The sequence below is a fragment of the Amyelois transitella genome, chromosome 7 (genome assembly GCF_032362555.1).
Source record: "Amyelois transitella isolate CPQ chromosome 7, ilAmyTran1.1, whole genome shotgun sequence".
NCBI lineage: Eukaryota > Metazoa > Arthropoda > Insecta > Lepidoptera > Pyralidae > Amyelois > Amyelois transitella.
The window spans coordinates 6,969,652-7,095,264 of NC_083510.1; the positions used below are offsets into that span (position 1 = coordinate 6,969,652).

A 125,613-nucleotide genomic window follows, 5' to 3' on the forward strand; every position below is an offset into this window, starting at 1 on the left:
ATGTGAAACAATGTTGACACATTATTTCATAGGCATATAAGTAAATAGTGTAATAAGGCCTTTATTGTTTACCCAGCTATCCAATCAGTAAGATTATACATCTGTAAAAACAAAAAAAGAAACTCAATACTTGAGCAATCTTTGATAATATTTTTTAGGATGAATAAATAATAGCTTTGCTATGTATTGTATAGTATATTTGATCCGAGCAAATACTGTGGGAACCTATGTGTCTCAAAACACGTTTCTTCATAAATCAATAAAGCGATAATTATACTAGGGTTAGAAGGCTTAGATTTTTTGGCAAGCAGCATTCGTGGGATACTTCGGCGTAACTACACTCGCGAATAGATATAAGAATAGGATCATACCTATGTGTGTCGTCTCTTACCTTTCTCCTTTTTGCCTTTCTCTACCTACATGCTTATTAAGATATATCTCACATAGAGAAATAAAAGGTACATGTTAAAATTTAAATTTTTGTTAGTTTAAAATAAAAATAAAAACTAAAATGAATAATAATTAAAACGCTACTTTAATGCTTTACGTTCTTCACACACATAATCCATTGTATATGCAGATGAAAACGCGCGAAATGTTTGTATTTTATAATTATAGTGCATATTGACTTATTCATGGCAACAAAGATTGTGGGAAGGCAAAAAAACTGTTCCGGAAGTTTTTCGCCTTTGTTGGATGCAGACAGACACACAACAGATGCAGACGGAGCTGCATCATTGCGCAACAACTTTCACCACTAACCGCCCGGCAAACAGCCTCTGATATGACGTCTACACACTAGATAACTTAAAGAGGGTACAGAACTGAAACTACCGAAACTGTGATAAATTATTATGTTATGAATAAATTATTATATGAGGATTAGAGGGAGATAGTTTGTTCTCGATAGTGTTTCCTTGTCCCTAGACATAAACTCCAATGTGTGTTCAAATCGGAATAATTATATCGATTGTCGCGAACAGAATACAATAAGATAGGTGCAGTTTAATCCCTGATAAAACAGAATATCTTTTGACTGAGCTAGCTGGAAAGATATTGGAGAGGCCTATGTCCAGCAGTGAAGAAGAAGAAGAAACCAAATGCATGGAAATTCTACACTGTCTTTGTCTGATTTTATGGTGATACGGTCATGTTACTAAAAGAGCTTTATATATGGAAGTGAAAGGTTCAAGAAATAGGGGAAGACCGAAAAAGAGATGGATGGACGGCGTAAAGGATAGTATGAGGAGAAAGGGAGTGACCAGTGAGATGGATGGCAATTGACAGAAGTAATTGGAAAAAACTAACATACTGTGCCGACCCCACGTAGAAAGTGGGAAAAGGTAACGACGAAGAAGAAGAAGACTGTGTGATCCAGTATTCAGTATTTCGACGAATTGGTATCTACATAACGTTTAGGTTACGTCCAATCTAGGTGTTACGCCAGATACAGGAAGTTGAGAATCATTACTGATGAGTAACTGTGTAAGTGTTACGCCAGGATTCGGTATAAGAAAACCATCCACGTAAATCTACGTAAACACAGAAAACCCGTTGCTGTGTAAACAAACGTTACATATTTTAGCGAGTTATTACTGGCTTTTACGCAGAAATTCTTTTACATGGAGAATTTGGGGCTAAAATAAAATTTTATATGGCTTAGTTTTATACCTACGGACGAAACGTGGACATAGGGGTAAAGATGTCATCAATTTTAATAGATTTAACAAACAATGCATCTTGCTTAAAAAACATGGAATCTTGGAAAACTCTTCTGTTATGTTATTGCGTAGAAAATTAAACGTATCAACTGTAAATAAAAGTGTTACTTTGTTGGCAAAGTAAGAGGATCTTCATGTACAAGATGACGTCACCCGGATTTCGGATCGCCAACGTAACAAGGAGCCTAATTTAACAATCTCCGACTTCCACATTCAAGTGTGGGTTACGTTACGGAGGCTGAATGGTCATTTGTTTATTTATACATCCGACTTCTTGGCGTCGGCATTTAGACCATACACAGGGTACAAAACATCAATATACCTACGAGATACTTATTCAGATCCCAGTTCTACTAACTAGGTTTTGACGAGATTTACTGTTTTATTTTTACACAGAGACACTGTTATTTTGTTATCTGGCTAGAAACTAGAACTGTACTTATGTATTTCTCTTTTTTTTCTGCATTGCTCAGTTGTCGTCAGTTATCCCTTTTACCTATTATTGCACCTCGAAAGAGCACAAAGATACCTTTGCAAGGTTATTTATTTTAGACCCTATAGATCCTACTTTTCAGCTATACTCATACTGCAATTTACCTTCGATTAGCATACTTTATATACTAAACATTTTCTTAAAAACAATCAAAATGGGATACTGTAAAAAAGTTTATTATTATTCTGAGTGCTTGACCAATGCATACGGGTACTTATTTCTTGGACATTTCTTGGTTCAATTGTCTGTTGAAGTTAAAACGCCATCTATGTCTGTCTTTATAAACTATTTCCTATTTAATAGCTAATGTGCCATCTACCGATGTTGCCACACATAACGAATAAAAACACAGATGTCACTACTAGCTGCATCAAGAAAGTTTTCAAAACTTTCTAAAAATAACACCAGAGTTCGTTCGAAGCACTATATTTAGTTTTTAGACATTTGACAAAAAAGATGGCAGCGATCGCCGACTGCTGTCCTTCGGTTCGGATTTATTGCGAAAATGGCGCATTATGTGATATTTTCACATAAAATAGTAATTATAAGTGAAAATTTGTGTAGTGCTGCTTTGTGATGGTGTACAGTTTTATATAAATGACAGTGTAACAGTGTGTAAATAGGACTGCGACTTTCTTCTGCATATTGGATTACACAAAATAAAGGTATTTTAGCTTTATTCTTTACAAAACTTTGCGTTTATTAATTTTTTGTGGATCCTTTTTTGTAATTGCTTTAAATACACAAAGGGAGACCGCGTAAATTGATAATAATTACATAAGAATGCCAATTTTTATACGCATTTCGTATGCGTTCGTCGGGCTACTTATTTTCCAATATGTTTTGAATTTTATATTTACTACTTCTACGCGAATAATTTGAGGAGAAATCGCGATTGCGAGCTGAGCGTGGCATGACATCAGCAGGCTATACGAGCCATGCCTACCGCTGTAAACTTGAGTCGTATGATTCATCATCCAATACTCCAGTCCAATAGGTACCTACTAATACACTACCATACTACATCAAAAATTGCCACTACCACTCTTACAAAATGCCTTGGAGTTGCACTCAAATTGCAGAAAATTTATTTGTAATGTAACTTCATAGTTTCTGTGAACCAAAAATATATGTAGAAAAAAATCTAATATTGGTTTATATCTTCTGGTTTTCTTTTTTCCTAAAATTTTTTATGAAGATTTATCTTCAACCCTTCTTTTATGTGTCATGAATAGTAAAAATACTGATTTGGTAATAGGCTGATGCTTAGATGTTGAAGCGATAAAGAAATATTTGTGTTGTGAACTTCCCTATTGTCTCCTGTTGGTTTCATGTAAAATATTAAGACACTACTGAAATGGTAATGATAAAATATTTTGAAAGGCCTAATAAAATAAATGTCATTTGATAAGGTATTTTTTCCTATAATCATGCAAATAAGAATAAGAAAATAAACAAGAAATATTGAACAATAGAAAGAGGCTGAATAGCCTGTGACTTGTACCAATTCAAAAAGATGTATTTGCACTGTAATGATTTTTTACAATAGAAAAAAGTCTTATCATTCTACCTAACTTGTATATAAAATTAGGTCTGTCAAAAAATCTATATCGGAAATGTATCTACAATACAATTTACAAACTGAGAGAACTTCACAAAATTTGTAAAGCTCCTCTCAAAGTGGCAGACCTTACAAAGAGGTCTTTGAGTACTTGTAAGTTGTATAATTAGCACATTTTTATAACTTCACCTAAAAACAAATACAGGCAATATATAGATTGAGTGAAAACAACATAAACCATTTTAACTACAGAGGATTCCACTATGTATATTTTAGATGTTCAAATACATACATATATGTTTGCAGACACTCTCAGCAGTAACATTAAAAAGTCCTTTGAGTGTAAGTTTTTGTCCAAAATAATAGGTACCTTAATAAGTTTTTTATCACAAGGAGAAAGTGGTACAGATAAATGTAAGGCCAGCAGGGTCGGTAAGAAATGATAGATAATAATATTCATACATTTTATAGATAGGTATTAAGGGAATATTGAGGGAACAAAGATCATTAAGATAAAAAAGTGAAAGGCCTATTACGCTACCTTGAGATCATTGAACACCAAAAGAACAAGCAAAGTTGAATATTTGCTTGGAAAAATAACTTAGAGACAGCTTCAAATCTTACATGAATAGGACCACTCCATATTTCCCATAGATGTCGTAAAAGGCCACTAAGGAAAAACCAAATAAACTTGAAATTCATCTTGTAGTGAATGGGCTAGTAACCTGCCACTGTTTAAATGTCTATTCCATCATTAAGCCATGCAGCAGAATGTGGCCTTTCAGTCTTTTCAAGACTGTTGGCTCTGTCCCCACAAGGGACATAGATATGATTATGATAGATTACATAGATCCCTATGAATATGTTTAATTGGTTGCCCAATGTAACTAAAAGAATCTACATGAGATTTCTGTCTTGACATTTATACTTAATTGACTTTCCATTCCTATGAAATAATAAACAAAACTAATAAATAAAAAAGTACAAAACTAATAAATAATAAACATAGCTAAAAAATATTTTTTTAAAACTAATCAGAATACAGAGACACAAGACGAGACGTTTTTAGTCATAGACTTCTCTCAGAGTCGCTAGGATTAAGGCCAGCCAGGAGGAGGAGGGATGCAAAATTGACTAAATCATTGTTAAAAAAAAGCGGCCAAGTGCGAGCCGGACTTGCCTCTGAAGGGTTCTGTACCATCATCATTTTGTTACTTAAATATTTAGTATTAGGATTCCATACCCGAAGGGTAAAAACGAGACCCTATTACTAAGCCTCTGCTGTCTGTTTGTCCGTCCGTCCGTCACCGTCACCAGGCTGTATCTCATAAACCGTGATAGCTAAAAAGCTGATATTTTCACAAATTCTGTTTTCACTGCTGTCATAACAACAATTATTAAAAATTTAAAGACATATAATATTGAGGAATACCATAGACGTGTTTTAACGTGTTTGCCTAATATTTAAAATGATTATAATTAATAAACAATAAATTAATTATTAAAAGAGTGCTCCTATCCAATACAACAAAAGTAACTTAAAAGCAATTTTTCGGTCGATTTTAATAAACAGGTAGAAACGTGATGATGGTACTGAAATCTTAGCGCACGAGTCCGACTCGTACTTGGCCGGTTTTTTGCGTGTGGCTGATATATGTGCCGTTATATTAGTTTACATAAAATAATTATGTCGTGGGTGGAGCTCAATTCCAGGACAATCTCGATTCGCCTGTCTTAATCGAAATCGTTCCACTCAATTATTTGCTCATCCATGATTGGACCGACTTTAAATGTGAAGGTGTGACGTTGTGTCGCTGCGGTCTTCCCTGCCTCCCCTTTTCCCGCCCGACGAGGTCAAGACCTCTTTTGACTTCCTTTGCATTCACAAAGTTAAGTAGCTCTCTATGTTCGGCGACTACATACTGGATCTTGTGCCGCTAAATTCACGACTAGAGACATGATCTACTTGTTTCTGTGCTCATGACCGTATTCTCCTAGTTCTAGTTTGTTGTTTGTTTTTTTTTTCCCCCAAAATTGTAAATAGAAATAAATAGTGTCGTTAACTTTAGAATCTTGTATCTTTTTTCCCATACATTACACACCACCATACATACTCGTACATCTGCAAAGTTTTCACACAAGTTGCAGTTACACACGTTAAAATGGCGCCCAACGTGGAGGAAAAAATATTCTGACTTTTCGCGATTTCGGTTCGGAATTTCAATTCCTAAACTGCGGGCAATTTTTATATCTCAAATTTATGCCCAAAAAACAGCGCGCCCTTTCTTCACTTCCAGCAAAAACAAAAACTACAAAATATCCTCAGTAGGTAAATAGACAAATTTAGTGAAGATCCCACACCAATCATTAAATTCTAATATCTACGCCTACAACAAAATTGCTGATCGGATGTCGAAGCGATGTTGATTTGGGCATGTACCTATATGTTAGGTTCGAGGTATTTTGTCTTCAAATATAAATCCTCTTGATAAATATAAAATCTGTACTTATAATGCAATGTCCGTGCCATTGACATCGTATACAAGTTAAAACGAAGCTACAGGAGTAGTCAAAACTATGCTACTTTTAATCTCACAGGTTACTTACTCTACTTAATTTGGGTACCTAGTAGGTAGGTAGTAAACGCTACGTACCTGTTACGAGTATATACCTAATTGCGCAGACTTATTACGCGTTTGAGACGGTCGGTATTATTGACCGATATTGGACAAAATGCAGTCTTAGTCAGCAGAAAGGAATTATTCTATTTTAATATTTTTCATAGCTAGACTCTGCCAAATTATAAAGTTTACGACAAAAATATGCATACAACTGAGTCATTTCGTTCCGTAGTGAATATGTTTATACAAACCCGTGCATATAACTGTCGATCATTCACAATGATGTTGACGACGAATGCTATAGTTTTTATGCTATGTAACTTACATATTAAAAACCGCAAAGAAAACTTGTCTTTATGTGCAGTTCACTAAACATTTCGTTTTACTCCGGGCTAGAGGTGCTTGTCTCGAGTTCGTGCACAAGTGCAGTTTTCCCCGGATTTGCTGACATCGACATTGCAAATCATAGAACGAATTTCAGTATGCAGGGTCGATATTCCATAGTTTAATCGTGTGGACTAGCATTTGCGTTATGATCTATGTTTTAGTTGGTATTATGGGCAAGTGCGAATAGTTGATTGGAGGTTATTCAACTGGTGAGTGGACAAAAATAGAGCGATCAGTGCGTCGGTTCGGACGCGACGGAGAGCCGGGCTCTTGCCTAGCCTACGGTACGACAAGACCGACTCCTAAATATGCTTCCGGGGCAATTCGGAACGGAACGTTCTTTATAACGTACAGTACAGTACGTAAGGTACAAGTACAATCTAAACCGTACGTGTCCCTTAATTATTTTTGTATTTACCGCTTTATAATTATTATTGTTTCTTTACAAATAAAACCTTTTTAATAAGTAGGTAAGAGTGTGAACGGAGTTGTTAAAAGGGGTAGGCTTAGAAATCGTACGTAGGCCTGGATCAAATCGGTAATGTTCTAGCGAAAGATCACGTCAAGAGTATAATAAACTGACGACATGCATGAAGGAAGTTATGTATATGGATAAAGCGAAAAATGTATGCAGGGATCGTTGCAATTGGAAGATTTGCCTACCTCTCCGGGAATAAGGCTTAATTTCATGTTGGTTTATGTGTCTAAGTGGGTATTTTACATGTCCGTTTATTATTCGTCTTAACTAGATTTTCTTGGCCGTTTACAAACAATTGTTTGCGAACTTAAACCTCGCAGTCGAGCATAGTTACGATTATAAATTGTTCGTGGCTTGTAGATCAGCGTAGTTGTGACGTCAAGAGATTTATGTGTTGTCTTATGCTGCGTTTGCAAGCCGGAGCGTGCCGGGCGGAACGGCGGCGGCGTCGCGGCTGCGGTCGCCAGCGTCCGCCGTCCGCACTCGATATTTATAGAGACGTCGAGACACGGCCCCATACTATCCCACATGTTAATTGGCTACTTGTGCCGCATTTTTCTGAACGTGACCGTTCACACGACGTCAATGCCATCAGAACCAGAACGCCACCGCTGAATCCGACCGATAAACATTGACACCTATGTAACTGGCCTACATACGTTAACACAAGGACATCGCGTGGTAAAGAATACCAAATGTTTTCACACTCCTATTATTTTAACGATGACAGTTCAAAATATTTCCAGTGTAAACTCCGCTCTCTCTCTCTCTTCATAGCGCATACCTACCTATTTGTGAAATAATAAAAAAAATCAAAAAAAAATTTTATCGTATCTACCTGTTTACTAAAATCGAACAAAAAAATGCTTAAGAACCATTTCACATTTTTCAATGGCACATTGCTGCCCTCATTTCAAATAAATTATTTAATCTAAAACAAAGAAGAAAATTATGAATTTTCTACATTGACTAACAATATAATAATACAAGCAGGCGGAGGCTTAGTACTTAATAGGATCCTGTTTTTACCTTATTGGTATGGAACTCTGAAAACCTAAAAACGGGATTCTATAGCTATGCATGTTAGTATTGAACATGTACCGTTTTTGATCTACTTTATTAACAATTTAATTTTAGTGCATGAATAAATATTCGCTTTAATTTTCCTCGCCATAATTTAATACTCGTATTACTGTGCAGTGCGGTGATAGGTACGAGTGTAATGCAGGAGGTTTTCTTGTAGATTTGCAATACAAATAAATTGTGATACTTTAAAGTGTGTGCCAGCTGCTTCTCTTCGCCTGCCTAATTGTAAAACTCAGTCATGGAAAATGCTACCTAATTAACTTGAGATTCTGTCTGTATGAATCCCAATTCCATCATTAAGTCCAACTGAACGTGGCTCTTCAGTCTTTTTAAGACTGTTAGCTTCATCTGCCTCGTGTGTAACGAATGAAAATGTCTTAAAACCTTGGATGCGAAATGACTGTAATTAAATAATTGAACAACTTAATAGGTATTTATTATAATAGGGTTTCGTTTTACCCTTTCAGTACGGAAACCTAAAAACGATGAGACGATTACCATCAATACATCTAGGTAAATAATTCTTTACGATTCGAAAGGCTGTAGGTCCTTTTTCTAGATGTATCAAATCTACGTTATTGTTGTTATATTGTTTTTTAACAAATTTTCCAGCCCTTATAAAATGCAAGTATTGCATTATGAAAATTAGGATTTATCCCCATTTTATAAGTTTGATATTGACCCCAATCTTCTTGGCAGCAGCTGACACAAACAAAACAAACACTGTTCTACTAAACATTCCAGTAACTATTTATTTTATATTCAGTGTGTTCTTTGTGAAACTAACTAATGAAGAGAAAAATAAACAAATACATTTTACTAGTAATGAAATTACTTTATGTTATTTTATTATGTTATGCTACTGAATAGTAATTAAGTTTATCCTTTTCTTACGGAATGATATCACGCACTCTGACCCTTTTCTGATGGGTGTGAATTTCACACTAAAATACCTACCTTTTAGAAACTAAGAGAAATTGACACTAAAAAAAAATCCTGCCACCCATAACATAGAGTATAAATAGTCATAGTTACTCATCTACAAAATCCCAAATCATATCTTTCAACCAAACTTTCGATAATAACATGCCGAGTACCTAACGGTAGGGTTGCGCGCTCTCGCTATCATCAACCCTTATAGCTGGAACCTTTAAACACATTGACAGCATTCATATCGGTGATCGAATTAGATTTCTCCTCAGATGATCGCTACACTATAATACTCAGATGTTTATCGTGCGATACACGTAGTTTCCGAGAACGCAGCCGAGATATTTCCTCAGAAAGAGATGTCGAATCAGCGGGTGGCTAGCTGTACGTGCGCCGCGTACGTGTCCGGATATTTTCGTAAACGGACCGAATATGTAGGTGGCTTTACGACACACTTTGTCATGTTATTCAGGTTTAGATTGTAGCTGCCATAATAAACTTTATTATATCGACTTGAGTGTAAAACACATGATCATTTCACTGTTTTTTCTCGCCTCGGAGGTTCATACGAATACGAAGTATTTTTATTTTTGGCATTTTGTATAGCAATGAATGTTTGTAAGTAACAAGAACAACAGTCTTACTTATAACTAATGACGAAACTTCATGCTTAAGACCTTTCATGGTTGGCAAGAAGTGACCAATGTTCCAACAAAAGTTTTCAAAAAGCTGGCCCTAAAAAAATCTCCAAATAAATAATTGTCTCAATATACACATTATTGGTTAGGATTCGACTTACCATGAGCTTCTGACGACCGGAATACGCTAAACTATGTAAAGGCAAGGATTTAATTTACATACATACATACATATGGTCACGTCTATATCCCTTGCGGGGTAGACAGAGCCAACAGACTTGAAAAGTCTGAATGGCCACGTTCAGCTATTTGGCTTAATGATAGAATTGAGATTCAAATAGTGACAGGTTGCTAACCCAACGCCTAAAAAAGAATCCCAAGTTTGTAAGCTTATCCCTTAGTCGCCTTTTACGACATCCTCTTTGTACAGACGGCCTCTTTGGCTCAGCGGCTACTGCCGCTGTCTGTGACACCGGAGGTCCCGGGTTCGAATCCCGGTCAGGGCATGATGAAAAAAGAACTTTTTCTGATTGGCCTGGGTCTTGGATGTTTATCTATATAAGTATTTATTATAAAATATAGTAGATATCGTTGAGTTAGTATCTCGTAACACAAGTTTTGAACTTACTTCGAGGCTAACTCAATCAGTGTAAATTGTCCCGTATATATCTATATTTATATTTATTTATATCCCTGGGAAAGAGACGGAGTGGTCCTATTCTTTTTTGTATTGGTGCCGGGAACCACACGGCACGGACGGATTTAATTTACTTATACCTAATTAACACCAGCAAATAAAACCTAAGTAGCTCGAACGTCTACATTCTCATTTAAGCTCAAAGCAAGAAGAATATCTGCTCGAGCCGATTTTTCTGGGTCACCAGGTGTCGGGGCAGCAGCGTGGGAGAATTCGTCGAAAAAATCTATAAGCGCATGTGTGTTGTAGTTTTACCTAAAGTTACAGTAAATGATCAATCTTCAAATTACCTAATTCGTTTCTTTATCCAAGCGGTAGGTACTAAAGATGACTTACATAAAATGAAAACTAATTTCTTGTGTGTTCATCTTTTGGGCCGAGGGGTTTCACGCACTAAAGAAAAGATCTCTCTTTCCCGTGGATCTCTTAAAAGACGACTAAGGGATATGCTAATAAACTTTGGTATAAATAATCTTCTTGTAGGCCAAGGGGCTAGCAACTATACAGCTGAACGTGGACTTTTGGTCTTCTCAAGACAGTTGACTTCCTTTCCTAATTGTCCTATTGTTGTCACTATTTGAATCTCAATTCTTTCATTAAGCCAAATAGCTGAACGTGGCCATTAAGTCTTTTCAAGACTATTGGCTCTGTCTACCCCGCAAGGGATATAGACGTGACCATATGTATGTATGTATGCCATAGCAACGGTTGCCATGACTTGTTTTAGTTGGAAGAAAAATCAGATTTTTATTTTTATTTGATTACCAAAGTTTTTTCTCTCCTCTGTTCTCCTTGTGTCTTCTTTTGTGTATATAGTATATTCCCAATTTTCCACTATACTTCCTACATCACTATACCATACTGAACGTTAACAATCGCTAACCACGTAAATATAAGAAACGCTTATGACGATACACACTTGAACTAGTCGTAGAATCTTATGTCAGTGAAATTGAAACAAATGCCAACCGGTATCCTGCTATGATCCTGTCTTTAGCTATAGACAGTAACCATAATTTTACTTAAAGAAACTGTAAAACATATTGCCCTTATTAATTTGGGTGGCTATTAGATGTTGCATTCTAATACTTTCTCGTTTGTGAGAAGGCAAGGGAAAGCCGGCGTCCACACTGCCGTGTCCGCTGTTCGTGCACAGCGCTTCGTCAGGAGTCTGATGTGCTTGGAATCGGAAATCAAGTACCCACCTATATTTATTTACAATAGTATTAAATTGAAATTACTTGGAATTATAATGAAAAATACATTGAAACATCATGTCAGATGAAATCATACCTTTGCAGCTATTATTAAACAAAGTTTAAAATAACAAAAAACAAATTCCATTGTACAAGGAAAATAATTATGCTAACTACATTATCCCTACGTTAGTATTCCTAGGTTAAAAATTCCGTGCTATACTACAAACGTGCTACAAACCATACCGTTAAAACCAGGAAACTAGTATAGGATGCGTGCCTTCACTCAACCATACTGAAACGGAACTCTCTTCTGGTGAGGCAATGGCGCCGAAGCGTGGAGGCGCCGCTCTGGTCCCTAGCCCTGATTAGCATTCCACAGCCAGACTGAATTAATCATGCGGTCCCAGTTGGCGGGAAAACGGCATTCTCTGCCAGCTTATAAACGACACTTGTATCTACCACACCATAATGCTCGCGTGCTAACGAGTGGCGAGACTAATTGATTAGCGGCATTTCTGTCACATGACGCTCGTGAGGTGTTTCCCCAATTTGTCCCAAGGGATATGTGTAGGTGCGGTTTCGAGAGGTAAATGTAGCTAGTTATTTGAATGTTTTATGAAATTATCAAGCATAATTTAAGAATTCAGAAATAAATTCTTAAAATTGGACCTTTATGACGTTTCTTTCCATTTTACCTATGACGTACTTTACAAGTCTAGACTAGAATCAGAAAATCAATAACTGAAGTTCATCTAAAGGTCAGCTCGAAAATTCAGTCTACCTTATTTTAGATCTTTTTACTGAAACATTTTTTGTTTGCTCTTATGCTTTGTAGTTATGGTAATCCTTTGATGATACAGATATGAGGGAAGTTGTGTAGTTATCAAAAATTAATTATTGGGCAAATTCAAATAATTTTGATTTTTTATTTGTTTCAGACACAATGGTGGTGGGCGAGAACAAACGTACCAACATCATGGATGGCATCGAAAACACAGGGGACGTGCGGTTGCACGACCACCGCCTGCGACTCAAGCAGAGGTGAATAATTTTATGTATCACATTACCTGCAGCTGCCCCCGCGCGAGTTTAGCACTACCTACAAAAGGTTTTACGCAAATCCCACGGGAACTATAGTTTTTACCAGGACGAATGGTACCTATGTACTCCGTACTTCACGCTATATGCAGTATGCAGATTCGCAATTAAATTTAATGCAGGTCAGTTCAGTGGTTTAACTGGGAAGAGGTAACAAACAAACAACTAATGTACTCGACAGATTTAAATGAAATTTTGTACACGGGAAGACTATAGCCTGGAATAATATTTTGTAGGGTACATTTTGCCCCTTATCCCCACGAGAGCAAAGTCCCGGGGCGCAGCTAGTTTCATCATAAGTATTAAGTACCTTGCAAAAACATGTCCTTTATTTATGTTTTCTTAACCGACAGATACTCTATATTCTCCCCGTTCGACGCATCAAGTACTAGTAACATGTCGTCAGCTTTAGTGACGTCAGATACGGTCGGTCTGTGACGAAAAACAAGGACTCTAGGTGCTATACAACATGTTACAATCTTCGGAAGTTAGTAGGCGTAAAGGTTACCAGTTACGTCACCACTGCCTATCAACTTTACAGAGATTTTATTTATCTTTTGCATCTTGTAACGGTGAATATAAGTTTTGACAAATCGTTTTTATTCCCGTCGGGTGTTATAAATTGGATAACTATAGTGTATGTATGTCTGTCATCCGTCGTAGTCACCAAATGTATCTAGCTACTGACGTGATAACAGGATATTTCCATTTGACTTTAAATTATTCTTTGTCATGATTGCATTATGCAAAGAAAGATCGTCTTCAGTGCAAATGATTTGCCTGGGCAAATTTATTGCATAGGTATTATGAAATGTCCGAACACAGTCGAGTGATTTCAATGTTTACTTAAGTAATGTATTTCTTGTTTATATCCGTTTGAAAAAAATATGTATATCTTTAAAATAAATAGTGTTAAAAATACATTAAAGCCTTTTAAATTGCTAGGTGAATTTAATTAGGCAATTTTAGTAAAATAGGTATCAAGGAAAATATTTAAATGTGTTATTGTTGTCTCATCACGACACAGGTATTATTTATATATCTTTAGATGAATGAAATGCTTTACAAATATGCAATAGATTGAAAAGCTGAGGCGCTGCGTGGTGAATGCCTTCAAACGGCACGAGGTCATTTCATTCACAGGTTTTCTACGTGTATTTCTATAACCACAATTTGTATCGGTATGAAGCGGTCGTGCAAACTTGCTTGCACCACAACGCGTGGGCAGAGTAGGCAGAGAACAACGTTCAAAACTTGAGCTACGGTCTAAGTTGAAATAGGAGAAATATTATAGTTATTCAATGGTTTTACGTCACTTTAAAAAAGCAACTGATGTAAATAATTGTGGTCGTATGAAGCAAAACTAAAGCTTTTTCTCGGCGACAAAAACATTACTTAGGTCTAATGAAAGTCAATAAACTTTTGAAATCATTATGTTTACCTGCAAAGGTTGCGAAGATCAAACGGTAGTCGCTTCTATAAAAACCTGACTCACCCAATCCAGGATCCATCGTGAAAGGCATAGCCGGGGCTCCTCTCCAGAGTGGTGAGGATGCAACCGGGTCTAAAGCTAGGAAGATGATGCACATCTACATACAAGTTACTTCGAGTTTTTTTTTTCATTTATTTTAGTACAGTGATGTTGTAAGAGCATTGTAATCCCATAAATATAAAAGAATGCGCCTAAATCTAAAACTTTTTCAATTTATTTCAAAAGTAATTTTTAACTCGATTACTAAGACCAATATTGGCATTAAACGCAAACGCTTTTAACTTAAAGCGTTCATGGCGATAGAATGTAAACCATGACACATTGATTTGCATTTTCAATTAGAATATCTGCTGTAATAGGACACATCAACTGGGAAGATTGTTTCCGACCACAAAATGACCACGGCCATTAGACTAATCAATCTTTCGTCACGGTATTCATTCGTTTCGTCTCGTCATCGCGTTTCAGCTCAATGAATTGGCGTTTACATAAATCAGCATGTTTACAAATGCCATGTAATCAGGAACAATCAGTCTTAATATAAACACAATCTAAGCAAAGCTTTTAAATAAAACTTCGTCTTAGAAATTGTAGAGTCAAGGTAAAATTGTATTACGCAAAACTGTTCATCGATTTAGACGATAAGAGGCGTGAGTTTATGCATGTATGTTCATCCATTAAATTCTACGTCAATGAAAACTTCCTACAGAAGAAATAATAGATTTTAAAAACAGAGAGAAATTTGTTTCTTAGCAAATAAAATTATCTATCTTGAACTCTCGCTTCTATAAGACTCTCGCACTATAAGAACTCTTTAATATACAAAGAAAATTATAGATAAATATACCATAGTATTATTCAAAACCCAGTTTTATTTAAAGATATTTTGTATTAAAAATCTATTACTTGTTTACAGGTTTGACATCGTCAGAAAACTAGGACAAGGCACATATGGCAAAGTGCAGCTCGGCATCAACAAGAAGACTGGACAGGAAGTGGCCATAAAGACTATAAAGAAATGTAAAATCGAGTCCGAAGCAGACCTGATCCGCATCAGGCGGGAGGTGCAGATCATGTCCTCAGTCAGACATCCTAACATTGTACATATATATGAAGGTAATATTTTATACTCTGTGAAATTTCTTTTATTTAATTGAAATTTCTTCTATTTCATATGCACATGTAGTCAGGTCTATATCCCTTGCAGGGAAAACAAAGCAAAAAGTCTTTGAAAAAGACTTAAATGGAATTAAGATTCGATTATTGACAAAATTAGAAAATTCTAGAGCCTAATACCCCATAAAAAGCTCAGTATTATGCTTTGGAATGAAGTATTTAGGTATGTTCTCTAGGAAAACACAAATGTTCTATGCTGGCCATTACTGGTAGCGAACAAAAAACATACTACATCGTATGTATGTACAGTTAAAGGATAGGCTTCTAAACTTCGGATTCTTCTAAGCGACGCGCGTGCAACCTTGTATGGAAAAATATGAGGGAAAAGTTTTAGATAGTTAAATTTTTAATTTTTTTTTTTACAACCAATCCCATAATTTGGAATAACTAAAATTACGAAAAAGATTCTCGTCTCTGCTTAAAATATGTAACGAATGTGTGTTTGTTTGTTGTTTCAGTATTTGAAAATAGCGAGAAGATGATTCTTGTTATGGAGTATTGTTCAGGAGGTGAATTGTATGATTATCTTAGTCAGAAAAAAGTACTACAAGAAGAGGAAGCAAGAAGGTATATTAATTTTAAATCAAAATCATTACATCAATCAATCAGTTTCCGTTAACGGATAATTGTTAACTATAAGCCCTTTCGTTAGTTGGAGTCGACTTATGAACGAAGGGCTACCTAACGTAGTGGATAGAAAAGTGCGGGAAAGCGGACTCCAGGCCCCGAAGCATTGTGGTGGAGGGTGCAACTGGGCACAAGGTCAAAGTTTCGGAAGTCAGAGGTCGTAACTTCATGTAAAAACCTGACTTAGCCATTCCATGATCATGGTTACAAGCGAAACCCTTTCCAGATGGGTGGGCACGCAACCGAAACTAATTTAAGGAGGATGATGATACTAATAGAACACTATTACATATTTTTCTATCTCCTTTCTCTTTTTAACTACAGGCTTCAAAATATTTTTTTTTATTTTCAGATTATTTCGACAAATTGCAACAGCTGTGTATTATTGCCATATACATAAAATATGCCATAGAGACTTAAAATTGGAGAATGTTTTACTTGATGACACTGGTAGCGCCAAGGTTTGTTGTTTTGTTTATTTATAAAAAACGTAGGGCTTCGCTCAAAGATTATTACACTTCAAAAATGAACTAAAGGCGGCAAGGCTTTCTCTACCAAAAAACCTTTACAAACTTTACTAAAACTAAGATGTATGTATTTTTTCAGATAGCAGATTTCGGACTGTCGAATGTGTTCAAAGAAACCTCACTTCTATCAACGTTCTGCGGGTCACCTTTATACGCGTCTCCGGAAATTGTAAAAGGCACTCCCTATATAGGACCCGAGGTAATTCCACTTTTGAAAAATTTGCTAAAATTACTTTTATTCACATGTCTCCATTTAAATTTGTCTCAATGAATTTTTCAAGTGATTTAAATGGGTAACTTCATTTGTTTACCGGCCAATCGAAACAAATCTACATCAGATCATCGCAGAATTTGTTCACAGTTCCCTGGGGTCTTACTAATTAGTAGAAAAAAACAGCTAATAATTAATTTAATCACTCTTTTTTTTGGTTTAAATTTAATTCATAATTTCAACCGTTCATTCGACATAGTTTCTATAGTTATTATATTAATATTAGAAAATTTCGTTATTTTTCAGGTAGACTGTTGGTCCTTGGGCGTGCTTCTATATACTCTAGTCTATGGAGCCATGCCTTTCGATGGCTCTAATTTCAAACGCCTAGTGCGGCAGATCAGCAACGGCGATTACTACGAGCCCAAGACTCCTTCTAGTGAGTAAAAACTAATAATAATATGATGTATAAAGACGACGACACATTATTTCTTTAATTTCATGTACAACATAGCATTTCTTTTGTTTTATATAATTCCGATTTGTTCATATCCATAGTAAGTATTTTGTTGTTTCTTGCAGCCGCGTCGCCCTTGATTCGCGACATGCTGACCGTGGATCCCCTGAAGCGAGCAGACATTGCCTACATCTGTGACCATCCGTAAGCTCTTTTGATAATCTATCTACTCATTTATTGTAAGTATTGTAACTTCGAAATCGTTGTTGATATTTTTATTTTTATTATGCATTTAATTTTTAATTTGTTTAGTGAATCAGGAAAATTAGTACTACTACGTCTTTCAAATGAATGATCTCTGTGTTGATTAGATGCATAGAATAGTTAATACTAGATTGGGTAGGTCAGATTACAAGAAACACCTACCGTCTGAGCTCCGCATTCTTGGGGAACCTTACCAAGTTTGGATTCTGCTAACAATCTCTCTCTCACTCACGATTTTTTTCCTCGATCTTAGAGGCTTGAACATCTGTTAGTATCGAGGCCATAGTAGAATTGAACCTGTGCTTTCTTGGCGTCATACTTTTTTATTTCTTAACTAGTCGAACACCGATGCTCTTCCGTGTAATACGTAAGCATTAAATCTAATATAATTTGACTGTTTCGTTTAATTAGGTGGGTGAACAGTGGGTGCGAGACGTCGTGCCTGGAGATGTCGGAGGCTCTGGCGGCGGAGACGCCGGTGCGGCTGGACCTGCTGCTGTCGCTCGCGCCCGCCGCGCCCTCGCACTGCAACTCTGTGCTGCTGCCCGAGGTCAGTGTGCAGATGTGACTGCGATAATAAATTAAATATAATCCAGACAAATAACAATGAGCTAGTGCCAAAGTTCAAAATTTTGTTATGGGATACTAATTCAAACCGCTTCTATGGAACTGCGAACGGTCACTTTTCCCATAGTCTATCCAGTGCAACTTAAGTGGACGGTTAGTGTAATCCCAATTGACAACGAGGAGCATCTAGGCATACTAGTATTATTTGATGGCAGATGAAAATGCCGCGCGTAACGCGACGAAAAACACACTAAACACAATTTTATAACACTTATTCATCTGTACCACATGTTTCAATTCATGTATTTCTTTGACAGAGTGAACTAGGCCCCGAAGAAAGCGGCACCGACCTCACCAGCTCCGCATCGATGGCGGTCGAACCGAGCAACTCTGCTGAAAAGAGGATTCTAGAACTTGTTGCAGGCAAGTAATATACACACATAATTAGGTCTGTATCCCTTCCGGGTTGGACTGAACCATCAGTCGCAAGGCTCAAAGGGTCTCGTTTAGCTGGATAGCTTAGCGATGGATTGATATTCGAAGATACAGTCTGCATCTAAAATCACTTAAAAGAAGAATATGATCATATCCCTTCATTGACTTTTATAACCAAAAGTAGCTGGCACGAATTATGATTTGATTTAATTATTAACCAAATGTGATTTCATGGTCCTTATTCTTATTATAATGTATCACGTGTTTAGTGTTGTTACTGACTTAGCTTAAAATTATTATTTAAGTAAGACGATATTAATACTTTTTGCTTGTTACACATTACGTTTTTTTGTAAAGAGGGTGGCGAAGACGCCATCAAGCCTTCTCCAACACGCACCATAGTTTCTGCGGGCGAAAATAAACGAAAACTGGAAATCGCCATGTCTGCTAGTGGGCTGCAGAGGAAGAAGGAGAGAGTTGCTAGGTAACATCACGACTTTTTTAGATTTGGTTCAAATAAATGAAGTGAAACATATTAGTATAAAGTAAAATTTGAATGTATCGCTTTTACAAAAAGGGTCTCATCTAACCTCTACAAATGGTATAACACATTCAGTTGCCTGAATATCTAGGTTTCCTTAAAATGGTAACCCCACCGTTATAACTCAGAAAGTCATTGGTACATAACCGAGGCAGTATTTAAATGTGGCCCACGATGCGTATCACGCATTATAAAAGGACATTTTATCGATTCGAATACCACCAATCTAAAGAGAGAAAAAAAAATTATTGCATGTTGTCACACGAAAACTTAAATACTTATTTTGATGATATTTAGACAGAGATAAAAGGAAACCTTCAAAGGTAATATGAACTATTTTGTCTCAAAATTCCCGTGGAAGCGCTACCCGCGCTAAAGTTTGGCAGAAAATATGTCCCCTGTCACAACCAGTTACCTGAAAGATTCTGTATTTTACAGTTCGGCGAGCATCGCTCCTCAGCCAGCCTTGCCCGAGGAGAATGCCTCCGAGCCAGCGATCGAAGACCCCAAGCCTACGGAAGCGGTGAGAAAACTACTAAAGCAATTCTTGTAAAATAATTATAAATGTCTTCTTACATCTACGTGAAAAACAAGACAGTCGAAACTACACTGGGTGGAAAAATTAAGGTATCAATAATTTGTCTATGAAAAGTCAGTGGTTTTTGTCAATTTGTATTAAAAATATATAATTATCAAATCACGCATTCTCGGAGGGATAGACTGAGACTCAATTTTATAACGATCTCTACATGATTTTGTTTGGAAATTTAGAATTAATTGCGGCTAAAGCCGCGAGCAAAAGTTTGTTGTAAATAAATAAAAAACGGAGCTTGCCCATCATCATCTTTGCGATATTTTGTGACAATTCGTCTGACTTGATAAACAAACCTACTTACATATTTGTGCGATTATTAATTCCGTTCTGGATTCTGTACAACGTAACCGCTGAGTCGTATCACCCGGTTTGGTCGCATGCCAACGTTTGTGTGTTTACTACCAGTGTTTTCAAAACATTCCATGCGGCTTTAGGATTACTTCAATGATCTTTAATAATATTAAGTGCGACAAAATCGTATGTCACTGATTTGGAATAACACTATGTACTGTATTTGAAAAGGCCTAGTGTAAAACTTGTTTTTTGTAAGAACGAGAACAAATGAATATTTTTCGAAGTAAGGTTTTTATTCTCAGAGAATTAGTTGTTTAGGGTAAAAATTTAAAATGATTAAGATAAAGACAGTCTGAGACTGCTAAATAAATTAATAAATCCTTTTAAAACGCCCCTCAACCAACGTAGGTACCATGAATATTGGATTGCCATTACAATATCCCTGTCTCTATTTTATAGTTATTTAATATTTGATTTTCGTAAATTGTTCCATTCGTGTTAAGTTTATCATACAATATCAATAACCTGTATCCGCAGCCCTGCCTTAAATCATCGGCGACCATAACCATTCAACCCGCGGCGGCCGAGCTGGTCAAAGACCTCACGAAGGACATTGTCAAAGAACCCGCCCCCGCACCCACCCCTGCGCCCGCGCCTACTCCTGCGCCAAAGGAAGAAGAAGCCAAAGAAAAGCCGGCTAAGCCACGTGTAACTATTAAGAAAAAACCTGTCAGCAAATCGGAAGAGAACGCCTCGCCTGAGAAACAAGACGAACCAAAAGTGAGTATTTTATGATCTGATCAAATATCTCACGTCTTCAGCGCAAAGGTGTAACTCTTGCGCAAAAAAATAAAACTATGTTTAAGTAAGCCTGTCTCAGTGTATGTGCATTTTTAATGTAACTTTTAATTTAGATGCAGATTTAGTTTGATGCCTTGTCTGTCGAAATTGCTCTAGACTTAGATCCAGGAGAAACTGGTTCAATCTTTCATGATTTAAAACTTATAAATAACATCCGTGTTCCTTTTTTTTTATAACACATATATATATATATATATAATCACGTCTATATCCCTTGCGAAGTAGACAGAGTCAATAGTCTTGAAAAGACTGATAGCCCACGCTCAGTTGTTTGGCATTCATAGAATTGAGATTCAAATAGCAACCACACAATTCACAGTTTGCTTGCCCATCGCCTAAAAGAATCCCAAATTTATAAGCCTCTCTTTGTCGCCTTTTTTTTATCACAATAAACCATGTTTAATTGTATTTGTTTCATTTGCCAGGTGGAGGAACCGAAGCCGAACTCTGTGTCAGCGGCGGCGGACAAGCTGACGTCACTGTCGCTCACCCCCACCCCTGCCTCGCCCCCCGCCGCGCCTGCGCTCAACAAACCGAAGAAGCTCTCCATACCAGGTCAATATCATACTTTTGTACTTCTGTACATACATACTTAGATACAAATGGTCACGTCACGACGTCTATATCCCTAGCGGGGTAGACAGAGCCTAGTACTAGTCTTTCAAAAAAACAAAAAGGCCATATTCAGCTGTATGGCTTAATGAGAGTATTGAGATACAAATAGTGACAGGTTGCTAGCCCATCGCCAAAAAAGATCCAAATTTATTAGCCTTTTCCTTAATTGACTTTTACAATCTCGGGAACAGAAGCAGCGGGCACGCACTGTACTTATTCTTCGTTACCAGGCTTATTTTAAAAGGATTCCCCTCTATTCCTTACTGGAAGAGGATCAGCTAACCTTTAAACTAATGTCCGTAGTGATGTTGATCCTATGATTTGATTGTTTCAGGCGGCAACGTGGGTAATTTCAAGGATCAATTTGAGAGGCGCGCGTCGCTCACTTCTGCACCAGAGCCGAAACGTACAGTTACCAAACCAGGTACAGTAATAATGTTATTAACAATTTCAAAAAAGTTATTAAAAATTATTCATAAATAAGAAAATACTCGCAAACTAACTTTCATATTAAGGACCCTTTCTTTCAGAGTATGATTCTGTTCTGGCTGGCATTGTTGAGGTCAAATGACAGTCACTAGTTAAAACCAGTCATCTCGTCTAATCACCTGCAAAAAGTAGTGGGGCCCGTGCTCTTAAGCCAAGCATGCAACCAGCCAGACTCAATCACAAAAAAATAAAAACATGAAATTTATTTACAGTGTTATCAAAGATCGCCAAGCCAAAGGCACAGAGTGAAGACCGCGAGCTGAGCAACAAGACCGGGGAGCCTGGCTCTGTGCGGCTGCAACAGATTGGCATTGAACCGTCACCGGTAAGTGTGACCTTGCTGGTGTCAATTATTTGTATGAAGTTAGTGTTCTAAGAGAAAAAGTAGTAATTTGACCTTGGACTCATTTTTTTTTTGTCCGTCCGATGAAGAAAATGTGAACGCACGGGCGAAACAATTTTTCACCAGACAGTAAAAAACTCGTGATATCGGCGATTAAAACGCATGTTTTCAAGCTCGGCTCAAAGACGACAATATTGCCGGATGTCGGTTGCGTTAACAAAAGCCCCTTGCACACAAAGATATGCGGGATAATAGTACACCAAATAGAAAATAAATTTATTTTCAGAATAGAATAATTATACCTACGCATAATATCTCTAATGATATTGGAAAAACTGTTATTCATTTTAAATGTATTTATTTCTTTGTAGACAAAACTATCAGAAGAGCCAATGGCGCCTCGCGGCGGAGTGAAGAAGACAGAGAGCGAGCCCTCGCACAGCTCCGCTAACATGGACCCCACCGCATTGCTGCAGGACGCCAGGAGGTACATATTGTATATATACAGTCTTCTTCTTCCTCCTGGCTTTAGTCTCGGTTGCATCCTCACCACTATCGCTTTTGACAATGGATCCTGAATTGGGTGAGTCAGGATTTTATACGAAGGGACTCCCGTCTGACCTCCGCAACTTTTGCAGGATGCCTCACCAGTATTGGCTTGATCATAGTTACACATCCAGTTTCCTGAATGTACTGTTTCCTCACGATGTTTTCCTTCACTGTAATAGCATCGGTCTGTATTCAAACTAATGTACATAATATTGTATACACAGTACTAACACTTTTTTAAGTGTATCGGCAATATTCCACGGCGCATTAAAGCGCAACCTACCGTAATATAATACGAGGGCTACACTGAAAGTTTTAAGAATGGAAAATTTCCACTGTTCCTGTCATATTAAAAAAAAAATTGAAAACCCTTTGGTTTTATAAATCGAATACCATTTATGTATTTAAAAAAATATTCCCGGCCTTTTCACGAGGTCTTGTCAAACTTGTTTAGTCGTTGAGAAAATGAAACTGACTCGAGAAAATTAAAGAATGATGATTTATGACAACTTTAGAAGTGGATTGACGCGGTTCGCATTACTTGGTGCGTCAGAACTCTCGAAAGATTCCACGCAGGATCCTCAAATGCTGCATACAACATCGTATCAAATGAAGAATCCTGGATATATGCGTACGAACCCGAAACAAAAACCAATCACGAGTTTGGGTGTTGGAAAATGAATTAAAGCCAACAAAAATTGTTTACTCACGGAGTGTTTCCTAAAAACGGTGGTAACGTTTGTCTCCAAAACCATGTTGCGACTATTGCTCTTGAGGGACAAAGAACGGTTTATGCAGAATGGTATGCTAGCATTTGTTTGCCACAAGTTGTGTCTGAACTCTGTACAAAGAACTGCAACCGCCGCACCATCCTCCATCACGACAATGCGAGTTCTCACACTTACCACAGAACAGAAGAGTTTTTGGAGCAAGAAAATATAGAATTATTAGATCATCCGCCGTACAGCACCGACCTATGCCCTAATGATTTCTATAATTTCCCTAAAGTAAAAAATAAATTTCGCGGTTAGATTTTCATCACCTAAAGAATCTGTGGACGCCTACAAAACGGCCTTTTTGTAGACCCCAACTTCCGAATGGAATGGTATGGAAAAATGTGTCAAATTTCGCGGAATTACTTCGAAATGCAATAAATACATTTTTTAATAGTAATGTTGTATCACTTCCTTTATTCCCGAAATTTTCAGTGCCGCCCTCGTACAAGTGTGCTTTAAACAATCCTCAAATATAAAACTGCTCATATTACGTATATTACTGAGCTTGCATGATAAGTTTGACGCATATAGATAAAGCAAAAAAAAAATGCATTGGTGGTAAGCATTTCAACAAAGAGGGTTTTTCTGAACGATCTTAGTTTTCTTATGTCATGATAAATAATTATCTTTTTAAGTAAACTAGCAACCAAGCCCGACTTCGCACGAATAACATTTATAGAGATAATCGTTCTTCACGAAACCCTATTTCCAACATTTCAAACAGAAACAAAATCCGTACACAACTTTCCGTGATAAGCGCAGACATACAGACAGAGAAAATCCCCTATTTTCTCTGTCTGTATGTATGCGATTGTTGCGTATGTTGTAATAAAAAATGAGAGAGACATCACGGTAATAGGTGGTGTGACACACCGGTTGCTATAATTTATTCCAAAAATATCTCCTGAAGAAACCATCATCGTATATTTTTATATTTGCAGAAGTCTCCAGAACTCTATGGCGAAGTTGGCCGAGGAAAAAGCTGGCGAAGAAGGACGCAAGCGTGCCAGGGACATTATATCTACGTACATTCGGGCTGGTAAAAATTGTCATTATTAATACATACATACACATTACATCTTCATTGTTTACGTGGTTGACAGAGCTAATGATCACAAGACTAAAACGTAGCCTTTCGCTACGTTTACAGGGTGGGTTAGTGATGGAACGTAGATTCAGATAGTTACATTTGAATATTTCTACGTTACCACACTAACAATTTATGCGAGTTTTTGAATTATCTCAATTGTTTTGTATGAGACTATCGACTACTGCATTATGTTATTTCAGGCAAGCCCCCCGTGCCATACGGTCGTTCGTCGTCGGCGGGCGTGACGTCATTGATGTCCCCGCCGCACACCCCTCCCGCCACTCCTGGGACGGCAACGTCGCAAGCTTCACCGCGAGTGTTCCGCACAGAGGCGCAACACCGCATAGAGGATCATCGCCCGAGGTAATATTATCTCGTATGCAAAGACACAGTCATGGAGCGCGAATGTTATGTACTAGGTTGCAACACCGCGTTATGTCATAATGCTGCCAGAAGGCGCAACGTTGAGTTCGCAAGTTGCATACGGTCGTGTCTTTCGATCAATAATGCAACGCTGCAACGAAATTATGAGCCATAAACGATTTTTTAAATAAACAACCCATTTATCCATAAAACGGCCGTGAACTATAGTGCTTGCATTTAAAATCTATTCTCGATATAGTTTACTTACTTGTGTAATAGTAATAAATATAAATGTGTTGGTTGGCAGGGGCGTGTCAGTGGAGCGCATCATCCCCATCCACGTGTCGGAGTCGCCGCCCGCGCCGCCGCCGCCCGCGCCCAAACCCGCGCCCCGCGCTGAGCACGCGCCTGTCAGGTCACTTACCAATTATTTGTATACAATACAGTGAATATTCAGTTATTATATTAAAGTAAAAATCTTACTTTTGGAATCCACAGCTGAAAAAATATTTACGAATACAGTATGATGAGTGAGGCCATGGACCAGTGACTATTTTCAAAGTACATCAGTTTAAATACTAACCGATGCTCTTACGGTGAGGGAAAACATCGTGAGGAAACCTGCACATTCAGGCAACTGGATCGAAACCATGGGTATTGGTTCCATGGTTACACATCCAGTTTAGGTTAGGTTTACCTGCAAAGGTTGCGGAGATCAGATGGGAGTCGCTTCGGGTAGTAAAAACCTGACTCACCCAATCTAGGATCCATGGTCAAAGGCATGCACCGGGCTCTTCTCCAGAGAGGTGAGGATACCACCGGGACTAAAGCCAGGTGGAAGACAGTATGATGAGTCGGCTATAGTGCCTAACAATTCAATGTATGATCATTACCCTTCCAGACGATTGGCATCATCAGAATCGAACGCTTCAGAAACATGCTCAAGCCCCGGCGAACCGATCAAGAAGTCTGCTCGCGAGTTTATCATCCCCATCGCGGTGGAGGGTAAAGGCTACGTCACACCGCGCCAGCGCTCGCTCGAGCCGGAGACTAGCGCGGCGCGCTCGCAGCGCTCGCTCAAGCCGCGCAGGATCAGGTCACTATCACTATACAGCTACGTCACACCGCGCCAGCGCTCGCTCGAGCCGGAGACTAGCGCGGCGCGCTCGCTTTTGTATAACTACCTACACTATGCAGACCAGCATACTTCAGAAAACTATCTATATTGAAATTCAAGTGATCGCTTATTTCGTCTGATTTTACATCTCAGTTAGTAACAATGTTCGCGATTTGTATTTAATTGTAGACTCAATCTAATCAATAGTATCAATGACTCTGAATTTTTAACTAACAAATGTATTTCGTCTTACAGCAGTTTAGTCAGTGGGGGTGAATCGGAAGAGGAAGATGATACTCACATGCACAGATTAAGGTAAATAATTACTTTTACCATAAATTTTACATAAAACCCATTTCCATTGATGGTTTACTCGACTTCACAACAAATAAATTTTCTGTGTTCTTAATTCTGTATTTAAAGTGAACACAGAACAATTATTTACAAAATAAATTATTCTGCGGTAATTTCAATTTCTTGATGTAAAGAAAACATATAAGTCCCTAAAAATATGTCTTCTGATTGATGACAAAGTGCTGACTTTGACATACATAGCTGCTGAGCTTTGTTTTTCTCCAGAAAAAATATATAAAAAAAATCTATTCGGACTTTAAAGGCAGCCTTTAAAGTGTGACCCTGCACAAGGACGTTGATAAAGTTTTATTATTGATGTTATGGTGACATTCTCAGGTCTACCCGCGCCGCACGCGCAGAGTCCGTCAGCTCCGGAGAAGAAGACGAAGAAGATGAAGGGTTCCACCTGCTCACTGCCGAGAACCTCTTCTCTACATTATTGCACAGGGTAAGTTATTTTCTTGGTCAGTTGTTCGAAGACATATCTGGCATTGATATCACCAGGAATGATATGCGTACCAATGGGCTCAAACTTAGGATGCTGAAAACTGTTACTGTAAGCGAAAGAAGTATGCCTAGGATCCGTGGCAAGTAGTAAAATTCAGTCTCGGCACACGTCTTCGGAAAACAGGCTTTTGATATTTTAAATGTTATGTGACCCGCCTTAGACTTTTTCTATAAGTAAATAAAACTAATGTGTACAGGTTCGCGCACTTACCAACCGTCTGAACGGCGAGGAGGGGCCGGGTTTCTCTCAGCATCCCCACTCTCTGTTCAACAACCTGCAGTCACCGTTCTTTAACAGGTAGAGTATTAGCGTGGCTTCTTTAAGAATAATAATTGAAAAATCATGTAACAATGCTAAAAACAGGTTCTTTCGCCTTTCACCATGAAATATATGTAAATGTGACTTTTAAAAAATAACACATTATGACGCCATATTTTGATAATAATATATATTACTACTGATAATTTGATTCTGGTGAAATTGCTTTATCTAATTAGAAACTTATCGAGAATTTAAACATTTTTGTTTTTTTTTTTTCAATCATCACAAACACAACTCTGATGACATTCATATTATATTTAAGACTACTATAATCCAAAAGTAATAAAAACGGTATTTTACCCATGGTGCTTAAAGATTACATGAAATGTGTTTAAATACATGCTTAAATAATTTCGTTCTGCTTAACATTACATCTTTTTTATAATTATATTACCAACTAATATGTTAATTTTATGCATGCAGCCCTCACTTACCGAGAAGACATCTATTGTGAGTATACAATTTTTTTTAATTAGACATTTTTATCCAACTTGTAAATATTAAAGATAGTTAATGTACTTTTGTGTTATTTTCACTTTTCATGCAGCACACATAGATATGTGGAAAGTAAACGAAGTATATCTGAAACGTAAGTGAATTTTCCACCTGAATATAGGAGTATTATTTCACATTACATATAAATACAATATATTTCATTACTATTTCGTTTTATTTGCCAAATTTTTAGACATTTATTTTTCGTAATGAAAATGTTGGATATTTTTGGCATGTTTTTAGTCAAGAATCGAAGTGTGAATTTTAGTTATATCAGCGTGTGTACCGTATTTTCAGGGCATTTCAAATTCAGTCTTACCCATAATCTATGGGCGTTTTAAAATATCATTGCAATAGATCGTTCTTGTTTAGCTATGTGTCACTAGCAAATAGAGTGGCTAAGTTTGAAACGAAAATTCGAATGTTGATTACAATGAAGAAGTGTTTCTATAATAATTTTGGCCATGTCGTATTACCTAAACTTGAGTTTGAAACACATAGTAAACGTCATTATCAAATGGTGATGCTCTTATCCTGAATTGAAAAATCATTAGCACTACCAGATGCCAGAGGTGAAGAGGCGAGACTTTTTTTTCATTTTCTTTTATCCATTAAGCATAAAATATTAAGGTAAAAAAATATAAAGGTAAAATGTGATATTTCAGACGCGAAGGCTGGGGCCGAGACCGCGACTTCGACTCTATGTTCAGTTCGCGCCAGCCGCTTCCCCGAGGTAAGTTCCCCTGTGATCGCATTTCTACGCACACGCTCGCTCTATAGAAAACGTTTCTAGAACACCGCTTGGAGGCGCCACTCGCAATAAATCCTTTCGGTGCAAGTACACTGATGATCACTATGAAAAAATACTCACTGTAATATTTGACCTATGTGCAATTCACAAAGTACACTTCAAAATGCTTGCTTTCTTGAAAGGACTTATACAATACATAAAAATGTGCTTTACGCTCCACCCAACCATTACGTCACACTGTTTGTTATCGTAGTACTACAAAGAATTGTTGTAAACGCCAATTTTATGACCATTCCAAGTTAGCTACGTCAGATCTTTCTTCTGACTCATTCTGAGCATAATTAAAATGACGAAGATCAAATTCATTAAATTATTATTTTACTATTGACCCGCCAAAGGTGATGTGTTTAACTTTTCCACTATTTCTTTACGACGCGCACAATTTTTGTTTAAAAATAAATTTAATTTGATTTATTCAAATAAATATTAATCAATCTATGAAATAATTTATTTATATCAAACACGACCGCTCTAAACTAATAAACATTTCACCAAATAATTGCCCTCAAACTTAGTTTTGTAATTGATTTAAATGTTAAATAAACCGGCAATAAACAAAAAAACCAATAACGATGTCAGAATTCAGCCCAATGATGACACATAAAATTAATTTTGGAACGGTTATTCAGTTTGGCGACGTGCAAAACTTTTGTAGTTTTTCCTTGTATGGGACGCACTGTCAGTAGATAGCTAAAAAGCAAGCTTTCATGGAGAAGCAAATTTACCAGAGGGCGCTTAGTGTTTTCAAATTTCCCAAGAATTTAAGTCTTTTATAGGTAAAATTAAATTTGTGTAACCTATAAATATTACGTGCATTATAAAGTTATAAATCCCTAGTGAACAATCCAAATCCAAAATTGGGCACAAAAGAAGGGCCTCTTACATGAAAGACGCTTAAAACGGTAATGTTTGAAACAAAATCACTAAGCGTCTTTTGGTGAACGTTATAAGGGGATTATAGATGAACGACAAGGAACATTATAATTTTAAATAGAGAAACTGTGTAAATCCCTGAATAAAAATGGCGTCTGTTGTAATCGCCTTAAGTAAAACTTCTCTATTCACATACATTACTATAGCAAGCTTAAGCACTAAAGGCTTCAAACTAAAAGATACAAATTAACTTTTCATTTCATACCAAACCCTTAAGTAAATCAAAATACCAACTATGATAGTTTAATTACATGAGAGCCTCGAATTATAGTAACGTTTTCTATAGAACGAAATGTTGCAATATTAACATGCAATACGATAGATTATATAAATATTATTTTTAATAGTCTGTCGTATATTTGGTGTGTAATTTTCAGTTTATTAACATATTAATAAAGAATTTAACCTATTTTTTTCCTTCTGCATTGTAGTGTTATAATGTTTTATCAAATCGCATTCTTTGTGCAGGTGTTGATTTTCTCCTACCCGCTAACACTAGCAGGAAAATGTTGCGTTGCTATCAGTCGCCACCAGTTCAATTCATTCAGTAGTATCGATGCATGAAGTGACCGTCAAAAAAATATCCGTATCGCATCGCCTGTCGCAACATTATGTTATGTTAAAGTAGTAAAACCATTTTAAGCTATTTTCAGCGAGGAAACGAGCAGAAATAGAAAGTTTATTTATTTGTAAAAAGTATAGCATCAGTGTGTAGCTAGTGGATGTGGTAGCACTCGATGTAATGAGGTCGGCGGGCGCGAGTGGCGCGACGGTAGCGCCGGTCGCTCGCGGCGGCGCTCGTAGTGAGGTTGTGTTGGTGTGGTTGCAGTTGGGTTGCGCGTTACACTGCATGCTCCGACCAAATCTTCACTTCACAGCGGCACCAGCGCCAACCACAAACCTGCCACAAACGCCACACAACAATAGGTACTAAACTATATTTATTTTCTTCTTATGTGTTTTGTGTTACGCACGGTGCGCCGCGGCTGTTTCGAAATAGATGCCTTTGTTATCTTATCAAATTCATCGCTCGATTCATTTAGTTCGCATCTGGTAAATTATTGTTAAATTCAAAAGCAACATTTAAATGCATATCTTTGATTTGTTTAGCATATTTCAAGCTTACTGTTTGATCTAATTAGTTTGTACGGAGCTGCCATTTGTATTAACTTTAACCGAACGCATTTTTGTGTGTATTAATCGTAAATCAATCCCGTTAGTCATAATTGTTGTGTCCTAAATTTTGATCTATTTAACTGATAAAATATGAACAGTGCTCAGAGGCTCCTGCGATGTCGAACAGCCCCACGGAGCACACGGTCTTATTCACTCTAGTAAACCGACACTGTAAATACGCCATCCCAGCGAGCATTCTGCATGATCGAAACGTGTGTTTTTCGATTAAATTGCAGGTAATAGTAAGAAATCCGGGAAACATTCAACGAGGGCTCAACAAAGTACTGAATCGAATGAAGGCGGGGCGGACGAGTCCTCGCTGGACCTGAGCTCTATACAGCTAAGCGAGGCGGAGATGCGGGCGCTGTCGGGGCTCACGCCGGCGCTGGCGCGGCGTCTGCAGCGGCAGCTGCTGGCGCACCTCCCGCCGCTCGCCGCCAAGGAGCTGCGCCGCACGCTGTCGCTGGGCAGCGCGCGCCCGCCCGCCGCCGCGCGGCCCGACCGCAGCGCGCCCGCCACTCCGCTGCCGGACCCGACTCCCACCTCGGAGACGTCAGCCGAACCCACCACATCCGCGACGACGCCGCCACCGCAAGACGACAACCCCTCCAACTCGAAATCGCCAGAACCTAAATCGGAACCAGCTTACGAATCCCCGACATCATATTGCACTCTGCCCCGAGTTCGACGCTCGAGCGCCCCGCGCTCCGAGTCCCCGGAGCGGTCCCGCGGCAGCAGCATCCGCAGCACGCCGGAGCGGCCGCTGCTCAGCAAGTACCTGTCGCTGGACGAGGCCGAGAGCGGCAGCCTGCTGTCGGAGCCGAGCTACGTGGCTGCGTACGGCGCGCCCACGCTCCGCCGCCGCGCCTCCGCTCTCGACCCGCCCCGAAAACGAATCTCGCGATTCTTGCGACCCGACTTTTTCGACTCCCCGCCCGACGAAAACGTTTACATTAAACACAAGAAAGAGAAAGAAATGGAAACTCAAAAAATATTGAAAGAAATAAGAGAAAAGAAGAATAAGTCCCTCGAATCCTCCCCCTCCTTAAAATATACCGCAGACGATAATAATCAATACACTTATAATAAAGATGAAGGCGTGTATGCTCGTAAGTGCCTGTCGCCGGTCTCCATTTTGCCGGTCAAAGAACGTAGCAGATCGAATACTCCGTTTTTCCCGAGTTTAGACAATATCAAGGAGAGCGCTAGAGATTCGTCCCTAATGTTGAAAGATACGAAACCGTATAAAGATTTTAGCGAATTTAAACAAAAATCCAGATTTAACGAAAGTTCTGTTTCTAACGATTCGAAATTGACGAGACCGAAGAGTTACCCTGTGAAAAATCTTAGTTCCATAGATGAATCTAATCAAAACTTACGAACGGAAACGTCTTTGAGTAAAGAAACTGAAACCAAAGAAAATAATGCACAGCGAGAATCTAAACTAATCAGACCTAAAAGCTATCCAGCCAGTAGCCCTTCTCCAGAAAAAGTGTATATCAATAGAAATATTAAAAAAGATTTACCCTTAGAAAATACATTACCGTCCCCGTCAAAAATAAATACACCAAGTCCAGAAGCTAAAAATGATGTTGAAGTAAGTTTTAGTATTACTCTGCCAAAGAAAAAAGTTGAACATCTGGCAAAGGTTAATTCGTTGAAAAATAGCGAAACACTAGAGCCAACTGAACCTGAAAATCAGAAAATACTATCAATTGACGAAAGTTTACAGTTGAAAAAATATAAGGTAGTAAAAAATGATCCAATCGATGAATCCGAACCGAAAGATCGCAAAATGGAAAACGGAACAAGGATTGTTGATGAAAGCGGAGAGAAAACCAATTCTGAAGAAACAAAAGACGTTAAAACGAAACCAATCGAGTCCAATACATCAAGTGAAAAGAAAGGCACTATAAAAAAGAAAATAATAAGAAAAGTTTCTTCTAAATCTAAGACTGATGTAGTTAATAGTCAAGACGCAAGTGAAGCGAAGCCTGCCACGGAAAAGAAAAAAGTCACAAAAAAAGTCAAAGAAAAGAGTTGTGAAGATGGATCAAAACCTACCGTCACAAAGAAAAAGTCCATGTTGCAATCGATCGGGCACAAATTAGAAAGATTTGCATCTAATAAATCTGCTTCGCCAGAAAAAGTGCCGGATAATAGCGCCCCGGCGGGCGAGTTGAAAAAAGAGAACGGCAAGCAGAACCGGGCGCAGCGCGAGCATTCCGAGCCGGCCGCCGCGCCGCCCTCCGAGTCCAGCCTCATCGCGCGCGCCGTCACGCTCTCCGACGTCGCCGCTCTAGACAACCAGACCACCAATCTGAGCAAAACTACGGTATCCAAAGTTTTGGGCTTATTCAAAAAATTCGAACCGAAAGAGAAGCCCGCTAAACCAATATTTGAAAAATCGCTAAGCGAAAATCTCGAATGTAATACCGATATTAGTAATAAGATTGAAAAAGCGCCTGAAAAAGATAACTCTGAATCTCTAGATGTTGATAAGCCTAGAAGGCCCACTTCCCTCCTTTTGAACGGATTGGGTCGTAAAAGTAAATACGGAAAGACTACCAGCGACAGTGCTATGACGACGTTGGTAGATGACGAAACGATATGCAACAAAAAAGAAAACGAACCGAACAATTTAAAAACCACGCTAAAGTTAGATTTCTCCAGATTGCCAAGAGTAAAAAAAATAGTTCCTACGAATCCTGTGATAGAACCGCTATATATGAATACTTCGCCTGATGAAAAGGAGACAGAAAAGACAGTGAAACTCGAACAGAACAGCTCTGTTTCAGACAGCAATACAGTCGTCTGTAATTCGGATACATTAAGTCGCAGTCGATCCAGGAGTAGGTCAACCATTTCAAATTCTGAAAATAAATCGGATCTTAGCAGCGATTACAAAAGCCATAATATAAATCCTACGTCGCCTTCAGACAATATCGTTCATCATCCTTTGAGAAATCACGAATCCCTGACACCTGAAAAAGAGGACGTAGTGGATCGAATACGTAGAAAAAGCTTTTATTCTAGATTTAATGAAAAGAAACAACGAAGAAAGAGTAATCTAGTGGGTCCTGGCGCCGCCGAATACGACCCCCTGTCGCGGATACACTCCCCGCCCGCGGACTGCAAGTTCGACCGCTCCCCCACCTCTCCCGGGGCAACTTACGACTTATCACCGGGGTACTCCGTGGCCTCGGATCTCTCGCCGTCCACCGAGCGGTACAGATCTTTGCTGACAGAACTTCCCGTCAACACTAGAAGTAATTTAAGATATGACAATTATGGACTGAATGATAAAATAGATACGTACCGATCGCTCGACCGCAGCGAGCTCAGGAAGTACCCGGGCAGCCGCTACTTGGATTACGAGCAGCCGGCGACGAGCGCGCACCGCTACTCGCGCACTCGCTCGCTGCTGGACAGCTGCGACGGAGACGAGGCCGCGCTCTCGCTCCGGGACCCCCACAAGTACAACAGGACCATCTCCATGTACTCTCCCGGCAACTACGCCACCTACAGACCGAAACGAACTCGAAATTCCGCTATCATACTCAAAGAGAGCGAGAAAGAACCGAGCCCCGAAAATATATTAGACAAAATAAGACAGAGAAAAAAGATATCGATCAGCGTAACTAGAAAGTCGGACCACGAAAAGGACCATCTACCAAGGTGTGTATTTTTCCTTTACATACTTGTCACGTAATTAATACGATTATCAAATAACTTTCCCAAATGAATATAATCTGATTTTATTCTGTGCACGCTTCACGCTTTGAATTATGTTTACAGCACTAATGCTTTTACAATAATGATACCATTTAGTGATCCAAAGTCATTCTATAATATTGTACAACTATTGTAGATAGAATAACTTTTTTTAAATATGTGTTGATTTGTATAAATATTGTATATCTGTCACCTGGAAATCATGAATTTTATCGCATTACACACACTTGACAAAAAGTATCGTTTATTTTCTAATATGATACATTCATAGAAGATATTGTAATAGACGCTTAAAAAAGCATCAAGAGTTTACATATTATTATTTTGTATTTCAGATCCACTATCTCACCTAAAGGCGAAGGCGACAGTACAGAATGCTCTGAGAAAGTTGACTGAGAGGAACTACTGACATGGATCGCGACTGCCGAAATCGTTTGTGATGTATTCATAGCATTTGTTGACAAGTTTTTATTGGAAATCTCACCCGAAGCGCCAGTTTTATTACTATGCCTAGGCCAGATATGTGGATAGCCAGAATCTCTTATACTTCCACTTTTTTTAAGAATATTTGCAACATCGTTTTGACGAGAGGCTTTCTCGACAGATTCTTGCCAAAATGTAGTCCTATCTTATGTAAAAAATGCATCGAAGACAGACTATTTACAAGACTGTCTTTAGTGGCAAATTAATAAGTTCTAATTATGTCAGATCAATCTTAGTACGAAAAAGGATTTTTTTTTAAATAAGAGTCATTAGAATGATTATCCGAATTCTCTCAAAATAGGATGTATAACAATTGTACCGATTTTTAGCTCACTGAGTGATGAATTAATAAAATAATCTGGTTTTAAATCTCATTATAATTTTGTTTATTTATGCCTCAAAGGCAGTTAGGTAACCCTACAGAGTTTATCTTTTCAAACGAATTACATAATTGTAATATTTTTCAAATTAATGTCTATTTCGCGCTTAAGAGCTAGTTAAAATACCTAGCTGACAAATCAATATTGACTAGAAATCGAAATTCTTATTTTTAATTGGACGTTAGCAATATTTCAGCTTTACAACGGAGTCAATACAAAGAAGAGGTGCCTTTAATTTGATATTGCTTTCCTTCATCGTAATACGCGTACGAGAGTGCATTTTGTTTTTTTGTAACTCGCGTTCACGTTTTGTAGTGTTTTTCGATGTTGTTACCAAATACATTTTAACTTTATCATAATGAAGCAATAACATCTGCTTTCCTATACAATTATGTAACTACGAGCGACATCGGATTAATATGATGATGTGATTAATACTCTCCTATATTGTTATTTCTTCTATGTAATTTCTCCATGGTTGCACATTAGTAACGTGATATAGCAATTCTATTTTTTAAATGACTTCTGGATTTAATGAGCGAATTGACTAATGAATTATATTTTGCAATCGACAAACTTTTGTTGAGCTTTCGTTGTAAATTGATTCTTATGTGCCTTTATATATATATATATATATTTAAGTGACTGGATTTGATACGAGTCTATTTTATTGATACAGATAAAATGACACGATGTTTTATGAGTGTGTTTGCACAAATAGGTTTTACTCAATATAAATTAATTTTTATTTTCTTCTAGTTATGTCAATTTACATTTTTATGTGACCCTAAGTAAAGTTTTAGTTAATAATGATTTTACCACAAAAAGATGTTTATTAAATCTTGAATACTAGGACTATGTACTTTTGACTGATTTTGTTTTTTGTATTGCTGTCATACACTGCTTATCAAGTTGGACATCTTTTTGTGATAATAGTTTTATCATATTCGTATAGTATTGAATGCTAAGTCACTTGGTAACAGTAAACGAATAGAATGGTGCTTAGAAGATTTCGTTAGAGTAACTTTTATTTATAAATCGACATGTTAGTATCACTCACACACACCTGTATGTTTTATAATGGTTTTGCGATTTCAGTTTTATAGGTTTAAGTATGGACAGTGAAACAGCATAGTATTGTAAACGAAGTTGTTGCATTATTATATAGTACATTTGTTGCCATCTCAGCCGCTGTGTGACATTAGTTATTGTAATCGACGAGCAATAACATTTATCGTTACATTTATCAGTTTTAACATTTTACTCATCATTTTATTTATTTTTCTAGAATTGAAATTATTTATTTGTGTGTGGTGATTTTTAATATTTTCACATAAGGTAACGCAGAAACTGTGATTGTTACGATAAATATTAAAACTACTATCACACACTTTTTGTATTGAATGTGAATAAATTATATAGTTGAAAAAATATTTTTGTTTTGCTTAAGCCTCCTAAATGCGTTTACCTGTTTTATTGATATGGTAAATCAATAATAATCAAGGCTAACAATTTATTAGACAACATAGAAAGCGAAGTGTTAACTCGGTGAATTAAGGCAATATGGGACTCCGTGAATGACAGCAATATGGGAGCCATAAGTATCTAAGTATTCTCAGCTGTCGCAATAGGGTCATTTGTCTAAATAAAAAAGGAATAAGAAATAAAAAGCCAAATGCGAATTCTTATTTATTACTCGTTAAAACAATCATGCATGTAGATCTGCGAAATGTTCTCTGTCGGCTTCCGCCAGCTGTTCTAGTATATCGTCGATGTCCGTGCGCGGGAACCGTTCCACCCACGAGGAGATCATGCCTTCAGCACTCGCCGGATATCGGCGCAACTCCGTCGTCTCACCTGAAAAAATTTTACCTCATTTACACCGTGCGACTCATTGTACTGTATTGTGCCATATTCTGCGTCAGTTGCAGCGGGTATTATTTCTATTTATCTCTCCAGTATAGATTAAATTTTTTATACAAACATATACCATCACTTCTTTATCCATTTTGAAGTAGACAGAACTAAGTTACGTAAGGACTCCAAGGTCACCTTCAGAGGATGGTAATGTAATTTTCAGATATTAACAGGATGTGAGCGCATCTATAGAAGAATCCTTAGTGCTGAAGCCCTGCCCTTTCCTTTCGTGGGAAGAGTAGCAGCTGTCACACGCTATGTTTTTCTGAGCTGCCACATCAGTATGGAAACTCACAGGAGTCAGTGGTACCTTTGTGCCGAGTGTTGGGTTGTACGAAAATGTTCCTTGGCTGCTTGTGCATCAGGACGATGTTCCGCCACCGCGACCACGGGCCGTCCAGCCGGCTGTAGCGGTTGAACAGTTCCTCGCCCGCTGATACGTCGCCGGTCGCTTTTATCGTTTGCAGCTTCACTAGGAACTCGCCTACGAAATATTTGAATGGTTAGTAATTGTAGCAACATACATTTATATATATCGGTAGGATAAGTCGTATCCCGTACGGGGGAGATAGAGCAAATAGTCCCGAAGGAAAGTAAATGATGGAATTGAGATCTGTTGTGGTATAAAACAAAAAAAAGGATTTTCGGGTACATACAAAGATGATGGAAAAAGCTATTTACCTATAATTCTCTTGCCATCAGTGCGCAGACGTTCCTTCTTTAAAGTGAGCAGCAGATTCTTATTGGGCTCGGGCTCCGACATGGTGAGCAGGCCGTCGCCCTCCAGCTCCAACAGCCGCAACAGAACGAAACGCGCTCGCGCGTGTGCCTACAAGTCAATGAACACATTATATATGTAGCGGGAGCGATGATTCGGCTCGACCGCCACCAAAGGGAAGATCTTCCGCCAGGCTAGGTGTTATGCCTGGGGAACCGCGGCTCCGACGATGTTGTGTCGGAGGTTGTATATATAGCTCCAATCCGTGAAATTTCTGAAATCGCGATTTAGTTTCTTCGCTGCTATTGGCTGAGCGCGTCAATTTCTTCGCGATGATGGACAGTTGTTGTGTGATTTGATGTTGTGACGAGTGGCGTAGAGATGTCGCCACATAAGTATATATATTATACACGAAATCCTAAACTCATTTCACAACAAATAATCGGGAATCAATTCGGCGATAGCTTGGCTACGTGAGGCGTATGCGTATCAACATCGTCTGTGACAGTAACTGATTGGTGTAATGCAAGACCAAAGGGACATTAAAGAGAATTTGTTAAGTATTTTTGAGTCACGTCTATTAACGAATTGCTGCCGTCATAGAAAGCGACGCATCCTTGATTCGGCCCGTTTAACCGGTCGGTATAGCTCTGGGTTGCTGATGGTATAGTCCAATGCGCGCCATTTTTTTGTTTGATACAAATTCTTACTTTTTTTAAGCATTTTCACATAGCTTTCGCCACCCTGCGTGAAGATCTCTATGTCCTACTCCATACTTGCACACTTAATGTGTGCAACATTTCATATAAAACCGATTTAGTGGTTTTGCGGTGGAACACACTTTCACATTTACAATATTAGTTTGGATATACAGACGTAACATAATTATTATTAATGTATATAGATATTAACCTGAAGCCATGTCTGTGTGGCGGGCTGATACATCTCCGTGGCTTTAGCGGCGCCGTTCCACAACAAGCTCAGCCAGTTCACGTACATCACATCTTCCGCCTCTTGCCCTTCATGTCCGAAGATCCTGAAATGCAATGACCTTTCCAATTACCAATTGATATTTCAACATTTTTCTTGAATTTTGCAGTAATGAGTGCAAGTACAGTGTAGTCCGTTTAGTACGACTTCGCATACAGCAACCAACCGTTTTTAGCGACGCAAGTTTAGGCATTTGTTTGGTTCTAGTATAACTTTTAATGAAACGACATTCGTTTATTGCAACTCCGCTTATAACGACCAACCGCTTTTAACGACCGAATTTCACACATAATTGTCCGGTTACAACAATGAGCGTTGCCGTGTTTACAAATATGCAATTCCTAGAAAGAATGAAATAAATGAATAGCTATCTTAGCTATCGCCCCGCGCGACACCCTGATTGGAAATTGACTGTTTACATATTTTACGGCAGTACGAATTTGCGGGTAACGAGTGACGCGCACAAAATGCAAAAATGCAAAATTTTATTAATAAATAACTATTTTGATTAAAATTAGTTTTTTTATTTGCTCGTCACCTAAACAGGCATATATCTGTAATATTTGATAAATAAAAAACATTTTTTTTTCTGTTCTTTTAATACGACTTCCGGTTAGTACGACGTTATGTCACCGGTCCCTTGACCGTCGTTATAACAGGATTCTACTGTAATCAGTTTCACTAGCTTCGTTGATTTAAAATTGAAAGTACACACGGCACAGGCGATACCTGCCAGTTTCCAGCAACCAGGACAAACGCCAGAAGGACATCGACATACATACCTATAGTCACGTCTATATCCTTTGCGAGATAGACAGAGCCAACAGTCTCAAACAGACTGATAGGCTACGTTCAGCTGTATGGTTTCATGATGGAAATTGAGATTCAAATAGTAACAGGTTGCTAGCCCATCGCCTACAAGAGGAATCCCAAGTTTATAAGTCTATCCCTTAGTCGCCTTTTACGACATCCATGATAAATATAAAGTGTTTCTCTATTCTAAAGTGCCGGAAACCATACAGCAGGACATCGAAATAGTATCTTTTTATTTTATTGGAAAGACCAATAGTTATTATGATTAAAATATGTGATAAAACTAGACTCACAATCTCGTCGAAATCCCTCAAGTGTTCGAAAAAACAAATTCGTCCGTCCATTCGAAAATGGATTTTAATGTTATTACAATAAAACACAATCTTTAAATATAAATAAACTCTTCACATGCACATCAGCTCCCTGCTCAACGAGTAGTTTCATGTTTATGGATTGTGTGCTCTCTCCCAATATATTAAGAATCATTTTTGAATGAAAGTTATGAAAAGATCGGTTTACTTGAGTATCTCTGGCCTGAGCGAGAGGTACAATCCAACAGCTTCGGCGCGGCACTCCTCGAAGGCAGACCCCAGCGTTGTAAACTTGCTGTCGTATGTCTCGCCTTCTAAGTACCAACATGTGATCGGCTTGCCTGCACGACAAATAAAATCACAAATGAAAAAATTGTGTAAATTGTAAAGATTTTTTGCAAGTGGCAACGCAATTGCTTTGTGATAAATTGTAATGCCTCCCGACTTTTCAGAGTTCGACCCGCTAACAAACATTCTCTCTTTTGACTGGAATATACAATGTGTAACGGAAAGGGGGTTATCATATTGAGTACACCAAACGAGTTACCGGTAACAAACAGCCTGGTGCCACGCAAAACCCTAAAAGTAAATTTTTTATTTTGAAATTTTTATTTTTTACAGCCGATTTTATTTTATTTTATGTTATTTTATTAAAACTTGCACAACACTACAGCAGTAAACAGCTGTGAGGTCAATAGCATCTTAACGATCACACCCATTGGCCCACTGGCCTAATGTCGACGCCACCCGTCTGTACTCCTGGTACTTTAAAATAGTATTTTAGAGCCAGGGTTCCGGATATCTTTTTTTTTTGTTTTTCTTAACTAAGTGTTCCTGCTTTTTTCTTTACTTTTTACTATTTAGCTGACGAGTCCCACCTGCGAAACTTGATTTTTTACTTTATCTCATTAAAATTACAACTTTACACTGAAGGCTGTTTGAATATCAGTGTTTCATATGACTCTTCAATCTCATGGCAAAAAAGAAAACTGACTAACAGTTTCTCATCAATTATTTTAGCAGATTAATTGTAGCAACTAAAATACCGGACTGGCGTTTTTACAGTAATAAAGTAAAAGTAAAACAACGAACTAAGCGTACTGAATAATATCAATGTAGTAGTTACCAGAGAACGTGTTTGTAACATTATGAAAAACTTAAATATGAAAGAAATATTTTTTAAAGAAATAATAATTAAAAAGAGAAATAATCAAACTATTATTGAATCACAAAATCCGAGCAAACTATTGTTGTTGGTTTTAACTAAAATTTTCCAAATGAACCCTGAAATAGGCGTGACTTTTCTTTGCAAGGAGCAAAGAGCAAGGTCGATTAATAATGTATTAAAATGGTTCCGGATATTTTAAGAAATTTTCTATTACGAACGAAATTCTTTTTCATATTTTAAGAAGCCGATTAACGAATATCGTCATAAATTAATAAAACTATTACTAATGATCTAGTACTTAAATGACGTTTACATAGGTTGTTAAAAGTCCGGGAAGAAAGAAATGTTCGTGAAGGGAAACATGTTTTCTTTTAAGTCTCTGATCCTTGCGGACGTCAGACGGCAGTCTCTCTGCGTCATCTGCATCAACAACACTGCTCTTTTTTGCATCATGGGTAAAAACATCTCCGAATAAAATAAAGGAATTAATCATTTAGCTACCAGGATTTCATGGATACGCAAGAGGTTTAATTTATCTACTTAAAAATAAATGAAAACGGGCCCCTAATTTACCAAAACGAGAAGGCAAGACTAGATAGAGTACTTGTCTCTCGTTCTTAAATTCGACTAATTCAAGGTCAATATTCAAATTTGAGAGTGTGTGTGTGCGCAGTCAATGGGTTCACTGTCTAGTACACTAAGCGCCGACCAATGGCGCTACGCCGCGAGACAGGTGATGTACACGTATCCTTTCTTCCGCTTTAGGGTAAGTGAGGGTAAAATGATGATCCCACCTGATTATTTACGTTTGTGATTAGTAAACTTTTACTTTGTTTAATTTTATCGCCACATTCATAAAAAAGTTGTCAACATTTAGTCAACCTAGGAAACACGTTTTGTACATGCCACTTTTTCCTATTGGTAAGAGTGGTAGTAAGTATGGTAAAATTTTGAAATCAAATAATACTGTTTTTAACCCGTTTATTATGGTAAAATTAATAAGATATTGAATCAAAGGGACAAAACATATTTGTACTAAAATAATTTTATTTCACCTTTGTTTACAAAAATAGCCGGTTAACGTGACCGTGGTCGACTTTGCCCGTGTCTCCCCTGTACTAGGATGCCAGAATCGGGAAGCGGAAATGTACAATTATTTGAGAAGTCAATCAGTCGTTCGCTATCCATTTGCGTGACAACCAGTGCTGCCATTTTAACGCTTTGGGCGCTAGATCTAGCGCTTTTTTATGTGTTTGGTGCGCTTTACAGAATTATGGCACCTAGCGGATAATCTGGTGTTTTTTTTTAATTTACATCATGACATATTAAAAAACTCTATGGCTCTATCAGCATCAGTTATTTTAAAGCCTAATAGAGTGTTTTTTTGTTTGTTTGCTTTATTTCATTCAAGAAAAATTGTTCTTTTAGCGCGATATCTAGCGCTTTTTTAAAGCACAATTTCCAAGAAATCGAGCGCTTTTTTACATCTTACAGCGCTCAATCGGATTTTTGGTCTGGCAGCACTGATGACAACATTATTTGTGTTTGTGTTTTGACTTTTTCGTACACGTGTTCTCTTTCGTGATTTCTTTGAGTAATTCAGAATATTATTACGACTACAATGAACATTATTGGTCGCATACCTAGCTACCAATCCACATGTTTTTACGGAGTCATCTTTCCAGTACCAGTGGCGGATAAATGTGTTGGCTGGATGCTGGAATAGTCGGAGATGTTGTCGTTGAACCATATTTTTTGCCTAACAGCCTAAATTTCCTAGAAAATTACTTAAATGAGGAACAGTAATGCCAGTGAGAAGTTACGTGGATATCGTGATGGAAAACAACCTAATATTCCAACATGGTGGCGCTCCAGCTCACTTCGCTCGTGATGAGCGCAGCCACCTCAATGCCCGGTTCCCGGAATGGATTGGACGAGGAGGACGTATCGCATTGCCTCCGCGGTCTCCAGAACTCACACCACTTGACTTTTTTTCTGGGGATACATTAAAAATAAAGTGTATGCGTCGGATTCCCCTTCGAGCGAAGAAATGGTTGCCCGCATCAAACCGCATGCGATACTGTAACGCCAGGAATGCTTCGCAATGTCTGGGTTTCCATTTACCGGAGAGCTGACTTGTGCATCCAAGGAGGTCGACGTTTTGAACCCTTTCTTTGAAAGGTATGTAGGTTTTCAATCTTTCTTTGACTTAGTTACCAATTTATTTTGTAATGTAGGTAATTATTTATTAGCTTGCATGAAGAGTTATGAATGTGGATGAAGCGAAGGAAGTATGCAGAGATCGTGGAAAGATGTAGTCTCTGTCTATCCCTCCGGGAAAAAGTCGTGGTTTTATGTATGTAGGTAATTATTATTTCTTTTGCATTTCATGCGAATATTTTCAAATCGATTGAATGTCTTAAACGACGTACCTCTGTCAAAGCAAAATGATTCTTATTGATTAAGTAAACGAGTCTTATTTGTTTGTTTTAGAATCTTCGTCAAACGTTCGCCGCCTTGCCGCGATCTCTTTGACGGCGCCGACAAAGCGGCTACCTACGACTTAGGTCGCCGACGGTACCAGGAGAAAATGACGAGTGAGGAGTTAGTGTTTTAGTGTACATCGATAGTGTCTTAGTGTGTGTGTTGTTTTGAATTGGGGATGTTGACCCGATAGTGATTTGCCACGTTTGTTTACATTTAAATAAATACATTTTATTGCGAAATTTTATTGACATGCATTTATGAACATGGTGATAAGGACCAGCAGTAGCAGTAGGAAGAATCTATTTAAGGTATAGTAACCACCCACTTTTTATGATAACCCCCTTTCCGTTACACCTTGTATATTATATAAATAAAAGTTTATCTTTTTGTTTTGTTTTCACCGCTCAATTGATTTTGATGAAAGTTGTATGAATAAAGTTGATTATCTTTGGAAAAGTAATTAACTGAATGATAAGCACATGTTGAAGTGGAGCTACATGTCAGAAAGCTTACCCATAAGCGTAACAGTAACAACTAATGTACGAATGGAAAAAAAATCGTTCACAAAGAATTTTTAAGGATAAAAAAAAATATCAAGATTATTCAGACAAAACAAATATGAAAACGTTAAGTAGTTACCAGTGAGCGGGTTCTTGACCTTCTTCTCGTCAAAGTTGAATGTGCCGTCAGCATTCTGCCGCAGCAGTTTGCCGCTTCCGTGACCAAGGAGCTCGTGGAGGCCTACTTGCACCTATCAATCAATCAAATACATTGCTGTCATCAATACTGATTGACAGACAACATACAATGGAAATTACTGGCTGCAACTTGGCCTGTGTTCTATGGGAAATTGTAGAGGTCTACTAACAGAGAATATCCCTAAATTTTCAACACACAGGAACAAAATCCGTCCACAACTTTCCGAGATTAGTCCTACACACAGATAGAGAAAATAGGGTACTTTATAATATGTAGTGATGAGCAAAGGGCGGGAAGGTTTTTTGTCATAACTTTTCCCCTTTTCTCGCAAAATGTATTGACTAAAAATTAAATTATTAATAAAAAAATCGTATGTATAGTAATTTATTTCATTTATTTAAACTTTATGCACGTAAAATGTACAACATGTGGACTTAATGCCACAATGTATTCAATAAACGATCCAAGAGTAAGTTTTTTCGTACTCAGTATACTGTTAATATTATATTACACTGTATACATACTAACCTCAAAAGCCGGGACCCTGTATTTCTCGAGCAGCTGCTTGTCCGCGTCCGACAGGAACGGGATGACGGACTCTTTGTACGCCGCCGGGATCACGTTCCCCAGGGACACATTCTTGAAGCCCTCGTTTTGACGAATTTCGTCGTCTGCGAAATGTTCTAACGTTAAAATAAATTTTAAAAGGTACCTAGCAAAAACAAAAAACCACTGTAAAGATCTAAGCGAAAAAAGTTTGCAGGGTTTGTGGCAAGTAAAAAGATGTAGTCTCTGCCTAAACCTTCGAGAAAGGAGGCATCATTTTATGTATGAGGAAAAATATTAAAATTGAGTAACTTTCAAGGCTAATTTTTTTTAACAAAACAAATTGTATTCTTTTGATTATAATATGAAGATATATAAAATTATATATCCATACTAATAACAGATAAAAAATAAATAAATATATAATATGTAGAATAAAAGGTTTTATTCTTGAAACAAATACCTACTATTATCACATGATATGATAATAATTTTTGTTTAAAGAAATATAGAAAACAGCTATAAATATATTTCTAGAGATACCTCCACTTTCGCTAACTTTGCTAACTGATCGAGAAGTTATTTTATTAAAACAAGAACATACAATTAGGAATGTTAATTCCAGCCGGAATGCCACTGCCTGAGAATGTCAGCACATCCAGGCTGGTGAAGTCTGGTCTCAGAAAGGTATCTTTCTCCAGGTCTTGTCCCCAGGGAAGCAGCTTAAGGAATCTGAAACAAATGAAAATATTGATTTAACATGACTATCCGACATAAGCAAATAGAAACAAAGTAATTTGTCTATCGTCTTAATACAGCTACAGTAATTTATAGTATAGGTATGTAGTTAGTTATAATTTTTTTATTTCAGAATAATGGCACGTTTTCTGGACATTAAGACTTTAATTTATTTATGTATGTGGAATCATATAATCATTAATTAAGTAATAAATAAAAACAATAAAATCGCATCACTCACCCTTCAGCGCCGTCGACGAGCGTACCAAACTTCTTGGACATTTCCTTGTTCACCATAGACACGAAGCCTTCGAATTCGCCCCGCTGCCCGCTCGGGTCACGGTACGTCTCTATGAAGCCTTGATACCTGAAGAATTGGATCAATGCTGTTCTATATCAAGTTACATATATTCACCAACTTTAAGAAGGTCCTTGAGCTTTCTAGAAAAGGCACTAGCTGTCACCATTTATAAAAAAAGCGAGGATAAAACCGAACAAACTGAAATCTCAGCTTATCGATTCTTTTACCCACAAAGAATTAATTATCTATGAAATTAAAAAAGAAACAATTATTTTAGCTCTAGAAACAGGACGAAAATAAGTTTTGCTACATTGAGAAATATACTTAGGTATTTTGTCTTTGCCCTCAGTTTTAATTACTTTGATAATTACAATAATATGTTTATGAAGCCCTTACGTTTCAATGATAGGTCCCTTATCCTTGATCCAAAATCTGCTGCCTTCCTTATGTTCATCCAAACTGCCTTCCTTGAAGCTGTTTATGTAATGTTTGAGCATGTTCCTCTCATTGTCATTGGCGGCATATTCCTTAGCTTTAGACAAATGATCGTTGACAATCCTTAGCAGTGGAGAATAGTCCCCTCGCGTTACTTGAAAGTACGCGTTCTTGTATTTTTCCTTTTCCATGGTCAAAGGTGGTTTGGATGTGGTCTCAACGCTCGCCAAGCGAATTGTGTATAATGGTACTGAAAATATGTATATTATTAAAAAAGAAACTTAAATAATGGATTTTCCTTTTTTATTTTGATTACTGGAAGAAATCCCGATTGGGATAAGTCGGCCAATATACATATTATTCTTAATCCAATGACTGTTTTGTAATTTGTTATATTTTAACAAAGACTTTGAAAAGTCTTTGTTGCACAAACAAACAAACAAAAAACTTTACATCTAGTTTTAGTGTTTGAGAACTTCACTTGAACTGTAATAAGATAGAGGCAAAAGCATGGTTCCAAGTAGCAAAGTCACGATCAGAATGTTTGAAACTTTTCCCTCTATGATATTGATTTGTATGAATAGGGGTCATGTTTTACTGTAGACGACTGTACGATAAATAGTTTACAGTACAATATAAATCAGAGTGTCAGAGCATCGTTTGGATGAAGATTGTCGCAATATTGAAATTGTGTGGAAAACATTTTTAAGGGTATTAAACTATTTGAAGGACATTATTGTACTACATCATTAAAGTGTATGACCTTTTGGAAGAAAGTAATATTTAAAACTAATCTTAAGTTAAAAGATAAAGGGTTCAAATAACTGACCCAAAGACATTTGTTAAGTAAGGAAACTATAAACATACATCCGTCTTCAGCTTTTGTTTTGAATGTTCGACAAATGTAACCCTCTATTCTCTTAGCCTTCATCCAATCATTCACTAGATTTGAATCAGCCTCAGTGCAATTACTTGAAAAATATGTAGTTATTCCCTGAAAGTAGGAAATTAAAAGCTATAAAATAATGCAATTAAATTGTAGATATCTACATCATCTTATATCAACCTATCATTGACAACAATAAAACATATTTAATTAATTATTTAACAAAAAATGCTAAATGTTATCACCTTAAGTAAACTGAAACCATAAAATACATAGTAATTACTCACTTTATCTGCCAGCCCTAAGCTAGTCAGTCTCGGTTCTAAACTATAAATAGCATTCTGTGTATTCTGCCACAGCTTCATGATATGTGTCGTGTCATTTTCATATGCCTTTGAGGCTTTTACAATTTTCTCGAATGATTCCTGAGGCAGGTTAGGAATGAATTTTGTATCCCCAAATCCCTTGTAGTTGCCACTGTTACCGAACAAACCACTGGCGTATATGAGAAATGCCTGAAACCACAATTATTGATAAAAATAGCATAATTGTGATAATATAGATAGGGGTGCGTTATTTGATTGTAAAATATTTGACAAATTCCTTAGTGTAGATAAACTGTAGATCAGTTTCATGAGTATTTGTTTCTATAAAAAGAGATTTACCTAAAACTAGCAATTCAATGGCCTCTGGGGCACAGCGGTAGTATGCTTGTCTGTGACACAGTAACAGGGGTCCCGAGTTTGAATCCCAGCCAGAGCATTATGAGAAACAAACTTTATCTGATTGGTCTGGGTGATGGTTGTTTATCTATTCATATAAGTATTTATTATAAAATATAGTCTTGTTGTGTTAGTATCTTATAACACAAGTTTTGAACTTAATTTGAGGCAAGTCAATCTATGTAATTTGTTCCATATTTATTTATATTCACACTATTTAAAAAAGTATCTTGCATATAAGATTTATTCAGAAATATGTGAAATAAATAAGGGGTTAATATAAACCATTAACAAGCTTATCTTCCACCTATTTTCTACTAAACCAATTGTATTTAGGCCTTATTTTATTATGTTATGTATGTCTTATAACAATCACAAGCTAACTTATTCATAGAAAAAAAAATGAGGATGATTTTCCAAAAAGAACCTGAAAGTCATTTTCAGAAGCTCCAGCTTTCAAAGCAGATGCCTTCAAATCTCCCAAGGGTTCCGCAACAAATATCCTATGCAGCAAAGAAAAGATCTTAGGAGATTCAGGACTGGTTTGTACGAGAACAATAAGCCCACCATTCCATGCAGACTGAAAACAATAGAAAATGTTTATTTGCATATGAATGAATAGCATACACATGTTACTTTTACAATTTTACAAAAGTAAAATATTTCTAAATATTTTCAAGTATCGAATGAAGAATTAAATTCATCATGTTAGTATGCAGTTCAGTTATTGTGTGTTTATTTTTTGCAGATCATTCAAAACTAAAAACCTAATGAGTAATCAGTAATTTATAGGTACTACCCAGTGTTCATTCTTCTAAGTTGTTGTATGTATGTAGTATGTAAATTTTTTATAGTATTAAAAAATAGCATTAAAGTGAACTTACCTGACTCAAGTAATGGGCATACAACTTTTCTTGGTTTGTCAAATTGTTAAAGGCTTGAGAACAATCAAGCTCTACAAATGTCTGGTGATTTGGTAGAAGAAAATTTGATTTATCTATAGTAGCCATTTCTAAAACAATAAATGTTAAATATTATTTAACATGAGGATAGAAGCAATGTTTTCACTTTTCAATGAGATTAGTTATAATAGAAAAACTAGCTTCTGTCAATGACTTTGTTTACATGTTGTACTACAAACTCAGTGGACATAGTACATTTTCATGTGATGAAAGGCACCATATGCACATCTGATATTTACTATACCTAAACTATATGAAACTGAAATTGCCAGAAGTTTGTTTCATTGTATACTTAATTTGGAAATTGGAATGAGAATTCGAATTAAAAGATTTAGGGCCTGGGACTTTTTTCATTTAAAACGTATTTAATCTAATAAGAACTTAGTGTAAACTTTAGACGGTTATCTTGAAATTTAATCAGAATTTTTGATATTTCAGGTAGGTACATAGTGATTATTTTTTGATGGTAATGGATGAATTTACAAAGTGTGGTTTTTTTACTGACCCTTAACTATTTCTGCTGAAGTTGGAGAAGTTCCTTTAAACTGTGTGGTAGCTGTGACAATCGACTTGCGACCGGATTTGCCTAATGAATCAGCAATAAAAGTCTGCCGGCATCTTATAAAGTTTACCGTCAAGGTACGTAACATTGGAAGAGCTTCTAGGTGGTTTTGTTACTTAGGCTAACAAACTAAAAAATATTATTCTGTACTTACGGGAATTTAATACAAAGAAATTGGTGGATCACAAAATAATTTTAATCACAGCGAACGATTTTCGAGGTTAACTCAATGTTGCCAACTGTCTCCAATGAAAACGGATTACATACTCGTATGATATGATGTGAATGAAAGTTTAAATACGTAATAAAAAACTGGCCAAGTGCGAGTCGGACTTGCACATTAAGGGCACCGTGCCATTATTAATTCGTTACTTAAATATTTTTTTTCTATATTCACTCTTCTACCTGTTTACTAAAATCGGCCAAAATTGCTTATTAATTACGTTAGTTGTACAGGAGCTTCTCTTTAATAATTACTTTATTGTCATTTAAATCATGTACATGTTTTTTTTTTGTACCTACCTGTACCCATTATTAACATTAAGCAAAAAAAAACTAAATAAACTCCTTCATATTCTTTTTATTTTTGTTGTTGTTGAGGATGACCAAGAAGGTTGGGTTAACCTAAACCTTTTTATAGAACTATATAAATAAACCTTTTTAAATAACCAAACATAAAAATCACTAGCGCAGTCATCGTCCATATACCTTTACTGATAAAATATTTTGCACCATCAAGGCAGCATCAGGGCCTCTGATCAGAGTGTCAGTTTTAAATTTGGGGGGTGTTATCACGTCATGCAAGCCCTTTAGAAGATTAGACCCATGTTTCAAGCAAAATGTACCTCCATTCACAAATATAAAATGCAAACCACCAAGTCGCGGCTGTTGAAAAATATATGCATCATAAACATTTGAAAGAAAAAAATATATTTTATTGGAGCATATAATACATACATACATAAAATCACGCCTCTTTCCCGGAGGGGTAGGCAGAGACTACCTCTTTCCACTTGCCACGATCTCTGCATATTTCCTTTGCTTCATCCACATTCATAACTCTCTTCATGCAAGCATATAATACAAGTAAACATAATCTTATTCCAAGTTATATACTACCAAAAAGGTTGCACACAGTTTTATGTCGTGATCGTGGCATAGTCATGACGCTGATTTTCAGTGAAAAATTGAAATAAAAATCATGCCCTATGGTTTTGCTTTGCAACGTTCGGAATGTCAAATTAAAAATAATTAAAGGCTGAAGTAAAACAAAAAAACTAGGCAATACTGCGATAAATTTTATTATAATTTGCTAAAAGCGAATTTTTGGTAATTTATTTTAAAATAAGTAAAATTAAGAATATTTTTTGTTTCGTTATGCCTACTATAAGATTTACCTAGATGATATCTGTCTGCTGACGTTGTCTCCACCATTTTGTGTAACTAAATGTTATGAACGCACTCGTCATGAAGTAAACATTCAACATGGAAGCTTTTGTAGCAATTTCATTCGTATTTTAGGTCAAACAAATTTTTCACGATGTGTGAATAAATACACAAAGAACAGCTTATCATTTTATGAAAATGTCTTCAGAAAGGTAATTTCTTGTGCATAGTCGATATGTAATTTTTTTGACAATTTGATTCTATATCCGTAGTTGAAAGTTGCAAAATCAATAAGTATACGGAAATCGCTAATGTCACGCCCAAAATCTGTACTAATTTGTCGTAGTGTTCGTCTTGTGTTTCATGTGAAATTTAAATCCAATAATGTTTTATTCTAGGGTGGAATGGGTGGAAATAATAGAGCCCAAAACAAAGGAGCATATGTATGCTAACCTAACAACAGGAGAGTGCGTTTGGGATCCCCCAGAGGTAAGCCTTATTCAATTTACAATGCAACCGGCAACTCGGATTATCAGTCATGTTACACTGTTGAAATTCGAGAATATTGCTTGAAACATTGTTCTAGACTAAACATTGAATTGCTTAGTAAATAACTTTCCAGTCACTTCTTTCTGATGAATTCAGTGATTTTATGGTAATTACCCAAGTAATTGCTGTTGCGAAACCATGAAAGTGTGACTAAATATGCATAAGAATATCTTAAATACTTTAAAGGTAGAAATTATTATTGAGTAAAATATTTTAAAATAAAATTCACAGGTAGGACAGAAATGATCATGAATTCACTTAAATTTATTTCAATTCAGCTGTGAAGAAAATTCAACTCTTGTTAATATCAAAACTGTCTTTTCAGGGAGTGAAAGTAAAAAGGACAGACTCCTCTCAGTGGTGGGAATTGTTCGACATAAATACACATAGGTTTTACTACTATAATGCTTCAACTCAGGTAAATAAAGTAAAAAATTTTCTGTTTGGCTGGTTGACTTTTGTACATTTTTTTGTGCAATAAAGTTTTTAATAAATAAATGTCTTAAATGTGTGCTGCATTTTCCATTGGTGATATGACATATTTATTCGGCCCTTAAATTGGTAGATATTCAATGAACTTCAGCTTGTAGATAATGACAAATAAGAAAATTTTTTTGTTACAAAGGTGTAAATATGAAATATTATTAGGGATCACTTTTTTCACACCTGATTATACCTATTTAATATTGAGGAATTAAAATTAATTCAATATTTATTACTGAACAGCTTAGAATAATTGGAAATTCACTGGACTGACAAAGAGACTCTGTCAGCCCAGTGAATTCCCGGATAGAGAGTATGAGAGAGATGGAGGTATATTGCTAATTTACTCTAGAAAGATTAAATTAAAAAATATGCAGATATGGGGTACCACTTAATGACATTCACACAACTTAAAATTAAACAAGCTCTTACCCATAAATTCTTCCATGTGTCCATTATTAATTTTTCCATACAAACATTCATCCCCTCTATCAACCCCTACTACCCATTTTATAAATAATGTCCTTCTATGCTTCTTTTTGTGCTCCTATGCCTATGTTCTTCCTCAGGGTTAAGTCTATCTCATCACCAAATTTTATCAAAATCGGTTTAGTAGTTTAGGCCTGATAGCATAACAGACAGACAGAGTTATTTACGTATAATTCACACAAATTTGGCATTAATTTAAGCAGGGATATACTACATACTGATATATTATCAATAGGTCTGCTTTTAATAAAATATTCCTAGGTAATGTAAGCTTGGGTGTGTTGTGGTGTTATAATTTTGTCCATATATACTATAGTGTCTTTATCCTTTATGGAGTTGATAGAGCCAACATCTCAGAAATACTGGAAGGCCACTTTATGCATTAAGGTTTAAATAGAAACCAGTTGCTAGCTCATTGCCTACAATAATTATAGTTTTGTATAGGGTAATATTCATTTCTTGAATAAATATCTTGAATAAATATGTTTTTTCTACAGACAACAGTGTGGCACAGGCCTACAGACTGCGATATCATACCCTTAGCTAAATTACAAACATTGAAACAAAACACAGACCCGCAGAAGCGGAGGGAGTCTTCTACTCAAACAAACATTGCTGCTGCTCAGGTATTTATTATAAATTCTTACAAACTTTATTAACAAAATAGTGAGAGGTGTTTTTGAATATCCATGGGAATAATTAAAATTATATATTAAAGAACAATATAAAAAAAAACTTGTTAATACTGTTTTTACTATTGCTAATGTTCATACTATAAAACTGAAATTAGTTTTTAATTTATCTGGGTTATTGATGTAATGGCTGAATGTGAATATGAAAAAGCTGGGTTTTATTGTGTATGTAGTGATTTTATTGTTTACAGTTACAGACTTACTTAAATTTACACTTGAGGTGACTGACTGTAGATTGACTTATTGTGTTCCAACAGGTTGCATCATCAGTAGATCCAGTCAGTAGCAATGGAAACAGTACAGTGGCTAGTGCCAGCAAGCTTTCTCCGAGTAATGCCAAAAATGTTACAATCACACAAACAAGCCCCGTGCGAACTAGGAGATCTCATTACCACCATAGGTGAGGCAAATATTAACGGCAACTCTAGTGCTATCATAAAATATGGATATTTATGTTATATGTTAATGATGTTTTACTAAAAAAAAAACTCAATCTATCATTAACCAAACCCTGCCAAAAGTCCAACGTGGCAGTATTTTTCAGACTGTTGGCTCTGTATACCCCCAAAACAAACCAAATGGGATTATATTTTAGTGCTTATCTATGCAAAATTCAATGCGATTTTTTAAATTTTTTTGTTTTTTAAATGATTAAATCCATTAAATACCTCGAGGCCAATTCTAGCCCTATTTAAAAATCACATAATTATTCACCTTATTAAATTGGCAGTTGTGTTAATTAAATCACATTCTTCAGTCATAATTTAGTTTGATAATAAAATTATATTAAAACTAGTAGGTATATTGTGTAACACAGTTGATTTAATAAGGTCGCAAACATTGCGTGAGGTTCCCATGGCATCAATGTGTTCTAAAAAGCTTAATTATAGTCAGACATACGTAAATGTTGTGCCAATTGGGTATCGTCCTTATTTCTATTATTTAAGTTTTTGTTCATGTTCACCTATTTCTAATAGTTGAATTTTAGGACAATAATAAATAATTTTCTGAATATTTTTCAATTTAATTTTCTATTGAAATCACGGCGTTTATTTTAAGGCTCGCTTTCTGACATTCGGCATCCTCAACAATTAATTTTTCGGGATGTCTAGCTAGGATAAACATGCTATACACCTGCAATAAACATGCTATACAGCTGGTGTGACATTATTAAAGCTTATACATTGTTAAAGCCAACCAGATAAAATGTTTTGATCCCATGGCCACGGTCCGAATACTGCCTTTACCAGTAAGTCGCAACACAGGAAGTTAAAAATATATTATATTACAGAAACAGCGGCGATAGTCGAAGAGGTAGACTCAGTGAAGATGGTTCCACTCCTGTGTGCCGGCACACTGACTCCGGTAGATCGTCTGATAGTAGTATTAGCAGCGCTCAGCAGAGGCGGAAGCAGGTAATCGCAATAAGTCATTTTTTCGTCAAATAAAATGAAGGACCTATAAAATTTATTTTTGATTTTAGGTATCGGACTTTTGAATTGTGGCACAGTTCGTTCGTGAACCCTTAAATTAATAAAATTTTATTAGTAGATAACAAGTCAACAATATTTTCAGTAAATTTGCTAACACTTTTTTCGTTCTGTATTACTATCGTACTAAAAATAATAAAATTCGTCTCACCATCAAATTGTATGGGCCATAATAATTAGGTTATGAAATTATTATGAACACTCTTAATATTAGGTCTGAAGAAATCGTGAATTTTAATTTTAAAAAGTTTTCATAGTGAGATAATACTGTTATGGAAATCATTAATTAAGCTGAACATGGCCTAACAGTCTTTTTGAAACTGTTGGCTCTGTTAACACCGCAAGGGATATTATACGTGATTGTATGTAGGTATGTTTATACATGTATAAACATACAATCATGCATATATGTATAATACCGTTGTGGAATAGAAATACCTATGGTCAAGAGTTCTTAATATGATTTGTTATTCTCCTAAAGAAATTATAGGATAACTGTTAAATTAATTCCAGTTATGATTCTCCTTATTATTCATTATCTTTACTTTAACATAAAGTTCATTGATCCTTCCCGAGATGGTCATGAAGATCATCAAAACAATCATTGGTGTGAAGGTCATTGTTAGCGCAAACATAAATGCAAATGAATTTAACGGAGTTATTCTTCTAATTGATAAATTTTCTCTGCAAATTCAATCAGTTCTGCCATTACGTTATTAAATCTGTATAATTTGTCTCGTATATTTCATTTATAATTTAATCAATTCTAGTCATAGAACTTTGCCCATGTGAAACGAAATATCTCTAATTTTGGTTCCCGCAGGAATTTTAAGAAATCCCGTTTCTATATATGGAATATCCGGGAATTTTATATGAAATTTTATAATCAGGAGCTGAGTGCAAGCGTGGGCGGTGGTCCAGCGAGCGGCGGGTGCGGCGCGGCGGTGTGCACGCCGCAACTGCGTAAGCGCAGCAGCGCCGCGCCGCACGAAGCTGACAAGTGGTCACCACATACAGGTATCTACACACAGCATACATATCATACCTTAATTTGTTACAGGGTGAAGATAAAGACAGAAAATAGTCATAATTTTCGAAGGCCAAAGCCAGATTAAATTAAGTTCTCTTTAAATAAATTTACGCTAGCTTCCGTATAGTTCTGGATCCTTTTTTTGTATAATAACTACGTCCTTAAGACTATCAATGTGTAATGCTTGTGATTTTCATGATTATGTAAATTGTCAATCACATTAACGAATTTGTCGAGTGAATATTATACGCGGGTTTAACTTTGATACGACTAGCTAAATTTCACATTATTTACTAATTTGAAATATTTTTTTGAAAAGCAAAAAAAGAATCAATAAAGTAATTAAATTATAATATTTTTTTCAGCCTTGAATCGGAGTGGCAGTTTTATATCACCCCGTAAAGATGCGTCGGATGATTCCATGCACGAGAAATATTTCAAATCTGTTGAGAGTACTCCAATGACCAGACGAAAGGTAAACTTACTTTTGTGTATTTCTAGGTAGTCCTTAACGGTTAAAAAGTGTTGCGGTGGATACGTAACATGGGGCGGCTAATTTTATCATACTGATCAGATATATGGCTAGGCATGTTTATATATTTAGTTGTACATAAAAAAATATTCTCATCAACAAAGCATTAAAGCAAAGTTCTTCCCTTTTTACTTTCATCGGAATCAGAAAAAATAAAGTTGTTGCGTGGTCAATCGGTAAAAAAATATGTAAAGATCGTTAGTATCTTAAGAAGAAATAAGTGATATTAGCAACACCAACGTGACCACAAATTGTTACGCCAACGACATTTATCCCTTATGGCCAATTTGACTCGCGCGGCTAGCATCGCTGCATATATTTGAGTGTGTTGAGAGCATAATGTGCGTGTGTTCATTTTTAGTTAAAACAGCAATCGACCGGTGGCTCGTCTTGCGAGTCAGCATCGCCTCAGAGTCCAAGCAGTCCATTACAGAAACCACAACCCGCTCCATTTCTTCAGGTCTGTTTATTTTATTGACTTTATTTATTTCATTTATACAACTTTCAAAAGAAGAGAATGTCACTGCTCGCTTGGATAGGTTATTTTATTTTATCAACACTAAGTTTCTGCTTTGTATGCAAGCCTGTTTAGTTTAGTCGTTTAGGTAAAAAGGAGCTAAAGATTGCAAAAACGTTTACTTCTCTTTTTTTTTCTCACAGCATTATCATCTGTTGGCTAGACAGCAGGGCATGGTATTACGTGTTATAGAAACATTTTCAGTCTGCTATCTGCCTGCCACTAGATTACATTTTTAGCACTTGTTGTTAGGGTTTATATTAGGCCTTGAGGCAAATCATAGGGCATTGTGGTGAAATGCCTGCGATCCCATGATGCCCTCAAAATGGCAAGAAGAGCGCACGGAGGGGTTTTAGTGGGTGGGCTGGTACATTAGGTGCCAGGAGTCCCACACTCTCCCGGGTGAAGACCCGGGGGGTTGTCCGTAAAAAGGTTATCCTCTTCGATATGAAAAAAAGGCCTTGAGGCAAATACAAAAAGTCCTACGAGAACCCCAAGAAGAACAACACAAACTTTGCTCTCATATACACTTTTTTGCAAAAACATACATATCTCACTTCATATTTTGGCGTGTTCTCTAAGGGATACCCATTAGCGTCTTTTATAAGCAAAATTAATATTATTTTAGCCATGCGCGGCCCGGCCCTCGCTGGTGTCGTCGATTTCCCTGGCGACGGAGGCCTGCAGCCCCCTGGCGCTGCACAGCCTGGAGCGGCCGCACCTCTCGCGCCACTCCCGGGACAGGTACTCCGACAGGTGAGTCACATTTGAACCTATGACGTTTCCCTCGTGTCTAGTGGAAAGGGATTATCTTTAGACCTATCGCGCGACACATATCATGTATTTGAAGTTCAAACCAATGACCTAACCTACCTAGGTAACTGACCCAAATTATAGCGAGGACTCTCAGCTTAGTGGTCCCTTCAAGTCTGTCTGTCTTTTGTCGTGTTTAGAACTAAGGAATTCATACAAGTGAGAGTTTTCTGAAATTCGAATCTATGTCCTCCATATAAATTCATGAAAACCATTCAAGTATTTAAAAGGTTTTAGTACTCAAACAATAGAACAGTTATAATCTAGCACTTAATATGCTAGCTCACGTAAAACGAATGCTGTGTCTAGTGAATCATAGCTAGATTATTGCTTCCTGACTTTCCATGTTCGTTATGCACAATTGGAAAGGTTTTTGGATGTCTAGGTCATATAACGGAAAGGTTTTTTTAGTTAATGTTTTTTGTTGCGTGATGTTTTATTTGTCTTTAGGCTTTAGTATCTTTGAAATTTGTGTGATCCTTCTGTTGCTGTGATGCTCTCGCAGCTATTAAAGTATTCAACACATGAATGTATGCTATCGGCAAAATTTGTTCTATGGCATCAGCTGTGTATTCATACATTATTCAGATACCTACCTTAACCATCCCGAAGTACAGACCAATTATTAAGAGTAAATTTTTGATGTCGTTTTACACTACAATTTCATAAGTAATTTTTACCCTTAGTTTTGCTTAGGAAGTATGCAGAGATCGTAGCAAGGCGTGATTTTATGTATGTATGTATGTAATTTTGCTTATGATTGTCCATCTGTTCTGGAAATGCGAAAGGCATTCGGGCTCCGAAGTGTTACATTGGAGGGTGTCGTAAACACGCAAAGATGAAAGAGTCAGAGATATTTAATCCTTCTTCTTTCCTCCTGGCGTTAATCCAGGTAACATCTTCACTTCAGAGGCGCATGCCTGGGGTGCGCCTTTTGACTTTGATCCTGAATTAGGTAAGTCAGGTTTTTACACGTAGCGACTACCGTTTCATGTCTGCAACATTTGCAGGACAACCTTATCTCTATATCGGATCGTGGTAAAAGATGCAATAGATAAATGTGCCTATCACAAAGTCATATTTTAATCAGTGTCCATCCGTTGTATCATCACCAGGCACATAGACAAGGACCGCCTGGCTGAACTGGAGCGCATGGACCGGTACCCGGAGAAGCAGGCGGTGTACAGCGCGGACAAGCCGTTCCGGCAGACCAGCCTCGAGCTGCGGCACAACTGGCACAGGGCCAGGGAGTTCTCCAGGTATTGTGCTCATATTCCGAGTTGAATGCTTTTTATTTAAATCAGTCATTCCATATTGGAGGTGTGATTTCCAGTAGAGCATATCTTCTTGTATGTTAATAGCGATGATGACGGGAAATTGTCATTGACATTTTCAGGGATTTATTAAATATGCATGTTTGTATACTGTTTTGAGCAGATCTCATTTAAATCCCACAGCTTTTTTGTCTGTGTGGTATATTCAACTTCTAAAAATTTGCAATAAATTGATGAGGTATTCTATAAAAACATACGCAAACTTTTGAATATTATTTATACCGACAATTTTCAGAAGACAACAGGCAGAGCCGGAACGATTTACGTCGAGCAAAACATCGGTCTCGTCTGGCAGTAGCAAACACAGATCATCAAACGAACCGCATCATAATTTCATGAGACTTTCCTCTGCCAACGAGCAAGATAATATCGCCGCTGGTATGTTTTGTTTTATATTTATTTATTTAACACTTTAGTTACCTAGTGTCAGTTCCGATTGCGTAAAAAGTACCCGAGGCAAAAATCACCTTTTTCACAATATTCACGAACCCGGAGTGAGTTTTTACACGATGTGTTTTGCGCCTGGACTCTGCAAGGGTGCAGAAGATTTCTTTCAAGATGAAGATATCTAGCATCAAACATACAACATATAAATATAATGAATGAAATATAAATATGAAATGAAAGAGTGGTTTTAGACATATAAATATGATGCTGAAACCATTCTTAGTCAATCAAGAAAGAAATCAAGATAAACAGATAAGAAATCTGGAGTCATAATTTCTCACACTTAAATATCCCTTCCAATCCTTATCACAATTGAATTCAAGTATATTAACTTGTGGTATGTTTCCAGTGAACTACAAGATGAAATGCGTGAATTTGGAGCCCCCGTTGACGGAGCCGAACGTTCAAAAACACAACCAACGACTCGAGAGAAATTCAACGCCACGAGATCGAACCAAATCTAAACGTGAGATATTTATATTGACTTTAATATTTAACTTTTATAATAGTTTTAACAAAGTAGGTATAGGTATCTTTTTAATGTCTCTTACATTCAAATAGGTGATTTTTATTATAATTTATACCCTCTACTTTAGATGGACTTTATGCTATAAAGGATGTAACCACATGCCAACCCAATCAATCGATGCTATCTTATAACAAGTTTGATTAGTCGGTCAATCAATTTGTGTGGCCCAATTTTCCTTTCTCGAATCTAGTCTTCTAGTAACCTTTTCCTAATCAAAATTTCATTAGAAATTGACACGAAAATTCTATCATTAAGCCAAACAGCTGAACGTAACCTATCAGTCTTTTTAAGATTGTTAGCTTTGTCTACCCCGCAAGAGATATATACGCCATTATATGTATGTTTGTATGCTGCAGGTCACAAACGGCCAGTGGAACTGGAGGCCCCGCCGATGGACGGCGACGAAGAGGAAGAGGACGGGGGCGGGTCGCCGCTGTACTGCAACTGGGACCTGCGCGGCATGCAGCATTTGTTGCCGCTGCAGGACTACATCATACAGCAGGCTAAGTTGTCCAGTTAGTATATGTATAAGTTTTTTTATAAGAGATAATAAATTTAATTGACTATTCTGCGACGGTTTGGCTGTAAGAATACTGTAAGGGAGTTAAGAACTGATTGATAATTCAGCTTATAGACGGCTGCTAAAACCATGGGTAGTGGTATAGATGTCCAGTTGGTACATATAATGCTTTATTTTCAAAGCATGAGTGAATAGGCATTATTTGAGCTTGCTTGCACTACCTTAGGCAACTACTTGCTTACCACCAGACAGATTGTGGTTAACTTCCTCAAATTATTTTTTAAAAAAAAATATATTTGTTAGGTTAACACGTGATAAAGAAGAGAAAAGAGTACTGCAACTTTAGTGCGCTTTTAATAGGCAATTACTACAATTTTCCATAATCTACTAAATAATCTTTACGTACAAACTTATTGGTTAATAGCGGAAATTTTAATATAAGTATATTATTTGACAGGTCGCGGGCGCTACGGCGGCGGGTCCGGCTCGGACGGCGAGTCCGGCTCGTCCCGGTCGCGGTCCGGCTCGTCGCAGTCGCGCTCGCTGTCCGGACACGAGCCGGACAATGAGTCGTCCGACGGCGGCGCCCGGACGCCTGACGACGATGACGGATCCGGCGTTTATTTGCCGCACTCGTACGGGCATAGGCCGGCTGATGTTGAATATATGAATCATGCTGTCTCGTATTATAATACGTTTGTCGGTTTTGAAAGGGATCGGCAGCCATCGCCTGGGATACATAGAGTGAGTTGTGCTTAGTTTATTTTTATGTATATGTAACTAGCGATAGCTGCAAGAAATTGAAAATTGGCGGTCCACAAGGGAGGAGGTTTACATTAATCGTAAAGTTTCATATGGACATCAGACAGTCTTGAATGTTGTCTGAAAATATTATTCGAAAATGCACTTTTGTCAGTTTAAAATAAATTACTGAACTATACAAGATTTATGTATGATTCTTATTCCACTGGAATATTAATTTTATTTTTGTAGTAGTTATCAAATATTAATTGGATAAAAGCGGCAGTCACGCGCCAATACAAAGATTTCAAGGCAGTAAGATTTGTTTTTATAACTTCAAGAAAAAGTAGTGATTGTTATGAGTCCAACAAAAACAGGCGATAATGACAAGCGTGTCGGTGTTGCAGACGTCGTCGCTAGGCGGGGGCGCGGCGCCGCAGCCCGCGGTGGGGGGCGGGGGTGGCGGGGGTGGCGGGGGCGCGGGCGCGGCGCGGGCGTGCGCGGAGGGCGGCGCGCCCGCGCTCTACAGCCCCGTGCGGTCGCACGCGCACTTCACCCGCCCGCCGCCCCCGGAGCAGGACATAGAGATCTTCGCTAAGGACAACCTCAACTTCAATAAGGGAATCTTTAGGAGAAAGGTCAGTACGGTACTCTCTCGTGTCGATATTTTTACATTTTAAATATGGAAGCAACAGTAAGTCTAGTGCGAGGTATTATTGGTACGTTCCTTATAAATCTCTTCTATTGCAACTGGCTGTTTAGCTTCTGAACTTCTATTCGGGTACAGTTAGCAATTCCCATTTTTTCTTGTTATACATTTTTCTCGTCTAAAATCTACTTGCCATTTCATATTTTTTCTTTTCTAGGCATCAGTTCGCGACATGTTATCATGGACGTCTTCGTCAATCAGCGCGCCCATGGTCGGCGCTGATTGGGACAAAGCACACAAGAAGGCGGCCATAGATCTATTTAGACTGGTGCAAATATACATGGGGGACAGGAAAGCAAGACCCGGCATGACGCTCAATTCCGTGGCTCAGGATATCCTACACGCCACGTTTACTAATGAAAAGTAAGTATGAAGTCTATCTCTCTTCGACCACATTTGTATTTTGTACAATAAAGTTTTAACAAATGAACAATTTAAATAAAGTTTAAATATAGTTGAGACAAAGAACAAGTTTAAATAAATTCAAAGTAAAAAAGAAAGAGACGGTATGACATATTGACTTGTATGGAATGGATTTATGGAATACCATGAAAGATGGAAGACCCGATGAGTAAGACTCACTTGTACCTTAATTAATAAATCTATCAGCGAGACGATGATCGGCGCTTATTCAACAACACAACAGAAGCGGTAACTTATTCATCAAAATATTACAGGTTACGAGACGAACTGTACGTGCAACTATGTAGGCAAACGACAGAAAATCCCCTGCGCGATTCATTGCTGCGCGGTTGGGAGCTGCTCGCGGTGTGCCTGGCGTTCGTGCCGCCCTCTCCTGCGTTCCAGCCGGCTCTGACCAATTACGTCAATCGGCATAGAGACCCCGCCTTTGCTGACGCGTTTCCTGAGGTAATTACTCGCTTTTAATTTGTTGTGTGGTTTAAAATATCTAAGCTATTATGCGACAGATATTTAATGCAATTTTGTTTTAATATGATGTATTAATAATGAAAACTGCTTTACGCTGTATGCATTGTTATGAAATACAACCTTACGAGATACGATACGAGATGGCGATGTAACATTTAATTGACCACTTTTAATGAATCGAGGTTAAGTGCAGTATACATATTTTTTTTTAATTAGGTTGGCAAATGGCCAATCCACGTGCAAGTTTCACACTACGCGGGCGTGGCGTGCAAAAGGCTAGAGCGAATCGGATTTGGTGGCAAGCGGCAGCCGAGAAAACCAAGTACTGAGGATATAGACCAAGCTAGGGTAAGTATAGTGTTCACGTGAACCCAGTGGATCCATTTTCGAATGGAAGTTACATAATGGCAGCACTGTAAAAGTGGATGTATGCCAGATTATAATTATGAAAACTACTAGGTTTTCATACCATAATAATGAAGGTCGCAAGTGTGAAAATGTTTGGGTGGAGGCAGTTTCTTACGATTTAACGTTAAGCTTAAAGGGTAAGAAACTGCCTCCTGTTGTGTTGTGTCTATAGACTAATGCAAATGAGGAAACATTAATTAATACACCAATTTCAAGGAGTCATATAAGTCACATTTGTGGCTGACAAGACATAAGAAAAACCTGACGCTGTATTATTGTTCCAGATTCAAATCTTCCGTCAATCAATGTTCGGTAACACGCTATCGGAAGTGATGGCTCTTCAGAAAGAAAGGTTTCCTAACCGCCAGTTGCCGTGGGTTCAAGTGGCGTTATCCCAGCAAATTCTGGCGCTGAACGGACGCGAGACGGAAGGCATCTTCAGGGTCTCTGCCGATGTGGATGAAGTCAATGCCCTAAAAGCTAAAATCGATAATTGGGAACTGCCTGATGCTTCCACTTTGACAGGTGAATACTATGTTTATATGAATATGTATTGACTTATTATATGAAAGATGCCTGCCAAACAAACGATGATTGTATTGTATAATTTATAAATAATAATGTATAATTTATAATTAAAACGCGCCCGTAGCGTACAGTTATTTTATCTCGGACGTTTCAAATCAAAGTAAAAGTAAAATTACTAAACGAATAGTTAATACTAAATAAACAATTGCAATGGCAAATAATGATGCCAGCCAGATGTCTCATTGACAGGCTAGCCGCAACGAGAGCCGATGGCACCCGAAGTGCTCGAATTAATGAACCGATTCTGCTCGACCGCCGTGGCTCATCGACATTTTCGTTTAATTTCAATCAGTATCAGCCAGGAAGAGAGAGAGAGATTGTTGCCGCGTCGTAGTGACAGTGACGCATATCGGGCGATGATACAGATACAGTGATACGAAGTGTTCGATATACGAATCAGTAGATAACTTTGAAGAAACGCCTCAGTGAGATGTTTCAATAAAGAATTACACAAGGCTAATGTGAAGCTCACATACCCAAGCAATCATGCAATCACCCAAGCAACTTAAGTATTTTTATTTACGATAAGGCAATAATTGCTGAGCGGTAAAAACACGGGGTTTACACGGGTATTTAAGCTTCTTACGGGATCTGAATCTACAAACCATTTGATTTTGTCTCATCAAATATAATAAGATAATAACATGAAATTTGCCTCTCGACAGACGCCCACGCGCCAGCCAGCCTCCTCAAGCTGTGGTACCGCGAGCTGTACGAGCCGCTGATCCCGGACGCGCTGTACGCGGCGTGCGTGGCGGCCGGCGCGGACTTCGCGGCCTGCGAGCGCGCGCTGCAGCGCCTGCCGCCGCTCAACCGGCAGGTCAGTGTCCCACAGCGAGCTGGACAGTGCGAACGTAGTCTTCATATGAAGCTGGCTGCGATGCGCCGCTTGTGCAACACAACGCAATTAGCACCAGCTACACCACGAGACCACGACATCGCGACATGCATCGCGTCGATCAACATGGTCGATATCCCCACACTTCGCACCTTGCGATTCGCCAAATCTTTTATTGTGCGTACCGCTGTGATGTGACTTCCCTTCCCGCATCTTATTTCCCCGATTTTTGCAATTTGGTGATTCTCAAGGCAAGAGTGAAAAGGCATAACTTGAGCTTGCGTGCACCACTTTAGGCCTCATCTTGCTTACCAACAGGCAGATTGAGGGCAAAATCACTCAAATTATTAAAAAATGTCATCAATCAGAGGTTTGAACCTGTCCACATAACTGAACTTCCGTGGGAATGTGCGAGACATAGATTCATTAATACGATCCATCTCCCTTCTCTTTCTATCTATCTCGGATGTGAACCGGAAAGATTAAGGGAGAAGATACGATGTATTTGGGCCTTATGGACTTTTGGGAAAGCTGCAATATTGATCGTAATTTGCGTACAACAACATATAATGTAACCCAATAGAAGTTAAATACCTACTACCTTTAACATTTTTTGTGATTACAACCGGTAGATAAAATTATTCAAATTTTCCTTTTCAGGTACTCACATATCTGATTAGCTTCCTTCAACAATTTACCGCTCCCGAAGTGGTAAGTCAGACCAAAATGGACTCTGCTAATCTCGCCATGGTGTTCGCGCCTAATTGCCTTCGCTGCATGTCGCAGGATCCGCGTGTAATCTTAGAAAACGCACGCAAAGAAATGACTTTCCTCAAAACACTAATAACTAACTTGGACACGTCTCACGTCCAAGATCTTCTGTGACCGATGAATCTCAGCTATTGTAATAATAACGTTCTCACCGGAAGGCCCAATGACTTTTGAACTGGCGATAGTATTGCGTGTGACAAGTTTGAAAGTAGAAACTTACACTGATAGTTCACAATCGTCGATCCTACTAGCACTTATAACAAGTACGCAGAATTGTAACGAAATCCGTTATTATCTGCTTTATGTCAATCAACAAACATATATGTAATCTTGCGGAGTAGACCGAGCCAACAGTCTTGAAAAGATTGAAAGGCCACGTTCAGCAGTATGGCTTAATATGGAATTGAGATAAAAATAGTGACAGATGTCAATAAATATTTTTTTTTATAATCATAATCTGAATCCTATCAGAAATTTGCTACAGTATAGATTTAACGACGTGCGACTAATATCAGTGGAATTCTAATTTCGTCTCTTGCTATTCCAAATACCGTCAACTTGACCTAAAGTAATACTTGCAAATGCTGCTTATTGAAATTCTAAATTTGAAATGGAAATTTGATAAGAGTTCAAACGTTAGAACCACAATACTATCGCCAGTTCACCACGTTGTGGGGTAAAAGTATTTCGGCAGCTTCCATTGGCAAACTATGTATTAGGCTAGTAGGCTACTAAGCCGATTACTATCATTAAATGCGAACTGGGTGTATACTGTGCCGGAACTGTAATTTTGGTGTCTAGTCTATGTGATTTCAGTTGATTTTTCTGTGAAAAATATAACGATCCATCCCGGTATAGGCCCAGTAGCCGCCATTCCTCCCAAATTATATTTAACATTCTTGTATATTTTTTGTATTTTTGTACGCTACATAATTTTACTTGGTTGTACCCAAAGATATTTAATGATATGTGATTTTAATTATATTAGACTTGAGCTTTACAAAAGTGTATATGCAATGTTTGGAGACGGTTTGTTATGATAACGATTGCGCGGTTGTTATTATTAGTTAGAATATTGTTTAGGCGTATGAGAGTTTTATTTTAGTACAGATGAATTATTATTTTTGTATGAATTGACAACTATCCAATTCAATGAATCTTTGGTATATTACGGATAGATAATTAACGAATTCAGTTAGGAGAACAATTCAAATCATTTTTCTGGAAAGTTTTACTGGAAGGCATAAACATTTGAGCAAAAAAATAGGTAATTATTCTTCCTATTTGTATATTTTGATTCCTGCTTTTGAACCAACTGCTTTTCTTTTCGATTAAATGCTTTTAATTTTTTATTTAAAGTCATAATTAATTTCGAAATATACAAGATACCCGAACACAAAGACTGATCAAAAAATCTCGAATTCTATCAGTATTTAAGATTATGAATATCCATGACGAATCCATAATTTACAAAATCTGAGGTTATCTTATAATCTAACTTATATTACAAGTGTTGCAGTCTGATGTGTTTACCTCTAATTTTGAAAAATAAGTCTTTATTTTGGCTGATTTGTATTTTGACCGTTACGTTATGTTGAAAAATTGCAATTATGATATTTTTGACAAAACCCTTTTAAAGGCGGTAGGTATGCTTGAAAATTATTCCTTCTGAAACTTACTTCCTATAACAATTCGGAGTCAAATTTTTGGTGCAAATTTTAAGCAGCCTTGAGGGTTTCAGCTTCGAAATAATTATTAAATTTTTGGAACAAATTTTTTATGATTTTAATTTTTTTAAATCAAGCGACACCTTTTTTATTTCGTCGCATCTGAATTGTAATTTTAAGAAAATAGGTTTTTGTGACGCCTATAAGCAAGTCCATTTTCTAATAGTTTTACTTGATTTGAATTCAATATAATTTATGTTATTAATCAAATTTGACGCTATTAAGTAAGTTTAATACTATCATCACATTCTTTTTGTTTATTCGTAGTTAATGGAGGTGATTACGTATCATAATATTTTTGTATTATCAAATTGATCACAAAATGATACATTTACATATATAAGTGACTACTTTATTGATATGAAATAAAGCGACATTTAGTTGAAAGCCGTCATATCTATGATCTGTATTTCTATTTATTTCAATTACACAAGTACGTGTAAGTAAATTACAGTTGTTTTAATAAAAAACAAAAAAATCTATGATGCTATGTTTCTGACAGCTGTTTCTATTTCTGAAAACCTTATTTTTACAATAGCATGTCCAATATTAAGAAAAATAAAGAAAATCCATAAATAAAGTTAGTAATAATAGCATAGATAACAAAACAGCTTTAAAGTAGACTTGCTTGAGATCTAGATATCTTTAAAATTTTATAGCACTTGCGGTAGTCGCGAAACTCCGAAGAAGGAAACCTATGGTGTTACCATAAATATATATTTTTTCCAGATTAAGTAACTTTTATTTAACTATTAAAGAGTGCGAGTATAGAAAATTAAAGAGAACTATAAAAAAGGTTTTCTTTCTTTAAGTAACAAAAATAATATTTATGGTTTAACAGTGAAAGTTACATGTATTTCCTTCTTTAAAGTAGCTTCATAAATAAACACCAAACTTAGATGAGGGTGTAAGCAGTATCACGAATGTAATAATTATGAAACGATTGTAAGATCGGTTGTGGTTGCGATTTTTGTAATATAATGAAATATATATCGTCAAAATCTATTTGTACTTTCAAATAAGTAGGGACATCATAATGTATGTATTTGTAAAATATAGGAAATTTTCCAATAATGCATTTTTAGTGATAAGTATTTTCATTTTGTTCGATATCGCTATGCTGTGAGATAAAATTGCGTATGCTCTAAAAATGGATTTTTGTAGATTTAAACGATAAAGATTTCATCGATACTGGAAATATCAGATACTGCAGTAAACATTGTATTTTGAGTGCGATTTTTCTTCTATGTACCGCCTGATACTCGTATGTCACAATATTTGTTCTCAATTTTATTATTCACACGAGTTGTAACTCATATTATTAAGTACGCAATGAATAAATCACTGTCACAATTTTTTTTATTATGGTGAAAGAAAAAGTGCTATTAAATTTTTACCTATGGCCATTTCACTAAAAATCAATTAAATAAAACATCACATGCTGTGAATAGTCTTCAGTAGGATGCGTCTCTTTGCCGGGAAACGCATGGCTAACTAAAGATATAAACATTAGGATAATAAAGTTTTTATTCTGTAATTATCATTACTCTACTTAATTAATACTTTTGGTATACCTTTGTTGCTGTAACATCAAATCAGGTAAATTGTTTAGATGTTCACCATGTTCTCAAAAGTATATTTTTCATACTGATAAGAATATATCTGTAGGTATAACGTATTAATTGTAGCCTACATTATTTTTGTTTATTTTTTTAGTGCGGATTTCCGCCTTCATCCCAGTTCAAATTGTATAATAAGCTTGTTACCACTCGCCTCCCAAGGGTCTGCTTATCAGTAGAAATATATAAAATTATATAGCTCAAATGTGATCATAAAATTCAAGACCAACTAAATAATTTTCATCAAACATTTTTATGATATATGTATTCATGTTGACTGTTCAGTATAACAATGTTACCGTAACAAATAAGAATCTATTTTAAAGTGCCATAAAACGTAAATATTGACTTCAATTTTATTTTAATGTTTAGTTTGCTAATTCGTATTTATCGAAGGCTTTTAAGTGAATATGTAATATGGGCAAGATGCTATATATAAAATTTGATTTCATTTAAACCTGGCTCTCTGTGAGTTGTAAAATTATTATTTCTAAGGACAACATTGTATTGCACATCTGCTTTATGTATATTTTTTTATCGCACATATGTATGGCGTAATATTTTTGCGACTGCTTCGCTCCTTTATATATATATTATATATTATACGAATGTATTATCTATATTGGCGTCAGCGTCAATAAATCATACCAATGTCTTACCAAGGAATCGTGAATAGCCTCACAAATTGGATATTTTGAAAATCTGTTTGTGTTTAAAACTATGTCACGATAAACCAGTTTTTATGATTATAATTTTACAATTTGAGAGTACCTACACGAATTATATTGCACATCTTGCTTAGTTTTCGAAAGTATCTATTTGGTTGGACGCCATCATATTCTGTGTATGATATAAAAACTATTTTATTATGAGGTTAAGCAAATGTTAATGGGGCGTAGCATGTTGTTATAACTGACATCCTATACTATAGTCGAAATGCTTGTAATTGAGATCATGTAAAGTTGTATAGTGCTCATAAATAAAATACATTATTCACCATTACATATAAAATTTCCTCTGTATATATAACATGCCTTTTTTCTTTGTTGTTTATGACAATATATAATGCCTATGATGTTCATAATGTAGAATATCACTGTAAATTGAACATTAAGGTGAAATAAATTAATTTATCCGGTGGATAACTGCGATTATCACAATTTTGTTTCATTTGAACAAATGTCTCCAACGGGCATCAATTTATTCAAAACTATATAATTTCATTTCAATTCAAATTTTACAGTCGGGAGGGCGCACGTTTAGCAAAATGTTTTTAAATAATTTAATGAAAAAATATATTTTTAAGAAAAAATACACAAATGTAGTAGACGCTTTATATTGGAACACATTTGCTAGAAAGCTTGCGGGAATTGCAGTGATGGAAGTTGTTTCAGTGAGCGGTTCCATAGAATCGAACATGTCTACCCTCGGAATGTTTGGATTTTTAACAATTTCTATCACCTATGTAAGCTTCTTAGTCGTCGCCTTCTACCATGATCAGACAATTATAAGGAGTTTATTTGACACTAAACTGAAGCAATATGGAGACCAGTTTGAAAAAATAGCCACTGTCTCGTTTGTCCTTTATATTATGATTGTAGTGGGTTGGAAAAATAGTGGCGATACGAAGTTTTTTAAACTGAATGTTTATGTTGACAAATGTATTACTGATATGAAAATCATAGGTGTTTCTATTGATTACGTCAAGTATGCGGTAACATCACTGAACATAGTGTTGGTGCACATGGTGCTTTTCACAATGAGAGCGTTGTCCATTTACGGTATATTATACGGGCAAGTTGGATCTGTTCCTTTAGAAAAGATAATGCAAGGCATTTACCCCGATGTCCTGGCACTTGTATTTTCTACAGTGTATTCTTATTGCATGTATTTGTGGGAAGATAAATATGTGCAACTGAATACAATATTAAGGCATATAAAGGACAAAAAATTGTGGGAACAGTCGTTTTTCATAAAGATAAAAGGCAGTGTCCCTCAAAAAGCAACGCAACTACAAGACAAATATGTATGCGAAAAAATTAGAATGTGCGCATGTTTAAATACCAAACTGTATGAAGGGATTGAACATTTAAATAAGTCATACGGGATATCACTGGCAATCACACTATTTGTGTGTATAAATTATATAATTCTGTACATGTTTTATTTCATGGAAGCTACTGCTGCAGGGTTGTTCCACGATATCCATAGGTACATGGGACTGCTGGTATTTGTGTCTTGGCAGATTGGTTACGATGTTTTCGTGGTTTTATTTATTGTGTACTTCGCCGAGCATATTTCTGCCGAGGTATGTATTATATTTTTAATTTATGTAACAGTTTGTAACTTGATTAGAATCGTTTTTTATATATTATATAATATAATTATAACTTGTAACTTAAACTTGCGTGGGCCCAGAACAACGCGATACTCCCTGGCCACTTTAGAGCGTAGCGTAGTGAGTAGCGTTAATTATGGACAGGGCTTTTTATGATGATGTGTGTAGGTTAGGTACTCTACGTAATTACTCATTAAAATAAACACTAGAATTAAAACTTCACATAATTTCTTTTACAGTAGCGTAAGTAGTTACCGTAAGATAAAGAAAGAATGGCAACAGGGTTGCGTAATTAAAATCTACGAAATGATTGAGACATTAAATGTAAAACTTTTAAGCTTAATTATTCTTTAGGCAGGTTAGGCTTTACAAGCTTACCGCATAAAGTGACAATAAATATTCCACGCAAGTTTCCAATAATAAATATTCTTACATAAAATACAAACAAAATTTAAAAAAAATCTTTATTATCACTAATCGCTTACGTTACAGGCAAGAAAAACAGCTATGATCGTGCATGAAATCATCCAAAAAGACTTCAGTCCAGCCGTGAATGCTGAAGTAAGAAAACAAACAATACTTATATATTAAAACAGTACCTAAAGGGAGTTTTGTATGAAAATGGAAAACAGCTCGATTGGATTTTTTTTACAAACCAACCGCTGTCACTATCTAAATTTTATTTTCGCCATCCTGAATGTGGCCTATCAGTCTTTTCGAGATTGTTGGCTCTGTCTACTCCGTACGAGATAAAGTTACAAATTTGTGAAGTGTGTTATTTGACTACAACTAGGTTTTTCGCCGTCTTTTTACGAACCATTACTTACTATACAACTAATACTTTATAATGTCAACGCACAACTAAAGAAGCTGTGTTTATACATTTAGTAAGTAGGTACCTCCTTTTCAGGCGATGCAATTTTCGCTTCAATTAATACATCAGGTACCAAAACTGACGGCACATGGACTCTACGATGTTAATAACGCTATACTTTTTGAAGTAAGTATGAGTGTAGTATAAGTACTTATTTTTGTTGTAAAAAAATAAAAGGTATTAAAGCCAGTAGGAATATGATCCATAGCGTTGAACACGTACCGTAACATAGCTGATCATCAACTAAAATAGAGGAATATTAAATAGAGTAATAATAATAATTAATAAAATACAGCATTGTAAAATGTTGTGCAGTAATTCGTCCAAGAACTATAATGGCATGCCAATAATTAGCGGTAAGCACCTATTTCTTTTATTTCAGATCGGCAAATACGTGTTACAAGTATTGGTAATGCTCCTGCAATTCGTGGATATAAAATAAAATGAAGCACCTCGATTGAACATTTTATTAATATGGAAATGTAGGTATCTTTCTTCACTGTTATGTACTGGGTTAGGTTTCTATTCAATCCATGTATTTTTTTAAATTACTGTACACTGTACTTACCTGGGTTTTGAATAAATGTTCATTCAGTCATTCATTTATTCACCTATGATTATTTGCGTATCGAATTTTATTATTTTCTATTTGTTTTATTTGATGAATTAAAAATATTTATAGTATTGGGAGTATGGCAAGTACTTGTCTTCATAAATGGCAAATTAAAATGTTGAAATAAAAAACAAACATTTGTTTTTTTACGCCTTATATTTGGATTTAATTAAATATTATAATAGCGATATACTAACCCTACCAAACTATAATAATTAAATGCGAACGAATGTTTGTTACCGCATCACAATTTAAATACAACTAGCTGGGCTGGGTGACCAAGCGGTGCTCAATGGGCGTAAGAAAACCCAAAAACAAAAAAAAAGCTTCCTGTTGTACTATTACTAATCGGATTGTTCTGACCAAAGAGGAAGGAAAAAAAAACAGCGATATATATACATTTATAGAGAGAGAGAGAGAAGACTAAAAGAGAGAAGAGATTATATACAGTCTTACGCAGGCGGAGCTAGTCTGTCTAATTTTCTGTTACATTTTACGGGTAAACGGCTCGACCGATTTGTGAAAAGTAGTTAATTTTTCAAACAGGCTACATTTTCTGAAAGTTCCCAAAGGATCGGGAAAAACATGAATTTTAGTTTAGCGTAGGTAGTTAACATAAGTTATGGACATAATTTTGGTGTTTACTAAATATTTCTAGACTTCTCTGGTGTTATGCTGAGAATGAGAATTTTATGTTGAGAAGTCAATGGTGAAAATATGTTACAAAGAAGTATGTTGGAAACTAATTTACTAAGACTAACACAATTTTTAGTTCATCTTCTTAAGTGTCCCTAACATCAAAATTACCAACGCGTAATAGTAATAGAGTATCAATTTGATGAATACTCGTAAGTGTTAACGCTTAACCAACATTATTCTTCAAATTAAGCTTGATGCAAGTCGTACACTAAACAAAATGTTCGTTGAAGGATTTTTAAAGAAATATATGCTAAAGAAAAAGTACTCAAATATAATAGAAGCAATATATTGGAATACTTTCGTGAGAAAAATAGCAGGTTTATCAGTTATGGAAGTTATTTCAGTGGGAGGTTCACTAGAATCGAACATGTCCACTCTCGGATTGCTCGGGTTTTTAATATTTTGCATTACCTATATAAGCTGCGTTCTTGTCGCCTACAGCCAAGATCAAACAATCATAAGGATTATATTTGACACAAAATTAAAGCAGTACGGTGATCTATTTGAAAAAATTGCAACCGTTTCTTTTGTCATTTACGTGATGATTAAAATGGGCTGGAAACTCAGTAATGACACGAAATTTGCTCAAATGGTCGTCGACGTTGATAAATTCATTACTGATATGAGTGTCGTAGGGGTTTCTATAGATTACGTTAGGTATGCAATCTCATCAATTTATATGATCATGGCTCAAGAGATTCTATGGATGTGTAGGGTTTTATCTATTTTCGTCATTTTGTACGGACAAGAGGCACCAATTCCTTTTGGAAAAATATATCAAGGAGCCTACTCCGACGGGCTTGCACTTGGTATATCTTCAGCATATTGTTATTCTTTGTTTATATGGAAGGATAAATATGAACACTTAAACACGATCTTGAGGCACATCAGAGACAAGAAAATGTGGGAGCAGACCTTTTTTATAAGGATAAAAGGAAGCGACACCGTAAAAGCCACGCAACTTCAAGACAAATATATATGCGAGAAAATAAGAATGTGCTCTCGTTTATGCACCAAATTGTATGATGGGATTGAACATATAAACGGGGCATATGGGATCTCACTGGCAATCACTATATTTGTGTGCATAAATTATATAATTCTGTACATGTTTTACTTCATGGAAGCGACCGCGGCGGGGTTGTTTCACGATTTCCCTAGGTACACGCGACTGTTGGTGTTTGTGTTCTGGCAGATTGGTTATGCTACTTTTGTCTTCATTGTTCTTGTATACTTTGCCGAACTTGCTTTAACAGAGGTAAGAAGTTTTTAAGATACTGCGATATTTCGGAAGACATGGAAGGGTAGCCATTGCTCCAACCACATGGTTTCTACTAGAAAAATTGCAACCATAGAGTAAATTACCGAAAGGCTTTCCAACTTCCTTCATACTAACGTTATAATGCCAACAATTATTGGACTATAAATAAGTAAGTTAGTTGTTAATTCTGCAAAATCTACTTAAATTAATTGAAATTAATAGTAATATTATCGACCTGCCCGTCTTCGCATGGGTAACATTTATAGATATTAACCTTTCTCAGAAAACCTATTTTCCAAAATTTCAAACAAAAAAAGAATTTGTTTTAAACTTTCCGAGATTAGACATCCGCATATATACCTACAGATAGAGAAAACAAGGGTACTTTATAATTTGCCGTTTAGTGTTGCCGATCGAAAGTTCACTATCGATAGTTGATTAAAAGTAGTATTGTGCCAAACTGAGCTATCAAAAGGCCTATCGATATTCTTGATAATTTCCTAGATCGACTATCGACAGTTTCGTCACCGCTGGTAGTAATAGGCTTGATATAGTTTAGCTTAACTAATACATTAAGTAAAATCTTTTACAAATTAAAAGCTATAAATTTGACATCCTAGAACCCTTAATACTACAAACGTAATTGCAGCCTAAAGTCTCTGTCAACTACTTTCAATTGTTAATATGAAAACAATCAAAACTTTTCAACATTAGTATATTTCCAACATTATGAAATACTTGAACTTTTTACAGGCGAAAAAGACATCTTTCATCGTACATGAAATTATTCAAAAGGATTTTAGTCCAGCGGTGAAGGCTGAAGTAAGCATAAAAATCTATTCTGTGTATGTATACATACATAAACACAATATATATAAAAATTAATTTCTGAGGTCAAAATAACAGCCATTTTCACTATTCATATTATTGTAAACAAATCAATTTCTAATCGGCTGCCTTGTGATGTAATGACTTTTGACCATAATCTTTTTACACTTATGTATACACACGTAGACGCAATAAAGGAGAATTCAGAAATATATCAATAATATTTAAAAAAATAATATTTTTTAAGGCAATGCAGTTCTCAGTCCAACTGTTGCATCAGGTACCAATACTTAAAGCACACGGACTTTATGTTATAAATTACGCTATACTATACGAGGTAAGTACAAATTTTATGTAATACAAGCTTATATGTACGTAGCAGCCCACGCGAATTAAGCGCCATTTACAAAAGAATACAGGTTTTTAGCTAATCCCATTAGAACTACTACTATACTAATGATAAGTACCCCATGTCCTTCTCCAGATTCTTAACTATATATCTTTAGAAGATTGTATCATTAATTTACTCGTGAAGAGGTAACATACAAACTTATTTTCGCATTTATAATATACTCGTTGAGATACAATGCGAGTGTAAATGAGAATGGTGGAAGGGAAAAACCTCGATAAATGCAAATGTACATTGATCAAATTCACCAGAAGATACTGTTCTGTTAAAAATGTCGGGATAAAGCAAAAGAAGTGTGCCGTGTGGTACCAGGTTCTAATAAAGAGTAGGACCCCTTCATGTGTTTACCATAGATATCGTAAAAGGCGACCAAGGTAAGGCTAATAAAATCAGGTTTCTTCTTATAGGCGATAAGCTAGCAACCTGTCACTATTTGAATCTTAATTCCATTATTAAACCATAGCTCAATATCTTCATTAAGCCATACAGCTGAACGTGACTTTTAGGTTGTTTCGATATTGTTGGTTCTGACTGTACATATATTATCACTACATAGTATAAAACAAAGTCGCTATTTTAGTCTGTTTGTCTGTATGCTTAAACTTCGAAAATTACGCAACGGATTTTGATGCGGTTTTTTGTAACAGGTAGAGTGATTCAAGAGGAAGGTTTTTATGTATAATAACATTTATAATTTTGCACCCGTGCGAAGCCGGGGCGGGTCGCTAGTTATATAAATATATATATATATATATATATATAGGCATATTTTTGTAATAATTTACTTGCGTAATTGTGAAGTAATTTTTCAGGGCGGCAGATATGTACTACAATTTTTGGTGATGCTCTTGCAGTTCGTGGATACGAAATAATAGTAATTTAAAATATTTTCGAGGTAGTAAAGTTTGGGTGTAAAATGAAATTTTACGTTCATTCACAGGCACAGACAAACATCTGCAAGAAATAATGCAATCGACGAATTTAAAGTTAAGTAATTTTATAACATCTTTTGTAAATGTTTACCAATCGAAAGCAAATAAATCTATTTTGGTTGAATTTTAATAAACTTTTTGTAAAGCGCTATGTAGAGCAATATTTTAGGTATCATTAATGAGATTAAATGAGATAAAAGCTTTGGCTTTGGGGTCGTTAGCTGAAAATGTTAACAGAATATTTAGATAATTTTTATCAGGTAAATGATGAAACGCGGCAAATCGTTACCCCGTATATTTCATACTATATCGCTCGAGGATAAATCAAGTCGTAAAGCATTTTTATACCTAATGAATCGAGTGATACAATTATGAATACAACGACATATAAACAAACAAGTATCCATATTCTAGGAAGTATTTTTGTAATTGCCATTCATTTAAGATTATGTAAGTAATAATTTTATAGATTAATCCATGACACGACAATAAGAGCATTTAAGTTAATCAGTAGTAGTAATTGCATTGAGTGAAATATGAAAATAAACCTTTTTTGATTTGCTCTTGCTGCTCTGTACCAGTCAATTTTTCCAGTGAATTTGTTAACACCAGACTTGGAGTGTCTGTCTTAGCCGTGAATCTGGATTTTGTTTATATCAGAGATAATAGAGCATATAAGTGTAAGGGGATATAAACATATTTTACTTATCCTAGTTTGCTCTAACGCTGCGCTTTTAGACATAGAAGACAATATAATAATAACATGCGTGTCCAATACTAACAAAGTGAGGATATACGGCATCATTTTTATAAGAATAATGGCATAGCCCCAAATAAAACTTTTTGTCATCTAAATATGTGAACAGGGTTCCCAAAATAACTTAGGTATTTAGCGGTTGTTGAAGATTTTTAAACCGAATTACTCAAAAAATCAACACATATCTATCTATCATATTCTATTCGTATCTAAACAATTAAAAAGATATTTATTTGTTTTTATAATCACCTTTTATTCTTTTGCATATCTAAGTAGTTTTACTTTAAGTTTTAATTCGTATTCACTAAAATTTGTCAAAATTTTGCAATAAAATAATTTAATAATGTAATTAAAAACAAGAGATATTTAATATATATAATTTTTCTGCAATAAAGTAGAATATATCAATAATTAGAAATTATAATTAGAAATTTACGAATCTCTCAAATTATAGTCTTTATTAGCTTTCGCCCGCAGCTCCGCCAGCGTAAAAAGTATGTCTTGGGCACTCCACATTATATGTATGTAAAATTTCATAGCTATCGGTTCATTGGTTTTGACGTGAAAAAAAAACACACTTTCACATTTATAGGTATGGATATCTATTGTTTTCTATATACTCGTGTGTTCATTATGTCAAATTTAAGTCTTGAGTTCATTTAACTTCATGATAACTTGTTTTGAATTTACCGACTTTGATGAAACTTTAAATGTTAATAAATATATAGTGTATACATATATATACATAGGTATATAAATGTATAGCTAACATATGCTCATAAATTGTTGTGTTGCTAACAGACCTCAAGGTGTATTTGTAAGTTGGTTGGTTTTAAAATATCCATGGTTATTCCTATAATTTAAATTTAATAGTAACTATATGTTGACATATTTAAACATCTTAAATCTCTTGACAGTAATCAAAGGAATCTGATTGATTGACTGACATTAAAACGCATAGTTAAATCGTTGGGTCTAAAGATTAACAGTTTGGCATGTAGTGTGGGGTGCACTATGAGAGTTCTTCACGAAATTCATGCGGGAATGCAAGGTGTTAATATATTATTGAAGTTAAGTAGGCCCTTATATTGTTAAAAGTCCACAACAATCAGTCAAACAGCGACTCGTTCCTATGTTAATATTAACGAATTTGTTAAAAAATATTGTCTCATGTAAATTAACTGTAAAGATTCTTTTTTGATCTTGAATTATAAACCGTATGAATGGAATGTAATGAACTATGTGTTTTATTTAATAAATCGCTTCCTAAATGTCCCTTACGAGGTAGACAGAGCTAATAGTTGAAGATTTTTGTATAAAAATAATATCATATGAATCAGCTACTATTTAACATTGCTCACGCTGACTTTTTAATAACGATGAAATTACGACACATGCAAACTAGTGATAAATAAATTTGTTTATCAATAAAGCGGTCAAGTTGTGGGATCTTGACCGTGGGCCGCATTCCTCTGGTAACTGGTGCCTACATACAAGTTTGTCTTCCGCTATGACTACTCGTAAATGTACGTATGTTCTGAAGAAAGAAAGTATGTAAAAGAAAAAGATTTAGGTGTATTTCTTCCAAATATAAAATCACTACTCTGTCTTTTTCTGTGGAGGTTAAGGCAAGAGGTGACTAAGGCAGCACAAGAAAATTAATACATATTTGATGTCAAGTAAAAAGACGACGACAATTTTTTTGGTAATAATTATAATAAATAAAATAATTTACTTTGTCATCATCACAATATCATTCTTGTTTAGGTATTTTGTTTTTTGTTGTTTGGTTCTTGAATATATGTCCTAGCATGTGAGATTATACTGTTTTTGTTTATTTTATAATGTGAAATTAAAAAGAATAGGACCACACCGTCTCGTTCCCATTGATGTGACTAAGGGATAGGCTTATATAAACTTGGGATTCTTCTTTTAGGCGATGGGCTAGCAACCTGTTACTATTTGATACTCAATTCTAACATTAAGCCAAACAGCTGAACGTGACCTATCATTCTTTTCAAGACTATTGGCTATGTCTACCCCGCAAGGTGATTATATATATCTATGAAGCTAATAGTCCCAATATTGTGTATACTGCGAATAAAGCTATGTTATCATTAATAATAGCATCGAAATATTTATTTTACATGTTCTTATAACATAGCTGTTTGTTATTCTTAATAAATAAAATGTAAGTTATATATCAGTTTTTATAATTACTTATCAGAATATATTAAATGATTTGATCGCACAATTCCAAGCGGCCAAGTCTTGCTAATCTCTTTAAGTCTTACTTGGCGAAGGACTGGCAATTATTTTGTTAACCACGTTCTTATTACATAGGAAGTTGTAATACCAAGTAACTAAGCTAGATTTACCTGCTCAGGAATGCCATCAGACTCACTGTGATCACTATAGGACAAGGAAACTTATAATTATTTAATGTCAACAAAATATCTTTAAGTTTATTTTTTATCATATCGATTTCATATGAATAAACAGTGAACTAGAGCATAGTGGAAAAGTGATTCCGTTAAAATTTAATATCAATTTAATAGTGAATCTCCATATACTTCAAAGTTGAACTGTTTTTCATTTATCAATTATTAAAATTAAGTACTTCTAATTAAATAAAGTTCTTTTTTGATACCATTGAAGTAATGTTATGTAATGTGTAAGCTTTGTACATCTGAAATAAGCTATTCCTTCAGACAGACATCTTTGTGTTTTTTCTTGTATTTATTATTTCTTTTATATTCACTATGTAAGTGGATTAAATATTGCTATCAGGCGACCATTTGTGCATCAATTTATATGAGTTTTAGATGAATTAAAAAAATTTTGGTCAATAGATAACGCCAATTAGTTACATTGTTACGACACTACATACAGAGACAGAAACGTCAAACGCCAAGTGAGATGATATTATAGGGTTAACAAATTATAAAATTATAAATACTATCAACTATACCAGCCTTTATTAATTTGTCTACGAATAAAGTGATCCTAAAAGATTTTACACCTTAAAATTTATTTGTTTAAGCATCTGATATTTATTATAAAGTGGAAGTGCGCAAATTGAAATAAATAAAATTTACGCACAAGGATTATTCGCTAATTATGGTTGCAATAAAACTTAAGTTGCACCGACTGCATACCTTGTTGCGAGATAAAATTCAAGATATCATTAGTTGTAAAAATTTGTTCTTAAATTTCAAGTGTAAAATTAAACGGCGTGATAAAGTATAATAATGGGGACAAAAAAACGTTTAAACATTTTTCATGGGTATCACTTTCGTATAAGTACTCTGTTACTACAGAGTACTTATACCAGTTATTGTTGTAGTGTACCAGAAATTAAAATTAAATGTTAATGGTCAGTTCATACTTTTTAGGTACCAAATCGACGGTCGGGTGCGATGCACATATGAAGTTGTAGTCATATCGACAACTTGCTAAGCCCTTTGGTAAAATTTTAAGTGTACCTACTTGTAAGGACTAATATGCTATGGTGGACCACCATTCATAATAATAAGTTCGGTCTGTTATCTAAACTCATATGAATAAAACTTCAACATATTTGAACCTTGTTTTAACGAGACAGACAAATCGTCAGAATAATGATAATATTTGTCAATTTATACCGTAAACGTAAAGATACATAGCACTGAAAATAACCTTAAACACAGTCTTCTTTCTCCTGGCTTTAGTGCCAGTTACATCCTCACCACTCTGGAGTAGAGCCTGGGTTATGCCGTACTACCGCTGATCTTAGATAAGGCTTGTTAGGTTTTACACGAAGCTACTCCCATCTGACCTCTGCAACCTTTGCAGGAGAACCTAACCTGTATTGGATCGATCATGGTTACATATCTAGTTGCCTGAATGTGCAGGTTTCTTTACGATATTTTCCCTTACCGTCCATACATACATACCTACATATGGTCACGTCTACATCCCTTGCGGGGCAGACAGAGCCACCGGTCATGAAAAGACTGAAATTCAATTCTATCATAGAATTGAGATTCAAATGGTGACAGGTTGCTAGCCCATCGTCTAAAAAAAAGAATCACAACTTTGTAAGCCTATCCCTTAGTCGCCTTTTACGACAACCATTGGAAAGAGATGGAGTGGTCCTATTCTTTTTTCATTGGTGCCGGGAACCACACGGCACCCTTACAGTAAGAGCATCAGTTAGAATCTTAAGAAGGCTCTTAAATATAACCTTAACCTCAGTTATCTGTCGAAAATCGTCAAGTTTAAATAACCTTAGTTAACTGTGTCAGGTGAATTTTTACTTATGCATCCATGTTGCAATGCATATCTGCTCAAAAAGTTGATTACCTTATAAGCGTCACATGTCTCTCGACTACATTAGGCACGTGCACCAAACCCAGTCCAGCACTACTGATGGTCAAGGTGTTAGCTTGAACATACAGCTTGCCATACAGCTGAACGTGGCCTTTCAGTCTTTTCAAGACTGTCGGCTCTGTCTATCCCGTCAGGGGACTGTATATGTATGTTTGCTTGAAGAGTAGGAGATCGTGGCATCAAATCCCCCTGGATATACCAGTTTGTAAAGAGATTTTCAAGCTAGAATTACGAGATTGATACATATTTGATCAAAGGATGATGACTAAGATGTGAGTTTAGTCTGAGTCACACAGTTCAAGTACATTTTTGTTCTTTTTTTTCAGGCATCAAACAATATTATTATGATGCATTTTACGAAGTCGTCGGAAATAAATAAAGAGTTCTAGCTATTAACATTGGCGATGCCGGACCATACAGAATGTCCAATTGTTGTGATGAGTAAGTAGAATCAGGTGCCGTGTTGTTCCCGGCACCAATCCAAAAAATAATTGGACCACTCCATCTCTTTTCCATGGATGTCGTAAAAGGCGACTAAGGGATTGGCTTACAAACTGTGGATTCTTTTTTAGGCGATGGGCTAGCATCCTGTCACTATTTGAATCTCAATTCTATCATTAAGCCGAACAGCTGAACGTGGCCATTCAGTCTTTTCAAGACTGTTGGCTCTGTCTACCCCGTAAGGGATACAGACGTGACCATATGTATGTAGAATCAATGACCGTAAAGCCTGGTTGGCATAGTGACAAATTAATAATGATAATGGTATGAAGTGCCTTGATCGTCAAGTTCAATATTGGCAATGTCCTGAAGTCGTTCTTTCCCAATATGTACTCGTATATGTAATACATATTATCTAATCGGTTGCAAAGTCAATGTTCTATCATGTTAAGCGAATTCAAATCACGATATGTTTAGCAAGCCGGTTTTATACACTGTTATTTTATCGATTTGCAAAACGTGGAAATATCATACTGCGAAATAGTAATAGTGTTTAGGAAGTTTGTTTTGATTAAGTACTTAAGTGTTAACATTTAGTTCCGAGAACTTGTAGGAATAACTTGCCCAGACATTGTTAAGGCTAGGGTTCATATGGCCAGGGAACTGATAATGACCAACTCGAAGGTTGCCGACGCCATGACCTTCCTGACCCTGCTATTCATTTGTGAAGAATTAGTGCATAATGGCATGACGGCCGCAGCAAAATACACGTGCATATATAAACGGTTCACAGACATACGCGCGCGTAAACTCGCGAACGCGGCCGGATAAAAGTGTTCATATCACTCGTAACTTAACTGTTTAAGATGATATTGTGGTTGACACTGATAGCTTTGGGATTGTGGACTGTGGTGTTCCGATACAGGAGGAGAAGGCTGTACAAGCTGGCCTCTCTGATCCCGGGACCGGAGGATGAGAACCCTTTGATCGGACTGGCTCATAAGTTTACCGGGGATGATGAGGGTGAATTTGTTATTGGTTTTATTTTTGTGAAACTTATGTAGTATGTGTGTGTTCATGATTTTATGCTTTGTGTTACTTACATAAAAACAAGAACATTTTAAAATAAAAATCTGTGATGTTGTTATAAAAATTCGTAGACCAATGAGTTTTTTCTGAAGTGAGACATCGACTGTCAACCTCCTTACGTTATTTATCTAAACTAAGTTTTATATATAAATTACTTAGAATAACTACTTAATTATAAATAATTAATAAATCTTAACTAACGACGTACATATAAACCTTTTTTTCAATTAAAACTTGAACGTTCACTATATTTCACGTAAAAAAGCGATGTAAAATCAACAAGAAAAATGTTTTGGATAAAGGTACCGTCGTGACATACGAGTACTTTTGTTATAAAAGGTTTAGTATGTATTTATTGAGCAATAGGAAAAACGTCTTATGTTAAAAGTAATGCTTTCAAGAAGTAGATTTTGGGAAAGTCAGGCTTTAACACGAATCGACTCCCTTCTGAACAACGCAATATTTTTAAAGAACCTTATCAATATTGGACCATGGTTAGTTACACATACAGTTGTCTGAATGTGCAGGTTTTCTCACGATTTTACCCTCACTGTAGGAGTATCGGTTGGCAATTAAAATCAAATTAATGTGAGTAGTTCAGAAGAGTTTATTTTTTAGCCCGTTAGGGGATTCAAACCTGTGCATTTCGTTTTTTTGACCTTACCATATATTAACCTTTCGACTAACAACACTATTAAAAGTATTTACTCCTAAAATGCATGACCCGTGAAGACTATTTGAATACGAGATAATTAATTATAATTATTGATAATGATTAATAATATTTTTTTTTCATAAATACGAAATAGTGCGATACTCAATCAGAAAGAAAGTATTTTTTTTTAATCCAAGCAATTTTTGTTGAACAAGAAACTAAGCAAGATCAGACTCCGAAACAAAATCAGCTTAATCTCAATATTTTCACATGTAGGTCGTAAAGTGTTAATTAGACTGCAATAAAGTATTGTCTTTTAAAATTATGAGGTTTACATCATGGCTATAATATCAGAGCGAATCCTGGGCTGCTCCCCAGAGAAGATAGTATTCGTTTAAAGTATGGTAATAAGATAAGAAACGGGGTCGGCTTAGTCCAGGTAGTATCTCTCTCAATTTTGGGTGAATAAGCGGTGAAGAATAAAGAAGAAATGTTTATATTTTAGTCATTTACAATATCTTAATTTCTAGATATCATGTCGGCGTTACAACGATATAGCTACGTGACAATGGAACTCGACGGGCTCATGAGAGGATGGCTAAATCATATATTGTATTTTGGTAAGACTTATATCAATTTCATAATAGCTATTTGTATGTTACAAATTATTGGATATGATGACAGTTGCTTGTACGAGTAGTATAGATCCAGTTAATTGTTTTTAGGTCGTTGATTTCCCATATTAATTATCTAGAATTCTATATTAGGGAGTGCCAGAATCCTATTTTTACTTTCAAAAGCAGGTTATATTCAGAATATTATTTTACTAGCTGTTGCCCGCAACTCCGTTTGCGTGTTATTGAAGATACGAAGGTTAAGGTTATTAAATTACTAAAATTCACCAAAATAAATTTCAACGAAATTTGGCATAACATAGCATATAATTTGGATTAACAAAAAATAGTATCCCTAAATTCTCACGGCACATACAGTTGACAGCAAATATTTAATAATCCGTACTAATATTACCTATAAAGAGAAAAAAGATTCGTATTTTTGTTTGTAACGAATAAACTCAAAAACTGATGGACCGATATAATCGTATCATTAGGTAGAACAATTTTTGTAAGTAAAAGAGCAAAGAAAGTTTTTTTTTTAAAGTAGCCTTTTGTTTCCACATCACATGATCCAGATCTTCCTATTTATTTCGCCAAAAAAAATTGCTCCTCATATTTTTTTTAAAATTCATGCTCGGTTTTATAAAAATATACTTAATGTACAGACAATTTTTTACTGTTTTATTATATGTGAAAGATGAATGGGTCTATTTGATAACTTTTTTTACTGATTTTGTTTTACATAGGATCTAGATGAGCACAACTATACTTTAAGGAAGTTGATACGCACCGCAATAAAACAGTTTATATTCAGATGAGCCATTTATGTCGTTTATTTTCATGTTAGACGAACATGGGTAGAATACAACAAACTGTATTATATGGTTGATACGGTACCCTGGCTGGACAACTAAAAACTCAGGGTCGCCCAGTATTTACTCAGCAATTTTCGAACAATAAAATTTTACGAAAAAGTGATATTACATTTCAGTTGATGCGACCTTGTTTAAATTTACATTGTTCAATAAATAAAAGCTATGGGTGGACAAGATGGACATAACATAATTAGAAACTATGGGCGGACAAGATGGAAATAACATAAATAGAAACTATGGGCGGGCAAGATGGAAATAACATAAACAGAAACTATGGGCGGGCAAAATGGAAATAACATAAATAGAAACTATGGGCGGGCAAGATGGAAATAACATAAATAGAAACTATGGGCGGACAAGATGGAAATAACATAAATTAAAAAATATTATACGAAAATAAAATAAAAACTTTAAATAAATAATTTTTTCGGCACTTTAGAATAGAACTCTATATCTTTCCCGTGGATGTCGTTAATTGCGACTAAGGGATAGGGTTATAAATATAAATATAATAAATAAATATATACGGGACAAATTACACAGATTGAGTTAGCCTCGAAGTAAGTTTGAGACTTGTGTTACGAGATACTAACTCAACCATTATACTTTTATAATAAATACTTAAATAGATAAACATCCAAGACTCAGGCCAATTAGAAAAAGTTCTTTTCTCATCATGCCCTGGCCGGGATTCGAACCCGGGACCTCCGGTGTCACAGACAAGCGTACTGCCGCTGCGCCACAGAGGCCGTCATAAACAAGGGTTTAAACGTTATAAACAAGGGTTTCCTCTAGTAGGCGATGGGTTAGCAACCTGTCACTATTTAAATCGCAATTCCATCACGAAGCCATACAGCTAAACGTGGCCTTTCAGTCTTTTCGAGACTGTTGGTTATGTTTACCCCGCATTGGATAAAGACGTGAGTATGCATGTATGTATGAATTAATTTTCAGTTATACAATCAATACGGCGAAAACAATTCTTGAATGCATCAATTACAAGTGATTCTGATTATATACTTAATAGAGTATACCCCGGCTGGGCCTACGTAAAAAAATAATCCTATAAATTTCTGTACCGTAAATTCTCTCTCAGTGCACCCCTAGACGACTACATATGCGTTGACATGCCAATTAATCGATTTGGTCTCTTATATATTAAGATTTATTAATATTTATATGCCTACATATATTTTCAGTTACTCTTAATCCTCAAGACATGGAGGTAGTCCTGAAGACGTGTTTGGAGAAGGATGATTTGCACAGATTTATCAGGAATATTATTGGATATGGCAGCATTTTCGCACCAGGTGAGTGAGACAGGTCAACACAGAGCAAGGTTGGGAGACCTTAAGTAATATCTGTCTTGACCCTTTAGAGACTAGACGTTTAAAAATGGAATGAAAAACGCCTAAATTGTTTGATATACGATTGTCTATACTTTTCCTATACGCATGAATCTATAAATCTCTTAAACGATCTCACAAATTTATTGGACACGTTCTAGTATAACAAATTGATAAACTCCAAAACTCCGGTGTAGTAAGTAGTTTTTTTATTAAAATTTCACATAAATTTATGAATGCTCTCAAACTAAAGGGACAGTTTTTGGATACTTTGTCTGAGCAACGCGTGGCCGTGTTAGTATTATGACAGTATTGCGCGTTTATGTCTTTTGCTAAATGAGATACACGATACTTAATTTGCAATAAATAATAATAAATATTTTACTTTATTTGAAAAAGTTAGGAGAGTGAAAAATAAGGTCTCATACACTGATATTATTAGACTAACTGCTCCAATAGTATATATATTTTTTTACTAATGTCTGTATAATTTACAATCGTTATTTAAATAAGGTGTTACGTGACACAAACCGACGATCATGGTCAAAGTTGACTTACACATAATTATATGGGACTATTAAATAATTTCTACATAAATAAACATGGTAGACCTTGACATAGTGCCTACCAAATTATTGAAAATAGGGTACTTACTTTTACGAACTGAATTAAAGAATAAAAAATTAGGACCAAAATTAATAAAGTTCAATTAACTACTAGTTAAATTTTAAAAGTTTACCTTAGCTTTTCCCCGAAATAAGGCTATTATAAACCTATACAAACCTAACCTATCCATCACCAACTTTGATTCATGGCTCAGTTCGATCATCTGGATCATCATAGTACTCGTATAATAAACCGCAGTAAATGTTAGTTTATAAGAAGATCCATAGAATTCGATGTAATTTATAAGAATAAGAAGCGGTTAATTCTGGTGAATGTGACGTCGCAATACGATTTTATGACACCGTCACAGCAGGTTTTTTTTATCTTGCACCTCTGTTCTGAGTTTTATTTGGCAGCTTTAACTAGGCAGAAAATTGCTTGACATGCACGACGACGACAAATCATTCCTGTACCTTAATGTACATTATGGCATTTATTTCTATTGTCTAATTTATATTCCGATGAAGGTTCCCGTTTTACAACATTTTCTTTAACCATAAGAGCATCAGTTAGCAATTTGTAACCGTAAATCAAACTAATATACATACTTATTTAACAAAGAAACGAAACGAAAACGAACCGGTGCATTTATGAATGGGCAGGCTTTTTCTTCGATCATTAATGCTCTTATTGTGCATTATTCTTATATAATATTTTTTTTTACGATATAATACATTTTATCTTTTGACAGTTCCAATCTGGCGAAGACGCCGCAAGATCTTAGTTCCTGCATTCAGTCCAAAAATAGTGGAGAACTTTGTGGAAGTGTTTTCTCAGCAGAGCCAGGTGATGAAGAAGAAACTAGAGACATGTTGCAACAAGGGGCCCTTCAGTTTGTGGCCCTTTGTCAGCACTTACACTCTTGACTCTGTTTGTGGTAAGTTAAGGACATTGGCGTCAGTTATACTGAAATATTTAAATTCAAAAGTCTTAAACGTTTAGATATTGCTTAGCACTACACAAAAATTTAAAAAACAGCGTATTTATTTTATTGCTCTCTAACAGCGCACCCTTTCTTGACTCGCTAGAAAATCACATTGGTCCCTTTCCCAGTTATGTATATGTAAGTGCCTTTATAATAATTGAGCTGTTATTTTTCGATGTTCCTTTATACATACGAGCATACCTATCTGTTTATTTCAAAAGCGGAAGCGTTACACCGGGCGGGCCGCATGTAATACTAATGTGCCTTCAATTTTCTATTGAGTGTATGCCAACAAAATTTAGGATTCGCGGAAAACATCAGAGGTCAGACACTAGTTGGCGCTGTTTACTGCATTGAAACAAGGAAAATTATTGCATTTGTTTACTAAGAAATCATGTGGGATCTAAGAATAATAAGTGTGTAATATTTTACGCGTACTAAGCCTAAAATATGTACGTGTGTGATTCAAACGTATTTTACTCTTAACTTGTCTTCCTTGACTCTTGTCCTGCCTACAGGATAATGTTTGTACGTGTGTAGATTTTTATATACTACGACATACGAAATGATTCAAGATAGATAACGTCAGGCGGTTTTGATAAACTATTGTTTTGTTTAAATAGCCGAAATAAACCGCTCATTGTTATTCTCACGTTTTATCTTCTTTTTCCTCTTATCGTTAGTCCTGGTTACATCCCCACTTATCTTGAGAGGACGGGATGCGCCTTTGAAAAGTGAAGAGAGTTCTAACTGTACCATGGTAAACGTGTCTGAGTGATAAATATTTTTATTTCTTGAAAAAAAAAAAACGGATTTATATGCTTATGAAATATCTTTGTTCTTTCATTTTTAGTTATATTCTCCAGTTATTTTGTTAATTGATTACACATTTATAAAAAAAAAAATTATACCAACTTATACGCACTTAGTTTCTCATAAGTTTGTATTTTTTCGAAATGCTTTAGCATTGAATACTGTTACAGAAGGAATATGAAAAAAGTATCTTGTACGAAGTGTCTTTATTATAATAATTATTGCTCCATTTTACGTCGTCACGCGAAGGATACCTAATAACTTCCTTCCTAAAGAATTTTAATTTGTTTTAGGAAATGATAAGATCTTGGCGTCGTCTTTAGTATCACACTATATGATTAACTACTTGAGTAATTATATATAAAATAATATGGAGGGACAACATTGTCACTTAATAATACTTATACAGTTCCGGTTATTATATGCAGCAGATAAAGATACTCATTTCTTTGGGTAAAGATATGTTTCATGCTAAAGAACATATTATTATCAAAATATTACAAAACATAAAACAAATAAATGATAACAAAAAGTGATATTTCTTAAGTATTTCTTTTTATTAATTCTATTACGTTGTGTAAAACGTAACCTTTTTTCGAAGAGTAAAATAGTAAGAGTGCAGTGACTGAATAAATTGAAACGGAAAGCGAATTTATTTTTAAAGTGTTTTCTTTTTACATTGCTCATATTTCCGCATTCATCACTCCTGCGCAATGCTTTGGAGCCCAGGGCCTACTTTGCACACGTCTGCAGAATCACCCAAACCGTTACGATTATTAAATGATCGATCAGTCTTTTACTGGCAGAGAACGTTCGTCGAACCTTTTTTTCAAGTAAATTGTTTAATGTATAAAATTAATCACATTTTTTACAAGATAAGGAAATTAATAGACACTTTTGTCTGTCCCACAGAAACAGCAATGGGTGTGAAAATCAACGCTCAATCGAACCCCAACTCCACCTTCCTTACATCCATGAACTCCATCCTACACTTGGTCTGCCAGAGGATCTTTCATCTTTGGCTGCAACCCGAGTGGTTGTACAAGTTGTTCCCGAGGTCCCAAGTTCATGAAAAGTGTATGAAGACTCTGCACAGTTTTACAGATGGGGTAAAATATTTTTACCGACTACTTCTTAAGTTAAATGAAGTTGACTGTGCTCATGTGAAAAATATGTTAAGCATTTTGAGAAGAAAGTTGGATTATGAGAATTTAAAGGGTCCGATCATAACCAATAATATCGTATTAATACATAATTTATGGGTCCAACTTCTTAAAATATATAATCGGAAATCATGGAACTGATTTTTACCTAGTCACCTTAGTAGTGCCTAAAGCCTGTGTTTTAAATAATATCGTTTTATTAACTAAATGCTAACATAACATATTATGTGTCTAAAGGTTATCAAAATGAAGCGAGATGAAATAAGAATGGAAATCAGTAATAAATCAGAAGCAGATTGTGAATATGGTAAGTTCGTACTTAGAGAAAACAAACACAAACCTTGCATCCAAACTTAATGATTGAATGGTCTAGTTCCCCACGTAATAGCTTCGACTGCCCTCGGGACATAAGTAACTTTTTAAGTATAGACAAGTACCTATACATAATGTATAGGTACTTGTCTATACTTAAAAAGTTCAAATGGCAAATAGTTGTGAAATATTTATTGCAGATTAACTATTATTCAATTAGTTTTTTAGTTTTTTATCTATTCATCAATTCTAGTTTTTAGCTAAGGCACTTTTAAGTAAAGGGATATGAATGAACGAGTGAGATAAGAATATAAAGTTTTGCCTTTTTTCAGACTTAGGAAATTACAGACAGAAAACATTCCTTGAACTCCTTATAACCCTTTCTGGTGGTGAGAAGGGGTTCACCGACATTGAACTGAGGGAGGAAGTTCTGACCCTCACAATAGCTGGTACTGACACATCTGCGGTTGCTATTGGTTACACTTTAAAGTTACTCTCTATGTACCCTCATATACAGGACAAAGTTTATGAAGAGTGAGTATTATCAGTCCTGTCGTTTACATACATATAATCACGTCTTTGTCCTTTACGGGGAGACTGAGCCAACAGTCTTTTGAAAACGCTGTAACCCCGTGCATATCATAATGTTGGAACAGAGATTGAAAAAGTGATAGGTTGCTAGCCCATAGCCTTAAAAAAGGATCCTAAGATTTTTTTGCAATTCCCTCGATTGACTTTTACAATCTGCACGAGAAGAGAAGCATTCATTCACAGACATGGTCGTTTATATCTTTTTTAATATTTTAGGCCATTCCATTTGGACAATTATCTTTGTGTTGCACTGAATGTTATTGGATAGGAAAAAATGAAAAGGAATTTTCTTGTAGAGAACAAAACTCCCAACAATTACTTATAACTATTGTTCTACTCGTGACGCCATACAATTTGTGTTGAAATTATAGAAAAGTACTTTTTAAGTAACACCCTATTAAATAATTACGTTGATGATGTTAGTGAATTATAGACATATGTAATATTTCCTTGGTTTTACCTCTGTATTCTAAATACTAGTCTTAAGAAGTCGCAGTCTGTATGTACAACTATAAACATAGAGTTGATATAGCTAGCGGTGGAAAAGCTTTTATTTACAATTCCTCTGTTAATGGCATGGGAGACCAATTTAATTTTCTTCTCAGCATGTGAAGTATCATTTATATGCTCAATTACAGTTTTAAAATTAAGATCTGTTAATACAGGACATGATGCTATTAGCTTAGAAAATTATCAGGAATACACTCTATGATGTAATATTCTCTAGTATGCAGAGATCGTGGCAAGTGGAAAGATCTAGTCTCTGCCTACCCCTCAGGGAAAAAGGCGTAAATTTTATTTATGTATGTATACTCTATAATGAAAAAGTGATATGTAACAAAGTATATTTAGGGATAGCTACTTGGAAAAGACAATGGCTATCATTTTGACCAAGCAGGCAGTTGAAATGAGACACAACCTCATTGGTTAGTAGGCAGTACTGGCTGGAAAACAAATGATTTGAATAGTTAATTCATTAGTGCATATTGTAAAAGTGTAAAATAAACTTTAAAGTTTTGCAATATAACAGTGCAATTCACAAACCTGTTCCGCAATGTTCTTCATGACGCCTACAAATCCTTTTCTTTGCTCATATGTCATGAAACTATTGTGATTTCAGTAAACACACATTTCTGAAGACGATAATAATTAATAATTGAAATATTTGTTATTTTTTTTTTAATATAGACCGTCATAATAATATTTTCTTTTTCCAGGTTATATGAAATTTATGGTGATTCAGATCGCCCATTAATTAAGGATGATATATGTAGACTAAAATACCTCGAGAGGGTGGTGAAAGAATCCCTTCGTTTATTTCCGCCTGTGCCTTTCATTATCAGGAAGGTTTTAGAAGATACTAAATTGCGTGAGTATTTTAGATAAGAACGTTTCTTAGTAACGGTAATAGCATGGGTGTAAACTCGCTATGAAACCATCGTATGCGATTAGATCGAACTAATTAAGATAACGATAATTGAGGATTTTAATTACAAGTTACACCTATTTTTCTCAAGAAGCGAGTAAAATGAAATTCATTGTGAAGATTCATCATGTCTTTGACTTCCTGTTGTCCATAGTATAATATGCTTGGTCATCTATCGAAACCCAATACTATTAATCAAAAATACAAATACATCTATTATATAATACCTACTATTCATAAAAACAGGGATTCCAATTTTACCGACATTATGAAAAGAAATAAGTTTTTTTTTTATTTTGAGTGACTTGGTCGTTGACTTGTACCCACTAACGTATAAAGAATGTTCAATGGCCAGTCATACTCGTATAACATTAACTATAATAATAATAAACTTTAGGCTTGACACGACTTTGTCTAGATTTTTTTATTAATAGATAAACATGCAGCTCTATCGAGACTTGGCAATTTTTTTACAGAATATTTTCGGATTTTATTGAGGAGTTTTTCGTATAAAATAAATAATCATATATATTTTGCAGCGTCAGGCCGAATCCTTCCAGCTGGTTCTGGAGTGGTGGTTTCCATTTGGGGAGCCCATCGGGATCCCAAGTATTGGGGTCCGGACGCTGAAGTGTTCGACCCAGACAGGTTTCTACCAGAGAGGTTCAAATTATCTCACCCATGCAGTTACATGCCTTTTAGCAGTGGGCCCAGAAATTGTGTTGGTAGGTTAAAATATATTAGTATTACGAGTACAATGACATTATGAATTTTTGTTTCATTTGTCTGATTTGGTCGTATATATTTATTAAGTGCCTGAGGTAAGGTGTGAAGGGAATTGAATTGCGGACGATCAGGATCAGACGATTGGAATTAGAGATAACACCCTATCCTAAATTACTCAAAGAGGTGTGCCATTTTAGCCGTCCATAATTACTTGTCATAAAACTTTATCGAATTACTATTTTACGAATATAGATATTAAAATTGAGTTTTTATATAAGAACTTAGTTATTTAAAATTATTGTGGTTTTCAGCGAAGTAACACTTAGTACGGCGTCACGAAAAATACGTAAATATGACAATAAGAGAGAATACTAGAAATGATCATGATATAAAAAAAAATCGACATAACAGAAGTTCTGTGTCTAAAAATCGATTTTATTTTGCAGGTTACCAATACGCTTTGTTGTCGATAAAGACCGCTTTATCGACAATCCTGCGCAGTTACCGAGTAGTCGGTGACGCCCAGACTACCGCCTCTCCACGAATCAGAACCAAGATGGCCATCATGATGAAGGATGTCGATGGCTACAAAGTGGCTTTGGAGAAGAGAAAACCGACCAGCAATTAATAGTGAAATACATGATTGCTTGTTTTTTTTAAATGAATATAATATCATTGTTATGTTGTGATCTAACCGAAAACTAAATTATTGTTAAACTTATCTTAAAGGAATCAACCATTTTCAATCTCTTCCATAATTCTTGTACTCAGCACAGAAATGATAACAAAATTTCAAATGCTGAAATTTATAAGTGATACTTTTTTAATTAATTATTTATATCCATTAAAACCTATTCAATGATGTTCCTAATTAAACTTTAAATTGTTTTAAGTTTACAAACATACATATAGTCACGTCCATACCCCTTGCGGGGTAGATAAAGCTAACAATCTTGAAAATACTGATAGGCCCCGTGCAGCTTGTTGGCATGATGATAGAATTGAGATTCAAATAGTGGCAGGTTGCTAGCCCATCGCCTAAAAGAAGTATCCCAAGTTTATAAGCCTATCCCTTAGTCGTTTTTACGGCATCCATGGGAAAGAGGAGTGATCCTATTCTTTTTTTTGTTGGTGCTGGGAACCACACAGTTTTAGGTTTGAACGTTATAAAGTTTCCATTTGTACTGATTCTGACTTCTTAATTGATAATATTGCCATTAAATTAAATATGTTGAATTATAAGAATATCGAATGAAGCAAAAGGAAAAATAAAGAACTGTTATTTTTGTTTTGTTTTGTTTTATTATTTTTCTTTTACACTGTTGCGTGGTTAAGATGATATTTTTTTTTAGATTTCACTCTTCATTCCCATTCCTTCTTTTGTAAATTAACAGAAAATAGCATTACTTTAGAATTATGTGGCAAATAAAACCTTAATAATTAACCTCCTTTGTTTGAATTTGTGGTATATTTTAATTTTCAATGTCAAAGTGATTTAATTAGCAAACTAAGTACCAACTGTTCTGTGAAGTAACCTTTTAAATTGTAGTAAGAAAGTAATGTTATTAATTTCTTAAGTATTTAATTTATGTTCATTGCGCATCTATTTCTTATATGCGCAAAAGAAAAACAGTGACAATGTATTTTATATAAAATACCATGACAGGCACGGTACTCCACGGAATTGTTATAAACTATTAAATATTAAACATCTTACTGCAGATAAAGTGATATTTGTAATGTCAATATATTTGTACAAATTTACCTGGATTGCATTTTAAGTATACTAAGCGAGTTAGTTTTAAACTTCTTTAAAGTTTTTGTAACTTCTTTTAATGAGTAAGCGAAAAGTGAAAATGTAGAATGGGTTAACAAATGCAATCTCTGTATGTGGTTAACACTATGAATCCTATTGGTCAACGTTGTGTAACATGTCCAATACAAGAATGTAATACTCCTAATGAATACCGGAAGTAAGTTAGTTTTACTACTAGAATAAGTGGCATACATCCATTTTATTGGTAAATGGTAATCGCACTCTATGGACCGTTAACTGTTCACTAGTTTCTAGAAAATCTTTGTAGACATGATAACCATATATAACTGAAAATACTAGTCTACGAAAAATAATTATTTTCTAATTTAGACACAAATTTTCAGTGCTTTTGTTTTAAGCAATTTTGATCTATTTATGTACAGCCTTGGACTTCAGAAACCATTTATTTCGCAAACTTTCGGTTGTTAGACTGCATTGGAAGCCATTAGAATCAATTTCGTGATTGTTGAACAACGACAGCCATTACGAGATGTTATGAACGAACGACTAAAGTTTCGAGCAATTTTCATATTTCCATATTTATGTCATGCTTAATAGCACTGCATCTAAGACAAACAAAATATTGTAATATAAATTTCACTTTTGTGGGTAAGTTCTTTAAAATCGGGGACGCTTTGGCAAAAGGTCTGGTCAAGAGTAGGTACCCGAAACGGAAATGATGGATGAAGCGAAAGAAGTATGTAGGATCGTAGCGTAGAAGATATAGTATCTGCTTGCCTCTCTGGGAAAGAGGCGTGATTTTATGTAAGTATGTAATTAAAAGACGAAAGAGCGCCGGTGGTCGAATCTGTAAGGTGCCCTCTTAAAATGCGTGATACGCAGAAAGGCACAGGTTCAAATCCCACTTGCACGATTAGTTCTATTAATTTTATTAAAGAATAGGTTTACTTGAACTACAATAACGTAGCGCATACAAAGTTTCAACTTGTGAAACCAGTGCGGCAAGATTACAGGCGCGCTATTTCGCAATCAAGGATATAAGTATCCTTTTTAGGCAATTCACATGAATAATGTAATGTTGCTTACATTAGTCACGTGAAATACTTTAAGGGTAAGTGTGTGTATTTAAATGTTAAACAATTCATTGAATAATTCAAATGTCATTACTGGATGGTCATTTTTGTTATTTTGAGTTTAATGGATTTTCCGACAGTTTTTAAAAATATATTTAAGTGAACTGGAATGACGTGACTAATTTCAATCTAAATCAATAAAGCCTTCCATATAGGGTCTCCTAATATCGACAAAATAGGTCAACTTGAAATGATTTCCTGCAGAAATTTATGATTTTTTAGGTTAACATACTTCTTATACTATAGTTGTATAGAGTACCTCGCAGCACGCAACCTTCGATCTGGGTTACAGGAAATAAGGAACGAGATAACTTTCAAGTTGAAATTACTTTAATGGGACCATGATTGCTGTTGTGCGTACAGGAAGTGCTAATACTTTTCTATGTTGCCACTGTATTTAAAACAAAGCGCTTTACTATTTAGGCACCTTACAAATCGGGCACTATTTAACCAATTAAACATAGATACAACAAAGAAGAAGTGGTTGTAATCATATGTTTAATTAAAAAGAAAATCATGTTTGTTTGTTTTTTTTTTTTGAAAGTGCGAGTTTAAAAATCATGAGTATAATTGGCTTAGTAGTTAGTACCTAAAAGCCTTAAAATGCATTATCTTAGTTACGTAGCTTTTACAGAGTCCGTGAGCCCATGACACGAAAGCTTTGCTATAAATCACTGAGTTATCTAAATAAAGGCTACTACACACTGCGTTCTGCAGCGAAGGCAATGACGAAGCTATTTAGTTTGGTTGCAGTCAAGCGTTGCCGTTAGGCAATGTTCTGCTTTCTGATACCTTTAACTTGCTCTAGTACAAATTTCACAGCATCGTTGCTTAGCAAAAAAAAAACAAAATAAGATTAAATTGTATTTACTTCAAACTAAAATGGCTCATCGCATATTTATACAAAATACAACTTCAATTACTTCAAAATGAAAAATATCTGCGGTATACTCAGTGATAAGATATAGTCTCTGCCTACTTTATCGGTAAGGAGGCGTGATTTATGTTAATATACCCCTCAATATTATGACATTATCGTAGCAACCCACTGAAATATAATAGCTTGCATAATGTCTAAGCTATCGCTAATCGCTAGGTGTGTTACCTTTACCGACGCTTGTTGCAACCGGCAGTATGCTTTGGGCGGCCGGGCAGGCCCCACGCCCATTCTTACTCGATTGAAAACTCACGCGTTACAAATTATTTACACTATTATAATGGGATGACATGAACAAAACCTCCCCTATGCCTAGACTCGCGCGGAGGAAACATGAGCTTGCAATGAGAGGTTAGTGATCCTAATTTAGGTTATATCACCATGGCAAAATGTTTATTGTATGTTTATTTTAGGTATGCTTTGGAAAACCATGGATGGATATTACGATAACGATGAGCCATTCATATATCGGCTTAATGATAATGGTTCGGGACCTAGTCTTCTTATAAAGGTTATTTTGGAAATTTATAAAAACATCTGGTTAATGTGTTCGTTTAGTAGCTAGTGCACGCCATTTAATTTAAAGTTTTACCGTAGATTTTTTTAAATTTAATTTTTCACTTTTCACGCATCTTAGAATAATAATCATGTCCACCAAACACAAAAATAATACAGTGATTTGTATGCGTAGTCAAATGCGGAAAAATCTTGACGCACACACCGTATGCAATAAATAACAATCAAAACAGCCAGTAAGCACTTACGTGCTTCAAAATTATTTTGTTCTAAAATTATATTATACTAGAAGCTACGTGGCTTGCGTATCCTTTATACAATGCTATATCGTAATAAAGTGGGAATACCATCTCATGTTTGGTATTGGTATACAATTGGTATACAATATATGACCTCTAAAATTACTCATGGATCGGAAATTTTTAACTGTAGTAAGTTAAAAATTTCCGATCCATGAGTAATTTTAGAGGTCATATATTGTATACCACGCATTATTTAGTAGATTCTGTCACTGCTTGTTTAAAAAGTACACAAATAAATTAAAGAGAAGATGACAAATTAGAGTATGAAATACCTCTATGTGACTTAATACTACACAAATAAGTTTGTATAGTATCATGGCCAGCACTTGCACAGTCGCACACTAATTGTCTGCTTTTCCTTAATAACAACACAAACTATACTTATGTAGCAACAAAATCTTTTAAAAGGTATGTGCTGAGCGCGGCTGGCGCATGTACCAGGGGTACAGCAGCAGCGAGGAGAGATGGAACCTTTGGTGGCGAACGAGTTCTTTCCCAGCTGGTTGCTACAAGACGCTGGGCGATTGGCAGGTGACATCTCCTAACCTTTCATGTGATGCTGGTACTGAAAACTGTTGACTACCAACTAGTACTGTTCCTGGTATAATTATATTTTTTGAAAAATTATAATTTTTATAAACTCTGCGACACACAGATCAAACCCAACCAACTTTATCTGATTGTTCTCGGTCTTGGCTGTTAATCTATAGAAGTGCTTATTGTAAAGTATTTTAAGTAGTATCGTTGAGTTAGTATACCATAACAAAAGTTTCGACCTTCATCTGTGTAATTTGTGCCATATAATTTTATTTATTTTTCTTACAAAATTTTATTTTTACCATAGTCTTACAATAAAAAAGTTATTCTTATTATTTAATTTCCAGTTTATGAATCACATACCAAAAGGAGGATCAATATGTCGTAAAGACGGTCTCTCAAGACTGCTGCGGTGTATGCGACGAGTCTACGGCTCCATATACGACTTCAGGTATAAATCTTCGTTACGTATCTTTATTCTGACATCTTGGCGCAGTTACTTTAAAATATGTTAAATTGAAACTTCACATTACAATGAATGGTCACTTAAACATACTTATTGACCGTTTAATATGACAAGTTGCATATTTATGAATGTCCGACAGGTTTATTACTAATTGTAATAATGTAATGAGCGTATCAACACCATTAATTCTTGGTGCAGGTTGGATTAACAAAAGTTAAAAATAGGATATTTTATGAATTTGTTTTAAGTCGGATGACTTTAAGTAATGAATTTAATGAGATTTTGGCTACGAAAGGTTGGATCGACCGTGGATGCAGATTTTATGATCAGCCGATGATTTTGAGAGTTCATATAGAAGTATATAGTATCAATCGACAGTATTAAAAAATTCATGGAACGAGTTGGCATGAGGCGCAGCTCACAAAAATGAAGATGATAAGTTTCACCTCTCTGTTTAGATATCTGTCTTGTTTATCGGTATAGTGGTTCAAAGACTCGTCTTTGATCGATATATGCGATTATAAATCTCGATTAATATATGCGATTTTCTTTCTATCAAGATGAACACTGGTTCATCTGGGATCGACGTTCCTTCAAATTTACCCGATAACCAGTAAGATGTTCTAATGTCGTTTATAAAAGGAAGAAGCGAACCTACTCCTTTTTGAAGATATCTAATTAAAAGATAGAGTAAGACCTTGAAAAATATTGAATAACATAATTTTCAGGACAATGTTTTTTATATGTCGTGTTTAAAACAATAAAATTCATTTTGATGCACGCAAATATAACATTTATCGTAATTTCATTTCGGTTAAAGAAACATCGGAAAAATTGCGGACATCCTGTTTGTTAAATGCTTTCTGCATCCATAAAAATTTACAATGCTCGTTCACAGTCACAAGGACTTTACGTTTCAGTAAGCAAAGAATTTTTTAAAATTCTTTTATGACATGAATATATTTTAATAAATTATGTTTGTCGTTACATAGTCGTAAAAGGAATCGGGCTTGTGGAAATGCTAATTTTGTTTTGCTGACTAATATATCCACTGTTTTTAATTTTTCCTAAGCTAATAGTTAAATTTAGGAGTTGTAACAAAAAGCGTGCCAGAAAATAGACCAGTTTTTAAAATGATAAGCAAATGGCAGGATTGTGGTTCCCAGTTAGTTCTGTTAGTGGAAATTTCTAGGTTGTTATTTATCTAATCCTAATAAATCAGAAATAAATCACTTTACCTCAATAATTCACCTCCAGCCAATTTACCGACTAAAAATAGAATGGCAACCAAACTGAAAGTCATTTGTCCTATATATAGATTAGAGACGACACAGAAACGTCAACACAAACTTTTTCCAAATAAGTGTACTTTTTATGATGGAAGTTATAGTAAAATATCTATCATAATAATTGTGTATCCGAGGGCGTCACCGGCAGTGGGATATATTTACTATGACGCGTTATCGAAAGTTATCAGGTTCGAATCCTACTTTTTTAAGCGATCAAGTCAGGGTGATAACAGTCAGACCGACCTAGTCCTTAGTCTTGGAGATAGTAAAACCTTTGTGTTGTTACTCCAAACGAAGGTGTAACCCCAAGTAAGGTATATGAAGGGGTTGACTCCCTTTGTTGTTGTGGGTTAATTGGATAGGCATAGTGTTGAGTGTGCATGCACCTTGACCTTGTCTTGTGCAGCCTTAGATCCTGCCTTGCTTCAAACGAGGTCAAACGCACGCAAATTACAAAAAATGTTCGTAATACATTTGAATTAGTTAGTAAACGTGTAATCTATAAAATCTGGGATGCCGCTTTTTTTCATATTATATATTGATACCTATTATACGAGTCAATCGCCCCGGCATCGGTATCTGAGCAAATCCACGTTCATTGCGTGTTTCACGGCATAATATTTATTTTTAAGAGTTACACTAAAGATATCGAATTTTCCACAAATGAAACCGTGAGTTGCGTAATGGCTTCTATAAAAATCGGTAGCGTTTTATTTCTTGCAAAGTATTGTGACGTGTATTTTACGTTTAACAAAAGTTTGATTTTCTTATAAAGTTTATTATGATATACCGATCATAGGATATTACATCACTACATAGTATAAAACAAAGTCGCTATTTTAGTCTGTTTGTCTGTATGCTTAAATCTTTAAAATTACGCAACAGATTTTGATGCGGTTTTTTGTAACAGGTAAAGTGATTCAAGCGGAAGGTTTTTATGTATAATTTTTTCCGAATTTTGCACCCGTGCGAAGCCGGGGCGGGTCGCTAGTAGTTAATAAAAATATCGAGTGTAGAAATACCGAGAATACAAGTGCCGTGTGGTTCCCGGCACTAATATAAAAAAAATAGGACCCCTCCATCTCGTCCCTATGGATGTCGTAAAAGGCGACTCAGGGATAGATTTATACACTTGGAATTCTTCTTTTAGGCGATGGGCTAGCAATTTAATTTTATCATTAAGCCAAACAGCTGAACGTGGCCTTTTTTCAAGACTGTTGGCTCTGTCCATCCCGCAAGGAATATAGACGTGATTTTATTTATGGCTATATGTAATAAAAAGAGCTTTTTCCTTTTCTTCAGAGGGTATATAGGAAAATCTGGAAGAAAAAAATTAAATCATTTACTAAATAGCATGCCAATAAATAAGAGGTATTTTTTTGAGCATGACGAAATGCACCTCCAATGCAGTTGCATGAAATAATTTCATAGTTCAAGTGCGCCGTTTGGAAGGTCGTATCTTGTTGCAGCGAACGTGAAAGTTCAGAACGGCATTAAAATTATCATTTCTATTATTAATGAACAATGACTTTGCAGCAATTACCCCAGTGGTACCGGCCAATCGCGTGTCTAAACGACGAGCAATGGTTTTACTTTTGTTTTTCAACTGTGGTCTCAGGGTTTCCAATGACGTTGCTTATTCAATGCTTATGTCACTCGTAAAGAAAGGTATTCGATAGAAGCGCAGTCTGTAACTAGGCCACATTTAATTGAAAATGTTTCATTGTTAAATTTGAAATTGATTTTATCCACAATTGTATAACACAATAAGTATTGTAAATATAATTTTGAATCATCATGAATAACTTATCCCTACACTTTTATATAAAACGCCGATATAAATCGATTTTCCTACCCTCAAACTGTTCCTCTACAATTCCCTAAACGTATTATGGAATTTATTAACTTTTACAACCAAGATTTAGGGAGCGAATTCAGGGAGTCATGACGTGACCCCTCCCTTTTAAATCAGCCGGTTCACCATTGATGTTACATTACTTTGAATTGCAACGTAATTCCGTCGGCGGAATACAAAAAGCTCACGAAAATTGTAATCGTCATTAGATTTGGAACGAGTTTTTCTACCGGTGGAATTATCTTTGTAAATGGGTAACTTTTTGGGGATTTTTTAACCTTTCCTCTTCTATTGTGGTCTGTATTCGTATCATAGGGGTTCCTTTATGCTCCTTTCTCATAATTGATAAAAAAAGTCTTAGATAACAAGTGGGCTTCCACGCTGCATTTTAAGCACCTGAATGTTTAGTTTAAAGTAAATGTAAGTTTAGGTTGTACTTCTATGTGCCCGTCAAGTGTCATTTCAGCGAGCTTAGCCAGTGGGCAATGTTGGTTATTAATTTTTTTCTTGTTATTATTACCTCATTCCCAATATCATCACACTTAAACACTAAGCGATGCTCTCGCCTTAGCTGCTGAGCAAACACAACTTTGATATTCAGAAATCACGACTGATCAGACGGAGGATTTTCGACTGAGACAAAATGGCGTAGATTTTTAACCGCACCGCTTAACTAACTCGGCTACCCTAATTCCCAAATATAAGAAAATCATGATGCCGAAATGTAATAACTTTCACTGATATGATAATCTTACAACTAAATTAACTGCTCGCTGTATTTTAGTAAATGCTTAAAGTTCATTGTAAAAACGTTCAAATACGGTGTAATGACCTACATTTCATGCTTCGTTACACGTGTGTACGATTTATGTGACATGTTCGCAAAGTACAAATGTGAATATCGTCGTTCATGAGTTGCGTGTTGCTATTCTCTAGTCATATTTCGACACGAGAGCGGACGATTTGCGTCGAACGATTCAACTTTTACGATGGGATCGGTGTTTGTAAGTAAAGTTGTATCGACGATAACTGTTTCTAAAAACAATGTCTACTTATAAATTTCCATGTCTATTGCATGCCTTTAGAATAATAGGATTATACCCACAGACCGGTACTGTCCTGGATACCGAGGAAAATATGGTCGTTTATTTGAATTCGATCATTAATTAAATAATTTTGTAAGGTATTAATTTAACAAATGCGTTTAAAGTATTATCAATCAGTCAACCATGACTTTTATACAGGAAACTTTTATGTGGGTGTAAAACAAACATTTGTTTGTCACTCTTTCAATCACTGACAAACTTTTTTATCGGCTCCTATATTTGGAAGCCAACACTGAGCATGCAGCAAGACAAAAAAGTTTCAGTGTGCATAATTTTTTTTAGATAAACCGTGTCGTATTGTTCCGTGCACTTTAGAACAGGATCACTCCAAATCTTGCCCATGGGTAAAGTAAAAGGCGACTAATGGGAAAGCTAATAAACTTGAGGTTCTTCTTATAGGCGATGGGCTAGTACAACCTGTCACTATTTCAATCCCAATTCTATCGTACTCCGCAAGGGATAAAGAGGTGGCAAAATATACATATAAATGCAAATAACTTATTCATATTAATGTTCTATTTTCAGCCCCCCCTGTTTCCACTTGCCCCTGGAGTACGCCAAGTTGGTGTCGGAATGCTCCCGCCTCCGCCGCACCGAGGAGGACTCTGGCTCCAACGTGGTCTGGATCCACAAGCCGGTTGCGCAAAGCCAGGGTCGGGGAATTTTTCTCTTCAGGGTAATTATTTATTTATTTACTTGCCCACTGTTCTTACATGGAAAGCGGAAAATCACGTAGAATGGGTACCTATACGTAATGGGTAAATACGTGGGAATTCCGGTATTTTAATTCTCTCTTAGACCACACAGTAGTTTGGGTTGTGCATTACTATGTCCATCAATTAGATTAAGAAATTTACATACATTACATATAATCACTTCGATATCTCTTGCGGGGTAGACAGAGCAAACAGTCTTGTAAAGACTGATACGCCAGGTTCAGCTATTTGGCTTTAAGATAGAATTGAGATTCAAATAGTGACAAGAAGAAGAAATTTACATCGTGACATATATAAATATCTACATAATTTATTACTTTATTTATTTATTTATTTATCTGGTTCATTTCATCTCACTAGACTCAAATCAATGGCCTTCTTACTGAATGGTCTTCTTCAGGCAATCCTTCCCGTATACCGAAAACCCGCGAAATCTACTTTAAAGCATTAATCAAGGTAAAATGATGTTTTCTTGTCTCACAAACCATTTTTACGTTGCAGAGCATCTGCGAAATGCGTTGTGGGAGTTCCGCAGTGGTCCAGCGGTACATAGAGCGGCCGCTGCTCATAGCGGGGTACAAGTTCGATCTCAGGCTGTATGTGTGCGTGCCCGGGTACCGTCCGCTTACTGCCTATCTCTATGCTGAGGGACTGGCCAGATTTGGTGAGTTGTCTTTTGTCGGTGTCATGGTTATCGCGAAAGGTAGAAGAATAATTCTAGATTATATTATTTATTTTTATTAGATTAGATTCTATAATAATTCTAGAAGAAATTCTACCTTTAGCGATAACCACGATACCGATATCTACGTACATTTTCTATATCCTTATCCTACAAGATTGTTGACAGAGACTTATGGATGTGGATGAAGGTAAAGAAGTATGCAGGAATCGTGGCAAGTGGAAAGATGTAGTCTCTGCTTACTCTTTCGGGGAAGAACGTGGTTTTATGTATGTGTGAACCAATTTTACAATTTGGTTACCTATGAAATATTTGTTTATCTTGGCCAAAACATCTATTGACAATATTCTGATGTTGGTATATGTCGTACGTGTACTATAACTGTGTGTCTAATATAACTTTTGCGACAAAGTGACAGGGAGTTAAAGTCATAATTGTTTTGTTTTCAGGGACGGATAAATACACACTGTCGGATATTCACAACCCATACAGACATCTGACAAATTCGTCTCTGAATAAAAGTGGGCCAAGATACGCTGAATGCAAGGACAGAATAGGAAGCGGTGAGTTTTCTAAATTTTTCAAAGCTTATTTTTTTCCCTTGTAACAACAGAAGATAAATGCCTTTTTTGCTTAAAATTTATGAAAATTGCTTAAAATAAATCCTGATTCTGAAGCAATTGATACCAGGATCTCCATTTCTACGTATCTATTAAACTTATATTGTTCTAAGATCGCAATTCACTATACTATGAAACAATTAAATAAGGTGTACTGGTTAATTCTTTTATTAATTTTGCCTCCGCTTCGCCTTCGCCCGCTTTTATTTGTTTCGCCTCTACTATACCACTTTTGGGAAAAGATCTAGTCTTGGGGTCCATTCTCAAATTCCTATGATAATAAGTATGTAAATAACTTTATTAGTAGTCTTTTATATTATAGGAAATATTTGTCTGTTTATTCAAGGATGTAAATGGACCCTGAAGCAAGTTAGAAGAGCGTTAACTGGTCGGTGGGGCGCAGCGGAATGGCTGGTCTGGCAGCGGATCAGAGCTTTGGTGACTCTGACCCTGCTGGCCCAGGCCACGGGCACCCCTCCGGCGAGGAACTGCTTCGAATTCTACGGGTTCGATGTCCTGCTCGATGACTGTTTGAAGCCATGGTTGCTTGAGGTGAGATAAGACGAAAGTTTCTTCTATTGTACTGGGAATTGTCCAAATTCAGAAATGCAGTATTCCATACATACTATTGATGCTTTCTGCAGAAATACTGTTTTCTGAACTAAACAGTCTTACAATCTATGATATGTTATACTCGTACATTACGATCACCATATGTCGACAAGGATAATCTGTATGTCAACTGAGAGCATCCATTTAACATGCTTCCTGCAGCACGGGATTATCTATTTCATCACATTATGATAATTCTAACCTGATATTGACCTATTAAAACAACGAAACCATGTCGTATCTCAGCCGTTAGAATCCCTTTGCCGGACAAAGGCCCCCCAATGTTTTTTTCTGCTTTGACTCGGAGGTTATCTTTTGCATTTAGTCAATTTATATGTGAACGAATATTCCAGGTGAACCTGTCTCCAGCTTTGGCTGCGGACTGCGAAGCTGATGTGACCGTGAAGCAACCCATGCTGCACGAGCTGTTTGACCTCCTCGGGCTTCCGATGAGGCATACGGGACTCGCCCTGCTGCGGGGGCAAAACCCTGCAAGAGGCAATAGGTAGGATAATGATTATGCATTTTTATAACCGGGCTGCTTATAAACCTCTCTGGGGTGCAGAATTTTTGGAATGGACGTGGTTGAAAATCTTAAGAACACAAAAAAAGCACTTTCATCTACTGCAAACAAAAAAAGTCAAAAACTATTATACTTTGATGAAATTTGTCACAGAGATAAAGTTTTAGACTGATTTCATTTCTTTCTAAAAATTTCTACCTGAACAAAGCCCTTAGCAAAAGTCTGGTATTTATTAATCATGAATTACACTTAACATAATAAAATCACGCATCTCGGAGGGGTAGACAGAGACAACACCTATCCACTTGCCATGATTCCTGCATACTTTCTTCGATTCATCCACATGCTTAAGTCTCTTCATGCAACCGAAATACAACTTCATCATCAAACTTCCAAACAGTTTCAGTTCCGAAGACGAGAGTGGCGTGCCTCGTGCTCCCCCTCCCCCGCCGAAGTCGGGCAGCAGGTCTGCGTCCAGGACCGCTGGCGGACGCCGTAGACGTAGGCCCATGCCAATACACTGCGTCACTATACAACCACCCATGCCTGATGATACGGTGAGTTCGCCATATTATATCATTACTCACCTGAGATACTGACATAATATTGAGGTAAAAAATAATTATATGATAATGTAAGAGAACAAGTAAATCTGTGCAAGTGCAAGTTTTCATAATGGTCTGTCTGGTAACTGGTAGCTAAGAAAAAAATAAAGTGTGTGTCTTCCCATGTAAGTTGTAAAAGTCCATTAAAGTAAAGCCTTCTTAAATTGAGGTACTTCTTGTATTCCAGGAAACAACTGAAGATAGCAAAGAAGATAATACCGAATCAAAAACCTGTGCAGAAATACCATATGGCTCCGATGTCCAGTCAGTTCAGGTAACTAACAGCATGTTTATATCAACCAGAGAAGTATTCTTGATAGTAAATGTGTCCGAAATGTTTTGAGATGTCTAATGTTCTTCTTCTCCTAGCGATAATGTCGGTTACATCCTTACCTCTCTGGAGGAGCCTGTGGTCCACATGTCGATTTAGTCTATAAGCCTTTTAGCATTGGTGGTCGAATCGGTAAGGTACTCGGTTAAAATGCGTGTGGCGCAAAAGGCACACGTTCGAATCCCACCCGACCATGTACCAATGAATTTTTTTGAAGTTTTGTACATTAGTTTGAATACTTACCGATGCTCGTACGGTGAGGGAAAACATATATGCATATTCAGGCAATTAGATGTGTAACCATGATCGATCCAATCCTGGTTAGGTTAGGCAGCCTTTGCAGAGGAACCTCTGCAAAGGCTGCGGGGGTCGGACGGGAGTCTTTGTTTGAAAATCTCACTCACCTAATCTAAATTAATCAAAGGCATAACCCGGGCTCCTCTCCAGAGTGGTGAGGATGCAACCGGAATTAAAGCTAGGAGGAAGAAGTAGTCCATAATCCATAATATATATATAAGCGTTTTGATTATGCACAGCAGTGTTGTTTGTGGTCAAACACTGGATGCGTCTGAATTCCCCGATTGCTGAATCGTCACCTAGCCATAGTTGCTACATACGTAGCCTTCTCATGAAATGTTTATTTTACATCCAGTCGACATCAAGCGTTGTTACACCTCCGTCGGAGCCTGTAGACGAGCCGTGGCGCGGCGGGTACTCTTCAGCGGCGTCGCGCAGGAGAATGATGAGTGCCTGTTCCTGGGGCAACGGCGTGCAGTGGAACAAGGCCGTCGGACGCGTAGGCCAATGGGTGCGGATATACCCTCACACACTACCTAATGAGGACCAGGTAATTTTATATTGAAGACATCAAGTTTTTTTATAGGAAAATTAAAAAAAAATTTGATGATGGTATTAACTTAAAAAGGGCAAGAGCTGAATGCGAATAGTGGAAGACTGGGTAGAGTGGAAACGCCTATACTTAAAAACGGTTCACCTGTTATTGGGTATAGGCTTCTTCAAAGGCTGAAGAAAATGATTTTTTGGCGAATGTTCATAATTATAAAGTCATATCAACTTAAAAGTGTAGCGTACCGAAAAGTTTATTTTCATATAAACGTTAATAATTTTTATTTTTAGATACCAGTAGACGTTCGCGAAAGTGTAGCGCAAATTTCGAAATACCTTCGAGCGGCAAGGGAGGTGGTCCGCGAGGGCGGCCGGGATTTAAAGGTGTGACATAAATCGGTATAACATAAAACGATAGAAAAGCAATAGTAGTATCTTCATACCTTACTTTTGTGTTTAGAAAACTACTAGCGATAAAATCTTAAAACTGTCAAATAAATTTCAATATGAACACCCATCGGTTGCGATTATATATAATTAGTAGCGGTAGCGATTATATATAATCGGTCAGTATATAATTCCGAATCCCATGGGTATGGTAAATTTTATAAATGGGAGTTTTAGAAACCTTTTGTTTGGCTCCTGAATTGGCTATATTAAAAGGTGAAATCCCTTCAGTGCTTTTGGATAATAACAATGATACTTTGCATTATTTTTATAAAAAAATATTTGTTTGTTTGTTTGGAATAGCTTTTTTGCACATAAATTAACACAATTACTAGAAAAGGTAAATAGTTATAATAGAAATAAATTACTTGCAATGACTTATCCCAGGAAGGGAATTTTTTTTAATAACTTGAAGGGCATCTGTTTGCAATGGCCCTTAATAGTTTTTATGCAGTGTTAAACTATTTTTTTCCATATTTCAGGGACCACGCGACGCCGGCCGTGACATAGCTTTTGAAGCGGCTCTGCGCAAGAAACTTGATTTTGGGCAAGATATCGAAGTCTGGCTGCCACCCTTCTGATGTGTTCATCATATATTTTAAGCTTAGTTAGTTAATAAATGCTTGCACAAGTCGAAGTTTGTATTTTTCTTACCGACTCCTCCATATCGAATCTACCAAAGTTCACCCATAACTATGATTTTCGGTGACATCACAGGGAACAGTAAAGTTGACTAAGATAAGTGCAAATTCCTTCATCTGCTGCTTCATCCAAAATCGTATCGGATTATACTGAAATTCGATGCATGTTACTGAAAAAAAATAGATACGATACGTACCAAGTCGTCTTAATTTACTTACACACTGTCGGACTTTTACACATTTAAAAGTCACTTTCCTCAGAAAATCCTACTTGTTCCTATCTTTTCCCCTCATCATCAACAAGGTAAAAGGGATGAAGAAGCCACACCACAGAAGGACATTCTGGCTTGCTGTTCTCCCCCAATGGTCACACAGCAACACACTGTTCCGAGCGGCGATTTCAAGGGTCCTCGTGCACTCTTTATTTTGATCGTTTTGATACCTTAATAATGATCGCCAACTTTTGTGAGAAGACGGCACCAGAGCAGAAAGAAAGGAAATCAAAAAAATTATGGAGCTGTTGTATCCCAATACAATATTGGGCAGGTCCCGGCACTGTGAGTTCTTTCCCTTGTATACCGTAAAGGTGACTTCGAAAACAAGCGTATTTATCTCCCTAAAGCTTCCACGCTAGTATGGTAACTAATAAAAAACTTGGTGTGTTACTATCGAAACCTTTTATCATTAAGTCGTCCAGCTGAGCAACTAATATGTTGGCTCTATGAACCCCGTGAAAGGTAAAAATGTGATGTGAGTAAATTTAAATTGATCAAAGTACTAAATACGGAGTTCCATTTATGTAAAGAATATCCCGAAACACTTCGTGTTTTCATTTGTTAGTTTTTTTCATAGAACTTTTACGTGAGTAACTCTACTGTAACAATGGGTGTTTGAGAGAGAAAAACAAGGTAACTAGGTTTCCACAAACTTTTTGAGTAAATTTAAATACGCAAAATGCTTTGTACAGCACATTTCACATTGTAGTGGCTGACTGAAAATACAATGTTATTTTAGCATGTGTTGTTTAAATAATACGAAGGCTTTACGCTTTTAAAGGATCGAGATGGTGATAGATGCATTTAGGATAGATACATTTTTCCAGTAGTATACCCAATCTTGATTCAAACATAATGGTAAGTTATCATGATTTATGTTAATGCATCTATGAATGCATGTATTCGATAAGTAGTTATTAAAAATCATCCCCATCATACATTTTCTTTTACTCTAATATTATAGCCTCATGCATGAAAAGACACGTGGAACCACTTGGTCGATTACCGTAACAATATTAACAAATATTCAAAATGAATTTTTAATTTAGGAAATCCACTGACACGAAAGCTTGTTCCATTCCGGCCTCAATCTGTTTCATTTCACAATAACCTATCTCAGGATAGACGAACTGCATGCATCTATATTACCGTGAAATGAGTCTACAAACGGAGCCACATCGTTACCGCACCAGGCATTTCGGATTTCACACATCGCAAATGATATGTTGCGCTCGTTAGGCGGTTACGTAGCTGGTTGCAGGACGGTGTCACTACTACTGATACCTGTTTGTGAGTTCTCGAACGAAATTCATTTCTTTATTCGAGTCTTAAATCAATCGTTTGCCTCGTTTCGATTTTGTTACGAACAAGATGCTGGGCAAGTAGGACAAGACAAGAGGTGAGACAACATTAGTACGTCTTATTAAAGAATATCACTTTCATCTGATGTTAAATATTAGAAAAAATCTTGCTGGTACTGGCTGCTGGTGTTCAAAGTTGAGCCCCTCTGATTTTAGCTTACCGTATGAGCGGTAACTTTACTCATCTTCTATCATAATATGCTGTAAATATTTTACTTTCCAGTTGTACTAGAATACATTTGCAAAGAAAACTTGCTGCAATGGCCACATTATCTGTGGCGATGGCCTTAGTTTTAGCTCTAATCGCTGCTGGACAAAAAGAAACAGTAAACTGATTGCGGCACATAGTGGCCAAATGCGCTAAAAACTTTTCTAGAGAACACTGCTTCAGTTTAATTGTATCAAATGATGTATAAAGACTAAAAAATCTATTAAGTACAGTAGGCTTATTCTCGTATAAGTGAATCATTTCTGTTCTGCCTTAAAAAAATCTTTCACTTTAACAAAAACCTTTATATCATATCTGAACTGTAAAACTGAATTGGCAATGGGTAGGCCACATTTCTCGAAGAGCTGATGGCCGATGGAGTTAATATTCCCGAGTGGAGATAAGTACCGAAAAGTAGGATGGCCTCCCGCGAAATAGACCAATGATCTGGTAAAGTCCGCGGGGAAACGTTGGTTGCAGGTCGCCTTCAACTAAGCGAGGTGAAAATCTTTGAGGGAGGCCTATGTTCAGCAGTGGACGTCCTACGGCTGATATGATGAAACTTTACAACCGTGAAACCTGTGATGTTTTAACTTAAATTAATTAAGTTCTTTTATCTTTATGCAAGTAAAATGTACAATAATAGGTGAACTTAATGCCACAAGGCATTCTCTGCCAGTCGAACCTTTGGACCAAACTGAGATGGATGTACGGGTGGTGCGATAACTGTAAAAGAAATAATAATATAAATATAAATAAAATATATTATAATATTTAATTTAAATTAAATTATAATATTAAAAATATTTGTCTCAACTCGTTTTGAAATCGATAGTAAGGTCCATTCAAAGTTTGTTTATTTTCATTAACCAGTACTGGGTATCACTGCACCCTGGCCCGGGGCTCCAAGATACTATATTACCTCATTGTGGCGGTCTGCCCATATTGTTTCCTTGCTCGATATTGAATATTAGGGTGTACCTACCTACTTTTGCAAAAGTTCACTGTTATCGATATTTGTTTTGCTATTGGTAGGATATAGGATTTAAGTCTTCATGGAAACGTGTAAAAATAAAATTCTAAATTATTTTGTAGATGCATCATGAAAATATTCTAACAGTAGATGAAATTGAATTCTCGAAAGACATACATACATACATATAATCACGTCTATATCCCTTGGGGGGTAGGCAGAGCCAACAGTCTTAAAAAGACTGACAGGCCATTCAGCTGTTTAGCTTAATGATAGAATTGAGATTCAAATAGTGACAGGTTGCCAGCCTGTCGCCTAAAAGAAGAATCCCAAGTATATAAGCATATCCCTTAGTCGCCTTTTACGACATTCATGGGAAAGAGATGAAGTGGTCCTATTCTTTTTTCTAATGGAGCCGGGAACCACACGGCACGAAGGAGAACGAATATAAACGAGATTTTTCACGCAGGTAAAGCCGCAGGCACTTAATAAAACTTGTGATTTGGCGACCTGTTAAGTGGTAGTGTACTCGCCTTTGAAACACAAGTCACGCGTTAGAATCCCGGCAGGCATTAGTAAAAATTATTTTAACTGACGTGGGTTTGAATGTCTATTATACAAAATAAACTGTCATTGGATTACTTTATCTCATACTAACACAAACCTCGAACTTACTTTGAGACTAACTCAATCTGTGTATATGGTGATCTGTGTGTATGGTATAATCTGTGTTAAACCTATAATAATGATAATCAGAAAACAAGTTTCAAGCACCGGCCGTTGATTTTTATCTGCATGCTTACACAAGTAATCAATATTCAAGTTGGCTTTAAGCATTACACCAGCACGGTATCGTTAAACGGAATCGCTTCCCAAGTGGCCATTTAGTGTAAAAAAATCAAGTTACCTCTGGCAGTTTCACGAGCTCTAAAATTTCCATTTGGCTGCGAACGTTTAAGACCATTGAATGGCGTCCATTGTGCGGGCCCTATTGTGTTTTTCTATTGACCGGTGCGACTCATATGGCAATGGCTGCACTCCACGGATTTCAATTACGAGTCTCCGATGTAATTGTAACTGAATTTTCAGCTTTACTTATTTTAAGCGGGTTGCCCGTTAGTGGAGCTACGTGTTTGTCGTTGGACTTTGCTTCAGGTTTTCTATTGTTATTTTCAGTTTAGATTGAGATAGATTGAAGAATTGATTAAATCGCTTTTTCTATAAACCTAAACACAAGTAGATGGTATGAGAACTTTTGAACCGACCGCTGAAAAGGAGTGATATCCAAATTAATTTTTTTTAAAATAGTTTTAAATTAAGAGCGTGAATGGGTGTTAATAGTTTCAATGTGGAAAGCAAAAGGCACGTATTTTATTTTCATTACAACCATATCCTTCTGGCTTTAGTCCCAGTTGCGTTCTCACCTCTCTGGAGAGGAGCTCGGGGTATGCCTTTGGGTGAGTCAACAATGACCAATGTCATTAACCAATTCAGCGATACGGTCCTCCTCCATCGAGACATGTATCAGAAGGATATAATGACCTGAGTTAAAATTAATGATAGGCAGGCACATTAGCTTAAATAGATGATAATATTCAATTACAAAGTTTCACAATAATACCACAAACAACCAATTGAAAATTAATAATCAAAATAATGTGTGCAAACGGTTTCATAGTTTGAATTTCAAATGCGGGTATGAAATGACATCCAGCAAGAGCCCCGGGCGGCTCCCAAGCGAGTTCTTTGCATATTTGACAAACTGTTTTGTCATATTGTTCGCTAATATCGCCTAATACTGCTATTGTGATCCAAAACTTCACTGTTCGGGGATTCGGGACGTGGCAATCGTGATTCTGCGATGTGGCCACTTGTTTTCATCTTGCTACTGGGAATTTCGTTTGAGAAATATTTCATGATATAGCTATTTGAACACTAATGGGAATTCAGTAGTACTTAAGTTTAAGAACACTGACTATTCGAAATCTAGATTATTTGAAAAGTCACATTATGTTTAGTTGTTGTAAGAATTTTATTACAATTCACCAGATAAGTTAAGTCTTCAGTTTTAGTTCTAAGGAAAAAGAATCACAAAGACTCAACCATTACATAGATTATATAATGGTTTAGTCTTTGTGATTTTTTCTGAGAGTATTCAATTCAGTTGAATCTCTAAATCAACGTAAAATTTACATAAGTAAGTATTAAATATTTGCATGTTCTGTGCAAAGTTTCTGTAAAGTCACATTTTGAAGATGATATTTATATTGATGCTTTGATATGACGTGTATTTTATTTTGTACTATGACTCAACCCAGCTAGGCAAAGGCAACATGATTGCAACCCTTACTGGCCGGCGTCACCGCGGGAGGTGGAAGATGTACGAGCAATATCGCGGGTAATCTAACTTAGCTCCAACCGCACGAGATTTATTGCAACCGAGAAAATGTTTGCTTGGAAATGCCCGTGTGGTTCCCGGCACTTCAGAACAGTACTACTCCTTCTTTTTTCCATGGATATCGTAAAATAAGACTGGCAAGACTTACAACAAGTTTTAAGTAAGAATAAAGTGAAGACTACCTAAAAACTGAAAGCCAATTAAAAATCTCCACAGAAAAAAAATACCGACAATAAATCCAAGCTAACAAAGTTCTATCACTTTTATGAGTTCACTGAAAGTGAGTAGTCTTAGTTTATTCATTATTCTCATTTCTTTGATTATATTCTTACTCTATGAGTACAAAAAAATGTACTTGATCGAATATTATATTATACTTAGTATACTATTATTCTATAGAATTTGGTAGACAATTCCGATGCCCTATGTATTTTAGTCATAATACATACATACATATAATCACGTCTATATCCCTTGCGGGTAGATAGAGCCAACAGTGTTGTAAAGACTGATAGGCCACGTTCAGCTGTTTGGCTTAATGATAGAATTGAGATTAAAATAGTGACAGATTGCTAGCCCATCGCCTTAAAAAAGAATCTCAAGTTTATAATCCTATCCCCTAGTCATAACTAACAATAAAAATATATATGTATCTAACCCCTGCATGAAATTATTAATTCCGAATCGTAATAACGGCGACACATCGGCGACCGCGACAATTGAATGACCGGCGGCGGGCACCGGCGACCGTCGAGCGTTCGGCCGAGCAATCCATTATGCAGATTGCTGGCCGATTGCTGGCCGATTGCTGCATTGTCGCCGCCGCGCCTGAATTACCCGAATGTGGCCCGCGCAGATTCATTTTATGGATATTGCATCGTGGATTAACGACTGATTGATGACTCGCCGGATACCGGGCCGGCCCCGATTTTGTTTTGTTTCAAGAATCGCCGTGTTGGATTTTTCGTTATTGTTCAACATATGTACGTTACGAGAAGTCGCAATCAGTGATACTTTCATCTGGGACTTTCTAGGTTTAAGGTAGTTTCAGCAACTACCTTATACCAATGAAACTACTACACTAGCTTCCGCTCGCGACCTCGCTTGCGTCTACGTCTACGTCTGCGTTAATCTGATGTATAAGCTAAAGTATTGAAAAGTTTCATTCAAATCCGTTCAAAAGTTTTTTCGAGTAAATGTAACTAATAAACTTACATAAATACAAATCCGCATTTATAAACCAATTTGAAAAATGACAAAATAAATATGTTATTATCAAACGGAAAACAACAATGGCCAATTAAGTATTACTATTACCAATTCAAAAGGGTTGTAAAAGTTTTTCTGGGGTGTAAGTTCAAACTAACTTTAACTCCATAAAATACATGGCTCCATAATTACGGTTTAATCCCGAGGGAAAGCCTGCCCGTAGGTCGCAAAGGCTGCGAAGGTCACAGTCTCTCAATCCCGGGGGATTTAGTTTGCCGCACTGCTCTCTGAGTGGAAGTCATGAATTTATAATTATTTCTCTGCTATTAATATTTTTACCGGGCCCTAGACATAAAGTAGCCATAGTACAGAACTATCCACATGAAATATTTTTTTTTTGGTACCTGTTTAGTTAAGTTTTATTTCAATGTACACAAAATAATATAAATTTATATAATGTGTACTCGTATGCTCAGCATTATTTGGAGCATCGGTAGTGGAGAGTTTAAAAGTTAGTTAACTTAAAAATGTATGCCAGGCCAAAGGTGCACTGCATCGAATGTTACTGCGGCTAATAAGGTTTTTCTCAGTAACATTAACTTAAATGGCTTTCGGTTAGGGAAAATATCGTGGGGAAACCTGTACATTCAAGTACCATGCAGTTATAGGATCCAATATGAGTCAGGTTTCTCTACGAGGTAGCGAAAGTGAGATCGACGTCATTTTATGTTATATTCTGACGTACTTCAGGTAAGGCACAGGCCAACACCAGTCGCTTTCTAGTTAGATGAAAACGCAACCCTGATTAACGCGAGGTTGATGATAAGCATTATCTTAACTACCCGAAAAGATAAACATACCTTAATAATAATAATGATTTCCGAACAAAAAAAAATTCTGAAAAAATGTACAATTTATTTCTACGACGACAGTGGCGTGGTCTCTACCTGATTATTACTATTCGCGTATTAAAAAAATATAGGAAGTGTCACATCTTAAGTGTCCATATTTTACGTCCCAAGCGTTGATTGCCTTTTGAATTTATTACTAACTCGACGATAGAGCATTTTCGTATTTATTAAGACCACCTGCCATGCCCCAGAACGCACCTCTGAGTGAATTATGAGGTAAAGGATTTTGCTAATAGAATATTTTATTTCACCAGCATCTGCTCTGGTTAAGCGGCTTTTGTTTCGCGAAAATTGCTCAAAGAAAAGATCGAATCTTAGTGAAGTATTTTAATCATTTAAACATTCACAGGCTTTGGTTGGGGTTGATGGTTTGTGCTTTATTTTCATTATTCATTTTCCTGGAGAGATTAAGAGAAAGAAAGCAAAATTTGTTTTATTGTTAAAGTTAAACAGGTTGTTGATCGAATCGAGAGTACTGCTGAAAATTAATTCTTTAATTTAAAAATAATTTCGTCAATAAACAATTTTTTTAACGTCGAATATAGCAAAAAATAAGAATATACCATAACCTATTTACAAAATTGAAAAACAAGTTATAAAGGAGAATGTAAAACCGTTTAATAGTGTCGATTGTAATTATTCAAAATTAATAAATACCTTCTGTTATTATATTTGAGTTAATAATAACAATAGCAATAACATCTTTTAGGTACATAATAATATAATTTCAATTCGCCAGCAACCCTACGCATATGTACAGTACAGCGAACATGATCCGCAACTCCGCACCGTACCTGCTTCACTGTTTCATGTTTAATTAGGCGGGAACAAATACGTACTGCGAGCAAATGGCCCGCGGTGGAGAGCCTTTGTCCTTTGTGATGAATTTACGGAATCCGCGAACTTTCTTTGTTCGTTGACATTGAAAGTAATAGAGGACGCAGTTTAGAACATATCAGAAATGTCGTTTTAATTCTCTGAAGAAAAACTTATGTGCCAGCTGTCTCTCTTTCCGTGCAGATTCTAAAAGTCAACGTCTACAGTACAACGGATATAACGTGATATATTTATTGATTTTATATATGTCCCTGGTACTGTCATCTTCCTCCTGGCTTTAGTCCCGGTTGCATCCTCACGACTCTGGAAAGGAGCCCGGGGTATACCTTTGACCAAGGATCCTGGATTGGGTGAGTCAGGGTTTCACACGAAGCCATTCCCGATTGACATTCGCAAGCTTTGCAGGGAAAACCTAATCCGTATTGGATCCATCATATTATTATTAGTAATTCCAAAATAGTCATTGCTACATGGCCGAGGTGGGATTTGAACCTGTGTACCTTTTTGCACCACACGCATTTTACCGTTTTTTTTTCACTTTACCGATTCGACCACTGAAGCTCTTGAACTGCATGTTTGGGATAAAAATTCGTTATGTTTGATCAGTCGGAAAAAACAGAGTCTGGTTTTACTTACATACCAATTAGAATATGGATTAAGGAAAAAAATGCACCAAATAGTTCTTTGTTCTTTTATAAAAAGACCTTCTGGCTTGACTGTTTCGTAGAAGGTGCTGTGACTGTGAATATTTTTTTGTGGTATGTTTATTATGCGTCATTTGAATGTTCATAATTTAGTAGAATTATTATTCAAATATCTATAATTATTATTGTATATAAATAGTATAAGAGGACAGGTTATTAAATTTTAAGAAAGGCCATAACCACTTTGTATATTCTCCATTATTTTGTAACTCTATGACTTCGGCCCAAACAAGCGACTTTGAGACCGTACGAAATGGTTTAATTTTAATAATTCAATGTAAAAGGGTGTGTCTTTATATTCGTCAGCGCTCGGCTGGAAATTATTACGTACAAATTACACAGGAATTGTTTCGGTTTGCTAGTTTTGTGTAGGTAACTTGTAGTTGGATGAACTCATATTTTACGAATTATGCCATTTACAAAAATACAATAGGTAGGTATAACATTATCTGAATAATCAAAAAAAAAATATGTATATTCTACATAACCTAAATATGACTTATAAAAGAGAATACTAAATGCTGAATCATACATTAAGAAACATTATTGATAAAATAATTTGAATTAATTTGTATCTCTCCGACGATGACGTGGACGAAAGGCATTAAGCTTAATTAAAAACTGTAATATTAAAACAAAATTGTATTTCAATTTAAGTAATAAAAGTAACCATGAAAATCAGAAAAATCACATTTGTAAATGGAACGTGCATTATACTGACTTCAATTATGTTATGAATGAACATTATATTTTTATTTTATTTCAAACTCCATAGTCTAATTTTAAAGTTTGTGATTGTATGTTTTTTTTTATATTTCCCGCGTCAATGATACCTGGTCTTAAACACAAACATCATCAGAATAACACATAACATAGGCTACAATTGTTATACTAGCGGATTCGTGACAAAATCTTTAAATATTATAATCTCTACTTGATTGTAAAAAATTTAATATTAGAAAGGTATATTCTAGCTATGCCTCTATTTCCTTGGCTCTTTTGAGTGAAATTATTTACTTTACGCCGTTTACAGTTTGGATTTCATTTAGCGTTATGTTTATTTAGGGTCAGTCTGGTAGGGTGGATAACTGCCTCTATTAATTACTTACATGACGAAATAAGATTAATATAGAACGGATAGCCGCAGGCGCCGAACGCACTATAATAGGTTTACAAATTTCTTAAGGAAGTCTTTTCAAGAAACTGTGTTTTTCTAAACTGATAAATGCTCTAACACCTACAGAAAACTTTATGAAAATACGCTAATAAAAAAAAAATATGCTTCAAAATTTTTTTGAGAAACTACGCCAACACTTATTTTTTTTGAGACAATCACCCATGGAAATCGGGATAAACAAATAATATTTATCCCGATTACTATGTTTTTACATTTTCTAGTCATTGTTATTTTTGTTTTAATTGGTTTAACTAGTGTTCCATGTACTCGTATATATAAATTCCGCATAGTAATGTTTATGTAGGTATGCCCCTAATTTATTATTATTCCATTTGCAGGTTAGTTTAGTTAGTACCAGGTAGCCCGCGGCTTGGTGTTCAGCGCTTTGTGAATTTAACTAATGTTTCAAAAGTACACTTGCTAAATTGGAATACTTACGCGTTGCCATAATAACAGTGGTTTGGGGATCTCATTATTGTTATAATAGCGAGAACATTTTTACTAAAAGAAGGCGCATCCTAATATAATGTTATAATAATGTTACTGATATTAAAAAAGTGAAAGTTTGTTACTCTTTCGCACAAAATTTTCTGAATGTAATTTTGTACGATTATCCTGAATGTAATCTGGAGAAGGATATAGGGTACGATTTCTCTATAAAAACTATAGTTTTTTAGTTCTAGTGGGATTTGGGAAAGAAATTGTAGGTGGTGGTAACATCGCGCGGGCGAAGCAGCCGGTAAAAGCTAGTTGAAATTATAAAACTGTAATAAAATTGTTACTGATTTCTATGGTAACATTTAAACGTTGCGGTTCCGATTCGCTCTGTTCCTGCAAATGACGGGTAGATTAATTGAAACTGACTACTTAGTTAGCTTCCAATTATCTGGTCGGAACCTCTGGCATGGAAACACCAGATCTAATGCAAAAATAAACAAAACTAGACATGAGAAAAGGTGTACGGCGGATTCGAAATGCAAAATGTTATTTACAGATCCTCGATATCAGTAACGTAAAAATAAAAATTGTTCAGGAAAAATACTCGTGCTTATACACAAAATTAATAATCTTATTCAACTATGGTCTAATATATATTATTGTAAAGGATGAGTAGGAGAGATATTTACTTATAAACATATTGATATTTTATACATATAAAAATATATGAAAGTTCAAATCGATCGGCAGCATAGTAGATTACAAATATCACTACGTCTGACAGTAAATAACTCATATTAGTACATAGAAAGTTATACATAACAAGATATAATTTTATTTCATCGATATGGTTTATTCTACAAAAGAAAATAAATTAAATCCGCTCTGCGCTAATCAAGCATGAAGGAAAGCAATCTCATTTGGATTTCAGCGATCGATCAAAATGTTCTAAAATGCCGGAGTTATTAGTCGTCATTGTTAGCGATCGGGAACTCTTTGTGGCCCACAATTGGGATAGCCAACAATGGCCGAATACCCGGTTATTTGAGAGTAAACAAGCCCGGAGCAAGCTCGCTGTTTTGCCAAATGAAAACGAATTGCTATAGTATTGAAATGAACTGTTCTGTTGTGTTTTTAAAACAATATTTACTCTTACTTCCGATTCGAAAAATGTTTCCTATTCGTCTTCATTTTTCAGGAATCACCGATGGGTAAATTGAAACGAAAAAAAAATGTTTTATGTATTTTCATTGCAATGGGTGTGTACATCGTACATTCGTTTCGCGTTATTTAAACGCATGAAACAAAGATAAAAAATGCTATTAGATACTCTCTCTATTTGATCACATTTTTTTCAGCTGTAGATATCAAAATTGAGAGTTCGATAACACAGCTCTCTAAAAATAACATTGGTCTGCTTGTCTTACCTACATACTATGTTTTTTCTTTACTATCAGATCAGCATCTTAAAAATACAGCTGGTTAATGTGTTGTGATGCGAGGGAAAACCCATAAACAAATATATTTTTTGTGTGATGCAACTATAATTAAAACCTCCGTTTATCCAAAGGTTCGGTTGCATCACTCACTGGCCTTTTATGTTAATTAATTTGTATATTAATGAACCAATGCGGTTGTTATTGAGGCGCAATTCAAATTAGATCACGGTGCATTACCTACGCATAAAGTTACATATACTTACATATTATATTTTCGTGTGTGGTTTCGTTGTCTGTTATTTGTTTTGTTTGTATGTAAACTCTTTACACATAAAAAAGGAATATTACAAATTACAAAAAAGTCATTGGATTTAGAGGAATACGAGTATGTACAATGGCGGATTTATCCCAATTGGTATTTCTTCCGGTCAGCTTAAATAAAAAGGATAATCCATAATCAAAGAGGCAGCGCACATAAAAAGCATCTAGGATGAGGATTACATATTTAGTTATATCACATGTACTTATATTAAACTATTGTACTCATGTTGAAAATTATACTTCATATTAACATAAATACATACTATATAACCATTATAATGATTAAATCAGTGTTAAAATCTGTCTTATAAAAAGAAAACTAATGAAGGCCCTGAACATCTACAAATAAAGTTGTAATCTTATTTCATAGACAACATCCTCTTACGATGCAAACAAAAATCAGTAACTAAGAAAAACTTTGCAGTATTAACATTCTATTTTAATAAAAAGGTAAACTAATTAGTTAACAATGTTGAAAAGATTTTCGACTGAATGCTTAGGCATGACTTAGGAAGTTTTCTAGACCGAATTTTAAAATTAACTTTCTTTAGGAATGTTGTTTGTACTTAATAATAAAAGGAATAATTATAAAATCGTTTCTATTTTTTTATATAAATATAATAAAATTGTAATTTAAGAAATTTAAATAAATAAATAGAAATAACAATTCCATTAACATTATATATCTACGGGAAGAATTTGATTCTGTTCTGGAGCCAAGACAAAGCGTGACAGAGGCAGTAATACATCATAATATTATTTAACACATCCGCTTATCAATATATTTGGCTACGCAATACTATAGTAGGAATGTTTGAATGTGTGAATAGCAACTACAAACTTTGAAACATCCCGTCGATACAAGAGTAGATAACTTATTCATAACAGGTAATGGCAAAACCCGCTCCGCGGCTTACAGTTCCCGGTCGACTTAATGACTTAAAAATGTACATGTATGTAGGCCCATTGTAAAATTAATTGATTACAGTTTTGTAGGCAATATTATTCAATTAAGTTTTAGTTAAATTAATAAAACTCTTCGTTTCACACAGTAATTTTTTATTTTTAGGTATTAAGGAAAATATTATGTACTAACGGCAAATGACAAACAATAGCGTAGCGTACCTTAATTCGTAATTTCATTTAAATTCCTAAAATTTTTAAAAAAGCGTCCGTAGGAAGTTAAGCATTTTGATAGGAGGATATTTCACCTAATAAAATAATACTAAACCACTTATTGACATCACTCAAAAACATATTAAATAAAAAAAAAATGTTTGATCACTGATGGCGAAAATGCGCATGAAATTTTTTTCCTAAGAATAAATTTGAAACTTTATCCTAATCTGCTTGATGGAAACTCTCTCTTGTCTTGACGTAAACAATAAGTATCAGGGTACCCCGGCATTATATTTTCAGTGAACAAAAGTTATAGATCTCAAAGTTATAGATATCAGGCAATAATAACTGATTTTACTTTAAAATATGTAGGTCCAAGAGATCGAAATTTTTCAGATAAATTATTTTAAAATATTTTCGTGATTCTAAGGTGAAATTGCTTTAGAACAGTAATAATATTGTAACCGTATAAGTGGTCGAGATTTTATGGTTACAGTATTAAACCGTTACAATTGCAAAATTTTACGAGGGGGTGAAATTTAAAACGCGTTTCGGCTGTTATAATGCCTTCACCTAAATGTTTTATTAGGAATTTTATTAGCCATGTCGTCGGAGGCTTCACGGTTGCTGGGATATATTTATGTTGTTTTCAAGCATATTTCTAGCCCACTTCATTCATCCCATTTCTTCTTATCGCAAATTGTCAGAAGTTAGCAGCTGCGAGTTGACTAACTTAACAAATCTCTGCCAGAAATTTTCTGGATCATTGTAATCACAGGTCAGGGAGGACGCAACCAGAATAAACGTTAAGAGTGAAAAAATAATGTAATAATTCATTTATTTATTTAAATACAGCTTGTTTATCAAATCACAGTTGCATTTTCAACTTACTTACTCAAAAATGAGTTGACCATAAATGATATAAAACTACACTTGTTAAAACAATCACGAACACCAAATAAAACACGTTATAATTCTTCATACATTTAGTACTTACTACTTCGTGTGTGTAATAAAACAAACACATTAAAGTAGGTACAAAAAGCTTAAAAGGAATTAAGCCGACTACTCAATGATTCATAAGCACTAATTGCTCGTTCCTAAACACGGATGATCCTGAACTGAATAAACAGCTAATGACACAGATAAAACAAGTTTAGAAGTTTAACCTATGTTTATTAAAAAAAATACTTCGTCTGTGGAAAAAAGGGAAACTTAGAAAAGTTAAATGGCACATATAACTGTACAAATATATGTATATAGCTAAGTTTAGAGGCTGTGCTGCCGTTGGCATTTCAGGATAAAAACTACTCTTTATGATATTCCACGTTATATTCTATACAGGTGTGTAATAAATTCATCAAAATCTTCCATTTTTAATTTTATAGAAGGATAACATTTTTTTGTTTTTAGCTTTCGTTATTTTGTGCCTTCATGAAAAGAAATAATGTCATTAGTTTCTTTTTAATTTTATTGGTGTGTAATTATAACATAAGATTTCACATAGAAATAATGAAGCTTCACCTGTGTATTCTATTTAATTTGTAATAATGCTCTGCCGAGCTCACGCAAATAAATAATGCATCTATCTGAACGGCTGTATTACAGCTAAAATGTTGGAAAGTCTAGCAGAGTTCAGATATTTCATCGAACACTTTGAAATCAGTATTAATTTTGATTTACCTAACATTATGTAAAATAAAGAGAATTAAGATTTTGTCACTCTTTGTGAGTTTAGCTTTAATTATGTCTACAATGGTTTTGTTTATCAATCGATTATATTAATCATCTTATATTTCTTTAAAAAAATAAAAAATGTATCATCATGTGAGGCTCCAATTAAAGTAAAGCAAGCGTGTTAGTGATTCGTAACCTGCTGCGAACATTTGACATTAAATTCAATTGACGAATTGCACAACAAATAGTTTTTTTTTTAATTTTGCATTTATTCTTATCTTATTAAGCAATATGTATTAGCTTTTAGAGTTGATATTTTTTGTATCTGACAAGACCTTTAGTGAGCTAGATAATTGTACTTTTTTTTTGTTGAGGTACTCGTATTAAAACTAAAAGCAAATTCCATATATTTAATAGCAAACGCTGACGAAGTCACGTTATTTTTTATTTGAATTACTTCTTATAAAATAGACTTCTCAAGCAGACATAGTGAATGTTACATCGTATTTATCCCTATTTAGTGGGAAACGGCGGAGTCGCGGCAATCGGCTAGCACAAATAGCGTTTTTGTGTCGATGCGGTTCCCCGCTAAACGTTATGCTTCTACTTATCTTCTACTAATGGCTTGGCTTTCTTGTAGGTATTGCCTTTATTTATAAATTTTAATTATAGTACCTAATCAATCTACTTATCTACCGATAATTCGAATCAAAAATGATACGCTAAAACTTTACTCGTAAAATTTAGTTTATATTCTGTTCGTTAAGTTAATGTCGCCTTTCAATTTCAGGCTCTGGTCAAGGCTCCTCCCCAGAGGGTAAGTAATATAACCAGGACTAACGTCGGGAGGAAGATAAGAGGTTTTTTATGCTTGAGGCAGACAGAGAGCGTCGCAAAGTAGCAATACAATTAACCATGTAGAAGACTAAATAGTTGAGAAAATAATCTTATTTGTAAATAAATAGAAAGTATTTATGTTGAGAAAGAGAGAACATTTATATAATTGTTGACAAAAAGCGAAGTTAAATTCCCGCAACGGACCACAA

The 125,613-nt window shown here is 35.8% G+C and overlaps 7 protein-coding genes across 9 annotated transcripts; 6 read left to right on the forward strand and 1 right to left on the reverse strand.

Moving 5' to 3' along the window:
- The first annotated feature begins 2,639 nt into the window (after window positions 1–2,639).
- On the forward strand, window positions 2,640–36,914 carry LOC106133429 (serine/arginine repetitive matrix protein 2). Its single transcript, XM_060944955.1, has 28 exons — window positions 2,640–2,879; window positions 12,750–12,852; window positions 15,318–15,517; window positions 16,036–16,144; window positions 16,557–16,665; window positions 16,811–16,930; window positions 17,249–17,381; window positions 17,525–17,603; window positions 18,075–18,213; window positions 18,548–18,653; window positions 19,023–19,149; window positions 19,645–19,729; window positions 20,633–20,875; window positions 21,382–21,511; window positions 21,906–21,995; window positions 22,273–22,385; window positions 22,775–22,890; window positions 24,670–24,767; window positions 25,019–25,181; window positions 25,489–25,596; window positions 26,083–26,277; window positions 26,554–26,613; window positions 26,989–27,100; window positions 27,357–27,457; window positions 27,905–27,931; window positions 28,642–28,709; window positions 31,133–34,574; window positions 34,967–36,914. Exons 2-28 carry the CDS (start codon window positions 12,755–12,757, stop codon window positions 35,025–35,027), a joined length of 6,432 nt encoding a protein of 2,143 aa, XP_060800938.1. The 5' UTR covers window positions 2,640–2,879; window positions 12,750–12,754; the 3' UTR covers window positions 35,028–36,914.
- Window positions 36,915–37,170: 256 nt separating this feature from the next.
- LOC106134049 (dipeptidyl peptidase 3) lies at window positions 37,171–50,029 on the reverse strand. 3 transcript variants are annotated; one of them, XM_013334014.2, is made up of 15 exons: window positions 49,904–50,029; window positions 49,110–49,237; window positions 48,653–48,805; window positions 47,791–48,018; window positions 47,485–47,611; window positions 46,579–46,867; window positions 46,123–46,248; window positions 45,748–45,875; window positions 45,126–45,268; window positions 44,538–44,649; window positions 40,452–40,584; window positions 39,042–39,165; window positions 38,093–38,240; window positions 37,722–37,895; window positions 37,171–37,351 (listed from the first exon to the last, which is right to left on the reverse strand). In XM_013334014.2, exons 2-15 carry the CDS (start codon window positions 49,233–49,235, stop codon window positions 37,203–37,205), a joined length of 2,160 nt encoding a protein of 719 aa, XP_013189468.2. In that variant the 5' UTR covers window positions 49,236–49,237; window positions 49,904–50,029; the 3' UTR covers window positions 37,171–37,202. The 3 variants fall into 3 exon arrangements, with proteins under 3 accessions (XP_013189468.2, XP_013189461.2, XP_060801171.1); XM_013334007.2 differs by lacking the exon at window positions 49,904–50,029 and adding an exon at window positions 49,693–49,897; XM_060945188.1 differs by lacking the exons at window positions 48,653–48,805; window positions 49,904–50,029 and adding an exon at window positions 49,693–49,897.
- A 1,183-nt stretch (window positions 50,030–51,212) lies between these two features.
- LOC106132462 (rho GTPase-activating protein 39) lies at window positions 51,213–65,707 on the forward strand. Its single transcript, XM_013331892.2, has 22 exons — window positions 51,213–51,347; window positions 51,534–51,624; window positions 52,010–52,102; window positions 53,154–53,282; window positions 53,606–53,748; window positions 54,640–54,763; window positions 55,729–55,855; window positions 56,234–56,343; window positions 56,762–56,860; window positions 57,546–57,673; window positions 58,846–58,989; window positions 59,300–59,442; window positions 59,861–59,977; window positions 60,397–60,555; window positions 61,018–61,304; window positions 61,709–61,939; window positions 62,168–62,373; window positions 62,688–62,880; window positions 63,118–63,249; window positions 63,594–63,834; window positions 64,563–64,717; window positions 65,396–65,707. Exons 1-22 carry the CDS (start codon window positions 51,328–51,330, stop codon window positions 65,618–65,620), a joined length of 3,297 nt encoding a protein of 1,098 aa, XP_013187346.2. The 5' UTR covers window positions 51,213–51,327; the 3' UTR covers window positions 65,621–65,707.
- A 4,081-nt stretch (window positions 65,708–69,788) lies between these two features.
- LOC106131450 (putative gustatory receptor 28b) lies at window positions 69,789–72,684 on the forward strand. Its single transcript, XM_060945129.1, has 5 exons — window positions 69,789–69,794; window positions 70,159–71,160; window positions 71,683–71,751; window positions 72,101–72,190; window positions 72,447–72,684. The coding sequence occupies exons 1-5, from the start codon at window positions 69,789–69,791 to the stop codon at window positions 72,504–72,506; spliced, it is 1,227 nt and encodes a 408-aa protein (XP_060801112.1). The 3' UTR covers window positions 72,507–72,684.
- Window positions 72,685–73,593: 909 nt separating this feature from the next.
- LOC132901914 (putative gustatory receptor 28b) lies at window positions 73,594–76,746 on the forward strand. The gene is made up of 4 exons (XM_060945130.1): window positions 73,594–74,634; window positions 75,391–75,459; window positions 75,713–75,802; window positions 76,687–76,746. The coding sequence occupies exons 1-4, from the start codon at window positions 73,594–73,596 to the stop codon at window positions 76,744–76,746; spliced, it is 1,260 nt and encodes a 419-aa protein (XP_060801113.1).
- Window positions 76,747–83,202: 6,456 nt separating this feature from the next.
- LOC106131439 (cytochrome P450 4C1) lies at window positions 83,203–94,388 on the forward strand. The gene is made up of 10 exons (XM_060945116.1): window positions 83,203–83,398; window positions 84,650–84,739; window positions 86,811–86,921; window positions 88,315–88,500; window positions 90,274–90,470; window positions 90,762–90,831; window positions 91,169–91,370; window positions 92,645–92,796; window positions 93,393–93,578; window positions 94,026–94,388. The coding sequence occupies exons 1-10, from the start codon at window positions 83,242–83,244 to the stop codon at window positions 94,205–94,207; spliced, it is 1,533 nt and encodes a 510-aa protein (XP_060801099.1). The 5' UTR covers window positions 83,203–83,241; the 3' UTR covers window positions 94,208–94,388.
- A 3,250-nt stretch (window positions 94,389–97,638) lies between these two features.
- LOC106131431 (probable tubulin polyglutamylase TTLL2) lies at window positions 97,639–109,460 on the forward strand. Its single transcript, XM_060945292.1, has 14 exons — window positions 97,639–97,777; window positions 97,840–97,937; window positions 98,653–98,775; window positions 99,129–99,232; window positions 104,023–104,173; window positions 104,715–104,877; window positions 105,345–105,458; window positions 105,862–106,067; window positions 106,481–106,632; window positions 107,051–107,207; window positions 107,443–107,529; window positions 108,239–108,433; window positions 108,724–108,816; window positions 109,362–109,460. Exons 1-14 carry the CDS (start codon window positions 97,717–97,719, stop codon window positions 109,458–109,460), a joined length of 1,803 nt encoding a protein of 600 aa, XP_060801275.1. The 5' UTR covers window positions 97,639–97,716.
- The last annotated feature ends 16,153 nt before the right edge of the window (window positions 109,461–125,613 follow it).

Bases quoted from the DNA above. Each gene is read 5' to 3' on its own strand.
- LOC106131450 (XM_060945129.1), top strand. The intron at 71,161-71,682 runs GTATGTATTATA...CTTACGTTACAG, and splicing joins CCGAGCATATTTCTGCCGAG to GCAAGAAAAACAGCTATGAT. The intron at 72,191-72,446 runs GTAAGTATGAGT...CTTTTATTTCAG, and splicing joins ATAACGCTATACTTTTTGAA to ATCGGCAAATACGTGTTACA.
- LOC106133429 (XM_060944955.1), top strand. From the start codon at position 12,755: ATGGTGGTGGGCGAGAACAAACGTACCAACATCATGGATGGCATCGAA. The intron at 21,512-21,905 runs GTCAATATCATA...TGATTGTTTCAG, and splicing joins GAAGAAGCTCTCCATACCAG to GCGGCAACGTGGGTAATTTC. The intron at 27,932-28,641 runs GTGAGTATACAA...GTGATATTTCAG, and splicing joins TTACCGAGAAGACATCTATT to ACGCGAAGGCTGGGGCCGAG.
- LOC132901914 (XM_060945130.1), top strand. From the start codon at position 73,594: ATGTTCGTTGAAGGATTTTTAAAGAAATATATGCTAAAGAAAAAGTAC. The intron at 74,635-75,390 runs GTAAGAAGTTTT...AACTTTTTACAG, and splicing joins CCGAACTTGCTTTAACAGAG to GCGAAAAAGACATCTTTCAT. The intron at 75,460-75,712 runs GTAAGCATAAAA...ATATTTTTTAAG, and splicing joins GTCCAGCGGTGAAGGCTGAA to GCAATGCAGTTCTCAGTCCA.
- LOC106131439 (XM_060945116.1), top strand. From the start codon at position 83,242: ATGATATTGTGGTTGACACTGATAGCTTTGGGATTGTGGACTGTGGTG. The intron at 83,399-84,649 runs GTGAATTTGTTA...CTTAATTTCTAG, and splicing joins GTTTACCGGGGATGATGAGG to ATATCATGTCGGCGTTACAA. The intron at 92,797-93,392 runs GTGAGTATTTTA...TATATTTTGCAG, and splicing joins TTTAGAAGATACTAAATTGC to CGTCAGGCCGAATCCTTCCA.
- LOC106131431 (XM_060945292.1), top strand. From the start codon at position 97,717: ATGAACAAAACCTCCCCTATGCCTAGACTCGCGCGGAGGAAACATGAG. The intron at 97,778-97,839 runs GTTAGTGATCCT...TGTTTATTTTAG, and splicing joins ACATGAGCTTGCAATGAGAG to GTATGCTTTGGAAAACCATG. The intron at 108,434-108,723 runs GTAATTTTATAT...TTTTATTTTTAG, and splicing joins CACTACCTAATGAGGACCAG to ATACCAGTAGACGTTCGCGA.
- LOC106134049 (XM_013334007.2), bottom strand. From the start codon at position 49,837: ATGTTACGTACCTTGACGGTAAACTTTATAAGATGCCGGCAGACTTTT. The intron at 39,166-40,451 runs GTAAACCGATCT...ATTGCATTTCAG, and splicing joins CTCAGGCCAGAGATACTCAA to GATCTTCGGACATGAAGGGC. The intron at 38,241-39,041 runs GTTAATATCTAT...ATTGACTTGTAG, and splicing joins CCACACAGACATGGCTTCAG to GCACACGCGCGAGCGCGTTT.
- LOC106132462 (XM_013331892.2), top strand. From the start codon at position 51,328: ATGAAAATGTCTTCAGAAAG. The intron at 56,861-57,545 runs GTCTGTTTATTT...ATATTATTTTAG, and splicing joins AACCCGCTCCATTTCTTCAG to CCATGCGCGGCCCGGCCCTC. The intron at 62,374-62,687 runs GTAAGTATGAAG...AAAATATTACAG, and splicing joins GCCACGTTTACTAATGAAAA to GTTACGAGACGAACTGTACG.